This window comes from Stylophora pistillata, chromosome 3 (genome assembly GCF_964205215.1).
Source record: "Stylophora pistillata chromosome 3, jaStyPist1.2, whole genome shotgun sequence".
NCBI lineage: Eukaryota > Metazoa > Cnidaria > Anthozoa > Scleractinia > Pocilloporidae > Stylophora > Stylophora pistillata.
Window position 1 is genome coordinate 18,604,321 of NC_142521.1, and position 139,883 is coordinate 18,744,203.

The 139,883-nt window shown below is 38.7% G+C and overlaps 15 protein-coding genes and 2 pseudogenes across 30 annotated transcripts in view; 5 read left to right on the top strand and 12 right to left on the bottom strand.

The window, feature by feature from the left end:
* LOC111333498 (plasmolipin) overlaps window positions 1-4,728 on the bottom strand; it is an 8,785-nt gene extending 4,057 nt beyond the window's left edge. Inside the window, exons 1-3 of one of the 3 annotated variants that reach the window (XM_088753819.1) lie at window positions 4,433-4,728; window positions 929-1,090; window positions 1-124 (exon numbers count right to left, since the gene is read on the bottom strand). The exon at window positions 1-124 is cut by the window's left edge and continues 56 nt beyond it. In XM_088753819.1, coding sequence (XP_088609945.1) covers window positions 1-124; window positions 929-1,078 — 274 coding nt within the window. In that variant the 5' untranslated portion in view covers window positions 1,079-1,090; window positions 4,433-4,728. Of the gene's footprint in view, window positions 125-928; window positions 1,094-4,432 lie in introns of all 3 variants that reach the window. The other 2 variants (XM_088753818.1, XM_022939089.2) reach the window with 2 other exon arrangements.
* Window positions 4,729-7,307: 2,579 nt separating this feature from the next.
* On the bottom strand, window positions 7,308-11,040 carry LOC111333479 (uncharacterized). 2 transcript variants are annotated; one of them, XM_022939053.2, is made up of 5 exons: window positions 10,885-11,040; window positions 9,348-9,442; window positions 8,822-8,998; window positions 8,141-8,275; window positions 7,308-7,541 (listed from the first exon to the last, which is right to left on the bottom strand). In XM_022939053.2, the coding sequence occupies exons 2-5, from the start codon at window positions 9,432-9,434 to the stop codon at window positions 7,449-7,451; spliced, it is 492 nt and encodes a 163-aa protein (XP_022794788.1). In that variant the 5' UTR covers window positions 9,435-9,442; window positions 10,885-11,040; the 3' UTR covers window positions 7,308-7,448. The 2 variants fall into 2 exon arrangements, with proteins under 2 accessions (XP_022794788.1, XP_022794789.1); XM_022939054.2 differs by having other exon boundaries at window positions 9,348-9,439; window positions 10,885-11,025.
* Window positions 11,041-13,987: 2,947 nt separating this feature from the next.
* On the bottom strand, window positions 13,988-19,173 carry LOC111333492 (beta-1 adrenergic receptor-like). Its single transcript, XM_088751581.1, has one exon. It carries the CDS (start codon window positions 15,477-15,479, stop codon window positions 14,523-14,525), a length of 957 nt encoding a protein of 318 aa, XP_088607707.1. The 5' UTR covers window positions 15,480-19,173; the 3' UTR covers window positions 13,988-14,522.
* Window positions 19,174-19,311: 138 nt separating this feature from the next.
* On the bottom strand, window positions 19,312-30,802 carry LOC111333507 (uncharacterized). 6 transcript variants are annotated; one of them, XM_022939100.2, is made up of 5 exons: window positions 30,602-30,802; window positions 28,222-28,307; window positions 22,051-22,245; window positions 21,518-21,661; window positions 19,312-20,637 (listed from the first exon to the last, which is right to left on the bottom strand). In XM_022939100.2, the coding sequence occupies exons 2-5, from the start codon at window positions 28,285-28,287 to the stop codon at window positions 20,566-20,568; spliced, it is 477 nt and encodes a 158-aa protein (XP_022794835.1). In that variant the 5' UTR covers window positions 28,288-28,307; window positions 30,602-30,802; the 3' UTR covers window positions 19,312-20,565. The 6 variants fall into 6 exon arrangements, with proteins under 6 accessions (XP_022794835.1, XP_088607709.1, XP_088607712.1 ...); XM_088751583.1 differs by having other exon boundaries at window positions 28,222-28,375; window positions 30,602-30,801; XM_088751586.1 differs by lacking the exon at window positions 30,602-30,802 and adding an exon at window positions 30,262-30,520.
* On the top strand, window positions 24,076-26,010 carry LOC148734875 (uncharacterized; annotated as a pseudogene).
* A 1,674-nt stretch (window positions 30,803-32,476) lies between the features above and the next one.
* Window positions 32,477-57,193, bottom strand: LOC111333473 (trafficking protein particle complex subunit 8). Its single transcript, XM_022939045.2, has 28 exons — window positions 56,884-57,193; window positions 54,989-55,171; window positions 54,597-54,686; window positions 53,422-53,593; window positions 51,501-51,657; window positions 50,441-50,890; window positions 49,540-49,646; window positions 48,442-48,592; window positions 47,575-47,672; window positions 46,877-46,982; window positions 46,472-46,603; window positions 46,217-46,288; window positions 45,090-45,242; window positions 43,131-43,530; window positions 42,671-42,789; window positions 42,404-42,478; window positions 41,824-42,102; window positions 40,931-41,265; window positions 40,411-40,509; window positions 39,583-39,637; window positions 38,986-39,082; window positions 38,520-38,585; window positions 37,564-37,622; window positions 36,839-36,982; window positions 36,203-36,307; window positions 35,536-35,669; window positions 34,817-34,897; window positions 32,477-34,594 (listed from the first exon to the last, which is right to left on the bottom strand). The coding sequence occupies exons 1-28, from the start codon at window positions 57,038-57,040 to the stop codon at window positions 34,255-34,257; spliced, it is 4,416 nt and encodes a 1,471-aa protein (XP_022794780.2). The 5' UTR covers window positions 57,041-57,193; the 3' UTR covers window positions 32,477-34,254.
* A 2,115-nt stretch (window positions 57,194-59,308) lies between these two features.
* On the top strand, window positions 59,309-63,555 carry LOC111333504 (calmodulin-alpha). Its single transcript, XM_022939095.2, has 5 exons — window positions 59,309-59,563; window positions 61,292-61,322; window positions 61,673-61,816; window positions 62,060-62,305; window positions 63,203-63,555. The coding sequence occupies exons 1-5, from the start codon at window positions 59,561-59,563 to the stop codon at window positions 63,235-63,237; spliced, it is 459 nt and encodes a 152-aa protein (XP_022794830.1). The 5' UTR covers window positions 59,309-59,560; the 3' UTR covers window positions 63,238-63,555.
* Window positions 63,556-63,727: 172 nt separating this feature from the next.
* On the bottom strand, window positions 63,728-67,526 carry LOC111333503 (retinitis pigmentosa 9 protein homolog). Its single transcript, XM_022939094.2, has 6 exons — window positions 67,380-67,526; window positions 67,175-67,205; window positions 66,374-66,503; window positions 65,240-65,331; window positions 64,849-64,910; window positions 63,728-64,169 (listed from the first exon to the last, which is right to left on the bottom strand). Exons 1-6 carry the CDS (start codon window positions 67,505-67,507, stop codon window positions 63,938-63,940), a joined length of 675 nt encoding a protein of 224 aa, XP_022794829.1. The 5' UTR covers window positions 67,508-67,526; the 3' UTR covers window positions 63,728-63,937.
* Window positions 67,527-67,556: 30 nt separating this feature from the next.
* Window positions 67,557-70,221, top strand: LOC111333506 (NADH dehydrogenase [ubiquinone] iron-sulfur protein 6, mitochondrial). 2 transcript variants are annotated; one of them, XM_022939098.2, is made up of 5 exons: window positions 67,557-67,718; window positions 67,840-67,893; window positions 68,076-68,157; window positions 69,131-69,171; window positions 69,917-70,221. In XM_022939098.2, the coding sequence occupies exons 1-5, from the start codon at window positions 67,593-67,595 to the stop codon at window positions 69,983-69,985; spliced, it is 372 nt and encodes a 123-aa protein (XP_022794833.1). In that variant the 5' UTR covers window positions 67,557-67,592; the 3' UTR covers window positions 69,986-70,221. The 2 variants fall into 2 exon arrangements, with proteins under 2 accessions (XP_022794833.1, XP_088607713.1); XM_088751587.1 differs by lacking the exon at window positions 69,131-69,171 and having other exon boundaries at window positions 67,558-67,718.
* Window positions 70,222-71,608: 1,387 nt separating this feature from the next.
* LOC111333474 (protein VAC14 homolog) lies at window positions 71,609-87,195 on the bottom strand. 2 transcript variants are annotated; one of them, XM_088751579.1, is made up of 16 exons: window positions 87,005-87,195; window positions 86,560-86,710; window positions 84,769-84,936; window positions 83,965-84,027; window positions 82,083-82,190; window positions 81,851-81,960; window positions 80,803-80,909; window positions 80,557-80,696; window positions 79,724-79,972; window positions 78,417-78,482; window positions 78,088-78,317; window positions 77,063-77,237; window positions 76,804-76,922; window positions 73,457-73,536; window positions 72,834-72,990; window positions 71,609-71,874 (listed from the first exon to the last, which is right to left on the bottom strand). In XM_088751579.1, the coding sequence occupies exons 1-16, from the start codon at window positions 87,103-87,105 to the stop codon at window positions 71,718-71,720; spliced, it is 2,181 nt and encodes a 726-aa protein (XP_088607705.1). In that variant the 5' UTR covers window positions 87,106-87,195; the 3' UTR covers window positions 71,609-71,717. The 2 variants fall into 2 exon arrangements, with proteins under 2 accessions (XP_088607705.1, XP_088607706.1); XM_088751580.1 differs by lacking the exon at window positions 87,005-87,195 and adding an exon at window positions 86,820-86,954.
* Window positions 87,196-89,062: 1,867 nt separating this feature from the next.
* On the top strand, window positions 89,063-90,146 carry LOC111333511 (uncharacterized). The gene has a single exon (XM_022939104.2). It carries the CDS (start codon window positions 89,220-89,222, stop codon window positions 89,715-89,717), a length of 498 nt encoding a protein of 165 aa, XP_022794839.2. The 5' UTR covers window positions 89,063-89,219; the 3' UTR covers window positions 89,718-90,146.
* A 1,566-nt stretch (window positions 90,147-91,712) lies between these two features.
* On the bottom strand, window positions 91,713-98,268 carry LOC111333500 (proline-rich transmembrane protein 4-like). Its single transcript, XM_022939091.2, has 4 exons — window positions 95,414-98,268; window positions 95,234-95,293; window positions 94,762-94,807; window positions 91,713-94,221 (listed from the first exon to the last, which is right to left on the bottom strand). Exon 4 carries the CDS (start codon window positions 94,216-94,218, stop codon window positions 93,193-93,195), a length of 1,026 nt encoding a protein of 341 aa, XP_022794826.1. The 5' UTR covers window positions 94,219-94,221; window positions 94,762-94,807; window positions 95,234-95,293; window positions 95,414-98,268; the 3' UTR covers window positions 91,713-93,192.
* A 140-nt stretch (window positions 98,269-98,408) lies between these two features.
* On the bottom strand, window positions 98,409-107,706 carry LOC111333464 (proline-rich transmembrane protein 4). Of its 5 annotated transcripts, none has more exons than XM_022939031.2 (2): window positions 107,610-107,706; window positions 98,409-100,317 (listed from the first exon to the last, which is right to left on the bottom strand). In XM_022939031.2, exon 2 carries the CDS (start codon window positions 100,302-100,304, stop codon window positions 99,330-99,332), a length of 975 nt encoding a protein of 324 aa, XP_022794766.1. In that variant the 5' UTR covers window positions 100,305-100,317; window positions 107,610-107,706; the 3' UTR covers window positions 98,409-99,329. The 5 variants fall into 5 exon arrangements, with proteins under 5 accessions (XP_022794766.1, XP_088609940.1, XP_022794765.1 ...); XM_088753814.1 differs by lacking the exon at window positions 107,610-107,706 and adding an exon at window positions 105,206-105,226; XM_022939030.2 differs by lacking the exon at window positions 107,610-107,706 and adding an exon at window positions 103,538-103,795.
* Window positions 107,707-111,959: 4,253 nt separating this feature from the next.
* LOC111333499 (proline-rich transmembrane protein 4-like) lies at window positions 111,960-116,301 on the bottom strand. Its single transcript, XM_022939090.2, has one exon. It carries the CDS (start codon window positions 115,606-115,608, stop codon window positions 114,601-114,603), a length of 1,008 nt encoding a protein of 335 aa, XP_022794825.2. The 5' UTR covers window positions 115,609-116,301; the 3' UTR covers window positions 111,960-114,600.
* On the top strand, window positions 113,829-114,379 carry LOC148734876 (uncharacterized; annotated as a pseudogene).
* Window positions 116,302-123,131: 6,830 nt separating the features above from the next.
* On the bottom strand, window positions 123,132-124,380 carry LOC111333466 (proline-rich transmembrane protein 3). The gene has a single exon (XM_022939035.2). The coding sequence runs from the start codon at window positions 124,228-124,230 to the stop codon at window positions 123,271-123,273; it is 960 nt and encodes a 319-aa protein (XP_022794770.1). The 5' UTR covers window positions 124,231-124,380; the 3' UTR covers window positions 123,132-123,270.
* A 1,653-nt stretch (window positions 124,381-126,033) lies between these two features.
* LOC111333465 (FACT complex subunit SPT16) overlaps window positions 126,034-139,883 on the bottom strand; it is a 24,690-nt gene continuing 10,840 nt past the window's right edge. For both annotated transcript variants that reach the window (XM_022939034.2, XM_022939033.2), the window contains 21 exons: window positions 138,571-138,645; window positions 137,698-137,741; window positions 137,424-137,506; window positions 136,974-137,044; window positions 136,529-136,593; window positions 136,055-136,117; window positions 135,349-135,484; window positions 134,771-134,872; window positions 134,127-134,151; window positions 133,965-134,038; window positions 133,091-133,135; window positions 132,507-132,560; window positions 131,866-131,937; window positions 130,840-130,952; window positions 130,482-130,557; window positions 130,234-130,290; window positions 129,383-129,495; window positions 128,849-128,978; window positions 128,264-128,390; window positions 127,340-127,414; window positions 126,034-126,347 (listed from right to left, as the gene is read on the bottom strand). In XM_022939034.2, the coding sequence (XP_022794769.1) occupies window positions 126,250-126,347; window positions 127,340-127,414; window positions 128,264-128,390; window positions 128,849-128,978; window positions 129,383-129,495; window positions 130,234-130,290; window positions 130,482-130,557; window positions 130,840-130,952; window positions 131,866-131,937; window positions 132,507-132,560; window positions 133,091-133,135; window positions 133,965-134,038; window positions 134,127-134,151; window positions 134,771-134,872; window positions 135,349-135,484; window positions 136,055-136,117; window positions 136,529-136,593; window positions 136,974-137,044; window positions 137,424-137,506; window positions 137,698-137,741; window positions 138,571-138,645 (1,698 nt within the window). In that variant the 3' untranslated portion in view covers window positions 126,034-126,249. The remainder of the gene's footprint in view (window positions 126,348-127,339; window positions 127,415-128,263; window positions 128,391-128,848; window positions 128,979-129,382; window positions 129,496-130,233; window positions 130,291-130,481; window positions 130,558-130,839; window positions 130,953-131,865; window positions 131,938-132,506; window positions 132,561-133,090; window positions 133,136-133,964; window positions 134,039-134,126; window positions 134,152-134,770; window positions 134,873-135,348; window positions 135,485-136,054; window positions 136,118-136,528; window positions 136,594-136,973; window positions 137,045-137,423; window positions 137,507-137,697; window positions 137,742-138,570; window positions 138,646-139,883) is intronic.

Genomic DNA, 139,883 nt, shown 5'->3' on the forward strand with positions numbered 1-139,883 from the left:
AGACAAATACGGCAATCACAAGAAGCCATGATGTTATAGTAACAAAAAGGAAAAAATTCATCCGGCCCCAGGTTCCTAAATAATCCACATCAGCGGCTAGGGCGAATGCTAACATCAGCGTGAACTGTAAAGATTTAGTTAAAACCCAAAATTAGCAAAAATGCTTATTGACACATTCAGGCACAGATTTACCGGCTCAAACTTGAAAGTCTTTGTAGCTTACAAAGTAAGGTAGGAAAGAGGGAAGTCAATTTGAGTGCGAACTCCGTTCGTTTGAATATAGTATATACCTGGCTGCGGTTGTTTTAACGGTGGGTATCAGTATTCACTAAACAGATCTCTATCCAGCGGACAGTGCAGCACGTCTTGCTGACACCTATCCCTTAGAATGTGATTTATTCGCAGGCCAGCGTTATCTGCCCTTGAAATAACTGGGCCTTGAGCAATAGGAGCATGCGATCAAGCAAAGGTAATATAAGGCAATGGCAGAAATCGAGCCAAGTGGCCCATCGATCTGACTAAAATATTGCCCGGTGTTCAAAGCTCAAAGTAACTGGGGCATTGCTTCTCATATCTACTTCCCTTGGGGGATCCCCTGTTTACCAGTATTTTGCAACGATTGCACCTAGCCCTTTGACCCCTAGGAGTGATTAACATCTAATTTCTCCTTACAGTAGCACACCTGAATCAAACGATAAAGTCACGAGAATAAAGAAAATAATCACCAACTCTTGATTTTTAACAAATTCTCCTTGTCAACACCTTAGGAAATACACGGAGGACAGTATGGAGAATATATTTACTGATGTAAGGGTGTAAGAGGTTAAGCCTTGAATTCAGAGTCTTTTCATTGTCCTCATGAGAGCCCCCTCCCCCCTTCCGGCACACGCTACAAATATGACTTAGCACACTAAACAGCAATACTTACAAATTCAACGATCTTCAGTATTCCAGGAATCGAGATGATGTACCCCATAGTTAGCTCGATACTCCCAGATCCATTTCCTCCGCTGCCGGATTTCTCCGCGGGGGCCTCGTCAGACCTGGTTGTGGTATCTGGGTTCTCTGGATCTGCCATCGTTTATCTGTGCTTCTAAAAAAAATTGAAAGATAAGACGTGTTTGCTGTTCGACTTTCTTGACCATAAACTAATGATTTGCCACGTGCTTTATATTTGAGGCTCTACCTCAATTGAAGAGCAACTTCATCCTACGTCAGGACACTAATAACTTGATTGATTGATTTATATATTTATTTATTGCTCCCGTTTGGAAGCGCCGGACGTTAACGAACACCTGGATGGCTTTTCGTTCACGTTAAATGACACTCAAAGCATTCATGTTTGCCCCACCACTGTTGGTAGGTTTAAGTTTACAACGAGACTGGCAGTTAACATCGTCAGACCTTTGGACACTTAGTGAATTCATTCACAGCAGCATAATGGTCAATGGCAACTAGCCAGTCAACACAAGATACGAGCTCTAAATAAATATTTACAAATTAACGTTATTCCGCCAGAAAAAAAAAACGGTAAACTGGGTTGCATATCCTCAAGGAATTTATGAATTTGGAAAATAATCAAGGGTTTGTTGAAACCTTTTTGTGCAAAACCCTGTGTTTCATGTTAACACTTTTAAAGTACACGTCGAGTGGATGCTTGCAGAACAACCTTAACAGTTTCGGTAACCAACCCACTCATAAATTAAATCATTACTCATCACTGAAAGAAAGCAAATTCAAGCCAGAAAAAGATCGAGAAACCACAAACAAAGACCCTGTCAAGTTATAAATGGATGAAAAGAAAATTAAAGATATCTATTGCTTTTAATTTTTCTTATAAAAAACAACTGCTTCCTGTTTCAGCCAGAACAGGGGGATGTTGTTTCAATATTCTTAACCAAGTGTGGCCCCCGCCGAGCTAAATTAAGAAAATCCTGGTAATAAAGGGCTCATAAAGGATACTTTTAACTTAGAAGTCACATGATTGGGCTTGAAACGAGCCACGAGAGGCTGATCAACTGGCAGCATTTTCTGAAGATTTCTTCTGATGTTTCAGGTAAGCAAATTATTAATGAACATTCCCACGATGAACGAGGATGGCGTGCAGCTAAGATCCCCGATCGGCTTTATTCCCTATTGACCCGGTTTTTTTCTTAACCAATTATTTAGAGTCGATATCTTACGTGACGTGTGCGTTATAAATAGGGCGAAGTTGAAATCCATAAGTGTTCTGTTGTCCTGCTTGCATGATGGACATAACTAATGCATTTAATTTCTACATAAGTTGGGTCATCACCTGAGTTAATAACACCACATTATCTAGTAATCCCCCCAACGACGCAGCACAACAATTTCTTTAGAAACTTACGTAGGTAGGTGAAAGAGGCTTTTTCATATAATTTACACGCATAGTCCAACAGATATAGCAGTCACTAGAACGAATCCGAAAATGAAATTTCTCCGAAAGGCAGGATAGGTTCGCCTACCTCCCAAGAAAGTTTCATTTTTTTCTAACTGAGAAACTCTTTGACATGGCTTAGCCGTGGATTATTATCAAATGACTTTTACTGATTCAAATGAATCTGCGAGAAACTTAATTTTGTTTATGATCTCTCGTATTAATTTGTATTGGACTCTAAATTTGAGGTCTATTAGATCTATATTGCTTTTAAAGTCCTTCGCTCCACCTTAAAAGAAGCAGGAGCGTTATAAATTACCCACGGTACACCAATATAAGACTAGCATTAATTACCCACGGTACACCAATATAAGACTAGCATGAATTTTAATTTTAATAATAAGTTCTTATATAGCGCATTAAAATTGAACTCTATGCGCTTTAATTACCCACGGTACACCAATATACGACTAGCATTAATATCAAATCAAGTACAATAAATTTTACTGGTTCAGTTAATAAATGACTCAATCAAATTTTTTAACGCTTAATTTCACCTAAACCACCTACGCTATCTTAATTTCATATAGGAGGTTTCTTTTGTTTAGTTTCTGCCGTTTGCCTCAAGTTGAATTTCAGTAGAACTTGAAACTTGTTTAAGAGGAGAAATTTGATGTTTGACATTTGAAGGATTAAAAAAACTCAGCGAATAAAGATATCACTGACGGTTCAAGTCATTTTTTAGGAAACGTGATGGAAATTTTCCGAAATATTTAGTCTTAGTACTGCTTTCTAAAACGTGTTGCAATGATATCACGATGTTTAATGTAATACGAAACCTTTTGTTTCGCACACTGACGGTCAAATTTAGGGAGCTGTCCTTTTTAAGATCTGTTCCTTGCGAACAATTGATTTCCGCCTTAAGACTTCTATCAATCGCAGCAGTCCCAAAATCGACAAAGCTGTAGATGTACATTGGAAAGATAGCAAATCACGTCTATTTTTGGCAGTTTACGAATAAAATGAGAAAATGCTGTTGGGCCCTCAGAACAGCAATGATTAGTATGCGTGAAAAATTTGTTGTTATTTTGCATATGCAAAATTACGAAAACGGTTTTAAATGTTAACCATCTGTTTCAGTTGCTGTGCATTATAGAATCGATAAACAATCCCGCTTCCAGATTGAGGGAAGTCTCAAAATGTTGATGTTTTGCGGAACTTTAAAATTTTGCCAGAACTTCTTGGAGTGCTTTCGATAGTCAGTTCTCGTAGCTATGAGTGACAATAGCCGCGGCGCCTTTTATATTTGTGAGATACAATGAATATATGAAGTTCATATATTTTCAACTGCGGTATTAGATACGTATGATGCACGATCCTCGCAGTAGATAGCGCTATTTATGCAATAGCGAAAATCAGACCTGAAAAAAATCAGGCCTGTACGGGACTCGAACCACTGACCTCTGCGATACTAGTGCAGCGCTCTACCAATTGAGCTAACAAGCCAACTGAGAGCAGGCCGTTAAGTTGATTCGTAATAAACCCGTGAAAGTTGAGATACAATGAATATATGAAGTTCATATATTTTCAACTGCGGTATTAGATACGTATGATGCACGATCCTCGCAGTAGATAGCGCTATTTATGCAATAGCGAAAATCAGACCTGAAAAAAATCAGGCCTGTACGGGACTCGAACCATTGACCTCTGCGATACTAGTGCAGCGCTCTACCAATTGAGCTAACAAGCCAACTGAGAGCAGGATTGCGTAAATAGCGCTATCTACTACTTTCACTTTAACCGTCAACTGCTGGAATACTGCTCTGTTTCACTGTAAGCTAATCAGTTTACGACCTGATTCATTAAAACTGGCGGTGGAAAAGAAGCCTGAATGTAAAACGTTAACAACCAAAGTAAGGTTGGTTCATTCAGTTAGCGACGCTTAATAATGAGGCGATGGCTCTCAAAAGATTTTTTTCAAATTACAACTTAACATTAAATCATTCAATGTGCAACGTTGCATGTAACTCTTACCCAAAGATATCCTCAATTTGAGCTTGAACGATTTTCCGAGCAAAGAGGAGCTGAAGGTTTTATGCTTACCAGAGCTGTCTGATGATATGGGCAATAATACCTCAAGCGTCACTTAAACAGCGTAAACAAAAGTGAACGCCTACTTTGCGGTTGATTCAACATCATTCAAAAACGTGACAAACTTAATGGTGTTGACAATGAGGAGTAGAAATAAGTGAGTTGGCAAACTTTTTACGGAAAGATTCTTGCTAGCAATGCACTATCACCTGAACAGCCCCTCCTATCTAAAATTTCCATCGTTTCTCATTTTGCATTCATGTCAGAGCTGTTAAGGGCTATCATTTTCGATGTTAGCCCTTAGCAGCAATTGAATATTTAAAATGTATTATTTGGTTCTGACGTTGAAAGAAAATGAAGACAACGTAAAAGAAAGAGGAACGAAATATACAGAAAACTAATTTCTTCCAAAGAGAATTAGAAATTTGATGCAACAGAAAAACATCCTGAAGAGCAAATACAAAAAAATCTTTTAATCAATTATTCATATCCATTGACAGCAATTGAGACAAACATAAGTTAACTGTAATTGTTTTTCGCATTTGACAAAAGCTATATTTCTTCATGATTTTAAAGTCAAATGTGGATTAAAAAATAAAACATAACTTGATTGAACTCGTTTAACAAGATTGATTCGAATAAAAAAAATTAGATCATTTCACAGGCAGCCCGCTCAAGGCCTGAAAACACAATTACAGAAATTGGTTGGCCAATAAGATCGCGTTACACTTCGCGTTACAGGTGTTCTAATTGTAATGCATATGCGAAGAAAAAAATAGGAGGGGGATTGGGAAGAGTTGCGACCAATCCTCCCTCAACATTTGCTTCAACATGCCCAACACTTTGTTGAACCAAATGTTCAGTGCGTTTGAAAAGGTCGTCCAACATTGTTGAAAACGCAAAAAAAAAAAAAATGTTAAAGGCTTGTTAAAAGCGTGTAGAATCAAGTTTAAATCGGTTTAAACTTGCATTCAATATCGATTCAACATTTCCTTTGTAAGGCCTTTGTAAGGCCTTTTAAAAGGCCTCTGCAAAACTTAGTTGAGTCCAACATTTGCCCAACATCGGTTCAACATTTGTGCAACATTTGCCCAACATTTGCCCAACATCTGTTCAACATTTGTTGAACGAGTGTTAGTCAAATGTTGAAACCGTTTAAAAGGGCCTTTAATGCTAAATTTCTTATCGCTCTGCTATCGTCGCCTTGGCTATTTAACACACGACTGTTTATTTTTGAACGGTCTAGACTAATATTCAGTTAACTGAAAATCTAATGACTGAGATTAAACTGCGAAAAAATCCTTTGAAAATGAATTGTTAGTCCCAAGTAGACCTCATCTTGGGCATATTTTGTTTAAGTTTTCACGAAAATTCTTAGGGTATTTTGACTGGAAATTATAATTATCTTTGGAGGGAAATTACCTAATCTTTTAAAACTTCTCTTTATTCAGAGTCAGCGTTACCCGGTAATCGAGGGCGCACAATTATAGCGATCACAAGAAGCCATGACGTCACAGTAACAAGGAGGAAAAAATTATTCAGTCGAGATGGGCCCGGGTAATTGACATCTGCAGCGATAGGAAAATAATATCATCTGTGTGCAATGTCGGAAAGAGAAGAAAAAATATTTGATGGTAGAGTATGTTCTTAAAACGTCGCAACGTCTACCTTAATATTCATGTATTTGACAAAAGAATGTCATGCAAATATTTACTCAGTTCAATCAGTGCGCCCACGACTGGAACAAATATGACATCAATCACCACTGCCACTAGAAGAAAATTAGTTTTCATAAAGTCAGCTAAGACTAAACTTTGAATGACAAAAATTAAATGAGCGCATGGCTATTCGATTATCGATTTACAGTATAAGCATACCCGGATTCTGTAGGTTTCCTGATCATGATGACGTTAGTGTAGGGAAGGGGCAAAATTCATGAGTTTCACAAGCGAATCCAGGTGAAAATACCCTCCCCCCCCCGACCCCTGAAGACGAATTTGCCTCACCCCTTGAAAAATACCTCAAAATAAGTTCCCGGAGGTCAGAAAAAGGGAGAAAACTGCTGAAGAACGAGCAAAGAAAGGAAAATATCACAATACGCTGAAAAACACGTTCTGTGGTGGAGGTGGGTAAGGGAGGGAGAGCATGCCATGGTATCCATTACCAAAATCTCTTGGAACAAGGCAATGGGACAATATACAGGTTGGGTCGGCGGATCTAATCGTAGGAGTTGAAAACTTTGTTGTCGGTCTGACTGCCATGTCTCTCGGCCAAGAAAGTCGTTGCAATTTAAGGGGCGGAGACTTCGAGGGGAGAAGTGTGCTCCATTATGCTAACGTGAGCTGATATGTCGAGTATTTCTCAGGAAAAAGAGCTAAAAAAAATAACCTATTTAAAAAGATTCCAATTTTATTACAAGAAGAAAGGTGTTTTTATTTTTCATGTGAGAAAATTACACTCAAGTTAGTTATAATCAATTACAAGTCTGGTGTTTCACATTTTAGGTTTTGAACATACAGTCGGCGACTTAATTGTTGACGCATTGACCCCCTTAACTACCTACTCGCTCCGTTCTCCCAAACACAACGTTGTATCGTGATTCCGTGAGCTTTAAGCTACAAACGGGCAGCATTAAATGGGGAAGGAGTCATGTTCACGATTTATAGCAGGTATCGCCTGGTGCAAAAAGTAGTGTTATTCTATACAAAAAAAGAACTGTTCAAACATAATTAGTCAACTTTTTTTTTTCAGGTGAAAATATGATTTTAAAAGCACAACAAATCAGATGAAACACTTTTAAACACAAATAAAGGGCTAACGTACGTATTCTGCGGAGTTAGCTTTTGGGTTGTCACACAGCTCCTTCAAAGCAAACATAACAGCAACACCGTTGCGTGACAACGTCATTGGTTATTAATCAATGGAAGAGATCATCGCGAAGTTGTATTCATGGATCTCCTTAATGCTGCCCCAATCGTCTTAAACGGCGATACTGAAACAAACTGACGATGATATCGATGATGAGTAACAGCACGACAACAAAAGCCAGAACCTGAAAAAAGAAAAAGAAAAAAAAAAAAAAAAAAAAAGAAAGAAATTTGAATGTGTGATGGCTATTGAAAGAGTACTTATGGAGCTCTATGCACCCATCCCTCCCCTAACCTAACATTAGCCCTAGGGGATCGGAGAGGGGTAAGTGCGCAAATTACTCAGATACCGAGATTTATCTGATGCTTTATGTTCAAAGGACGTCTCAAAAATGGGTTTCTGTTTATAACGGTCCTTCGAGCGTGAAAGGAAAGCAAGTTTTGAAATTTGAGAAAAAGCGAGAAGAATTCCTTTTGATCTGGTCCCAACTTAATATCGTCCGCATGTCTTTTAATTTAAACCATAGTTTGTGCAGAAGTGCAAAAAGGTCCCGAAGTTGTGAATAAAGTTGCAAAGGTCTTATTAAAAATATAACCTTGAGATCTTTATTCGATTTTGTAGCTCGAGTTATGACGTGATGTCATTGACTGCGACACTTGCGTAGAGAAAGTCAGTTGTAATTGGTCAATCCAAGCAGAAATATCGAATTTTTGTCGGCATCTGAACAAAAACTGGTGGTAAAAAAAAAGCCACAGACACTTGCTGATCCCAAAATTAACTTACTACTGCAGCCACGAGACGATCGTAGAGCCAACCAGAAAACTTATTTCCGTGTCTCTCCCTGAAGTCTGCCTCTTTAGCCAGGAGTCCAGCACTTGCAGTAAGCATAACAGCTAGAAAACCACAAAAGATTACGTCCTGTAACATGATAAATGGGGAAAAAAGGCAGTGGAAAAACTCAGTCGATGTTTTATTATATTCAAGTAAGTAATAACAAGTTTGCTCAAAGGGAGTTAAAGCTTACACCGGAAAGCGTGGACATTTGTCCTTCCTTGTAGCACTCTCCCCGTTTTTTACACCCGCCCCACCCGTCCGTGTAAAGGTAGTAAACAGAATGCACATGCGTTTGTTTGATCGACGCTTATGTAAAGCCTGCTTTCAAAGTAATTATGATATTTGTCTGCAGACCTAATTTGAGGCAATTTTTTAAGAAGTTAGCGTTTTTTAACCAAATGTTGACTGTCATTTATGGTAGGCGATGTTCCCTCCTTGCAGTGGCGGATGTAAGAGTTTTTCTGATAGAAGGGTCCAAAATTACTTCTCGCCCGCCCTCTATTCCCTCTATGTGACATGCTTGAGAAACACAGCCCAGCTGGATATATATATATGACTTTTTGAGGAACTGACAATTTTAATGGAATATTTTGGGTTCAAGATCCTTTTCCTCCTTGATTTTATACTCACCATAAGATACCAGTTGAAGGTATCAAACCGCTTCTCCAACGAGAACAGAAAGAAGGTATACAGCAGAAGGAGAAGCATCATTCCCACAAATACAACCACAAAGAAGTAAGGTAGGTGAGGGGGACTGTAAAACGATTCATAAAGCTGGCCGAATATGAAGGAGGCCAGCAGCACAACCTAGAAAGAGATAGCAAGCGCTGTAAGTCTACGCAATAGGTGTGTGTTCATTAATCAAAACTTCAACCAGCTTTAAAACTGTTGAAACGCTCTAAAAATGTTAAGATTTCTGTATACAAGAGTGCGCTGTTATCGATAAATACGGATACCGAAAAGCACACTCACTTCTCCTACCCCTGAATCAAGGATCATGCTCGTGAGAATAAAGGAAATGATCAACAACTAAAGAAGCTCTTGATTGTTAAACGAATTCTCCTTGTCAGCATCTTAGGAAATGTATAGAGAACAGTATGGAGAATATGCATGCTGATGTTAGCTAGGGTGTAAATGGATAACTTATTCAACTTACGCTCTCTAAGATCTTAAGAAATCCTCGTATGGAACAAATATAGCCGCTATTGATAACAGGTCTGCTGCTATTTGGATAACTAACCATCTTCACTGCTGAAAAAAAATAACAAGAGGAGAAACATTTCCTTTTTGAATGAGTGTTCTGCGTCAATTCATTTGTCAGTAAGCGATGATTTTGAGCCTGGAAGAAAACTGTCCCACTGCCAAAATATTTTCCATTGTCATCGAGATGCACCCTTTCCACGAATTTTTGACAAAGGGATAGAAACGCCTTTAACTTTTAAGCCTCTTTACGGACACACTAAGCTCTAAGGAAGACTAATTAAGGAAAATTTCAAAAAGCGATTATTTTACAAGCTGATTATCATCCCGACTAAGATTCACTAAGGTTATGTATTTATTAGGCGTGTTTGATAGGTTCTTCCATTGCTACGTAAATCTTTAAGAGCCGGAAATTCAAGCTGTTGCTGTCGCTGTTGTCCTAAAAGATTATCCTACGGCTGATATTATCGGAAAGGTCCATTTGATAACAGAAATTATTTCAGGACCCCCTCTTCTACTCTTTGTCAATGGCAGGCCTGTTCAAGACCAGGGACCCGCTTCTCGAAAGTCCCAGCAACTTAACGGGCCCAAAGCTATGTTTTAAAATCAAAATTTAAAAGATAGGAAAGCTGGCTCTAACACCCAAGCCAGTCCCTTTTGTTTCTTTAGCTGATAGTTTTATTGTAACATTTTCAAAACTTTTGAAATTTCCATCTTGAGTGAAAACAGAGCAGCTTTTACGGGCCCGTTAAGTTACTGGGACTTTCGAGAAACGGGCCTCAGGTGGGAAAAAAAAAATTCTCTTTACCTTACTTTACTTTCTCTTAAAACTCTGGAAATTTCCAGACGGATCAGTAGTTTGAAACATGTAAATGTTAAAAGTTAAGTTTCACATTATAAAGACTTCAATTGTCACGATTGTCAAGATAAATTAACTGAGTTTAATACATGAAGTCTTCAGCCATAGGGTTAGGAGAATTTTATATTTTTATTCGTGATAAATATTCATCGCTCCGACAAACTGATGTTTTAATGTTTGTTAGAATACGTTATAAGAATAATAAAGAATGATTTGCATGCTAGCCGGCGCTCTGAAAACTAGCCCGGCCAAAGTGCTTTGCTTTTTTCTGTGCAAGCTGGGAGCTGATGGGAAATCTACTTGAAATTTCGATAGAAGTTGTGGCAAACCAAGGTTACATGTCCTGATGAAATAATTGACCGAGATGTGTATCACTTTGCCGTTTTGTTTACAACAGAAACTTCGTTGAGTGTTTAACTGGACCTTAACTGAAACCGTTTTATGTTTTGATTATTAATGACTAAAAAGCTTCTAAAAACTTTCAGTCAAGTATTAAGTACGACAACACGTTGAAACTAGTTCCAACATGCAATTTCAATTGAAAGTTTTTCAAAATTTACGGTTCATTTCGATGTATTGTACACAAACGCCTCGATCGCCAAATTATGATTACATCAAACGCTTCAGTTCTTACCTGTCCGTAAACACTTCGGCTGAACTTCGAAGGAAATTTAATCTTGAGTTTGTTTATGGCACAATTCAGTACAAAGATGTTCACTGAGCCCCACTTGCGTTCGCAAAAAAACACGACAAACCGCCGTGATAAAACCACAACACAGAAGAGCCGCAATATAGCTGCACTCTCAAATGAATATGCTAATTGTTAATGTGTTTTGCATGAGGTACTTTAATGTTGGCAAGTATGCTTGAGTGATTGGTCTAATCTTAAATGACATAAGGTCTGAAATATGCAGCATAACTTTATTGTAATTAGCAACCGTTATTAGCTTAGTTTAAGCTCGTACAGCGCACAATAATTTCAACTCAGTGGGGTATTTTAAGACAATAAATGAAAACTCGATAGCTCTGTTTGAGATGTTTAGTATGTTTAATTTTGCAGGAACCCTTGAAGGTTTTACTGATCCAGGGTACATTTTCAATTTAGATCCTTAGATAAGAGGTTATCATGTAATGCTAGCACCACAAATACATATGTCATATACGTGACCTCCGACGAAGCTTCTTGTGATAAAGTGCTTTGCGCCAGAAACTGAATAACTCAAATAATAAAAGGCCAATTGAGCACTTTTTAAAAGGTGCAATACGCCTAGTTTTGTGCCTAAACTGAGTTTTTTCAATACGATCAGGGAGATCCGTCTCAAGATATTCCACCTTTGAATATACCTATTTAAAACCTGATTTAAACCAAATAACTTTGAAAAGGGCTTTTTTTAGACACTTCACCATGAAATTTTTACTTTCAAGGAACTTCAAAATATCGCTACGCATCGACGATGAAGGGGCGCATTCACCCTCATCTACCAATAACAGTTTGATCTTTTTTAGCTTCCTTCGACTTGAAGTTCATAAATCTTCATTCTTCCAGAGGCAAGCTAGATTCCGGAAAGATCTCAACAAGATCGTGATGAGATCCGCCAAGAGGTTGTTCACCTAAGGACAAGAAAAGGTTGGGGGGAATGGGGGGGATGGGGTGGGTAACCGCCTTAATAAAAACAACCGTAGTAGTCTCAAAGGTATTAACGAAAACTTCTATAGCTTCACATTTTCGACGACTGCTAGGTGTTGTGCTACCAAGAAAATTTGAAAAAAGACATGTATTCGTATGGTGGGGAACGTGTATACTACTACTTCGTTTGAAAAGTATAGACGCAACCGAACAAACTTGCTATTGTGAGGAGCTATGTACGTAACAGACTCCTGCCATAACCCTCTCCAAATTTTGGATACGCCTTTTCTTTAGCCATGCGCTTTCTTGATGTGGGGCCTTACACGAGAATTTAAATTCCATACGATACAGTGCCTTGCGGCGTACGTCTTCATTCTGGATACAGTTGTTAATGAAACATCCGTTGTCGCTGGTAACAGCTAAGATCTGCTAAATGGAGTTTGTTTTACTCGGAAGTGACGAAAAGGCAGCGAAGGTAAAACGAGTTGTTTTCGAAATGAGCTATAAAGTCTTTTATCCGGCAGCTGGAAAATGTGCTAAAGGTAATATCCTCGAGTATTCATATGTTTGCTTCGTTAAAAACTTATTGTCTTGTTGTGCGGATACATTGTTTATGCTCATAACTGTGTGCTTCGATTCAGTTTGAGCGAAAGAAAGATACTTCCAGCGTTGAATTAAAATTATTGCAATCACTATTTTGAATTTCGTAGAAAACTGATGCTCTTTTGTAAGGAATTTTTTGCGATCGTCAGGCAGAGAATAAAAAGTTACTGTTCGAAGGGCAAATAGAATGGGTTGATGTCCCTGTTGAATTGAGAAGAATGAAATAAAGAACCTCTGTAAGATGGTGCGATATTAAAGAATAATTCTAAGGCGGGCCAGTAAGAACCAAATAATGAACCAAATAACGAACCAAATAATGAACCAAATAATGAACCAAATAATTTGAACAAAGTTGAAATGGTAAATTGGCCACCGATAAATAATGAACCAGTTTTGAGTAAATATGTTTTGTTTCTGTATTCTCATTCAACTCATTACAGTCACACTTTTTCAAAAAGATGAAACGAATGATGTACGATCCTCGCAGTAAAGAGCGCTATTTATGCAATAGCGAAGATCAGACCTGAAAAAATCAGGCCTGTACGGGATTCGAACCACTAACCTCTGCGATACTAGTGCAGCGCTCTACCAATTGAGCTAACAAGCCAACTGGGAGCAGGCCGTTAAGTTGATTCGTAATAAACCCGTGATGATAAATCAGATACGGTGAACATACGAAGTTTATATCTTTTGAACTGCGGTTATAGATACGAATGGTGCACGATCCTCACAGTAGAGAGCACTATTTAGGTCAGTGGTTCGAATCCCGTACAGGCCTGATTTTTTTCAGGTCTGATTTTCGCTATTGCATAAATAGCGCTCTCTACTGCGAGGATCGTGCATCATTCGTATCTATAACCGCAGTTCAAAGTATATGAACTTAATATATTCACCGTAACAAAAAAGATGAAAGATGGGTTTCAAAAGACGTATCAAGATGATTTTTAATAAGGATTTTTCTGAAACAATGGTGAGAACCGCCTTTTTAGAATTAGTACGGATCAAAACGCTCTCCTTTCACATTTTGGCCCCGGTCTTATACCGTATGAAGTTTTGGAAATAATAAAAAAACGAGACAAACTTTCTTTTTCCTTCCCAAAAAGCTATTCTGAAGATGTCAAAGCATATCTGTAGTGTTGGCATCAGAACCGAAAACACAATATTCAAAATAATTCAAGATATTTCTCAAATCATGATAGCAGAGTTCTATTCGCGATTAACGTTTCACCTATGAATAACTCTACTCAGATACAACCCTACCACATATGCAAATTCTTTTTTTAACGCCGAAGCCTAAACAGACATCTCAGTTTGACACAATAACCCAACTACTTTACATGGTGAAAACTTCCTGTATATGGTTCGTCTGCAATTTACTGTCGATGGAGATGCAGATGCCACATAAGTTAATGTCCGAACTACTTTACGTAGCTCAAAATTACTTCATGCTTTCGCTCGTCCGCCTTTAATGGCAAAGAAAGTCAGACAGCAATCCACCAAACGCAAATGGAGAAGAAAAGCTATTGTATTTATTTAACATTCCATGCAATGTTGAAATATGAAACATATGCTAACAAGACCTTTCAGGAATCGAATAAATAAACATAAACGTTGACAAAGGTTTCGTGGCTTGGTCGTGCGCTTGAAATCGAATCTAAGGAAAGCAGCAGCAATCTTATGCAAAATATCCGTCTGCGATTAAACGAAACACATTCAAGTCTAATGCCCAAAATTTAAGCCAAAAACCAACCTTTCTTCGCTTGAACACAGAACAAAATTAACAATACTTAGTGCTCCTGAGATTATACATGTAAACCAACTCCTCGTGGCCTTTTTATTGATGATAAAGTTTCAATTATTTTCTTTCGGTTTTTCACTCGTTACCCGTGCCGGTTTATCATAACTCTAAAAGTACTGCGCGCCACGACAGCGGCAGCTTTCTAAAACAGCAATAAGAATCGGATTCGAGCTTTTGCAGGCTAAAAGTATACGGACATGCATAGATCAACGTTACAGTTTTCCGCTAAAATTTACTGAAGTGTTCATAAAGACTTCCAAGTGATGATTTTCTTGTATTCGATACGAAATGACCTGTTGAGGAGTCCGTATAGTACGGGATTGATGGCAGAGGACATGTAAATTGACAAACCGTAAAAGTAATAAACTTTTCTCGGCAACATTGGCGCGCCATTGGTCATGTCGATCTGGTCGATGATCATTACTGGAAACCAACAAAGAGAAAAGCCAACAAGGACAGCCGCCAGAGTTTTGGTCACTTTGACCTCCTGTACGTGCGCATTTCTTTGGCTTTCTGCATCGGCGTTGCCGCTCTGCGGGAAAGCCGCACGACGTACCGACCAATAGATCCGACAATACAAGTACGACATGATGATGAAGGGGCTCATGATAAACCCCATTCCCATACAGAGGGCAAAAATGAAATTCTTCTCCATAGCGAAGGCGCAGTATGCTTTTCCCGGGTGAAAGGCGTAATCGTCGCGGGCGTAAAACATCGGAGACAGAGTCGGGAGACATGCCAAGCAGAAGACACCCACGGAAAATCCAAGAGATTTCCTCACTGTGAAGATCCGGCGATAAAGACTGGGTTTAATAACACACAGGTATCTGTTGATGGCAATAGTAACCATGAGTTGTAACGATATAACCGCTAATGTCAGTGGAAAGGATCCTTGGAATTGACACACTGCTTTGCTGTAGATCCATCGCCCCGATATCAGCACACCAACGGTTAGAGGTATCGTACACACCGACATCGTGATGTCCGTCACAGAGAGGGCGCAGATCAGGATATTCGTGGGTGTATGGAGACGCGGGTTTCGAGTCACTGCTACACAGACCAATATGTTTCCAAGAAAAGCGCTCAGAGCTACGAAAGCCATCACCACTGATTCTACCACAACTTGAAGCGTTGTTCGAGACACAAGTTCACGGGAGAGCCGGTCGTAGTAAAAGTTTCGCAGTTCTTCCAAAGCTGACATGGTAGAAAATTCTGGAATGATATTGGGTACAAAAAAGTCCAACTTGTGGTTGTCGTGTCAAGTGCCTGCTGAGTCAAACCAATTCGTTTAACACTCTTATATTCGAACGTCACCTGACAATCGGCAAGAGTTCCGCTAAAACCCACATTTTAATCAAAAGTAACTTGCAGCTGGCATTGCCTCCGCCGAGCTCAAAACCTACGTTCTCGTAAATGTGCACTACATGACAGGACGGAAAATGCGTGCACTGTAAGTACACTCCCGTTGTCCCATACAAAGCCTTAGAAAAGTTTTTTTAAGGCTTCTAAATGCACGTATTTTCCGTCCTGTCATGCGTTTCTCATAATCTATCAAAGAGAATTTGTTTTTGAATTGGAACCGTCATATCAATACCGTATAATTTTGTTTCATATCACCTTCTCGTTTAGCTGTAAATCGATGATCCCGGGGGAAATTACTTTACGATCTAACTAAGCAATCTTTAAAGTTGTTAACCAAAATATTACTGTTTCCATGACTACTTAGGCTTACAAGATCCTACTAAAAGTAAACACTGCTGATGGTTAAACAAATAGGCAACGAAATATTTGTTTTTTGTCTGCGATCAGTCGAGTACGCTCCCATTTTTCATTAGCAAAGAGGTCATTTTTCATCGATTTTTTAATCACAGATCTGTAAGAATTATTACATTTTGTACAACCTGTCAGTTGCAACTCACGTTTTCAAATCCCTGTAAAAGTTAATGCCACTTATTTTCCAACAAATTAGGAAAAAAAATAGCGACAAAATCTACCAATGGTACCTGATAAAATGAATTGAAAGGAGTTGGTGTCAAAATCTGGAATGAGATACCTGCTGAATATAAAAATTTGTCAAAGAAATCCCTCAAAAACGTGCTCTTCTCAATATTCTAGAGAGCCTTATGGGATAATGCTAAAAATAAAAACACAGCACAATTGAACCAGTTCTACAATATGTTTCGTACGCTTGGAAACTGTAAGTCTTTTTCTCCTTTACAATGAACGTCTTTCGTCTTTCTTCTTTTTTCTTTTCTTGAGTATCTTTTGTCTTTTTATGTTAAAATTCTTCAATTCCGTTTTATTTCCAGTGTAATTAAACTTAGTTATTCAAGAAAAAAAATTGACCCGCCATGAATAGCATTTGCAATCTGCTGGTCAAAGAAATATCTTGTAAGTTTATAAAAAAAGTGAAATAAAAGTGTGAAGTGTAAAGTTGGAGTTACTATAAGTACGGAATATAATTGCTTTGTTCACAAACCAATGCTCGAAAAATGATCTGAATTAATAAAGACACTGTACAGGATAAGCAGGAGGTGTTATAAAAGCAAACTTCTCGAGCTTTGTACAAAGTGATACGTACTACAGCTGCAAGATACACCCACGCATTACCTTGAGTGGCCCATATACAAAATAGTCTATCACAAAAAAGTTCTGAAGAAAATCTTATTTTTTCTCTTTGCCACTCTCATAACCGTGAACTTTCACTATTCCGTTTAATTGGAAAACAAAACAAATTTTGCAATCCTTTCTTAAAGTGCCACTGAAACGAAATTTTCATATCTTTGATTTTTGCATGATAATAAAGTCTGAACCTTACTAACAAGCGCTGTGAGTTTTTTTTTTTTTTGGTCCAACGGAGCGCGGAAAGCTTTCTTCTAGCCCTTTGAATTCGGTTAGTCGAGCCCAAAATTGGCGGCCATCTTGGCGCGGCCAAAACAGTGTTGTGACGTCACTGGTTGTATACTTCTCAGAACTCCGAGTAAACCCCAAATGAGCATGGAGTGCGGCAAAAATGTTGAGAAGCCCGAAAAAAAGTATTTGGGCAAGTACTGTGTTGCTGGTGGGCCCGGAAATGTAAGTTGTACTAACAACTTCAGAACAGAGGGCACATCGATGCATATGTTTCCTCGTGACGATGTAACTTGCGAGAAATGGGTTCGCTTCGTGCGAAGACATCGGACAAAGCGGCAGCCATCGAAAATATCAGTACTGTGTTCCGTGCATTTCGAATTGTCAAACTTTGAGCAGCGACTCGATCTAAATCTCGGGGAAGGCTCTAGCTTCCTTTCAAACAAAGCGATGGTTAAAGAAGGATGCTGTGCCAACCAAAGAGGGTGTACAGCAGCAAGAAAATGCCTTGTCCTCGCGTGAGCAAAGAATAGTAAGTGTGTGCTTACAAAAGGTGTGAAATTCCGCTTGGCGTTTGGACGAGGAATAAATACGCAGTTTGTTGCTTTAAGAACAGTACGGTTTGTTAATGGAGAAAAGGCGGGATGGTTCAAAATGCATTCCGCATCGAGACCGATAAATGTAAACTTCCCTCTCGTCTGGAGTATTTCGTAACAGCAACTAACTTCACGCGCCTCAGTTAAGTGTGTAACACTGCAATTTCCACACGTACACCTGTAAACAGAAATGTTTAGACTTGAGCCTGAAGGTTCAATCGAAAAATAAAAAATCACACAGGCTATGAGCTCTCACCAATTGTCTAAAGGAACTCGTCCTTCGAAACGTTGTTCTAAACCGGAGGGCAAAATACCATCTTCGTGTTCTTCTTCATCTTCGCCGCCGCCATTGTTATCGCCGTCTTCCCTAGAAGCCAAGGCTCGCCTTGTTACGGCGCAAAATCGTCATTAAATGCATAGTAATCTTCTCCATCACTGCCGGCACACGTATTCCCTCCCTTCGGAAGAAGATTCACCCGTTGAGGGCTCGTTTTCAGACATTATGGAGGACCGTATAAATACAAACAATGAAAAAGAAAAGACCCACGCTAGCAAGGTAAATACAACCAGTGATGTCAGCAATCGTTTTCATTCATTCCCAGGGCCCGGACATGTTTTGAAGCCAAAATGCTGTTTTCAACACTAAAAAAGACAACTTTCCCCTTTTTTCTGGCGAAAACAAATTAGCCAACGATAATCAGCGTGTTTCAAACCACTAAAATGTGAAAAAATCTCAGGCATGAAAATTTCGTTTCAGTGGCACTTTAACAAATGTGGTTTGCATTTTCGTAGTTGTAATTTACAGTTTATCAAGGGAAATATCAACAATCTTTCACACAAGTTAAAGATAATATTTTATTTTCATTTTACCGTCTGTGGTTGAATTAGAATTAAAGTCTCACCTACATTTTTACGATCTCTTGTTTACTGAAAATTATGTTTATTTATATGGCAACATTCACACTTCTCAATAAAACTGTCAATGTTTACAATCCTGGATCCAACAATGATTTCATTTTCCTTTTCATCTTCCAGTGAGTTGTTTAGGAAAGTTTTCGGTCATTTCATTTTATTGGGAATCAAATTCAATGCGAAACAAATCGTAGCACTCAGAGGTATCCACTTAAATTTTTCGCGGAACAAAGTAAGATCTACCGGGTACCGAATGCACTCGACGCGACTTTATTGATGGGGTGTCGACTTCACCATCCTCCTTTCGCTCGTTAAATAAAATTTTTTTGACCACTTTCAGCAAGAATCCTGCCATCCAAACATTTTCCTACCTGCTTTCAAGAGGTAAACTTTCCATTTTTGTTTCTCCAACAACCACTTACGCTGGAAACAATAGAGGTGCCGGCAATTATGAAACGCTCATGGCGGCCATGTTTGTTTACAACTCGCCCGCGGATCTGATCGCGCGCGCTATCGCTTATTTCTCTCGCGAGTAATTAGCTTGCGTGTATCTTGGAATCCATTCTCCGCGCGGTCAAAAAATACTCTTTTGAGCCTCCTTAAGCAAAATTGGCAAAAAAGACATTGCGACTTTAGGCGATTTAAGGCGACGTAAGGCGACGTAAGGCGACTTAATAAGGCGACTTGAAGCGATTTTATTTGACTAAAGTGATAAAATCAAAGTTAGCAACAGTCTCTCTCAAAAATATTTACAGAATCCCTTGCAATAAATACAATATGATTAGAGTGGGGTCAATCGGGTCAATTGGGAAGGGTGGAACCCTTATAACATTGCGTAACCAACAGCGACTTAAAGCAACTTAAAGCGACTTTAGGCGACTAAAGGCGACTTAAGCCAATTTAAGGTCCCAGAGTAGGCCTGAAGTTCTCTTCTAAGATCATATTGTCCCATTTGCTCATAATTCAGTACCACTGTTGTAACTTTTATGGGATATCTCAGTTTTATTCTTAACACAGTTTCCGTTTCTTTCAATTTGTTACAGCAGAATCTCTCAACCACGAAGGACAGTAATTTCTTAAAAAATTAGATTCCTCTGCCCTCTTCATCAAACAAATTTCCATTTATTGTTTGTTTAATTTTTGAGAAGGTTTTCCTTTTAGCCCAATGTTGACTTAAACACCTCAAGAGACTCTTCAGTAACACCTGCGTTTTCAGTAGTCAAGTTTTAGGAAATTGCTGTCTACATCCTGCTAAAAATTCTCAACGAAATACCAATGTATCCCCCGTACGTGGCCAGTTTGCTGAGCCGCTCTCAAAATGGTGGCTTCCTGATGACACTTGATTCACCCACTAACTAACCACCCGTATGCGGCCAGGTTTCCGAAGTGCTCTAAAGATGGCGGTCTCCTGTTAAAATTTGACTCCAAAGGTACCACTGTATCCCAAGTGTGCACTGAGCAGTTCTCAAAATGGCGGCGTTCATAAGCGAATCTTTGAAGACGGTTTTCGAATGGTAAGGTTACTCTTTAGAGTCGCAGCACGCAATTATTAGTGAATACTTGTATATACTTTCCACGCCATGGCTGAGATATATATTCCTTGTTTTTTAGGACATACTTCTATTTTTACAGTCTGCAGTCTCTCTGACGCATATAATGATTCTACTGATTGACGTAACCCATTTAAAACGCCATGGTCACTCTGAAATCACGCGCCAACAAACCGATTTAACCGTGAAAATTTGGCGCCACTGAGGAAGTACTTGGATCAAGAAAATTATAAAATTTCCAAGGAGATGCATGTGAGCACACTTCCATTCTAAATGGCATATCATGTATACTCTTACGTTCTTCTAGCTTCTGTTATTTAAAACACTGTTACGTTTAATTTAAAGAAAAATAGAGGGACTTTTCGACAAGGTATCTCCGTCAGGCATTGATTTTCTTATACAGAATCGCAGAATCCATGACAAACAGAGCTGCCGAAACAAAGCCACAACACTGAAAAGAAAGAAAAAGGAAAAAAAAAAGGGAAATAGAAAGAATGTGCGAAAAAATAAAGAACTGAATTATTACGGGATGAATTTCTATTAATGATTCAACGAGAAATTAATCTTCGAATTTGTTTTTACAGGGTTGCAATCGAATCAACCGGTCAACCAAGAGACTAGCTTAACAAGGCCTTGAGAACAGTACTAGGGTAATTGCAATTGCGTTGCAAAGTAAGATATTGGGTTTAAGAAATTGCAAGCAAAGTAACAGCCTCTACGTTGAAATATAAAAAATTACTGAGCACCTTACATTAAAAAACGGGAGAGAGACGCAGTGTTTTAACGGTCGGTGCACTGAATTCCTCATCGTCCAGGTTCGACTGTTGGTTGGAGCGTTTGAGTCGCCCAGCTCAATAGGGACTTTAAGCAGTCAGGACGGCAACGCCACGGAAGATGTCGATTAAAAAACGAGTTTCTACTTTTAGTTAGAATTTCGAAAATGGCTGCATGTGTTTACCGTCTCATAGGGCGCCAGACCTCAAACTCAACATAACGCGTAAAAGTAGCGTTGAGTTCCAAATGTAAATTAAAATAATTTGCCGCCGCGGTTTCGCTTCGGAGACGACGTAAATTTTGGTGATTTCACGTTGTTGTTTTGCAAAGGACGGCTAAGAAATGTACAAAGTTTTAAAACGCACGTGCTGGGCTATTGTTCTGCCAATTAGATCTATTGTTTTTCTACGTTCTCGTTGCCGTCGCCGTCGTGGTTTGCTTAAAGTCCCTAATATTTCATCCAGGGGGTAGGATCACCCCCATCATATTTATGCTGAGAATACCCCTCCCTTCCCCCCCCCATCGACCTACTGCAAACACTTTTTGCGCGTACTTACCACAGAAGTTGTCAGAACATTAGTGAGCCGCTGCTGACCAGGAATTTTGTGCCATTTGGCATCATAGATGTCCCTCAAAATGTCCGCAATGAGAGAGGAGGAGATTAAAAACAGGAAAACAAACACAATGTAGAACACTACGAGCTGCATAGAGGATGAAACAGAACAGCGTAGAATTATTCAAATTATTTGGAGTTTTGAGAATCATTGGGGAGTCGAGATTCTATCTTGCAAGTAGGTTTTCTCCAGCCCTGTGACACAAATGGCGAGGCCTGCAAAAAGCCAGCAGGACAAGCGAATCTGAGTGAGCTAGCGTAAGGTCCGTGAGGGGTCTGGAATCATTGCATCACTCGTCAGCTTGAAACTGGCGGTCTTCGTGGCTTCATTGCAGGTTAACATGATTCTACCGTAAACTGGTAATCAGGGGTCATTCCTAACTGGTTGATCTAATTAACGGTTCATCTGAATTTAGACACTTCTCAAAACAAATTCCACTCACTTTCGATTTACATCAACGGCACTGATATACCTACCGAGATATTCCAGTTCCTTCTGGTTATTATATTCCATTCCGATATAAAGATGAATGTAAGAAACACACACAAGACGAAAATCCAGCCAATGGCGAACACCGCCAAGAAGAAGTCAAACCGCGATCGATATTCCTCATGCCAAAAGTGCGTACGGTCAAATTCAGCCAGGCATGAAAACGCCACGCAAATGACACCCTGTTTGTATCATTTAAATAAAAATACATGTGAGCCACTACCCTTCATTTTTTGTAGCAAGGGACCTTATAGTCCTTCCTTTATACTCTCCTACTATTGATTCCCCTCTGTTCCCCCTGAAAACCGTGTTCCCCTCAAAGTCCTTAGATGCCCTCTGCCCCCGATTGATAATAATATGTAGAGAGATTTCAACCTCCTTCCCCTTGGGAAGGAGGTTGGAGAGATTTAGAATCGCGTTTATGTGAAACGGCAAACGCCAACTTGCCCTTTCAAGTTTCACCTAAAATAGCGTGAACCTTGCCCCTTTAGCTTCGTGTGAGCTCGCGTCACGATGAATTTGAAGGCGCCATTGAATGACTTACAAAGAATAGTTTTGATGCCCTTTTGCCGGAAATTAAGAGGCTGTCCGCGTAAGAACCGACCACTCCAATTTCGGCCGATCACAGAATTCCCTTAAATTTTTACTGTGAGATATTTGATCTATTCTATCGGCAAAAATTGTATTTATTTGGTTCGCAATGCTATTTTATCAAATTTTTGGCGACGAGATGCGAGGGTGGTCAAAAACAAAGAAAAGTGACTGTTGATTTCAGAGTTAATTTTCAGCTTTTCGCTGGAGGCTCCAAAAACTTACCCACTTGTTCAAATAGCATAAATTGGACATATGGTATCATCTTATATCTCTTCTGTTGATTAGTAGCAAAATATGTAAATTCTGAACAAACAATGAAGAGTTACGCTGTTTTGAAAATACCACACAAACAGCACTTTCCAATTTTGAGCTAGTGTGCTGTTGTTCCAAGACGCTTTTCTCAAAAGTATAACGGGATCTGGAGTCCTCACCACTGTCCGTGTTTCGTACTAGGGCTGGTGTGCCGAAAACAACAAAAACATTTTTGGCAACTAGTCTCTTCGAGCTACAGGAGCTCGATGAACTTTACTAATTTTCAATGTTCAAAGTGAATATGACTTAATTTATGTATATTTGTGGTTACTCCATTTCTCGCTCAAAATCAATGTTTGAGGCAGTGCTTATTCTCAAAACTAGCACGGTTCTTTTGTTAAGGTGAAGATGTCCATAAATTTATCCAAACTTGCCCTAAATTTAGCAATTACGAAGGTAGAAATGAACATCTGTGTGACATTATCATTTAACTGTCTCATGCTGGCTATAACATGTTGACAAAACTCTATTAAGTTAGTCTTGACCGCTGTCTTATGCTGTAAAAAACTAATATTGCTGTCATTTAAAGATTAAGAAACGTTAATTCAAAATATGTAGCACCTCGTGTCTTATCTGTGCTTGAGAACATCTCCACAAGAATGGGTTGATTCAGTCATGTGTCAGGCTCTTTACATTGAGAATCGATATCACGGATCCATTTTTGACCACAGCGCACGCAGGTATTTTCGAGTTGTCGAAAGAAATGGTTAGTTTCAGGAGTATTACTTCTTTTTATTTCAATTAACACTAAAAATTTACCTTATCGTGTAACAGAAAATGTAGTTTTATGGAAAACATATCAGCAGTGCCGATTTCAGGCAGAAGCTCGTCGGAATGTCCTTGTTTTTAGGTGATACAGTTAGGTATAGTACAAGTATTATTCACTTTTATTGCCGTCTTTTGATTTTGAATATCACCTCCAAATTTTATCTTTTAATTTTTATTTTTTCCTTCATGTCTTGTTTTTTCGTGTGTGTGTGTTTTTTTTCCCTTAGCGTTTCATTAATTGGGCTAATTTGAAATAATTTAATTTGCAAATGTTTTGCGTAAGACGTCCAAAATATTTACTTTGCGACGGGAATAAGCTTTTTATAGAGAAGATTCTAACTGTTTGCTTCAAGAATGGCAGAATTGTGTTCGTTTTCAAGTGTTACAAGGGGAAAATGTGGAAATAGCCATGGGTGTACAGATTTTGTAGCTTTGAATAGCTGTAACGCTGATATCAGCGCACATCTCTTTAAACACCACTTGTCGAGGGAAAGTGTTTCTAAGAGGGAACTAATATTAGCAAGAGCTGGTCTGTTAGATATCACTGAGGAACAGTCGGAGAAGATGACGGTTTGTCCTGCTCATCGTTATGCCTTGGGAAAGTACTGGCAAGCGCCGAAAACCTGCCAGTAACCTAGACATTGTGGAAAAAAATCAGCGAAATCTGGAGCACATATTGTTAATTTCAAAATAGCTAGAGATATATAATATATCGTGGGAAAGACCGTGCCTGTTGGTTCGCGTAAGTAACATTGTTCTTGGAGCCTTTTTTACTGATATGTATACATATATATTACTGTGTTTTCTATGACGTGGAAAGCCCAGGAAGACACCCCTTGTAGGGCTTGATTCGAGTCGCTACGGCTACTGCGCAGATTTCACTAGGTTTCATGTAATTCGGCACTGTTTCCGATCTCATTGCTTTTAATCGTTGCGAAATATTAGAAAAGTGCAGATCCAGAACTCATATTATTCTGGCTTATTTTGGGAGAAACAACGGTTTTTGTTATTGTTTTTGTCTTTCAAGAGGGGATATGACGCTGTTATTTCGAGGTACCCTGAAATGAGGATGGGGCGGGGGGGGGGGGGGGTTGAAATTGGTGGTGGCTGGGCACGAATCTCATTTCGCCTCAAATGAAATTCCTAGCGTCAAAAGGGCGGGGTCAAGCTCAGCTCGTTAATTTACGATTTTTCCTGTTAAAAAAACATGTTTTTGTGTGAATTACCAGCAATCTGCGCAACCTGCAGAGAGAAACACCGCCAAGACATTACCCGAAAAAAGAATTGGCTGTACCCTGAGCAAACTGGACAACACGTCCTATCTCAAAGGTGTGTTGTAGGAACGTTCTGTTTCTTTTTCAGTTGGTGTATTTTTAATTTCCTTTACTTCAAAGGCAACCAGGTAGATTGGTGCCTGTATGTTCGTCAAAAACTACAAGATGCTAAACGCTATCTCAAAACTGACTACCGCCTGCACTGTCAACCAGATGACTCCACTTGTGCTGACCACTGTCGAAGGTTTGCGCTAAGTGATCCTGTAGAGCCCGACTTTCAACATCAAAGTTCGCATGAGCACCAATCCACTTGCGGTGACTGTCAAGGGCTGAAGAAGGTTTTACAAGATGTGAGACAAGGAATCGAAGGTTCATCCTGGACACCTGACAACTTAGACCAACGAGAAGGCCTGTATGCGACAGCACCAGCAAGAAGCTGGTAGTCCCAGCAGTGATATGCTGTTTGGTTGGGCACTACATAAGCCACGAAGCCAGGAAGCCGTGCGTTTCACTTCTGAAGTTAAACAGTATCTTACAACGAAATTTGACCTCGGAGAGAGAACCGGTACGAAGGCAGATCCCGGAAAAGTAGCTGCAGACATGAGAACGGCAAGAAGCCCAGATGGTTCCCGCATGTTTGAAAGGAAGGACTGGCTAACGAAGACTCAAGTGCAGGGGTTTTTCTCGAGACTGGCGGCTGCAAGAAGAAGACAGGGAAGCCGAGAAATTGAATTGGAGGAGGTTTACGCTGAGGAAGAGGAGCAAGAAAGACGTGAAATGTTGGAAAACGTTGCCAGCCAGCTTGGTCTAAAGCACCCTATTTGCTGTGACTCATACTGCTTGTGTGACCTCTCACGCAATAAGAAGCTTGAAACTTTCAGCGTAGTCATGCTTAAGGAGATGCTTAAATTTCTTGAGATTCCGTATGGTTCCCGAGATAGGAAAAAAGAACTGGTAACTAAACTTTCCACATTCTTAGAAGGATGTGACTGTAACTGATAAGAAAAGGTCTAAACTAAGAATGTAGAACATTGTTTGATCCGTTTTGATTAGGACTGGTTCGGCGTACTCAGGGTTTCAGAACATATCGAGGAGTAGAGCTTTGCTTTTCTGGTAGCAGAGAGACTAGTTGATAAAACAAAGAAAATATAAAAATGGAGGAAAATGGCGAAAACGTAGAAGCATAGCTGCAAATGCTTCCGCCGACTCAATCAATCAATATATTGAAACCCGTATAAGTCACGCAATGTAATTAAATCTCTCCAATTAAACTCGTTTACTTACAATTAATCTATAACAACCAAGTAAGAAAAAGTCAGTTCAATTTAAAGACACAAATAGACGGTGAATCAACGGCGGTGATTATCGAAACTAAAGAAAAAACTTAGTTCATTAATCTTTTAGTGGCCACTGATTTTGTATTTTACTTTTTTTACTTTACCTTTTATTATTTTACGGTATCACGTACAAACACAGGCATTTCAACCTGCTTGCCACCTAAAATCGACATCGTCATACTTGTCTACAAACAAATTACTGGTCCATAATGAAGTCAATTATAGAATAAAAATAAAGTAAAGACAGGAAAAGTATCACTCTTGACACAAACCATTTCGGTGCGATGTAGTTACATTTGAATCCGTGACATTTTCAATGTAAAGAGCGTGACACATGACTGAATCAGCCGGATCCAGTGGAGATCTCTGGTAAGACATGAAGTTCTCTTCATAATAACATATTTTGAATGAGCGTTTCTAAATCTATAACTGACAGCAATTTTAGTTTTTTTACAGCATAAGACAGCGGTCAAGACCAACTTAATGGATTTTGATATGTTTCAGCCCGCATGAGACAGTTAAACATAACTTCACACAGAAGATGTTCATTTCTACCTTCGTAATTGCTAACTTCGGGGCAACTTTAGATGAATTTATGGACATCTTCACCTTAACAAAATAACCGTGCTAGTTTTGAGAATAAGCACTGCCTCAAACATTGATTTTGAGCGAGAAATGGAGTAACCACAGATATGCATAAATTAAGTCATATGCACTTTGAACATTGAAAATTAGTAAAGTTCATCGAGCTCCTGTAGCTCGAAAAGACTAGTCGCCAAAAATGTTTTTGTTGTTTTCGGCACACCAGCCCTAGTACTAAACACGCACAGTGGTGAGGACTCCAGATCCCGTTATACTTTTGAGAAAAGCGTCTCGGAACAACAGCACACTAGCTCAAATTTGGAAAGTGCTGTTTGTGTGGTATTTTCAAAACAGCGCAACTCTCCATTGTTAGTTCAGAATTTACATATTTTGCTACTAATCAACAGAAGAGATGTAAAATGATCCATATGTCCAATTTATGCTATTTGAACAAGTGGGTAAGGTTTTAGAGCCTCCAGCGAAAAGCTGAAAATAAACTCTGAAATCAACACTTCTTTGTTTTTGACCGTCTTCGCATCCCGTCGCCAAAAATTTGAAAAAATAGCATTACGAACCAAATAAATATAATATTTGGCGATAGATTAGATCAAATATCTCACAGTAAAAATTTGAGGGAATTCTGTGATCGGCCGAAATTCGAGTGGTCGGTTCTTACGCGGACAGCCTCTTAACTTTAACTTTGTGAGAGAAAAACTAAAGGAAATCTTAACAACGCGGCAAACGCGAGACTGGTTACTCTCACGCAGTAACGGCACAACGCAACCGGCAAACGTGAAAAATGGCGGGAAAAACAAGATCACGTGGTCACTCTTGCCGTTCACGGTTCACGTAGACGCGGTGCTAAACTCTTTAAGGACTTGTCCCTCGCCTTTAGTTTCTTTGCTTGTTTGTTATTCTTTCTCCCTCTATGATCTGTCCAATCCTTCTCACTTTTTCTCATTCTCTATCTTCGTCTCATTCCTCTTCAGTCTTTTTAAGCATAGTTCTTCTTTATTTCTTTCAAGACAGGTTTGAGACGGAAAGAATTGCATTTTCACAAAAAACCGCGCGCGGGGCCATCGAGGTCATATAATGATATCAATTATTATTAAAAACAGGATCATTGGATAATGCAATTCAAGACTTTTTATTGGCTTAGCCATTATGGTATATGAGCCAATATACCATAATCTACAAATATGGTAAGCGTACGCATCAGCTTAAAATTAAAAGGAGCTAAAAAATTTAATAAAATTTAATAATTTAATTTAATGTTTTCAGTAAAACTTACAATTTCTAGAACTTTCAGCATTCCCTCAATGGTCTTCAAGTAGCCAGAATTCACAGAGGCCGGCATATTTCGTGCCTTGTTATATTCTGGAATTTGAATACCAGCCAGTGAAAAGTGAATTAGTACAAATCGTGGAGAGCACGAACCCAAGAGGCTAGCAAAGGATAAGATAAAGGGGTTAGTAATGACGAAATCGAAATAATGTTTAACTAATTTTCCCTCACGTAGATTCCTAGTAGACTTGCAAGTCATAACACAGTTCTTTGAGGCCGTTTGCGGACCCTGTTGGTTGAATTTACAATTCAAAGCCTTTTGAACGATATTGAAAATTATAAAAGTTGAACAAATTACATAAGAAACCAAAGCTGGTGATACAATTTCAATACACCTTATAACGAATTAACAGGTAACAAGAGAGGTATTCCTCATCCTGTCTTGCAAGTAATGAAATGTCAGTGGAGATTGACTCTCACCTTCAGTTTTTTTCTTCTCCTTTTTTTTTTAAAAAAAAAAAAAGAAAAAAAAAAGTTGCGGAGCGCGTTTTCCCTCATTCACTTTTTTTCCCAAACAAAAAGGTACACCGATTACATCGTGGGAAATTCATGAGATTCAATTTGCCTCATATATATTGTTCTGGGAGTCAGTTTAAGTATCATTCATAAAGCTTGTAACAATATCATTACAATGACTTTCACAGTCCTTTATCTATTAATCTGGAGGAGGTGAAAACAAATTGTTTTAAAAGGTTACGTGTTGATGGCAAGAGAAATTTTTGGTGTACAACCCCCGTTAATTTGTCTTTATCTCACACCATTCTAAGAGCCGAATGTTCTGCATCTGTTGCTGTTTTCTGATAGCCAAGCTATGGAAAGCAGGAAGGTGAGGGGGAGGGATCAATAACTCAGAAGTGTTTCAAAAATAGGTTATTTTCGATCTGTTGAAATTCCGCTGAATAGACGTGGTTGTTCAGATTACCTCAAGATGAATTTTGCTTCATCGTAAGAGACCTATACTCGCTAATGTTGACTCCCGCGAACCTTTTTTCTCGAGATTCCCCTATCATTGTTGTTAACAAGTTCTAACAAGACACAGAATAACTCAAAACATCATAATTTGTCCCCTTTAGTCAAGATTAGTCGCAGGTTCTTCTAGAGGCTTCCGCACAGGCGGCGAGGTTGCAAGATACGAGGAGAAGAGCGATGTTCGCTTCACTAACCAGCTATAGTATTGCGTGTTCGCCATTCTTGCCTCACTTCAAAATTAAGGAGAGCGGCCTACTCGCAGGCTAATTCAAAATTCAGGCCGACAAACATTTCCTCCCATTTTCTCTTAAACTAAGGTCTCCTGCGGCCATGCTGGACGGCGAGTTACAGCTGTTTCAATAGTTTTCCAAAACTGATCCTTTAGCGAGGATCAAAAGGGTGAAAACTGAACATTAGACTTTGAACAGTACTTACATCAGATGTTACCGAGACAGCCGAGCTGAAGCATTTTGTCAGCAGGTGTAACAAAATAACCGCTTTATATTAGCTGATATCGGAGTTCTTGAAAAACACGCATTAAATTCACTTAGTAAGTTAAATTTTTGTTTCAGTTATTCTGACGAAACGTGGTTTATCTTTTCCATTCGTTTAACCCTGATATTTGGATGGACCTCGCAAACTACTTTCACGTAACAGCCTTTTCTTTAATAATCTATGATTTCATCGCGTGACATTCGCGCCTCATTACATGGTTTTTTTAATAAGTAGTGATTTTGAAAACAATATTTGAGGTGTGAACAATAATTTTGAAGGGCAAGAGTAGTTGCTCCTCATGATCAAGTCTGGACTTTTCCGTTTTGGATCCAGTTATTTATCCGGAAGGCGGCTAAACATCTCGATTACTGGCACAAACATCTACTAGCATCTACTGGAGCTATTTAAAGCACAGCATCATCAATATAATTCTTACTCCGCGGTTTTTCTTTTTTTTTTTTCGATATATTTCACTATAATAAAGATCTCTGTTGATCTGGTCACCGTTTTTTAAAATACGTACCTCAATGATGTTACGTGGAGATATAGCCTCGCTCAAAATGATTGGGATAGAGCGGGATATCGAGAGAGTTTTCAGTATTTCACACGCTTCCCGGTGTTGGCGATGGTTTATTTTCCCTAACCGTACCCGACTCGCATTACCTTGAGATCCAAAGTCACATAACGCGAAATCATCGATCAGGTCGCTTATAAAATGCAAACGGAGGACTGGATTATCCTGAATTATTTTAAAAATTAAATTGCGCTCTTTTGAGACTCTGAAATTGTGAAACATTGGACGATAAAGATCAAATTAAGCTACAGAATAAATATTTACCACTGAACAATGTCTCTCCACTGACCTTGGAGTTCTTGAACGTTGGAACTCTTTCGCTTTAATTTGAGGAAGGGTCAAATAAGATACCGGTACAAAATGTTCACAGCAGAGATAACAGAGGAGAAATCCGCTGTCATAAACAGTTAAGCTTCTTAGTTTTGGACCGTTTTTGAACCGGGAAATGAAACTAAAAGAGAAAGGGTAAACACTTCACTTTTTACTGAAATTCATGTGACTTTCATTCTCGTCGTAAAGTCATGTGAAAGCCACAATCAATGTCAATCAAACGCTCGCTTGTGAGGCACCGGTCATTAATTAACGCCTGTGGAGGGGGAGGAGGGAAAGGAGGATTTTGGTTGAGTCACGGTAAATTTTACCTAATCCCCACCGTGGCTCTGTAATATTCTTGTGTTATGTTCCCCCCCCCCCAATTACCAGTTAATCGGCAGTCAATTTTCTATGGTCCCTCCGTTATACTCTGTTGGCGATGACTGACCCCTCCCCACCGTTCCCCCTGAAAACCATGTGACCCCCCTGGCGAAAAATAGTGACAAACTACTTAGTAACAAAGAGCTCTCAATGTCTCCGCTGTCACTGACCATTTGCTCAGAATTGTCCTTAGTTAAATTGAAAATGAAACAAATGCAGTGAACTATGAAATGAAAACTTTTAGATCGAACTGTAAGGCAAAGGCTATCATGGTATACCTCATGTTGCCATTTTACCATGTGATAGTATGCTCCAACCTTGTTCCCAGAGCCTTCCCCCCCCCCCCACCCTAACTAAGGGACAAGGCCCTGGTATCGAGGCTGAGTATGCTCGTTATCTTGTTGCTGGTGTAAGATTTTCCCAGGACAATGTCCGCATCTGAACAACTGCGCTGTCTGCGCACCCACCTCTCCCTAAATTCAACATAAACCTTCATGTGTTCTCAGTAATGTGTTGCTACGTTAGGGGAGGGGTAGGTGCGTGGTGCTCAGATTCTCTTTTATATATGTGGAGTCAGTGATGACATTTGGAATTTCTCTTTCTTAATTCTTGATCTTATCAACAGCTCTCTCTCAGCCAAAAGAATGTAGCATAAGTAGCGGGTGTCGTAGCTAAATGATAGCATTGCATGCAAATTAGCGTTACCTTGTGGTGAAACAATCTCCATCCTAAGTTTTGACAATTCGTGATAGTATGTTGTAAGTTAACCCCTTCCACCGTTAAATCAGTAGGCAGACGTACTGTCGTGGAGATCGACGAAACCACTAACCAAGAGGTCGCAAATGTTTGTGGAAGATTCTAAATACCCGATGGGAACGGACGGAGCAACCAGAAAATGGACTAGCCATACGCTACGTATTGCCTTTGAATAAAACCCTTCGGGGTCTAGAAGAAGGAGCCGTCCCTTTGAGCTGTCCAAAACAGTCCTGAGGGTGTGAAGTCCAAGACGAGCTCTCTAAGAGGAACACTTGCGGCAGAGAAGACGCCCTGGTCTAATCTACTGTCGTAGATAATATTCTTTAAACAGCCAAGAGCTTATTTGGTTGGCCATCATTTCTTTTTTTCTCATGACCCCAATGTTTAATTTAGCAGTGATACGGTAAGAAGAAATAAGTTGCCATGCAGTCACTCGTAAGGGAGTGAGAGATGGGAAAAAGGGTGTGACTCTATCACGTCTCGGGTGGGCGGCCAGGTTAAGCAAGATTCAAAGTTGCGGTGTCCGTTGTTGAATTTTACTGAAACACATTTTAAGAGCACTATCCTCCGCCCTGACTTGTTCTCGCTCACGAGGCGATCTCCTGCTTAAGGTACCACCTATACTACTACGATACAACCAAGTGTAATAGAGAAACTGTTTGACGTTAAAACTGTCGGCCTTGCTAACTGATAAGCCACTAACCATTCAAAGAACTCAGGCTGTTCTTGTAAGTTTGTTATCAATTTTTCCACCTACCACGATTTCCGTTCAAATTCAAGTGATACTAATAAAGAAGAGAAACCAACCATAACACAAATTTGCAGGAGTTGGATATGATATTTACGCATGCGTGCAAAAGGCAGTGTGTTTGTCGATGAGATCGAAATCACGCTACGTCACCACCCAGAAAAGAACTATCTAACCTATGTTGTCTACATTCTCGTGATGTCATCAGCTCTACTTTTAAAGTTAAGGCGGTATGTATACTATGTTCGCAAAAAGAAAACTTCAATTATGGTTTGAAATTACAAATCAATACAATAAAACCAACGGGATTCATTTCAGAAAGGGCCTCAGTATCCCTCAATCTTACCTTTGAGTACAAATATTTCTAATCAAGTTCAGTCTGTCAAGGTTTTCAGATAACGCAAGTTTTAGCTCTGTTCTAAGCAGCTTCCAAAAGGGTTAGAAATATGGAAAAATGAATCATTATTTTCATTTGTGCAAACGTGTCAAGAATATCTCCATACGGTTGGATGTTCACGTGATTGGAAAAAAAGCCGTCGAGGTTTCGCGGGATAGCGAACAAAAATCGAAGTTTGGTGCCCATTTTAAGTACCAAATGAGAATAAAGAAAATTCGCTTCTTTTGCGTTAATACACACTACAAACATGTGGCAGAAACGGAGCGATCGCTCTTATCAGAATCACAAAAAGAATAACAAAAGGACACACATTGCTTAGGAGCTCGTATCTCTGGGGTGAAAATATGTCATCCACAAAGCAAAATTCTGTAGTCCATTTCAGGTTATTTTGGTTCATTAAAGATACCCGATTCTCTTTCCTTTACAATAATGATTTATTTACCCTATATTTTCCGAAATTTACGGTGAAGACGAAGAAGGCAAAATTGTGTTAACAAGCAATGCAGGTGGTGTTTGCCAAATAACACTCGCCTTCGGTAAGAATAGAAGCACCACAAGAATTAGAATAGAAAGCCAGACAAACGTAGACACAAACATAAGCGACGACTAGAAAATTAACGTTGAAAATTCCTTTCAACAATAAACTCACATCGCGTCTTTCGCAATTTGTTTTGCAACAAAGTAAATGCGTTCATTACACAATGTGCTCCTCTTCCTTCGACATTCTGTCACAACGTGACAGAAAAACAGTTCAGTGAACAAAGCATTATCACTTGCGGATCAGCTCCAGGTGTTACCACCCCTTATCAAAATCATAGCGCGAACATTCGGTTATATTCGACAGAGTGGAAACAGCCGTTATCATCTAAAAGTCAAACTGAAAAACCTAAAATTTCTCAGCAATTACTGTCATAGAAACCGCGACTTTTGTACCCAGGTTTCCAAATGAGTGACCCTTATATGGGCAGCATCCTTGTCAATTAGTTATGTAAGGTTCATTAAGGCCTAATGACCTTTGCATAAGGTAAATGTTCCCACTGAGTTGCCGTTAACCGTTATTGTTTTTTAAAAATATATCTCTCGCGGTACTGTATTATGTCATCAAAACTATAAAGAAACACGAACTAATATTTCAAACTGTATTTCGAACTTGGATTCATACGAAATGATACCTATCTATTGTCTCTTTGATCGATTAACATCTTCCTCTCTCTCCTTTCCTACGAGCTATTTACAGTTTCACTGTTACACTGTTCTTCCAGAACACATTGCCCGGAAATTCTGGCGATTAGAAGCATACTGAATGTATCCTAAAATAATACTGAATTTCAAAGACAAGTTTTAGAAGTTAACCTATGTCCTTAGGATTGCTAAAAATATTTTCCACGACTATAAAGCTCGGCGGACACGGCTTCTGGAGAATCAAGGTCCCCCCAGGTTCGTAGTCATCTGAAATTCTCGCAAGAACGCGCAAATTGTTCATGTTATAGACGCCGGGAAGCGACACCAGGGCGTTGAATTTTAACGTCGAAGTCCCGTTCGGATCTAGTTGAAATCTTCTCGATGTCTGTCCAACCCAAGTGAATGAGCTGGGAGATGATGTAGAGTCTGTATCCTTGTCGAAGGCAACAGTATTGTTTGTGGAATTGCTCGATTCACCTTCTGATACTGATGAAGTGTTTCCGACACTGTGAGGAGAAAAATCAAACAATTTTTGTGGAGGGTAGATGTAGACGTAGAGTCCGCCGACAACAAAAACATGCCCATCATAGAGGACTTTGTGTTGTAATATCATAAAGCGACTGGGAGTATTACTACTTTCCCTTGCATTGTTGTTAAAATGAAAAAAAGACTGGAAAAACATAACAGATTCAAAGTGGTCCATTGTGAGTAAACCGTACTGAACAAACCTTGGTACTAGCTCCACAAACACGTGGACGGTTGTTGAACAACAGTTGTGTAACGATAGCACCACCACAAGACGCGCCAGCCTGAGAAAAAATAAATAAATAAATAAAAAAGTTCCACGACATTGGCTGAAAGACCTAACGAATGAAAGATTCTGCCAATTTTGCTACGCTTTCGTGTTTTACCTCTGTCTTGATAATCGAGTCATTCTCCTCTATTCTCTGCTTTACCCTCCGCATATATCCTTATATGCTGGATCAAGTTACCCGATAACAAATGTTTGCGGATGAGAAGAGCACGATTTCCGCAGTAATGGTGATGGGACCGTGTCGATTCCAATTCGTTCACTAGTCATGCGAGTGATGCACAAGTACACAAGTTGGACGACCGCGACTGAAGCGCAAGTCCAATTTGTTTTAATCGAGATTTTTCTCAAAAGTACCATCAACTGATCCGTTAAAATAGTGATATTTTCTTATACTCCAGTGTCAAAGAATGGAAGGAAAGTGCACAGAATATGATGCAGGCAACGATTTCCTGATTCCTCGTCGCGGAATCCGAATATGGTCGGACAATTGAAGACAATTGAAGGTCATCACAGACTGGCGAGGATCGCACGAAGGTGTCTCCAATTAAAGAGGATGTGAAGACTGGCCAAGATCGCTCGAAGGCGTCGCCAATTCAAACGAATATGAAGCTCCTAACATGGAATACCCCTTACCTGCTGGAGGAAAAATCGACTTCGAGTGATGCAGGATGCCGCAAGGAGTACTTGACAAGTAGTTCTGAGTTACTAACGCTGTCCGTGTCACAAGGTGACGTCGTTTGAAGGGAGGAGGAATTGAACGGCGGTACCTGAATGAGCACAAGAACACGTTAGAAACCGCCATGGATATCAAAAAATAGACGATTATTATTACATCGCTGACGGCAGATTAGAGAAGAAAGAAGATAAAAAGGTGAGTGGTGTGAATAATACTAAAAAGAGAAAATTATGGCCGTGACCCTTACGAAAGGCGGCGATATACGAGATACAAAAATCCCTCAACTGGTCGTGCAACATTGTTTTGTTACAAGTTTTGGGTCGATGTTTCTCGTTTTTTACCTTGCGTGATCAACTTGTCGCGCAACAAAAACATTTGTTGCGGGTTGAAGAGCGTTTTAACGAAAAGTAGAGCACGGGTCTACTTTGAGCAACAAATTTGGCTTTGTTCCTCGTTTTCGTTTGCAACGAAACAATGTTGTGCGTTAAAATGAGGTTTTGTATCTCGTATTTCGCCGTCATGTAGATTTGAAACGTAAAGGAGACAAATAGATGGGTAAAGAGAAAGAACGGGAGATAAAAGAACAAAACAGAAGGGAAGAGGAAGGAACACCAGCACCCTTACCAGTGGTTTTGTGACAGCTGACACTGTTTCCGCCAATCTGTTGATATTCACGTGACTTTGGCCCTTGACAATTTGCTGTTGAAAGCCCTTGTCTAGATATGAAGTCTAGGAAATAGAAATTATCAAAAACAGCAAGAGTGAATTATGATACTCCAACGCGTCATTTTCATTCCAATCATCTCTAAAACAGAGCCTGTGCCAGCTAGGCTGAACAGTAAGTAAACTTCTTCTCCAGCAACACTGCAATGTGAGATCGGACACAGTGTAGAGAAGAAAATGAACTGAGCCCTTCTTAAGTGATGGTGTCGACACAAGGTTCAGTTTGGCTGTGTCTGATGTCGCACTCGTTATGTGTTAATTAGTTAAAAAACAGAAACATTTGTAAATCACCTGCGCTTGGCCTTCTATCAAAACGCCTGATCATTTATAGTGTCCTTGCGTGAAAAATCTCTCCGTTCCTCTCTTCGCCCGCAAGTATTTGATTAACTGTTCGTTACGAGTATACCAAGGCATCGGAAAATAGTGAGGAAAAGCTGGCAGGGGGGTTAGAAAGGCTGCCATACAACAGAATTCCTCATCAATAGAGTAGTATTACTAGCGGTCCATTCGCGCTACAAAAATTGCACCAGGCCTCACCTGCCAGAACACAATCAAACCAATATCCACTTGTGAAGTGTCGTCAACACTCGCAGAATCAAGTTTTTTGGCGAATTGTTTCTGTTCTTCCCAGGCATCTGATCTGAAGAAAAAGTCAACGGCTGGAGAAGACGAGGCAGCAATCTGCAAATTGACGAAAGCTAAACGTTAGTCATATAAAATATCGCGTGGAGGCAGGGTTTTAATGTGACTAAATACATGACAACGAAAGCACGCTTAGACGAATACACCATTAGCTGATATATATGGTTTTCTTGAGGGTTTCAAACTCACTACAGAGTAACCCTTGAGCCCCCATGATCTGATCAATAATTCCCAATTCGGCCGCGATTACTTTTTTTCTAATATTAGTCAGAGGCATTTGGTTTCAAATCATGACAACACCCCGACAAGTGTTCCTCTTCTTCGTTACCGATTTGCAGGACAAGATATCAGAAAAAAAAACTTGCATAGAAGTCACTGCTGAGCACTATAAGATAAAAAAAAATGTGCTAAGATAATGGTGGCAAATGTAGATTAAATAGCACATTTTGCCGTTCTATAAGGATCAAAAACCAAGCGTAAAGGTCGCTCGGGATAGACAAGTCTAGAAATGTTTTACACAAGTATCTTGTTTTGCCTTTCTTTCGTCCTTTTCTTTCTTTTGAAATGTCGTTCGTTTTTTCTTCTGTCTTTCAATACTTTGTTCAGTTCATCTCTCCTACCTCATTTTCAACGAAGCAAACGTGGCTGAAATGGAGTTTCTCTGAAGAATCCGAAGCACCTGAAGAGAACAAAACACAAGACAAACACTGAGACAATAAAAAATAGAACCATAACCGAAGAATATCATTTGATCAGTTAAAAAACCGTGCGCGGGGAGCTGTTGAATGACGAATGCCTGTTTTCGGAAGAAAAATGTCACCCGTCTAGTCATGAATGCAGCTCAAAGAAAGTTAGGCTACTGTTATTGACCATGTATTATCTATTTACTAACACAACGCTTTCGAAAATTCCGACCCTAACAGTAAGCAAGACGTTTGTCAGATGTGAACCTCTCTATAACTCAGTGGTCGAGCATCGGGGCACGGATTCTGAAGGTCTGGGATCCATTTCCTCTCGAAAACTCAGATTTTTGCTTTGTTCCGCGCCCATGGCAACAAGAAAAAAATATTTTTTTTGTATTTAATGACCGAGCTCAAAATTTGCCGTCCATCTTAACTAATTACCATGCAATTGCAGAATAAAAGGAGCAGAAAAACCCGAGGAACCAAGTAGCGATTGATTGCAACAAAGCTCTTCATCTGATTGGCCAACAAGGAAGCGCGAGTAAAATCAGAGAGCGTTGTAACAGAGCAAAGGCAATGCATCCCGGTTTACTTAAGCCCTTTGACTCCTGAGGGTGACCTGTATCTAATTTCTCCTTACAATATCACCCCTGAATCACACATTAAGGTTACAAGAATATAGGGAATGGTCACCAACGAAAGACGTTCTTTACTGTTTAACAAATTCTCCTTGTCAGCACCTTAGGAAATGTATAGAGAACAGTATGGAGAATATGCATGCTGATGTTCGGGTGTAAATAGTTCGACATTCATTGGAAATTGCACTGAAGCGAGCTATTTTCCAACAGAGCTATTCAGACGTGCAACGTTCGACAATAATTCTTGGTATTTACCGCTGTGCTTTGTTGCTTTGAACTGGACAATCACTGTTTCGCCATATCGTAGTTTAATAGCACCCTCTGATAAAAAGAAGAAAAACAAAAAAACAAAACAAAACAAATCATTGTTTTAATATTTACGTCGTGAAGATAACGTTCAATAACGTTCAATGAAACTTGGGCAATAGCGCGGGTCGACAGGGAAGAATAGAGATTATTAACAAAATTAAAACGACCAGCTTGACTGAAGCTGTATTTTCGCTGGAAAGTTTTCTTCATAAAAGCACTTGTCATCCAAGAAGATATTTAGTTCATGCAAGACAACTTGCGACAACAGAATTTACCTCGTTGGTATGAATAACTCGTCAGATCTTTTAACAAGCGCCGCTCTTGTCAGGAGAAAAATTACCAACGAAACTCTGCTTTTAAAGAATTAAGATGCAACTCAAACAACTAGACATGTCAAGAATAGTTTGGTTACCAGCATTGTGGTGGCTGAGGGGTTCCAGAGTCCATTTCCTGCTTGCACAAGATACTTGAACCACAGAGAATTCCGTGTGTTTTCTTGCTACTTCACCCTGTTAAGATTACAAGCAAGGAGATACTTGGTTATGTATGGCGATTATGAGGCTAGCTCCGCGGGCGAACCCTGCTTAGTAATTGGCTACCCCCGAGGGAAACTGTTCGCTTTGTCCCCGTACACGATGAAAAAAAGGAAAAACTCAACGCCAACCGGGTGATCAAAAAAAAAAAAAGAAAAAAAAAAGAAAGCAAATAGAGTAGCAATGGGTAATTAAAAAGTAGAGTCGCATTACGGTCGTATAACCGTCCTGAACACAGTCTAGACAAAGAATTTCCGACGAATTTGCAATGCAATTCTTTGGGCGTCTGATAGATCCTTGTTTGGCCAGCCTTTTCGGCGAAGATGGCAGCAATTGGCCACACTCTACATTTGCATTTTCATCGGCAACCACACGAAAAACTTCCGGAGAAAATCGACCGCACGCTTGGCCTAAGATGCAAAAAATAACTTACCCTGAAGGTCTACTAATAACTTGAAGAATCAAAGTTCACCGACCTGTACAAGACTTTCCACATCCAGAGCAATAACCAACTGATTTTCATCTTCAGAACTTCAAAAGACAAAAATGAAATACCAATTAAGTCAATTTAGAAAAAAAAAAAAAAAAAAAAAAAAAAAACGCGTCATTGTTCAGTCATCCCCACCAGTAAATCTTTTCCATAACAAGTCTCCTTGTCCTACACTGCCAAGTCAAAATTTTGGACGAGGAGACTTCTCAGAAAAAAACAACTCACTCACTTCTGTCAATCTACCCTGTCACGAAATATACTGTATAAGAAGAGCACTTGCTGGTATACATATGGCTTAACCATTTAACTCCCATGAGTGACCAAGACATAACTTCTCCTTAAATTATCGATACAATATCAAGAGAACAAGGGATGAGAATATAGAAAAAAAAAAAAAAAAAAAAAAAAAAAACAATTAGGGGATTATTATTATTTGATCCAAATTCTCTGAACCAACATCAAAACTGTATGGCAGACTGAACGGAGAACTACCAATGAGATCTTGGGAAAGAAAGGGTTAACCATACGATAAACTTCCGCCCTACGTTCGCACCAATGAGATCTTAGGAAAGAAAGGGTTAACCATACGATGAACTTCCGCCCTACTTTGGCACCAATGAGATCTTAGGAAAGAAAGGGTTAACCATACGATGAACTTCCGCCCTACGTTCGCGCCTCGCAAAAACTTCTGGACACATTAACCATTTCTATATTGATGACAAAGAGCCTCTAACCGCATCTCTGCTTTGCATAGTGAGAAGTGACGAAAAATTCGTCACTTTTGTCTTAAACAAGTATCCGGTTAGTAACGTACCTTGGTTGAAAAACGGAGTGTCTGTTCCGCCTTGCCGTGGCGCGTACAGCAACAGAGCTATTCGTGGTTACGTCAAAGGCATGCTGAAGCACTCGATAACTGCCAGATAAAGGTTCAAATAAACGATAATCACCAGACCCAACCGATGAAAGGCAAAAGCGTGAAATATTGATACCAGCACCACAATAAGTATATCTTTTCCTTTGCAATCTTACAAAAATTATTGAACTCATTTCGATTGAGTCAGTGTCGCAAACCAAACCTAAGTATTAACAGCAGCCAATCAGAACAAAGGAATATAGCATAAGGAACCAATAGAAACCTTAAACAAGCAAACTGTCTAAAGCGCGGGAAAAGGCAAGTGACCGAGTCTCGCGAATGGTTTTAGTTTTGCATCTGAAGGTCGCACGAATTTTGTAGACCAGTCAAAAGGCGAAGTCAAGAGGAGCCTTCACAAATCGCATTACGTGTACTTTCGACACTCGATTGAAAACTGGACCACTTAGCCACGTCGCATTACCTCATTGCAGATTTGATGCCTGCAGACTGGTAGTAAAACAACATTTCTCGTTTGAATCTGCCAGGTTTGCTGTGACCTTGAATCCAAACTGGTAACTTGGTCGTATAACCAGGAGCAAGACTACCTCCAGCAATGGGAACTTGAAAGACTCTTCTGACGTGGTTCACATTCACCCCGCCCACTGCATGTTCTCTGTCTCCAAAGGTGAAGAATTCAGGGTTGGGTGTGGCGATGTAGAGTTTTTCAAGGTGACACTCACTACAGTTGATGAACTCTGCCATGGTTTGGACCACTTCGTTACAAAGTAGTTTGTTAGAAAATCCCGAGAACCGAACCTGATGATAAAAGAAGTCATCCCATCAAAATACTCTTAAAAAGTTTTGAAACGATTCTATTACACAAGGGTAGCACGATTGTGCAAATGTCAAAACATAATTTTGAAACTCGAGCTTCGCATGCTCTCAGTGATCATTACACTACATATCCACGGCGGTTTCAGTTAAAGCCGATCAGCGGCGGTCTACTGCTGCATGTTACACCTCACATTGCCGTTTATTGAGCCTGCGGACAGGCTCTTGTGTTTGGGTTTAGTCTTACTGCTCTACCACTTGTCACACCATCGGCAGCCGCTTATGATAAAAGTTTTTGAACCCCTAGTATACTTATCGTACAATAGGACGGAAGAAGAAACCCAATCATAGGTAAGTTCAAGCGATGTATTTAAGGCTGTGACAAAAAGCTGAAGATTTGCATTTTCTCTGATCCATCCATTAAAACAATAAAAAAAAATGAGAAAAAACCCATCTGATTTACAGTTAACGAAGGAAAATTGTCATGCATGTGTAAGCGCGGGTTGTTGTTGTTGTTGTTGTTGTTGTTGTTGTTGTTTTTACCTCAAGTAACGGCATTGGCGGCACAACATCCAAGTGAAGACGATAGTCTGGTCCATAGATCACACTCGTCTTCTCTGCCTTGGTGTTATTCAGCCGAGGGCCTCTCTGATCAAAGTCCAACCTTCCTTGCATGCTGATGTCTGGCAGAGCAGAGTTTGCCCCAGGAGGGACGGAGATTTTCTCATCAACTGATCCATGGATGGCTGCAGTTGTCAAGCTGTACTTAATTGCTGTGATATGAAGCCGTCCCGTCTGACATGGAATGACAGTGAGACGGGCCTGTAGGGATACAGCGCATTTTTTCAGTCACCATGGGCGCGTTATTTAAACGCCGAGACTTGACTTCAGTCGCCGGGCTAAACAAATCCAAAACTCTTTAAATTTCTTCATAATCAAGTAAATAAAGGTTGGGTTTCCAGTGTCTGCTATGGGGTCTCTAGACATCGTTCACAAGAAGGACCCTTTGGCTTAGCTTTATCACAAAACAATTCACGGAGCAAGAGAGGCATAATGATCTTAGCATGATACCTCAAGTGATTATCTAAGCATAACTGGATTCATCTTGCTTTGTTTTACTTACAGCTTTCGTTTCATTTCCACTGATATCAAAATTCTTTATTACTTCCGTTTTGACCAAATCTTCCTTTGGTGAAAACTGCAACAGAACATTAACGTAAGTATAAATTTGCTAGTAGTAAGACTAAAGGCAGACGCGAAGAGGTTCCATTTTTACCGTGTGCCGATATCCGTAACTTTCAACCTCACGTGAAACCTGTAGAACCTGCCCTACTTTCTTTAGTTTTGAAGTGATTGCAAAGTTACCTCTTTCAGATTTGTTATCGCTAACCTCATTTGAGATGCTATCTTCGTGACCTTCCGGAGTGAATTCCCATAATAACAGAAGATTTGTCAGGTTTAATGGAATCTTGAGAGGATTTTTAAGAACAACTTCTACTCCAATAGTCTCTGGAATAATAAAATCATAAAAGCACATTCAAGACTAAAGTAACTACAAGGATATGGCTGGAATTTTGCGCCCGAAGAGGTGGAAATAGAGAAGTGAAACTGTAACGCTTAAGGTAAGCGACCAGGTTTGCCAAGTACGATTCAAAATGGCGGCCTGCGAGGTCGAATTTTTAGCACAATTGAAGACAATCTTTAAAATGTCAGTTCACACTGTGGAATCTTTAAACTCCGTTAATATCATCATTTCACTCAATTCAATGGTGGAAGTAAAAATGTTATTTTTTTCAGGAGAAACCTCCTTTATTTCAGCAGATCTGGGATGCAAAAACCCCTGCACGTACCTTTCACAACACCGAGCGGCCTCGTTCTGTTATCAGTCTTTGAGCTTAAACATGGTGTTTGACATCGAAACGAAGGAGGCAAAGAGGTCATGTTAATACTCTCGTACGCTTCTTCCTGGAGTCTAATCCACCTCTGAGCCAATGTATGATTAAATTTATCATCAAAAGAAGTTTGTCCAACAGAAGTCCAGTTGCTATTATTGATTAATGTTTGATTAAAAAAGTTGTCCTTTGTTTCTAGTGCACTGTTCACAAGTGTCCTTTCCGGTTGTGTGCCTTGAAAACTGTTGTGTCGGTAACATGGTATAACTTTCGTCGCATGTTGGTCAATTAACGGTAGAGGTAAAACAGGAAGCTTATTCACTTCTGCCTTCTCCTTTACTTTGATGTCCTTTAATTGCTGAAAGAGAGGCCAGAAAAAGAGAAAAAACGAAGGAATGTTAGACACTTTAAAAACGCATACATATACGACAACGAAAAGCAGTTGTAGCATTCGATCAACTGCCTTACATATAATAAAGGGGGTAAATTTCTAAAGAAACTAAGGTAATGCGCTGGTGGAGGGTTGTACAAGATCATTTGGTTTTATCAACTGAGTAGACAATGTAAACTGGCCACTGTAAACAGTTTCCAAGATAGAAAACTCTTTAGAAACTCCTGCGGTGGCCAATTTGCATTCCTAACTGACTTGATGAAACCAAATTATCTTTAACAATTATTCCACAAGCGCGCGTTGGATATGAGATGATAGATAGCCAACGAGGCGCGTAACGCCGAGTTGGCTATAATCATCTCATATCCAACAAGCGCGAGTGGAATAATTGTTTTATTAAAAACGTTAAATTAAATTATTAAATTTTATTAAATTTTTAGCTCCTTTTTAATTTTAAGCTGACACGTACGCTTGCCATATTTGTAGATTATGGTATATTGGCTGATATACCATAATGGCTAAGCCAATAAAAAGTCTTGAATTGCATTATCCAATGATCTAGTTTTTAATAATTACATTTATAGAACTTAATGGAAAGCTGCAATCTTCGCAGGCCGCAGCAGGCTGTCATTAGGGAGCTTAAGCAGGAGGACTTTTGAAGACGACGCCGCCGTCAATGAGCAGTTGAGACTGGGACTAGGTCCATTGCGCATGACATACCCCCGACAAACGACGTCCTCCTTCCGGCGACGACGCGAGTTTTAGGTATTTGACGGCGTCGTGAAATGTGAGTGATTTATGAGATTTCAACGCTTTTGTAGTTTTTTTCAACTTTTCTATGTGGTTCACACGATTTCAATCCATATTCAATTACATTTTTAGTTTAGTTTAAGGGCAGTTTGTGCCTTTTCTAGACAGTTTTTTGAAGACAGAAATGGCCACGGAGAAGGATGCAACGAGCACCAAACCTCCCCCCAAATCGTAAGTAAGCTTATTAGGAAATTATTTATCTGCGAAAGTTGAAATGACGGTGGAATCCTAAGAACTTGAGCCAATGTTGGAAGATCCCTTTTCCTCACTCTAAATTCGGCTATGTATTCGTCGTCGTTCATGTTATCCAAGTCAAAGCGATCGTACGAATCATAAGCAAAATCTGGATTTCGTGAGGAAAACGAGTCGTACAAGATTATAAAATCCTCATCACTAATAAGATCAGCATCGTAGTAGAGAAGAAGGGTCTGACAAAACTCTTTAAAACTAGCCATAATCGGAGCAGAAACAAAAGTATATCAGGAACAGAGGATGGCCGCGTCCTGGCAAAACAGCATCCGTGCTTGCTTAACAAATAACACTTGGCGGGAGAGCGACGACGTCAAACCCAGGCCGTCGGGAATCTGACGGCGGCGTCGTCCCCGAAGTCTCTCCTGCTCAAGCTTCCTATTGGGTTCTCGACGCCGGCAATCAAAATTTCAAGGTTTCAACCGTTCTCGCAAACGGTTGATTTGTACCTTAAGAAATGCATGTACCTTGAAAACGATGAGGAATTCTCTAAGGTAGGACGCCTGTTGTTCTGGTGCTTGAGAGCTTTCGTACTCCAAAAGTTGTCTAAAAAATGATTGAGCATCCTCTAACAAACGCAGATGGAATGACTGGCGACCGATAGTGAAGTTGATGTGATCCTGCAAAAGTAAATTCCAACATTTTTGTTCAATGATCAAATTCAGGTGCTATAAGGGCCCTTTTATTCCTCACTTGTCTTCTTACAAGTCATAAGCCAAAAGATCGCTTTCGTTAGAGTGTTGTAAAACCAAAACCAAAACCAAAAGGGACCTTAAGCAGTCAGGAAGGCAACGCCAAAGATGACGTCGATTAAGAGATAAATTTCTACTTTTAATTAGAATTCCGAAAATGGCTGCTTGTGTTTACCATCTCATACGGCGCCACAACTTACCTCAACATAATGTATAAAAGTAGCGTTGAGTTCCAAATGGAAAAATTAAAATAATTTGCCGTCGCGGTTTTGGTTCGCAGACAACGCAAATTTTGGTGAATTCACGTTGTCGTTTTGCAAAGGACGGCTAAGAAATGTACTGAGTTTTAAAATGCACGTGCTGAGCTACTGTTCTGTCAATTAGATCTTTTTTTTTCCACGTCATCGTTGCCGTTGCCGTTGCCGTCGTGGTTTGCTTAAGGTCCCTAATAATCAGAACGCGGGCCACCAGATAAAAGAAAATCTTCATTGGCAACCAATAGGAACTCAAAGTAAATTCTAGCAAACAGCTTCTAGTGCGGAAAAAAATGCAAGAAACTGTAAGTCGTGATTGGTGTTTTATTTTTAATCTAATTGATTGCGAAAGTGGCGCAAGATTACTGTAAGAATCACATAGCAAAGCAAGCAAAACCAAAGCCATCTTAGATGATTTTTGACACTGAATTGAAAGTGGCTCTGAGTAATTAATTTAATTACACTTAATTTGGAGCCTCGCTCTGTTGTGCGTCCCGCACCCTTGTCCTCCGTTCTCTTCTGTGTCTTGTTCATATGTATATTTTAGTCCTTTTAGTATTGTAAGTATGGTGAAAGCAATAAATAAAATAAAGAAAAATTGTAGATAGTTATCATAAAGCACATTGACTGGACGTAATTATTTCCAACCTCAGCAAGGTGCCATGACTTTTCGTTGTAGATGTAAAGAGCTTGCCGATAACATCTCAAGGAGTGTTTTCTCTGAAAAGGCAAGGAAAACAAAAAAATAACAAGAATCGATTAAATTATTTAATTAAGCAAGAAAGAAATAATTAAAAGGAAAAAAAAACCAGAGAAGGTAATGAGAAGAAAGACAAATATATGGTTAAGTTTCTACTCGAGCCAAGCGATCAGCACGAAGCAAGAAGGAGTATAAAGGAGTACCTGCGCAGATTTGCTGTAACGATGACCTGCCAAGATCATGTTGAAAGCATACTTGCGAATCATGGGTGGGTTGCTGTGAAGAAAACAATGTGCTGCTTGCTCCAAAAACAGAGCACACAAAAGATCAGAATCCTAAAAGGAAACAAAAATATAAGGGAAAAGTTCATGGAACAAAGACAGGTAGGGATCAAAGCATAAGCGTTTCAATTCCTCGAGTGACCGAAAAGTCATTTCACCTTTTTTGGGCGACAAAACCAAAGCTGGTTAAGAACGTTATATCTCGTAAGCCAAGGTCATTTAGCTGCATTTACTCTACAGCTGTAACTGTTATATTAATGCTAATAGTCTGACAATGCAATAATTTATGACTGCAGCAAAGCGTTTTAATACGTATTTTTCTTTTACCTCAGCAGTCATTCGCATGAACTGCATGGCGGCATCAAGGTAAATATTTCGTGCCTTGAGAGTTTCAGCACTAAGGAGGGTGGCTCTAATAGCAAACTGGTGCTGTCTACAGAATGACAAGTAAAATCAAATTAAATAATAGAATTGAATTAATTTTTTTCTGTGGTGCGTTCCTTGGCAGATAAAGGGAAACAGAGAGTGTACAAACAGGTTCTTTTAAATACACGGTGCAAGTAACAGAAACATAAAGAGTTCTGTACTTCTCTTCCTTCCGTCAGTTCTCACAGGAGAACAAATAATGAACTCACATGTAAGAATCGACATACTGTATAATGAGATACATTCACACTTTCTCTAGGAAGTAAAATTTGTTCAGTTTCAAGCCTTTCTATAGAACTTACAAACAAAGAGTTTTGCCCCAGTTGCTCAAAGAATAAATAAAATTATACATTGAATAAATTGTTAACCAGCACATGCCATCCACTGCAGGAGTCCCTCCTTTTTAACAAAGTCTGCCCACTAACATCCATTGTTTTATACTGTTTTTTTTTTCCGCTTGTGCGACGGACTTCGCAAAAAGGAGGGACTGCTTGTAGTCTATCCCTGGATAGTGATTTCTAGTAATCAAACTAAGAGGGTTTTTCATTTAATCTATCCAGTCAAGGAATTAAACCAGTTTTGAAGAGCAAAACACATACCTGCATGCATTGAGGTATGTGGTGATTGATGTTTCCATGTAGTGTGTTGGAAAAGGACGATTATTTGATGCCATAAAAGCTGAGATGGCTGCCATTTCCTAAATAGAATTATTACAAAATTCCATAAAATTACATTGTGCAGGCAAATACTACTGCAAAACTGTACATTTTATTATCAGTGATGAGTTTATTAGCTGCAGAAATAAGTCTGTAAGGAATTTCACTTGTTAGGAGAACATAAAGATAGCAGCACGCTTGCCTGTTCCTGATAATCAGTTAGTCAAATGACAAGATGGTAGCAGAGGAGTGAAAAGGCAGACAGTGCACAACAACAACAACGACAACAACAACAACATCTTTATCTCTAATCACAATTTAACTTATAAATTAAAACTGCCTACAATATAGCAAAGCTAATCGAGGCAGGTAGTATGAGAAACGTGTCAATTACATATTAATATAATATTATTCTAATGACAAAAAATAAATAATAATTACAAAGGTACAGATGTCAATTACAAAAGTGAATACAAAAATATAGGTATACTAATTACGAAGCCATAAGCACATAATTAAAAACAGGAAAAGCTCAAAATACTCTTTATTTTAATGAAATCTAGTTTCTTGCCATTTCGTTTATTAATGTATCAACATCAGGATAAGAATCCCAGTTTAGAAGGATTTGAAGTAAAGATTCGGTTATTTTTTTCTTGAAACTATATTTTGGGAGCTGTCTCAAAACATCAAGAATACAGTTCCAAATTGACACGACTTGGGTAATGTCACACAACCTGAAACAAACTTCCATCATTTTTTCTCTCCTCTGCTTCTATTGTACTGATTACTATAGCACTTGATTCTACGTACCAATGCTCCTGCAAAATAAAACCAAGCATGTTCATTGTTGAAGTCCCTCTTCGCTGTGTGGTAACTGTTGTATGCAAGTTCATAGTTTTGGACCAAAAATGCCAAATCACCCAGCTTGCGTTGGTACAATTCTGGAGAATCATCACTGTATCTGAAAGATTAAATGGAGATGCATAGTAGAACTTGAAATAACATCATGGCAATCATCACATGTTCTCAGAAAAATGGAAAGTCCTATTGCCCTAGGTTGAAAAGGGGTAGAAAAGACATCCTGGGAGGAATTTACAAATTGTGAGTTCACAAACAAAAACATTACAATACAATATGCTCAATAGATACCACCACAGAACTTAACCTGGTTACCCTGTGGCCCTCCAGCTACAGTGTAACACATGTCTTCTAAAAATAATTTGGATATATCAACAAAGTTGAAATGGTAAATTAGCCACCGTAACGATTACAAAAGCTGACGTTTCGAGCGTTAGCCCTTCATCGGAGCAAATAGAGGAATTGTGGGTTGTGTGTGCTTTTAAAGGCAGAAAATGGGGTAGAAAAGACATCCTGGGAGGAACTTACAAATTGTGAGTTCACAAACAAAAACATGACAATACAATATGCTTAATAGATAACACCACAGAAATTAACCCGGTCACCCTGTGGCCCTCCAGCTACAGTGTAACACAAGTCTTCTAAAATAATTTGGATATATCAACAAAGTTGAAATAGTAAATTGGCCACTGTAACGATTACAAAAGCTGACGTTTCGAGCATTAGCCCTTCGTCGGAGTGAATAGAGCAATTGTGGGTTGTGTGTGCTTTTAAAGGGAGAAAATGGAGCTACATTATTGGTGGGAACATGGCAACAAGAAAACCAAGAATAAATTAGTGGAATGAAAAGCATTTGTTGATCCCTGTGGGATCTAAAAATAGCACAGAGGAAGAAAACTTGATGATCTAAACAGTCACTCATTGTACACCCACAGCTGCAGGATGGTTTTGGTAGAGGATTTAATCAGTTCCTCTTCAAAACAGATCAGGGTTTCACTGAGCAAGATTTGACTGCATGTTGCTCATGCATACATGTACAGAATTGCTTACATGATTCCTGGAACCAACCCAGATGCCATTCCAGCTGGTTTTCCACCACCAAACCACTTTTTTGTAGCACTGAAGATTGAGCGATGAAGACCTTTACGCGAGACAATCTGATCAGATGGAACAGAAAGTTCTAATAATTAGAAAACTCTGATGAAGAGATATTATTGTTCACTTGAAAACAAGGGAATGACAAATAGTGAAAAAGATCTGTTTTTCATGCATTTCCTACCTGTTAAGGTACTATCGGTTTGTACCATAATTCTATTTGAATACAAAATAAGAAAATACTGATGACCAAAAATACCTAACCTTGATGAAATTAAGAATGTCGCACCAGACAAAAAAAAGACAAAATTTCTGCTTAGCCCACTGGAGAATCCAGAAGGAAACAAGTGGTGTTATTCAATGATTTTTTTTTTAACCATTAGTATTACTCAATGATGAAAGTGAAGGTGAACCCTAATATCAGCACACATATTCTCATACTGTTCTCAATGAATTAATTTTCCTATGATATCAACAAGAATTTGTTTTGCAATCAACAGGGCTTGACACTAATGGTAACCAGCTAACCACAGACTAGTAAAAATTCAGTTTTGGTTTTCGATTTCTACCAGCCAGTTTGGCTAGTAAACAAACTGAAATTGTTGCAACATCTAAGTTAGCACTAGCCACTTAGCTAGTAAGTTGAAAAGTTAGAGTTGAGCCCTGAATCAAGAGCTTCTTCAGTTGATGGTCATTTCCTGTTTTCCCATAATTATGCTTGATTCAGAAATTGTGTAAAAAGAAATAAGATGATGGTTACTCCAGGGGTTTGAGGGATTAGAGAGGTGCATGTAGATAACAGCTCAGCCATTACAGAAGTTATGCTAGAGAATTATTAATAATAATATTATGATACCTGTTCATTCAGATATCTCATCAGTTTCTCAATGTATTGGAGAAGTCCTCTGTAGCCCAACTCATGAATGAATATCTTGATCCTGTCATGATCACTCAGACTCAAGCACAATCCATGATTTCTTTGAGCCGTTGCCCCTCTTGTTCCACTGGAGAATTGCCGACTGGAAAAGTAGCGGTAATGACTGGCAAGATGATGATGATGTTTCTCATTCGGTTTGCCGGGAAGATGTTTTGATAGTTTTTCATTCTCCAAGTCATCCTCAAGCTCAGTGTCGTCATCAAATGTCAAAGGACCAATCAGAATTGGTCCTGAGCTGCTGCGGACCCGTCCCCCATCAGTCTGCTCATGGACTGCTGCCTCGGGATCAAAGTTTTCATCAACGGCACAATTCTCAGGGTCATCTTCAACAGATTGAGCACTGGCATCTACTTCATCATCATCCCAGTCCTGGGGGAAATCACATCTCTGTTAGCAACTTACAGTAGGGGATCTACATGTATGCCACACACTTAGCATTAATTACTTTAGGATAATTAATTGTTTACCATAACAAGTTATTAAAAAAAGGTGAAACGAGTTGCTACCATATGATGCCACAAGTATGTTACTGGAATTACATTCTGCATTAGCATTGAATCACAAGGGTTAAATGGAAAAATATCTCAAAAAGACTTCACTGTACAAAGAAATTGCCAGTGGAATCAGTCCCTTGACCTGAACTTCATCTAAGCAACAGCTTGCTTTGGCATATTTTCATTACAATTCTTTTTTGTTACATCACATAATAAGTCAACATTCTTGGACATGCATTTTAGTTTCCTTTAGTATGTCAACCAAGCAGTGCATTTTAAGCCCAGTAAGGATTGGATTCATCATTGTTTTTTTTTCTCTTCCTTTTAGTTTTTACTATATTGTATGTTTTACATTTTGAGAGTGAAATCAAAATACTTGTTCTTGGACTGTCCTCTTACACCCAGATTTCCCACTTGCAATGAAAAACTGTGTAAAAAAACATGTCACCCAGACAGTCCCTGAAACAGAACATGTAAAGGCTCACCAATGTGTCTTCACTAGTTGGAATTATAAATTGACTCCATGGATCAGGAAGATTTGGAAGAGGATTGGAACCAGTATTGCTGACAGAGTTTATCTGTAACATGTGGCAGGCATGTATTCCATACACAGACTTCATACTCTGGTAAATTGCTTCCGCCCTTTAAAACATCAAAAGACAACACTACATAACTTATTACCCAAGACGGCTCCTTAAGGCTCTTGTCTTACAAAATATGGAGTGCTCAGCTTTGAAATGCTGATTTAAAAGCCAATTTGCGTTAATGTATTTGTGCATGATCCTCGCAGTAAAGAGCACTATTTATGCAATAGTGAAAATCAGACCTGAAAAAATTCAGGCCTGTACGGGATCCAAACCACTGAGCCGGTTGCTGCGGGTTGGGAGCAGCTTGCTGCTCCCAGTTGGCTTGTTAGCTCAATTGGTAGAGCGCTGCACTAGTATCGCAGAGGTCAGTGGTTTGAATCCCACACAGGCCTGAATTTTATTAGGTCTGATTTTCACTATTGTTTAAATAGACTAAGTGCTCTTTACTGCGAGGATCGTGCACAAATACGTTTCTATAACTGCAGTTCAGATATATGAATTTCATACATTCGTTGTGTTTAATTTGCACTAAATTTGATATCTTCAACCCTTTCAAACCCAGAGGTCAATATATATCAAGTATGAAGTTTTCCTTAAAATTTTAACCCTTTAGCACACACAATATATTATTTAGCCAATAGTTTCTAAGAAATACAAGTTAATCAGCTACAATGCTCTATCGACATAACGCCAAATTCTCCTCTCTAATTTAAAAGGAAATTTATAGCAGTCAGTAGGGAGAATTACCAATTGGATATTGGGAGATAAATAGTTACTTATTTTTTAAGCCACTTTCTGACAGATAGGTAACAAGAATAAAGAAATCATCCACTATGCAGGGTCATAGCTGAGAAATTATGCCACCAGCTGAAATTTCAAGTGAGGCGGCTCAAAGGTGCTGATTAATTGTGTGCGTAACCTCAGAAGTGCCTGTTGTGCTTTACCAAGCAATCGCCAGCCAAAAATCCAGCCAGTGATTGCCACTTTTTTGGGCGGAAAATTTCGCTGGCAGCCAATGCTTAGCAACAACCCTGAATCATCAACAATGGAATTTAGTTTGAATTATATGGCACCAACTGAAATGATCAGAACTAGCCAGTAACTTCTCCCTACAAAATCAATACAATATAGTGCTTCTCAATTCAGTGTCATGTAACCAAGACCAAAGTAATCACAACAGCCAGTCAGATGGAAGGTTAAAAATCCCAAGCAGTGGATATGAGTCCTCATAGCAGAAGCAGACGAACTGACTAAGCACCAAAAAATGGAATTAAACAAGTTGCAATTGGTTTTAGTATTGAATCTGATTGTAGTTGAGGAAATAACAAGAGTTTTTTACATCAATCTTGTTCCAAAGTAAAGCAAAATAGAGGTAGTCCTGTATTAGAAAATGATGTTTTTCATCTTGTCACAAGCATAGGACAAAGAAAAAAGTCTACATGAGGAATCAAACCTCAGACCTAAGGATTCTGCATTTTAATGCTCTACCACTGAGTCACAAAACCTCTATGGTGAGCAAGGCCCGTTACAGAGTTAATTGATGACAAACACCCTGCATACTGCTTTGATCAGCAACATTGATAGTGTCAATCCTGGATTCCTTTCAACACTCAATTGAAATTTGCTCTATCCTGTGAAATGGTGTTAGTGTGGACAAACATTTCAGTAACGACGATACAACAACAAATTCTCTGAATGATTTACAAAGAAGTGTATTGCTACTAGAAGGGAGAATCACAAATAAGATATCTAAACAAAATAATAAGATGTCCATAATTTATAATAAAATAAACGAAAAGTCTGAGTAACAGGGTCTTACTTTGACTCTTCACCGACACTGACATCATGTAACAAAAGATGGTATTTAAACACGGTGTTGGTAAACCACTTGAAATGGCCATGTTGGTCAGATTGTTGTTCTATTTGCTGTGAGCTCATGGTTGCAAAAGCATTCATAGGATCAGGATGGTGAGAAGAAACAACTATCAGGCCTTTGACAACATAAACAATTAAGGAATTGACTTTGTAAATGGATCGATATCATGATTATAATTATACAAAAAACACTATACACTACAACAGGTTATAGTTCACCACTAAATTTTCTCCGGTTCTTATTGGTTTAAATCGATCACGTGACGCAATAGTGTTCACCTGTAGAGAGACACTATCAGCCCAAAGTGCCCGTCCGCAGAAAATACCTGGATTGATAGTACTCATCCGTGAAAAGTTTTGAATAGTTTGACGGCCGCGAAGTTAGGCAGATCGGAAAACAGTGACTTCTCAATTCTGACAGGTATAACGTATTATTTAGCCAATGTATGGTTGTGAATTATTGACATTTGTGACAAGCTGTAGGTGTGGAAGAAAATTTAGTGGTGAACAATAAAAACAATAGAGTGTTTATGTCTCGGAACTATCGGTCTGATAGTTGTCCCTTGGAAATTTGATGTTCTTAAAACTAGCATATTTGCCCTCGAAGCTTCGCTTCTTGGCCAAACATTCGTTTTAAGAACATCAAATTTACGCGGGGCACCTATCAGCCGATAGTTCCTTGACAGAAACACTCTATTGTTTAATTAATGGACTGAAAATAATTCCCCCTAGAAATTAGAATTATTTCAATCAGCGCATTTTTGTGGCAATTCAAAGAAAATCATTTTCATCTCTATCCTCCATTGAGGTATGAAAAAAAATTGGACTTTTACTATCACTTATATTAGTTGTAGACGGAAACAAGATAAATATGCTTTTAATAATTTTTAAAGCCCTCTATAGAAGACGCTGAGAGAACATGGCAACTAACTCTGCAGTCATATTTATTCTGTAATGGTCAAAGATTTCAAAAAGAAGACCACCAAACATAATCAGATTATCAAAACAAAAAACAAATTGTATATACTGTGCATTCATCAGCGACAAGAATCCAACTTGGTAATAAACACATGAGCCAATATCAGAGACTATAACAAAAATGTTTCCTTGAAAGGATACAGGCTAGAAAATGTCTAATAAACTCGTGGTCAGATGGTTTCACCAACTGAAAAAAGCAGTCACGGAAGGCTTCAAACCAAGGGGCGGAACCTATCAGATAAAGATAATACAAATATACCCACAACTCTATCAAAAACTATAATTCTAGAACATCTCTAACCCCCAAGAATGATCAGTAATCTATTCATGAGTGTAGTCTTAATGTACCATGAAATATGCAGGCATGAGGTCACAATAGAGATATTGTTCACATAAAAAATTGATCGTTCAGGTACATTGCCAAATTCTTGTAAATATACTGGAAAGGAATGAATGACCATCCCTTGTTGAAAATTTCAGGCCATGGGAGTAAAATTAGCAGAACAATTGTGAAATATTTGAGTAAAGCTCACCTCTTGCCTGAGCATCAGGAGACAGAGAGCTGGGATCAGGGTTAAGAGGCTGTGTCCGTGATACAACTTCACTCAACAATTTGTTCACAACGTGCTGAGGTGGGTGAGTGGCAGACATTTCAACCAGTCGGATATGCCAGTTTTTCACAGGATGGATCACACCAGACGGATCTCTGATATGCGCTAAATATACAAAAACATCAGTAAAAACACGATTATCGCTAATCTGCAAATGTATTCATTTGTTCATCTTTGGGAATCAAATTATCACAAATCAACCATTTAAATATTCAATAATTAATTAAGAAATATTACTTTCTTACCAATATGCCCTGCGCTAAAAGTAAAATATTACACATATACAGGTAATGCCCATAAGCAAGGGTGTTAAAGGACCTGTAAAAAGCTGGAAAACCCTTCATAAGGTGCGATGGGACACCGGCACAAAAAAAAAGGTAGTCATACGCTGACCCACTAAACCCCAGAGGTGATTGATTTGTAACTTCTCCTTAACATTCTGATGTGATATATTGCAAACAGGTTAGGAGAATAGAAAAGCTAATCAACAAGAGTGTTTTGCTGTTGTTAAGTGAAATGTCCCAGTCTTATTAGCAAGGAATTGTCTAGCTGTCAGGAAGGAGAAATCCTATTTGGATCTTACAACTTACAGGGTTAAAATACTTATAAACTGAATAGGGTCCAGCCAGATAGCAAGATATTTGGCTCTTGTTGATAAGGCATAGGCAAATCTCTATTTTGATCATACAAAGCATGCATGGGGGCTTGGGGGGACAAAAGCAAAAGAGCTAAAATTCTTAAAACTGAATAGGGTCTGGCCAGATAGGAAGATTTTTGGTTCTTACTGATAACGTTTAGGTGAATCTCTATTTTGATTATAAACAGCATGCACAGAAGCTTAGGGGGCAAAAACAAAAGACATGGAGGACAACATCAGTACACTTAGTTCAAATGTGGTGAAAACAAGCCATATATTTCTTGACAGCTGCCTCTCCTGCCATGTTACATTGATTGAGGGTCATAAATTTTTGCAGCTTTTTACCTTGCAGATTTATTTTCTGAAAGAAATTCTTTTTGCTGAACAAGGACAATCAGAAAAATCTACAAAGGCTAAGACTTGCAAAATTCTCATTCTAAGCATCCTTGAAAACATTGAGGATTCAGTGTTGCTACTGTAACAATAAAACTCTTTAAATCAAAATTGAAGAAACATATGAATATTTATTGAATCGTCATTTTATAATTGATATTTAGCTGTTTCTTATTTGACTTTTTTATATTTTTATTCACTAGTTCTGTAAGATTTTTTACATAAATAGGAGACCCTTGATATAGGGCCAACCACTGGGTTTCCTTTTTCTTAATAATTATGTATTTGCATGTTGTTCTGAAATAAAGTATTGTTACCTTTACCAAAACCTCTAGTGAGTACATACACTTTTTAAAAAAATTAAAAATTTAAATCATATAACTTTCTTCCCAATACAAAAAGCTTACATTCTTATCAGCTGAACTTGTTGTACAGCATTGTTGTAATTGACAGATCAATAGATTTATAATTAATATTTTTGTATTAATTTAGTTGTTTAACAAGCGATTTCATTGCTCAATCAGATCGCACTCTAACCGATCAAAGATTGTAGGACTTGTCATTAAAATAAGAATACGTTTCTTGTTTCTGATCGATAGAATTTTTTATAATGTAACTTTTCATCACTAAACCGCTTCCGTCTACGCTAGGTAAATGTACACCCGCCTGCCATAATCCTATCTAATCGAAACGGAAAAAAGTTGAGGTATCATCTCATACATTTGTAACAGCTACGACGAACAGTAACCTGATAAGGTATAGCATACAATTGTCCTCGTTCTATTACCTTCACTTGTTAGATGGCAGAATGGACGCACCATTTCCACAAAACTCAAGTTGTTTTTCTCGCAGACCTTCTGGGCATCTTCACTGCACATAACGGCAACCATAGGGCAAAAAGCGTTCTGTATAAACTCGAAAGCGCTCTGCGTGCACTGAGCCATGGCAGATAAGAGGTCTACGTAGGTTACCAAAAAGGTCTTTAAGTAAAATCAAGATTTTACTGCATTTTGAAGAAGTCTTCGAAAGGTTGAAACCATCTTGATAACCCGTCTTCCGTCCGCCATGTTGATATCCAATACCACCATTGCGCACGTGCAAATTATCAAGCCCATGCTGCATTGCGAGGCTAAGGGAAATAGGCCTGCGAAGAATGCACACCTCTGATGATAAAGAACGACAGGCGAAAATTGTATAAATTTACCCTTCTACCGGAACTAAAGTAGTGATCTGCAATCAGCCAACACAGTCAGACTTGATGGTTTCATTTCAATGCTTTCATCATATATCACACATATACTAACAAATGGGGCTTGACAGTTTGTATGAACTGTTTAGAACTTCCCTGTGCTTTCAGGAGTTTTTGCGTGCAAGACGAGAACTGATGCAAATGCTAGTCGCCATTTATTTTTCCAAAAAACTTAATTCTCCGAGTTATTGCGAATCTTCAGCAGGAGATCCTAAAATGATAGTGGAAAATCCATGTTGTGATTGTACGTTTGCACAACGAAACTTGAAGCAGATATGAAATTTAACTGACATCATTTTTGGACACTTGAAGGGTTGGCGAAAGGGGGGGAAGAGGGAGGGGGAAAGGCTTAAAAATTTTTTCGCCTGCCATGACTGCTCTTCCTCTCCCGCAGAACCGTTCTAAAGGTAAACAAATCCTCGCACTTTCTGAATTTCTTTTCCGCCAACAGCCTCTTTCAAGCCCCGCACCCCCCACGACTTCTGTCCCTCCCCTCCCCCCTCCTCTGGATATACGATACAGCTTTTTCCCTTTCTGTACATTGCCCTGTCTGTCACATAACTTGGAATGCTCGACTCATAGTAACACTTGTTTGTGCACAACGAAAACAGAATGTCACAAAAATTTCAATTTTCTCTCATTTCCAAGCTGAGCGTCGAATGCATAATTATCCTACTGTATGTCATATTGCCAACTCTGTGCCGGGCTGGTTATTTGGCACATTGCTCGTTTGTTTACACTGATACATCTAACTTCGAACTTTACAAATATTTGTCAATCACACTTTATCCCGATGATTCCTTATAAAATTATTCTGTCAACTAGACGGCGGGCAATACAACTAGCTCGCTTTATTTGAAGAAAGATGAATATCTTGATAACAGCCCTCTATTTGCTAAAACGTAAATGGTGTACTATATATTTTGATAGCGAAAACATTGACCACAGCTGGCGATTGTTAGGTCCTTAAATGTAAATGAAATGTCCCTATCATCAACTTTACATCGAGCAGAGAAAATGTTCAATTACTGTAAGTGGATCAGCGAACAGTGGTTTCATCAACAAAGAATCCCAACTCCTTTTTAACCATTTATACTGAAAATTTTACAACGAAAAAAAAGAGGCAGAGCTACTTAAGTTGGGCTCGATCCATTTTTCAGTGCCATTGACAGTGAGATGTGAAATATTTATAGTTTTAAAGAAATCTGCCAAGGAAATGTCACGGTTTTTTAGGCAGCAAACAAGCACGACAATCAGTGTTCAAGTTGAATTTAAATCGTTTCGTGGATCGATAGCATTTTAGCCTGACCGAGGAATTGAAAGCGTTATTTGGCATTTGTGGTATTATAATGTTTAGAAATGTAGCTTAAAATTCATCTTTTAAAAAACAACATCAGGTGATCTGCCAAAAAGATTAGCGATGATTTGCATACTGACAGATCTTTTTTAAGGGCGGAAATAAAAATATGAAAAGTGAAGTAGGCGATCCCGCCGCTGAGGAATATGGAGTGTATCATCCATAGCCCAGCAAGAATTTAAATCAATTTTGTCAACGATCTGAGGCCCATCGAAATTTCTGAGTACTTCCCTATTTTTGCACATTAGTCTCAACTATGCTACCTTCTATTCTCACTCGAGTGTTTTGTAGTCACTTAAGCAGTTAAATAATTCATGTGCTATCTGGGCCAAATTATGCAAGAAGCAGACCAGTTTCTTTCTACCTGAGTGAGTGTTCTTGAACACAAAGCACGCGCGAAAATGTCTGGTGCCTTTAATTTCTTAAAATATTTTCCGTCGCATCGATAGAAGCAACATTGTTACCATTATCTGCTGATTTACAATTTGTAACGCGTATACCTGTTTTTTTGGCAATGCTAACTGGCATCTACAACAGTCGTATTAATTAAACTTGACAAGATCTCTCGGGATTAATAAGGATTTTTCTCTATCATTTGTTTGCGTTTCCAAAGATTGGTTCGAAGTGACAGATGTGCGCGTTACACAGGTGAAATTCATGCATATTTCAAACGCTTTTCGCTGGCAGGAAACCTTTTGTTCGCACGCATAATTTGGTATAAACTACCCAGCTAAGCTGAGGTTATTTATTCGGGGCTGTATTTTACTGTCGATTGCATCAGGGTCGAAGGAAAAAATATTCGATTAATTTTCTACCCATTTCCTTTGACCAAGAACTGGTTTACACTTTCCTGTCAATATGGTAAGTCGCCTTAAAGGAAAATATATACATACATATATATATATATATGTCATTTTTTGAATGTATGTTATTTATGCTTCCTATAAATCCAGTAACTCCAGATCTAAGTACACTATGGCCTCGATGATGTCCAATTCACTCACGTTCAAGTTTTAGATATAGTGCCGCTGCGTCCTTGCTTGTTTGCGCCACCTACAGCAGTCGCTGATTTCATGAAACAAAAAGAAAAGGAGTGGAAAACGAAGATAATTCGCAGTATGTTATCGTGAAATTGAAAACACTCAATAATAGAACTTCATTTCTGGCTATAAGGCCGGTATCATTGATGCTCGCTCGAGTGGGAGTGTCTTTTTCAAATCTATAGTTGTGGAAAGTCATTAGCAAACATACGGATGATATTTTCAAAATCTTGATCGTGACTACAGCGCGCTGAACCAAACCGGATTATTAAAAGCCCTGGAAACTGACAAATTTTGCACCAGGGAGCGGCGCAAGATGTGAATCTTGTTAATGTTTGAATCAAGCCCAGTCCGTTTACCTTGTTGATGTGATTTTCTTGCATGGTGGATTGAATTTATACAACGAAAAAAATAAACCCGTCTTGACACATGAATGAAAGAGAATGTGCATAATGTCTGTATCCTTTTCCATAATTCAGAGTGAAAAAAAAAAATGCGAAACAAAGGCGGTCATGCATTTATGGCCAGAATTGTCCGAAAATTGAAGTAGGAAATTGGCTTTCTATTTTAATTTGGCATTAAAGCTTAAGGTATTAGTCTAAAACCCAAAAAACATCATTTTTAAAGTAAATTTGCCCCAGAATAATGTAGATTTTTCACTGAAAAGAGGTTTAAATTTTTGAATTTCAAATTTTAAATTACTGGCGGATGCGGAAGTCCATTTCCGGTGATTCGCGTTGTATTGGGCCACAATACATTTTCACCGACCAGAGATGAAAAGGATGGAAAATATTGACTAACAGTTTTCGTTATTGCCCTTGGTTAATAATTAATGTTCGTACCATACTGTATTCTAGGAAGGCACAGGGAAACAAATTAAATTGTCTTCATTATCACCCATTTTTCAGCTGTTTGCCTTTTTTAAGCAAATCAGTTCAAAATATTCAAAACCGAAACACGGAAAACGATTTTCAAACAATGGTTAGATTTTCGATTTCTAGAGCACTCTGGAGAGCATTCTAGAGAAAAATTACTAACATCATAGTTAAAACCTTTAAACACGAAAAACCTGGCACAACAATTTTTTTAAAGATATTTTCACCTCTTAATAACAAAGTAGTATAAATCAAATGCGAAAAAGGCCTAGGTGGTCCTGAGAGGTCTCGAGTACTTGCTGCGTCATTAAATTTAATACGTACATCTTTTGATACCTTATTTCAGCCTTATTCAGGCTCACAGCGGAGACGGAACAAAGTGCAAATGGCTTTCTTGAACGAAACGCGAACAATTCATTTAACGAGCAACATCAAGGCGCTAGTGGAATCATTTCCTTCCAATAGATCAATTATCAGCTGCCGTGTCTAAATATTGTTCCAGAGCGAAGCACCTAATGTTGTTGAAAACGTTTACAATATTGTAATACTTTCATTAGCAGGTGGTCGGATTATTATAATTACAAGCCGCTTTGGTGAAAGAAATTCTGTAACAAAACATGACAGTGAAAAAACTGAAATAAATGCTAAGCTTTCTTTCTTCTTTTAAATGATAGGCTCAACGATTGACTGCAGCCCAGCGTGAAGGTGAGGTTTGTAGAAATGTAAAAAGAAAAGTAGTAATTTAGAATCACAATTTAAAATTTTGAGCCCGCGGTAAGTCAGAGGAGAAGCCTGATGCTCTACGATCTACCCGACATTCTTTTTTAAGGACCTATTCGAAGTGACCTTTTAATGCCTATTCCCCCATCTCCCCCCCCCCCAAAAAAAAAATATTGGTAAACTGAGATAAAAAGATACGGCTAAAAGCTTCTAAGTGGTGACTCGACCCAGAATTAGTGTTACCATCCCATCTATTGGTCGACAATACACTCTTTAAGATAACCTATCTCTCCTGGCAAATTTCGTAATGTTACTTGACCTTTCTTTCTTTCTAGAAATAACGGCAGCTTTTAAGCTGTTCGACAAAAACGGTGATGGGCATATCTCGGTGGAGGAGTTAGGTGAAGCTATGAAGCAAGCTGGACAGGAGATGCAAATCGAGGATATTAAAGATATGATCAAAGCAGTGGATCGCAATGGTACAAAATCGCTCTCTCCCTAATTTTAAAAAGGAAGGAGGAAGAAACGTGTATAAATGTGTAAAAACTGGGATAACACTATTGTCCTATTGCAGAATATTACGATCTCAGTAGTAATGTGTTAACTTTCCTCAACTGTATTGAGGTGGATTTTACGTGTTCGATACCGCGCCATTACAAGTTATGTTAGCGGTCAGCGGTCCTTCTGTGACGGTTTAATCTTGTTTTCCATTTCTCTTCTAGGCAATGGTAAAGTAGAATATAGTGAGTTTGAAGACATGATGGCCAGCCAAATTGGAGAACCGATGACGGGTGATGACCTCAAGTACTACTTCAAGAAGTTTGATACAAATGAAGATGGTTTCATAACTAGTGACGAACTGGGACTGGTGATGAAAACGTTTGGTGGCAAAACCTACTCAAAGAAAGAAATCGATGACATGATCAAGGAGGCTGATACGGACAGCGATGGAAAAGTCAGTTACAAAGGTACTTGACTGAGTGCAGGACTGGAGCCGAGCTTTCAGTTAACCTCTTTCCCAGGCCCCTCTTTATTCATTAACTCTCCGCGCTTTTAACGCAATTTTCAACTTTATCTTGAATGTAAACCGGGTTTGCTTGCTCTTGCTGCACCCTACTCCGTGATTGGTCCATGAGATTTGTACCATTCTCTCAAACAATCAGATACAACACTAAAACATTGGGACTTCGTCCCTTGCTTTTTTCCGCGTTTCAGCCAGTTTGCTTATTTTTATCTGCGTTTCTCAGGGGATCTTTGTGATAACAATTTGGAGTCGATTGGTACCCTAGAGGATTCATATAATTATTCCCTTTCATTATTAAATATTGCTCTTGTATTAGCAGTTTACGGCACGGACGATTAAAATATTTTATATTTCGAAAACCTGTAAACTAACCCTATTGCGAATCATAAAGGCTGATAGTTTCGAAAGAAACTGTTTGGGGCTGCGTCGGTGGGAGTAACGAAATAATTTGGATATATCAACAAAGTTGAAATGGTAAATTGGCCGCCGTAACGATTACAAAAGATGACGTTTCGAGCGTTAGCCCTTCGTCGGAGCGAATAGAGGAATTGCGGGTTGTGTGTGCTTTTAAAGGCAGAAAATGGAGCTACGTTATTGGTGGGAACATGGCAACGAGAAAAACAAGAATAAATTTTTCTCGTTGCCATGTTCCCACCAATAACGTTGCTCCATTTTCTGCCTTTGAAAGCACACACAACCCACAATTCCTCTATTCGCTCCGACGAAGGGCTAACGCTCGAAACGTCAGCTTTTGTAATCATTACGGTGGCCTATTGCGAATCGTTTCGTCTACGAGAAATAAACAAATCTATCTTTACTAAAAACGATTTTTCACTTGCAGAATTTGTTGCCATGGTTACACAGAAAGGGAACTGATGGAAAATGATCTCAACAGAGGATGTTTGCTTTACTTGAAGTGGTGGGCTTCAAGTGGCCTGCCTTCATCCCACAACTGTTTAACAGGTTCACATTTCTCGAGCTGGCAACCTCGTTCCCATTTCCTTTTCTCTTAGCTGGGGACTGGGAACGAGGTTGCTCGAGCTGGCACCAGTAGTGTGGTATACTGAACGTATGACAGGAAATGAGTGTGTTCCGTCGGTAGAGACTGAATTCTGTAAGCATAAGATGTGTAATAATGGGTAGCTAAGTTGACTAGGTAATACTGCGGGATTAAACTTTTGTCTTTCTTCAAAACGTTTCCGTCGTTTCTTTGACACTGACCCTCAAGTTAATATCCACATGTACCAACTGGCTGAGTGGGAGAGCCGTTTCTGGAAATGTTTGTTTTATCTGGGACCGTAAACTCTTGGGAAATAGCAGATGTGATCTCAGATTCATTTGCATTGGCGTACAGGGCTTTACTCCATCAAGGTGAAGGGATCACATTTAATGTGTTTTCCAAAAGCCTCTTCTTGACATGATCACACACGGACCACCGTTCCTGTCTCGGGTATAACACACTGAACATGAACGGGAGTGGTACAGTAGGCTACAACAAATATACTCACGTGCCTTTTCACAAATGATAATAACTTGATAACGCATGTCATGCTATGTCCCCTACCCTAAAAAAATCTCATCTCTTCTCCTTCTTTTCCCTTGAATCATCTTCCCTTCTATCACCGTCGTTATGTTTCGATAACTTCCGATGTTTATGTCCATGTTTACTCTTCTCTTTCCGTTTACGTTTCACCTTGGATTTTCTATGTCTTTTTTTTCTGTCTTCATCACTTGAGTCTTCGCTGCTTTTTTCTAAATCACTTTCACTTGTTGTTGACTCCTCAAGTAAGGCCTTGAGCTGTTGTATTCTGAAAAAAAAAAAATTAAAATGACCAACTTAAGCTGCAATCTATTTTTGGGTTGATTTGGTATGATGAAGTGTCATCACCTGATACAGTGACATGTCATGTTGTGACATTGTAAAGTGACATTACAAGTCATGAAACGTTGTAAAATTGACACCAGCAAGAAGTGATGTGACATTGCTGAGTACATAACATTTTGTATAGTAATGGCATGAAAAACAATTTAAGGAAATTCTCCATTACATCCTTAACATCAGTATGCATTTTCTCCATTCTGTTCAAGTAAACAAGGAGAATCAGTTTAACAGTGAATCAAGAGCTTCTTTAATTGGTGATCATTTCCTTTATTCTCCTGACCTTAAAGTGTGATTCAGGGGTGATATTGTAAGGAGAAATCAGATGCTGGTCACCATTTGGGCTCCAAGGGTTGACTGTATACCAGTAGTTTCATTTTTAAAAATCTTCAGCAAGACTGAGATATATTCAATCTACAGAGCACCTCTTCACACCACGACAATTTTCAGGGCAGCCATACAAAATGATGGTGGGTTATTCACAAGACAGTACATCTAATGTCACATCAAGCCAAGTGACTACAGCTCTGAAATATTCCATTCGGTAATAAAAATTAATGGATAAACTTCATCACTGAGTGTACACAAGGCCCAAAACAGTATACTACCTGCTTTCTTTTTCTGCTCTCTTTTTATCTTGAATAAACTCATGCATTGGGTCTTCATGTGCCTGATTTGTATATCAAAAATTTATCTACATTAGGGTACACAAAATGTACATAATTAACAGATAATCAACAGTCATTCAAAACTTACTAGCAATTTAAAACCTGACAACAAAACAGGCTTGTGCCTTCATTTTTTAATCTTTACAACTGTTTACTGAAAAGTTATTCACTGAATTTCATCATCAAAAACTACAAAGTGAGTTGTGAAACCAATCAGATTAAAGCATTTGCAGTGGACCCTAATATATAGTTATTTAATAGTAGTTTGTCACTTTCACCTCCATGTACCTTTCGTAATATTTGGTACCTCGTTAAGTCAACAAGATCTCACCATTCGAAACTTTTCACTGTTTTTGTTGCCACTGATAAACATGGGACACTCCCTGTCACCTGTCCTGTGACCATAGGCTTTACATCGCCAACCTATATAAGGGATCATTCAAATTTTAAAGCCAAGTAAGTGGGTATGGAGCTTATTCGGGTTTCTATAGGATGCTAGTTCTCTGCAGGTTATCCACCCCCCCCCCCAACATTTGTCAGGTTTCCTTGACAGTTTGTTGTTACCCATTTACACCCCTGGGTGGAGAGTGGCACTATGAAAGTTAAGTCTCTTGCCCAAAAATCCCACGGCACCTCTCGATCCAGAGTCCAGCTCACCAACTGTTGAGCCACCGCCTCTCTCACTAGGCCAAAGATGTCAAATTATCATATGACCTGTCTGGCCCCGCTTGCACAATCCCAAAGAAAACCATAGTGAAAGCTGACATGTGCAGGGCTGCACAGGTTGGCATGAACCCATCCTGAAAAAGCCATGCCACTCTGCTGTCCTCATATCAAAATTTTCTTGTGCTTGTGTGCCTGCATGTACCTGTCTATCTTGTTCAATTAAGGTTGAAATTTTCAACACTTAGTGGTCATATGATAAAATACTCATCAACTGAGTTTGGTTGGGCCAAATGGGAAAATATTTGGTTTTTGATCATAGGGCAAGGACCAATGCAGTAAGGTCTGCATGTTATGACCGCCAGCCGAATATTTTTTGTCTGGCCCCCCCACTCAGTCAATAACTACATAGTAACACTTGAGAGATGAAAACAAAGACTGCCAAATAAATCCCCACGCTTTACCTGTTTTGGCCACACAGCCATTAGTGGGAAGAGGGGGGAGGGAGGTTAGGAAGGGAATGAAGGGCTAACACTTTCCCTACTTGGATGAAAGGGAGACAGAAATACCTGCTTTGCATGATACTGTATCACCCACTTCATGAGAAAATAAACCCTTGTAATGTAATATATGTTGTAGTTCAATTCTATAACTTGGTTCAATTTTATTTTCCTTTTTTCTCGGTCATGTTAATGTATGATAATGAGTTTGAAACAAAGGAAAATAAAATTTGAACCAAGGATAAAATTGAACTACAACACATACACTCATTCAAGAATATTAAGTTTCTAATATAACTCACATTTCATAACTTTGACCTCCTTTCCAAGTGGCATCCACAAGCCTTTAGTGGGGGCATGAGAAAGAAAATCTCGTGCACCCTGGTTTTCAGGTAAATCAGGTATACATTCCTCTGGAAGGTCCTCTTTCTCCTAGTTGAGAAGGCAGCAATCACAATAATCAGAATTTTGTATCCCTAAATTACCAAACAGAGTCGCAAAGGCTAACTTTGTACTTTCTCCTAGTTGAGAAGGAGCAATCACAATAATCAGAATTTTGTATCCCTAAATTACCAAACAGAGTTGCAAAGGCTAACTTTGGATAAGGTATTATACCAGACATTTTAGATACTCTGTACACTATTCATTATCATTGGGTTGTAAAGTTTGTTTGGTGCAGTAATGCTGCAACATGGCTGATGGCAGGTTTGCACTTTCCTGTCAAGTTAACCTTCTGCAATATAAAAACCCATGTAGAACATTCTCAAAAACTGTTTTGTGTTGTTCTGTGTTGTAAAAAACATTCAACAAGTCATGTTGGAGGCAAATCTTTTGAGCAATAAAATCACTGCTTATTTCATTAGGCAGATTACTGAATAAGGCAAGCTGTCAACAAATCACATATCATTACAAAACTGTGTAGACCATATCTAAAATGTCACAAGGGGGAAACTCTTTGATCCCAACTGTCTGAAATGAACATGGTGGCATGTAGAAATTTTACATTAGAGTTCACCTAAGGGAGCATTCACTAATGTGCTTATATTCCAGGGCAATGAGCTAAGCTAAGACAAATCAGAATTTGTTAGATACCAGGCTCTTACCTTTATGATCCCAGGGGGTGGCTGTTCATAGCTATAGATGCAAGCACAGTCATAATAACACGTAAATATAGATGCCGTTTGAACTGAATGGATTTTTAAAAACTTTTCAGATAATTTGCTAGCCTAACAACATATCTCATGTACATGATCACAATATTGCGTTCCCAATTTATCTAAAGACAAATTTAAGAGATTTTTCCCTTACAATGTTTCATAGTGTTTGGCAAGTTCTATTTCTTCATTTTCACTGCGTTTCCTCTTCTTTCTCTCCTCTTTCCTTTCGCCTTTTTCTCTTTTTCTATCTATTTTCCTATCTACCGACCTGTCCGCCATGTTGTTGTTGATTGCAGTATACCGCTGACCCTTACATGACTAGCTTCAGAGTAACGAACAGCATTGTGGGATTCCTGTGGTCAAAATGGCGGCCCCCTTGAGAGTTGTTTCTCGACGATTACTTGTTCGGAACAACTTCCGTTGCGTCGTGGCCCTCCACTTTTCCGCCCCAAATTCTGCTACTCCAGATAAAGTGACTCACACTGGACAGGTGATTAAGGATTTCGTTGTAATCATGGCACTGACAAAAATTTTTATAACAAATTAAAATTATGATTGCTGTGAGCATTAACTTATGTTAATTGTTAAAAATGTTCCCCCAAAATTTGTAGCAATGGGGACCAAGCGACTACAGAATGGCCCGCTTTACAGACAGGCCAAAGGAGGTAAGGCATTTTTTTACAGCAAGGCATTATAAGGCAAGCTTTAACTTAGAAAAAAGCTAACTTGGTGGTATTCATCAGAGTACATTTAGATCATACATGCAATGGCAGTGTAGTATTCATTTATATTGAAACACATGCAGTTTATCATGTAAATTTAAGTTCTAAATTTCGCTTACGTATAGGTAAATGAAAAGTTTGCTATTGACCTTGTCGCAGAAGAACCACCAAAGGAAATTCATGGGCGTCATGTATGGTGTGATGGAGGTCAGATTTTTTTCTCTTGTTTTACTGCTTTATATGGTTTTAACCGAGTAGTGATCGCAAATTGTGTGGTCTGATCGCGTGAGTGAGAGTATGGAAAAGATTTTTGGGCAAGATCATTGCACAAACCCATCCTTGGTATGCATACAGTTCTTGGCGAAAACAAAAGTTTGCCAGTGGGACTGTGGCTTTGTCTGAGAATATTATGAGGTTATTTGGAAATATTTCTGATTTTTGCGACCCCATGTCAAGATGAGGTCGTAGGACCAAGGGTAAATAATAACTGTTGCCATTTTTTATCCTTGAATTGCATGCATAAGAAAGTATTAGATTGTAAGGAAACCTTGCCAAGAGGGCTGCAAATAAGGACTGCTGTTGGTATCAAACTGGTGTTTCAGGGAGGTCTCTGTCATTCACTGTTACCCACAACAGTCTTTTCAGGACCATACTTTATAAAATGATCATACTTCACAATCAATTTAATAGCATGTCTTACATTACTTGTTGAACATGTGTTCTGCATTACTTGAAATTAACAGATGCCTAAGAAAACTTGGCAAACTTTTGTCTCCACCGAAACTATGGAACTCAATTCCCGAATATATTAAAAGAGCGGAAACAGTAGAAACATTCAAAACTGGGCTTAAGACATTTTTGTTTAAAAAACATTACTGTTAATAAATTACTTATTCTTAAGTCTAAATAATCTGTTGTTAGGCGCATTGAGATTAGAAATGCACCCTATAAGCATCTATTTATTATTATATTATTATTATTAAAAAAACTCAGCCTGTTCACTTAAAAACTTTGTTAATCATTTCCAGCCACACACACCTGATTTGTTTTGGTTGTTCCTCTGTCATATGTATCTGTTCACCTTCATTAAAGCTTTTAATGTTTTTACTTTTTGGGAGGCAGAACAAGATATTTACTGTCAAACTTAGACAACCTATAGATTAATTTTTTTCAAAATTAGGAGGAGGACCTCTTGGACATCCTAAGGTGTACATCAACTTGGTAGGAATTACATTATTATGTGCAAACTTTATGTTTGTGAGTTAAAACAAACCTCAGTGTGTTACATGTAAAAGTGTTGTGTTGTGATCACACCCCCTCTCCCATCAGGAGTGTGGAAGGAAATTTGGCTAGAAATTTACTAAGGGAATGAGGTAGGATGGGGTGAAGGTTTACCTGTGAATGAATTCAGGACCTCATATTTCAAATTGGGAGGGATGCCATCTCTTGAAAAGGAAATAAGCTTCCCTGCTTGAGGTGGGATCTGTTAATGGGATAAGCTCTTGCATTACCGGTACAACTATTTCACTCATGGAAAGATTGTAAGGCATAGAATCTGAATGAGATATTTTCCAAATTTTATTTGCTGTTTTTTTTTTTATGGTAATGTCAGATCACAGTTTTCCATGCCTGCTTTTAATTTCTTACATTTTCAATTAACTATTAAGGGGATTCATATCCTTTTACTAAACTGAGAGTTTTTTTAATGTTAATGTGGCAAGGTCTAAGGATAATGTTTGTTTGCTTATCACACCATACCATACTTATTGACTGGCTCACTTTTTCTCTTTCCTATCTTCTCAAGCACTAAGTTATCCTACATTTTGCAAGGCTGTGGGCTATCCAGCCCTGCTCACACTGTCACACATGGCCCTCTACTGGAGATTTTTAATGATGTTTACCATAATTAGAATTCTGTAAAGATTGCACAACACAACATTAATAAATGAATTTTGATGTGCTGCAGGACCAGGAAGGACCTCACCCTTGTGGCTATTGTGGACTAAGATATGTCATGGCTGCTGATCATCATTGAAGAAAGAAGATGGACCTGTTCTTTGTTGATACTATCAAATAACTAAGAGCACTTTGAATGACAATGTAAATACTAACAGCTGTGTGACTTTTACTTGACATCAGCTTATAATTGTCAAATGCTAACCTTCTACACTGTATCTTCTGAGGGGCAAATTTAGTAATTTTTGTAAGGAAACACTTTCACTGACTGAAGAAATTTTGGGAAGTTTCAAAAAATAAATTTACTTGACTTGATGAGAGGGGTGCCTGAATAATTGATAAATGGTTTGAAATCCACACTGATTTGTACTACTCTTATTGTTGCTTTGTGCTTTATGTGTCATGTACTTTGGTTTCATTAACTTATCAATCTATAAGTGGTCTTTTATCAAACAAATCCCATGTTCTGATTGGGTACCCACTTAGGATTGCCCTTTTAGATTCCACACAAGAAAAAAATCAGGTGGTGCAGACTTAAAGTCTTCAAAATTTTTGGACAATGGAGTTACAAAAAGTGGGGGAAGACAGTCAAAATAATTATAAAGAAATCATAAACCACTCTCGTGGGTTTATTGTGCTACAATCAGAGTAAGCTTTCTTTCCTGCCTCTCAAAATAAACAAGTCACTCTTGATTCTTAATAAAGTGCAATCTTTTTGCTATGTAATAAATCCTTTACGGTAAGTTCATTTTTTGTTTGTTCGCATTTTTATGGACCTTCACTTAGTCTTGGTCCATAAAAATGCAAAAAAGAACTCTGCTAATATCCAGTTACCTTGACTGAACAAGCGTAGTAAATAATGCATTTGTAAATGTTGGACTAGAGGCAGAACCTTTGTAAGATTTCTACCTCTTAAAACTAATTAGATGCTACTCTCAATACCTTTTGGCTTGACTGGTCAGGAACCCCTAAGAATTATGAGCATCTGACTTCTCCCAGCAATATCAAACTCAAAAAGTTCTTGATTGTTCAACAAATGCTCCTTGTCAAGGCTGTGTTCTAAGAAAAGTTGAAGGGAGCCCAGTGCTCTGAAACTGTAAAATGCAGGGTGCCCAGCATATGATTTTTATGAAAAAAATTAGATTCCTGAGTCGCCTAAGAGCAAAAGTAAAGTGCCAGGGGCCCCCAGGCACTGCTGGACCACAGCCCTGCTTGTATTTACCATCAGAAATGAATGGAGAACTTGCAAACTGATGTTAAGATCGTTTAAAGGGTTAATAATTAGTTGTTATCAACCAAGCAGGAGGTCTGTATGGGAGAATCTTGACCAAGGTCACCAGTGCGGACCGAACGCAGTGAGGTCTGTACCAGAAACCAAGGTCAATATTCTCCCCTACAGACCGACCTAGCTTGGTTAATAAGATGTTTATTGTATGGCCGTGCTAATTTTTTATATTCTTTGTACCTTTTTTTCTTTCTAGACCGATCTAGATGCCGGTCTAGATGAAAAAATCTAGACCGCTTTCAATATTGATTTCAGCCAATCAAACTTGTGAATTCAGTAGTTCCCAGTCCTTGTGAGACATAGCCATATAATAATGTCTCATGACAGTCTTAATGTGGTAAAACATCAAAATACACTTGTCTTTCAAAACAACTGGGTTCTAAAAAGGATAATCTTTTTAATAATATTTTATCCAGCTACATTGGCAATCAATGATCTTTATTAACAAATGACATTATTTTACACTTCAAAATAAAATTTGTAATTTTTTTTGCACGTTCTTATAAAAAAAAACCTGTCAAAATATCTACATATTCAACAAATTCTTAGCCAAGTGTGGAGAGCGAGAATGTTTGTTTATAAAATGTTTCTGTTGTACAGTCTTGAACTGGTGTAGGAGTTCCTTGAAATTTATTCTTTGAACATGTTCGCGCAATGGAAAGTCATGGGCACCATGAGTATCACTGAAATAAAAACAACAGAGTCAACCATGCACCATTGAGGCTGTCTTACAATCCTTGAAAAAAGGCAAAATTTGTACACTGGCCAAAATGGCAAATGCAGGGGTTATTCTGATTTCTGTAGCATGAAGCAACTAGAAGTGTTGCCATGCCCCCTGCATGGGATGCTGGTCCATTGCAGGTTACTCACCACCCCCCCCCCCCCTTCATCCATCAGCATTTTTTTTTCAGGTACCTATTTCTACAATGGGATGGAGAAAGGTAAACTGGGTGACAGAGTCAAGTGTCCTGACCTGAAGTACATCAGTCTCACCTTGAGGCCACGGTACCTCTCACAAACAGTTTACATCCAAAATAACATTGGTTGAAAATGCAGGTGGCAGTAGACATCATTAACAGGGGGTGACTGTCAAGTTACAGATACATAGTGGGAAGGGGCTCAGAAAAAAAAATCTAAAAAGTTGACATCTCTGAAGCAAGGCTCGACACTAACTTTTCAACTTACTAGCCAAGTGGCTAGTGACATCTTAGATATTTTTAGATGTTACAATAATTTCAGTTTGGTTATTAGCCAAACTGGCTAGTGGAAATTGAAAACCACTAGCCAAAACTGAATTTCTTCTAGTCTGTGGCTAGTGGGCTACCATTAGTGTCAAGCCCTGTCTGAAGGTTTATCATCTCTGCCAACTTAGGGCAAGAACTGATAACATACCCTAAACATGGTCCCAGAATTGTCAGGGATCAACACTAACCATAGCCTATTAGCCACTGACTAGTAGAAATTCAGTTTTGGCTGGTGGTTTTTTATTTCCACAAGCCAGTTTGGCTGGTAAACAAACTGAAACTGTCAAAACATCAAAGATTTCACTAGCCGCTTGGCTAGTAAGTTAAAAAGTTAGTGTTGGGCCCTGATCAAAATGAACTTCAGTGCTTAACAGAGGAGACCTGACTTTATAGTTCACCTTATGTCAGATGGTAGTGCCCTTCCATTTGGTACACAGTCCAATCTGTTTCTTAAGGTTGTGAAAGCATCACTTTGTGGAAGGAGCATCAGCAAGCCATACAAGGACTTCAAAAGAAAATGGTTGTGTTGTGTGTCCAAGAGCTGGAGACGTAAAACTGTAACAAACATAATCGTTTATTTTTTACTGTTATCTAAGGTTAGTGTCATGCAAGACCTGTCACAAACTGCTCCTCTATTTGTATTGCTTTTGTTTGTATTTTGACACGCCCTGCAGGCCCATCAAAATAGGGCACAACTTTTAAAAATACTCAGCGATACTACACACCAAAACATCTGAGATAATATATGACCTGGAGCAATGTTGTACTGAGTGTCAAAAGGAATGCAGGACTGCACTAGTTAAATCTATATTCCTTTGGGATTGGTAGAGAAAACTATCCTCTAAACCAATGAGATACATGCTACCTACATGTGCAGGACATTATAATGTGTAGTCTCACCAACCTAAAGAAAATCACTGATAGCATTAATTAAAATCATTTCGTTACAGTAAGGGTTCAACACTCAAGATCATTTTATTTTAATTTAATAATTGAAATTTATACAAAAGGTATTACTCACATGTGAATATTGGAGACTCGATAAGCTGAACCAGTTTATCAATCTGAATGAGAAACTCTACATTTACCTCAAGATGTCCACTGATAGAAATAAAGTCAAGGAGATCTCTTGAAAATGTTGGTAATGATGGGTTTTCCTATTTAAGAAATGACTGGCTGAATGATAGTGCAAGATAACAAGAGACTATTCTCTATGTATGACTACAAATAGCTAAGGCTATCAAAATTCTCCAATCTCTAAAGTGTTATGAACAATCTTGCCATACCCAAGGGAAAAAGTTAATTATCTGATGTTGTTCCTTACACCTATACCCCAGTCAAACCCATCACACTGCCAATCTTAAGTTTTGCTGCATAAAGTGACTAGTCCATTAACTTTATTTAATGGGTGACTTTAACCTATGTCTTTTAAAGACGGAATCATCTTCATATAGTCAGGATTTCCTACTGGCCCTACAAAGTTTTTATCTTGTTCCAACTATTGACAAGCCAACACGCGTACGTAATAACTCAGCCTCTCTTATTGATAATATTTTCGTTAATAATCCTGATCAAGTTCTAATTAGTGGAAACATTATTACCGATGTCTCTGATCATTTTTCTCAATTTTGTATTTTGAAATCTAAGCGAGACAAACCTATCAAGAAAACAATTAAAAAACGCGACTTCTCTCAATTCTCCTATGAGGAATTTAAAAATGATTTGTCCGCGATCGACTGGGATGCTATTATTGCCTCAAAAACAAATAATATTGATGAACTATTCTCATCTTTCTACAGAAAATTAAATTCAGTCGTGAATAACCATGCGCCTGTTAAAATTTTATCCAAACGTAAAATTAAACAACTTGCAAAACCGTGGATAACAAAAGGAATAAGGACATCAATAAAAATAAAGAACAAGCTATATGTTAATGGAATACATAGTAAATATAAATATTATAGAAATAAAATTACAAACCTTATTCGTTTGAGTAAAAAACGTTATTACTATGATTTCTTTGAGAAAAATACAAATAATATAAAAAAGACGTGGAAAGTAATAAATGAATTAATAAATAACCAAAGGACAAAAAGCAGAGTGTTAACGAAGCTGAAAGACCCAAGCAATAACAATCAAATAACACAAAATCCTTCCAGATCACCAAATATTCTAAATAAGCATTTTGCAAATGTAGGTAATTTACTAGCAAGTAAATTGCCAAAGAAAGATAACTATATGAGTTATCTTGGTAAATTGAAATCACCTGATTCTTCTTTCTTTTTCAAACCCATTACACCAGAAGAAGTTAAACAGGAAATATTATCCCTACCAAATAATAAATCCTGTGGCTTATACTCCTGCCCTACACAACTGCTTAAATCTTCTTGCAATATCATATCTCCAGTTCTTTCTTACATTTTCAATTTATCTGTTATCCTTGGTGTCTATCCTTCAAAACTTAAGATTTCTAAAATGACACCAATATATAAAAGTGACGACGAGACCGACCCTTCAAACTATCGACCAATATCTCTTTTGTCTAATTTTAATAGGATTTTTGAAAAACTTTTGTACTTCCGGATGAAGGAATTTATTGACAAAAACAACCTATTGTACTCCTCACAGTATGGCTTTCGCAAGTCACATTCCACAGAGCATGCAGTACTTGATATTGTCGAAGATATACTATGTAATATGGATAAACGGTACTTCTCATGCGGTGTCTTTATTGACCTGAAAAAGGCATTTGATACGGTCAATCATGAAATATTACTCGATAAATTGAACTTTTACGGTTTCCGTGGATTGATAAATGACTGGTTTCAATCATATTTAAAAAATAGAACACAAACAATTCAGATTGGAGAGCATTTATCAACAAAACTTATCTCCCCCTGTGGTGTCCCCCAGGGATCAGTCCTTGGACCTCTTCTATTTTTACTTTACATAAATGACATTCACCTTTGTTCTGATAAACTAAAATTTTATCTCTTTGCGGATGATACTAATATACTTTATGCTGATAAGAATCTTAAGGCGATCGAGCAAACGGTTAATGTAGAGTTGAATAACGTACATGACTGGTTAACTACAAATAGGTTGACATTGAATACAAAAAAATCAAATTTCTTAATTTTTCGTCCTCATCAGAAAAAAATGCATTTTTCTCCACAAATAGGTATTTTAGATTGTGAGACAAACCGAAGAGTTAGTTTAGAGCAAAAAAGTTATATCAAATATCTAGGCGTTTTAATTGATCAAAATTTGTCATGGAAAAACCATGTTAACTCTGTTATCGTAAAAATAAGTAAAACAATAGGGATGATTGCAAAGCTGAGGTACTTCGTTCCCTCTACTATCCTTGTAAATATTTACAATTCATTAATTCTACCTTATATAACTTATGGACTCCTTGCCTGGGGCAATGCGTCAAATGCTTATTTAAACAAGATTTTAGTTCTTCAAAAGCGAGTTTTGTGCTTAATCTATTTCACCGATCGAAGAGAGCATGCCATCCCTTTATTTGCCAAAGCAAAAATTCTGCCTGTTACGTTCCTATATTATGAAGCCGTAAGTAAACTTATGTTTGACATGCACAACCAGAGGGCTCCCATTAATATTTTGAAACTATTTACTAAAACATCTCATATTCATACCTACAATACTTGATCATCCAAATCGCAGCTCTTTAGTACAAAGTACTCTAGACTTAACCTACAAAAAAAGGCTTTCTCGCGTGTTGGTGTCAAAATTTGGAATAAGATACCGAAAGAATTCAAAACGTTATCAAAACATTCCTTTAATAAACAAATTAAAACGTCTTTATTTCAGATACTAGATAATGAAGATTCTTATCTTGATGTTGAAAAGATCTCCTCTAAACTTAAGGACTGCATAATTAAAACAAATTGATCCGATTGCTTTCAGTACTAATGTATTTGCTTCTATACTTTATTGAACAACTATTGATGTATTTGCCAGCTATGCTTCTTTTTATAATTTAACAATATCTAATTATTTAGTTTTTAATTTTCTTTATATATTGTAAATAATGTTTGTTGATGATTGACCCGCCTCGAATAGCAAATTTGCTATCTGCGGGTCAACATAATCTAAATTATTTTGTAAGAAAAAGAAAATAAAGTGTGTAAAGTGTGTAGTCCATCACAGGGTAACTCCAAACTCCCTTGCCTCCAATCCCCTCCCCTTCCCCCCCCCCCACACACACACATACACACACCTCCTCTCCACCCCACTTCATTTATTTTCTGTATCGGTTTTCTGACCTGTTCAAACTACTGAGTGGAGCAAGACTGAGGCCAGACAAATGATTCCACAGTTACTATCTGGGCATAATAAGGATACAAGATCATCAGCAGTTCACAGGCATGTTGGTAGTTCTGTGTAAGTAAACACAGGGATACTGTTGCCACAGGGTTATGACACCAAGACTGGTATAGACAGCAGAATAGAGAACAGCTCTCCTGGAAACATATGAATATCATAATCACAGTTAATCACCCACTAGCTAAATATATCCTAATTATGAGATAAGTTTAAAATATTATAATAAATAAATATAAATAATAATTATAGTAAAAAATTTTATAACTAAAATGCTTACTGCTGTTGCCAGCTCCCTCAGCTGATCTCTTAGGTCAAACAATTCACTGGATGTGAGTAGAATCATATTCAAATACCGCACCATTAGTGATGCAAATTGGAAGTCATTTTCTTGAAGGAGTATTTCCGACATTGCTCTGTATATGTCCTCTGCATTTAACAAAAGACAAAGCTGTCTGTACAAAGAAAAAGAACAAAAAAGACACCAGTTAAGCCTAAGAACTCTTAGTGTTCTAAAATACTAAGACATTGGACAGAAACAGTTTGGCTTCTCAAAGAGATAAATGAGTAACTAAGCTTCAATAATTAGTAATTATCACCACACTTTTGCAAAAAAATTAATCACAACAAACCATTAGGGCCCATTTCTAGAAAGTCAGTCACTGAATGGGCTGAAAACCATATTAAAATCAATATTTTTAGGAACAGAGAAGCAGTTTCTCACACCCTAGCCAGTCCATTTTGTTTCTTAAGATAAAGCTGTAACTTCTTCAGCTATCTAGTTTCTTTATTCAATATTTTTAAACCTTTTGAAACCCACATCATGAATGAAAACAGAACTGCTTTTTGGGCTTGTTAAGTTGCCAGGACCTTCAAGAAAAGGTCCCCAGCACAGTACATTGTTAATGGGGAGAAAGGATGGGCTATTCCACATACTTTATTAATTCTAAGCCAAATTATTAACAATATCTCACACACAACAAAGGGCAGGCTTATAGTATGAGTAGAATGTGACAAAAATGGACAATTGCTGGGCGGATAACAGCCACTTTGCAATGTTCACATAATTCGATCATTTTTTTGGGCTCATCCTCGGTGTAAAAACCAGTGAAGCTCACGAGTGACGTAAAACAAAGACAACAAAACACTATAAACAATTATAGCATACAGCAAAACAATACCTCATGAAACAAAGAAAACCTCGTCAGGTTTTTACACCGAGGATGAACCTTTTTTTTGCCAAACTGTTCACATTACATCAACAACCTACTCAGCTGATGATTTCCCTAAAAAAATAAGCATTACCTTAAAATAAAAGAACCTCTCTCCTCCAAAAGTTTCCTATCAGTTCTAAAAAGTGACATGACATTGTTCATGAACTTATGAAAGTATTTATTGAGCTGCCTGTGAGGGGCAGCATTCTGCTCCGAGCCTGGGGAGCTTCCTTCGGATATGCTCTGAGAGGGGCTGTTCCTCGGAGGACCAGCTGGAGAGGCTGAAATCTCTGCAAGTGCTTCTAGGACAAGAAGAACAACCTAAAGAAAAATGCAAGTATTATATACTTTCATTTACACATTGACAAGACTTTAACTATTGATCCAGAGTCAAGTGTGACCCCACTGGGCCCCTCTTACCTCATCTGATGGATCTGACAAGGTCTTCAAAAGTTCTGGGAAAAGCTGCTCAATTTGACCAAATATCTGCAACATATTTTACATTTCAGTGTAAACGCACCATCACACAAATTTAGAAATGCCCAGGCTCTAGAAACACCTTACACAACTGTAAGACTGAAGCAACCATTTCCAGTATAAAAGCCAAGATTCTTCCCCACTACAAGCATCATGTCACTCTCATTTCACCCATTAAATACCACAGAGGAAGTTATAACTGACTCTGGCATCAAATTCAATCCTTGGTTTGATTACTAAATAAATATACTTTTTGAAAATATTGAAGTGTGATCACAGGGCTACAAAGTCAAATGTACAAGACTAAGTCTCTACCAACACAGTTTCTTCAAAATAAAAATATTAGCAGCCCCTAAAAAAAATTGGGCAAGATATGACCTATGAAGAGCGCTTGAAACTTTTTAAATGGCCAACATTTGAGTAAAGAAGATTATTCTCATCACTCACTGAGTGTTATAAGACAATAAATAGACTTAATGGACTTGATCCCTCAGCATTTTTCATGATTGTACACAATTTTTGGCCTTTAAGAGCCAATCACCGTTTTAAACTTAAGTTTGCATCAGCGACCTTAAATAGTTTTAAATATTCATTTTTTATATGTATAATTAATAGCTGGAATAATCTGCCAAAGGAAGTTGCTGAGGCAGCAAACTTGAATATTTTTAAGAATTGACTGAGTTCTCATTTTTGATGTATTATATAAATTATATAGTTGTATCTAAATTAATGTTGTACTCTATTTTATCAGGAGATACACTTGAAAGGGATAACCTCTTTTATCTCCTTTTCACTTTTTATTGATTGTGAATAAACATTTATTATTATTATTATTATTATCATTACTATAATTCCCAGAGGTGACTAACATGCTACTTCTCCCTATAATAATTTTATCCAAACATTATCTAGCAAACAGGTCACGAGAATACTCAAACTTATCAGGTAGAGGTTGTTATTTTGAACTATCTAACACCAAACTCGTGACTAATTGATGAGAAAATGTGTAGCTGCTAGAAGGGAAAAATAAAAATCATATCTTGCGAATTGAAGGGTTAACAGACATACATAACGTTAGTGACCAGGACAGAATTTCTCCTTAGAATATCAATACCATACATTTGTTGATCCAATACCAAATTCTCAAAACAACATTATATAAGAATTGTAAAGCAGACAGTAAGAAGAATTATGAAGGAGATCTTGAAGGGCAAAGGGGCTGAATAATCCAGAATGATTATTAGACTCACCTTGTTGGGTGTCTTCATGTGAAGCAATAACACCCATCGTAATACAGCTATCCTGGTTTGTATAGACTTGTGTGACAACTGCACTGTTAGTACATTTACTACTGGACCAAGATCCAGCTGAGTTTGAGTTTGAGGCTGTACAAAGTCATTGTCGCAATCCATAGACACAGTGTCACTATCAACATCCTTGTCGTCATCTTCTGTGATTAGTCGCATTAGACTTTGATTGACTGTCTTGGCCACTTCTTTGATATGTGAAAAACTGTCAAGGACAGAGCTTTGATTCATGATTAACTAAGTTTAAAATGGTCAGAGGTACACTGCACCTGTCAACATTACCTGGCACGTGGGCCAAATACATATCCTTGAAAGGCAGCCTCACTAAGAAAGTTCAAGGCTGATTTTGCTGACTTCTACCATAGCAGCACCAGAGGAAAACTGAAGCAGACACAGAAGTAAGTAGAGGGAAAAAGGGGGAGGGGATGAGCAGGTGGGGTGGAAGAAATTGGAGAGTCAAGGTGGAGTGCACAAAGTTTTGCTATTTACAAGAGGACATGAGAGTTAAAGAGGCAAAAGGCAAAGGGAGGGTAGAGATAAGGGAAGCAAATGTTTCTCCCTATCCCATTCTGTGTCCTTCCCGCATATAGAGTAATTCACAAAAGGACATGACGGTCAAAAGTGCAAAAGGCAAGGGAGAAAAGTGAGGTTTCTCCCTCCCTTCCACACCCCCCCCTCCTTCCTGTCCTCCCCACAGGAAAAAGAATGTTAATCAGGTAGGCATGGAAGAAAGAGAGTCTTCACACAAAGCCACGATAACAGTGCTATCACTAAAGGATATTCTGTTTATCTTGATCATATGCCATACAAGGCAATATTGCTTTTAAAATTCCTGCATTAAAGGGCAGCAGAGTCCGTCCTGATAGTGTGATGAACTCCCTCAGCCAAGTAATAGCAGTAAATTGAATGACCTCATCTGGAAAGATAAGAAAAAACTTTTCTATAACTGTGTTCTTACTAACATCATCAAGACTGTCTAGTAACTGAGGTTCCACAGATAGAAACTTTCAAAATGATCCTACCCTCTGACTGTGAATGGATAACCAAAATATTGACCATGTCAGCAAAATTAACATTCTTGGTTTCCCTCTTGATTCCTCTCAGGAACTCACCAAGTGCAGCTTCACACCTACAAAACAGAACAGTCACCACCTTTTTCAAACCCGAAAGTTCTTTGTTTTACTAACACAGCAATGTATCACAAAGGAAACTTAAGAGCACTGAATAACAAAGACACATAAGTCATGCATGCCTTTTGTTTGTGTGTACATAAAAATCATAGTACCCTAGGTCTGAGCATAAAAAATGTGTCTGTGCAATTAACATTTATTATCCAACTACACTTCATAGAGTACAAATAACGCCATAGACGAGTACAAATATCACGTAGTATTTGTACTCTAGAGTACGGGTTAAACAGGTTTTCTCGCAACGTGCAAGCAAAGAATTGAATTGTAGTTACAAATAAAAAAAATGGCGGACAATTTAAATCATATTTCCGACGACGAAGAGTTAGAATGGCTGGCAAATATACATCCAAGTTTATTGGATAAATTAAACGAAGAAAGACAGCTAGACAACCTGGAAATTTCTTCATTTATTGAAGAAAATAGAAACAGCAACACAACAACGCACCAATTCTGTTCCGCTTCGCATACTTCTGTCATGCACTACCCATAAATAAATATCCGCGAAATTCGCCCGCACTGAAATAACAGTTTGGCGTGTTGGATAATAAATAACTTATTAGATGTTTTGTTGTGTAGTATCGCTGAGTATTTTTACTCATTATTTGTATTTTGATTCACCCTATGGGCTCGTCCTCGTTACGTTCCTCCACTCACCCTATAGGCTCGTCAAAATACAGCACAACTCGTAAAAATACTCAGCAATACTACACAACAAAACGTCTTATAAGATATATATACCTGAGTGGTACTGAAACCCTTTCACTCCCAAAATATTATTAGTTATTCTCCTTGATGTCTTCCATTCAATTCATAAGTTACTTTTAACACTCAGGTTTCATAATGGCTATAATTATTTTAAATGTACAATATAACAACTAACATTTTCCTTATCTCAGGATTGCGGTCCTTGAAAATGTTGAAGAGACCATCAAGGAATTCTGGAAGATGTGCAACAAGATCCAAATCTGGAACAGCATCAAGCACCATCAACTGAATAAAGAACACATGCCCAGAGTCAATTTTATATTCAAATCATATCATATCTCAGTTCAACTTTTCAATAAGATGTATGCATCTCCTAATTAGCAGTGGTATAAGACCTTTGTACTCACCCAAGAGACCAAGAATTGTTTTGCAAATGGGTTGGCTGTGTAAATTCTGTCCCTCAACAATGGAATGAAGGAAACTAGGTCAAATGAGGAGCTTTCTGTCACAATATCCTGCAGAGGAAATAGAATATTTCAGATTGTTAACATGGCACATATACCGGTAACTGTACAATGTAACTGTGATTTCCAAGAACACCTTCACAACCTAACATTCTTCATATTCTTCACACAATTATCTCTACATTTCCTAGAATTCATTTGAAGATCAAGAGCTTCTTAAATTGATGATTATCTTAACCATTTATTCTCTTGGCCTTTGCATTTTTATTCAAGGGTGAAAAAACTCAGAACATAAAAAAAAAACTTAGTAAAAAAAAAACTTAGTAGCCAGTTAATGGTAGTGGTCAATTAGTTCATTTTCACCATCTTCAGTAGAAGTACAAGTTTATCTGGTAGTATTCAGTCTATTTACCAGTAAACTTTTGTGTTATTCTTCTCCTAACCCCAATACTCACAAGATATTAGTTAGAGTTTCCACACCTTGCTGTTACACATTTCTTTCAAAACTAGTTAATCAGAGAATTTGGTCTTTAACTAGAGGTTAAGGGATAAGTTTCTCACTTCCGGGTTCAGATATTTCTCTGTTCAAATTTTTTCAGACCAGTTTCACTTTCATTTTCTTTGTTCTTCATTACATTTACTGTTGTTGTAATCTAAAAACAAGAAAAACTTACTATTGAACCGAGGTGAAAGAAGTTCTCAACATTAAAAGGACAAAATTCGAACCTCAAGTGGCTGAGCGTATCCTTCAACAAAGAGTTGCCGCATATTTTCTTTCAAGAGAAGTTACAAGCTAGTGAACTACTTCTCGGTTAACCCTCTGATGCATAATTAACAACTATTCACCGAAGTGGAGGTGGTTAGTGGTGGATATTTACAGAGCTGCGATATCCACTGCTAACCACCGACACTGAGGTGAATAGTCGTTTTAGTATAATTATACTAAAACAGTGAGATAATATACACCACCATTGTTAATTTGAGTGATTTCTTCGCTTGTCAAGGATGCAAACCGGGACACAATTTTTTCCAGAGTTGCTCGGAGGTAAATAGCAAAGGATATTCGGAGTTTGACTAGCCAATCAGGGCGCACCTTCAGTGCTATCCACTGTTTTAGTATATACTAAAAGTGACTAATATCTGAATTCCCCTTACAGTGCTACTGCTATATCAAACATTTGAGTAAGAGGGATAAAAGAAATGGTTGCCAACTAAACAACCTCTTGATTGTCAAACAAATTCTCCTTGTAAATACCACTAGAAATAAACAGAGAAGGCCATGGAGAATATATATTGTAAAAGCCCGCGTATAAGCCGCACTTTTTTCCCAAAAGTCGTCGCTAGAAATTAGGGGTGTGGCTTATCTGCAGGAACATTTGAAAAAGGTGTCATGAATGCGGATGCCAATTTCCATTTTCGCGGCCGATCTAATGCCTGGTTACTAAGCTTCTAATGTTCTGCTTGTGTTCTTGTTGTAATGCAAAAATCTAGGGAAAGACTGTGTTGAGTGAAGAAATTCCTGTCAACAAATCCCAGAATAAGACCAATCAGATGTCAAAGCTGATAGAAACATGTTCATTATATTAAGATGCTAAAAATTGTGGGTAAGACTTTGAAGTATTTTCTGTTGCAATGTTATTACTGAGTTTACGTTCAAATCGAACAGTGGATGAAGAAGACTTCTCAAGACTCGACTTCAGATTTCTTTTGAATTCTTTCAAAATACTTTTTTTCCAAAATTTGAGCTGTTAAATTCAGGGTGCAGCTTATCTGCAGGCTTTTACGGTATACTGAACGATGCTGGGGTGAAAAGGTTTACTGGTACCTTAACTGATCTGTCAAGTAGCTCAGCTCCATTTTTTACATTCATATCAGGATCAGCAGCAAGCTGAAAGAAAAAAACATGAGATCTAAGTTTAAAAGAAGTGCATCTAACCCTACCTGCATGATGGACACATGATATAACATGAAGGTATACAGTAGTCTAAACCTTTTAACCCATTTCCCCTTGAAGCATTTTTAGAGGTTCCTGTAAGTTACAACTTAGGGCTCAACATTCCCACAACCAACAGGTATTAAAAACATATTAATTGTTAATCTCAGTTTAACTTTAATTAGAGATAAACATGATGGAATAATTGCCAACTTAGGGTGCAATTGATTATGGTAATCAAACTGAGTGCAGTGCAATTTGGTCTGAAACCATACGTGTGATTTCAAAATCAGATGAGCATGCAGTTTCAGTTTGATTTGAAATCGCAAAAATTATTTCAGAACAAAATTGCATATTCAATTACCACTTATACATCCATTATGAACTGACAAAATTCAATCACCCAATGTAGGACTTTAATCTGTACAATATTTCATAATCCCTATATGTTTCCTCCTTGGTACCACGGAAAACATCCATTGTGACAAGTGAAAAGAAACCCCTAGCCCAAACTATTATTATAATTATAGAAGCTTTAACTGCATTACAGCTTAAAAGTTAATTGCTAGCACACATGCAAAAGCTTTACACATTTTTCATGTTTCACCCCCCCCCCCCCCCAAAAAAGTGTGTATCAAAGCACATGTCTTAAGGGCATTTTTGCTGTTGACTATCTGTAGTTTAACTTTGACTCACCTTGCTCAGCCCATCAAATATATCATTGAAAAATGGTAACACTGAGCCTCTTGCAACCTTGGCAATGTTGAAAAGTGCTTCACAGGCATAATAACGAACCCTACTGTCTTGATCATAGAAACAGGTCAACACTGGAGGTATAAGACTTTTCAAATATAGACCAGCATCCTGGAAAGAACATTACATTGAAAAGTTTTAACTCACAACGGCATTACAATCAAAATACAAAGTTACCAAATATCGTTATGATAGTAAATAAACAGTAGGTCTTCAATTCGCAGCTCTTTGAAAATTTTTTAGCTAAATTTTTTTTTCAAAATGCCCTCAGAAATCTTTGTCTAAGAGTTATTAAGAGTTTTCAGTAGAAAGTACTATAACAGGAGAATAGCAAGAAAAATGTTCCAAATTGAAGTTTCTTTATCACATCCAACAATTCCTCAGTAACACCTACGTAACACCTTGCATGAGGTGATTATAGTGGGTTATGACACAAATTCTCTATAACCAGTGGGACCCAGTTATTTGAAAGGCAGATTAGCCCTATACCAGGGTTAATTTTAACCTGGGTTTCTTTATTCCTTTGTGACAAAAAAACCTTTTTGGTATATGATTTCTACATTATTTTTAGAGCATCCAATCATCAAAGTCTAGACAAAAAGAACCATACTGAATTTTCTTTTAAGCTTTCAGATCTGAGATCAGATTTCACTTTAATCCTGGGTTATCTTAACGCAGCTTTGATCAACCCGGTCCAGAGCAATTGTGCAAAATGCAGACTATCTAGTAACTAGTCATTACCGCTACCTTAGGGGTAGCGAGACCAATGTATTAAACTTCCTTAAAGTGCTACTGAAACGAAATTTTCGTATCTGAAATATTTGGTCTAACCTGTAGTTTTGAATACGCTGATCGTCATGAGATAATTTGCTTTGGCCAAAAAGAAGCGAAAGATATCTTTTTTAACCGTTCAAATCAAAAATTTTACACAAAACCATGTCCGGGCCCTGGTACCGAGCGAAATGGATTGATGACGTCACTGGTTGTGTTCAGTCCGATAGCGTGGTTTATTTCACTCACTGTTTGTTTATATTCGGAGGCGAAGGAGATAGCAGACATTGAAGTTTTGTCAGTTGAATCTTCTTCTGAACGAAGCGAGGCCCGGGGCGTTTAGTAGCCCATCTGCCGTTATAATGTCTTTCGAAATTTTCTGTTGATGATCAGGCAAGACCGCGGTTTCGATCCTAATCTTGTGGATCTCGTCAGTTGCCGATTAACTATATAGACTGGTAGAGATTCGTTCTCGGTATCAGTCGGGAATTTTGCTTCCTATCCAGGCGAACCTCTCGCAGATAGCCAAGATGCCGATGTGGCCGCCGATGAATAAGAAGAGAATGGCATTTTGCCCGAAATCCTCTTTTTCGGCCTCCCAACATGCAAGCCACACTCCATGCTTTTACCCTTCTTTCACAGAAGTACACAACCAGTGACGTCACAGGGCTGTTTTGGCCGCGCCAACATGGCCGCCAATTTTGATCTCAGTCTGTCAACTTCGAATGCTTAAAAATGTACTTTCCGGTATGCGTTGGTCCAAAAAAAGTACACAGCGTTTGCAAATAACGTTCAAACTCTATTATATTGCAAAAATCTCGGATATGAAAATTACGTTTCAGTAGCACTTTAAACATAAACTGACCTTCAATAACATTAGAGTAGTGTTTAAGCCCTTGACAATTAAAAACAACACCCAAACATCGATCACAAATCAATTAGAAGAAAGCAAAATATCGTTACCTTTCCCAGAGCTATAGCAGTAGCGGCTAGTCCAATAAGACCTCCCTTTCTTGAGTGATTGTTGTGTGAAACTGCAAATTCTTCAGCGAGCACAGCAGTCAGTCGTTTAATTTGCCTCACATCATTACTAGCCACAAATTCTTTTACCATTCTAAAGCAATTGAACAGAAGAATTCACGACGAGGAAGCAAAGAAAAAACAAACATTTCAACAAGTGAGAAAGGTACCTCATTTGCAAACATTTTAGCGGAGCGCCTCACCTGATCGGCGAACTAAAGTTTAGTTTGTTACGATTTCCCTCTTTGCAGAGGTACACAGCACATAAATAAACGAAAATTGAGTAAGAGATATCCAAAAATAATCACGCGATTTGACGACTCACAACAAGATCACAACTACGAGTACGCCTGTTCCCTAAAAACAGGTCATGACTTCACATGCTCACCGCTCAATTTCTAACGCCGCTGTTTTACGTTTATCGTAAAGCTTATCGTTCAAACCACGAACAACATTCTGTGTCAACGGTTGAAAGTCCTTTTCCGCCATTACAGCGAGGAATTGGACCACATCTAGGCGATTTCTCCTGCTGAGTAATCGACATAGAAAAGAGAAAGATCTCTGCAGCGAATGCTCGCCCCAGTCTATTTTGATTTAATATCATTTAAACCTGCACATGGTGTCCCCGTATCTGTCCCACTACATTTTTTTTTTTTTTTTTTTTTTTTTTTGAGCTTTATATCTTTTCGATACAGTCGTATTTCGTAATTTCCAGCTTTGAAATTTCTCTGAATTCGGTTTTTTCAGATATGCTAAACTATCATGAATCATAAATCAGTGAAGTCTAGTATCTAAACAATTTTGTTCTTGCGTGACCTAGCTTCGGGTCGGTTCAGCTCACAAAGCATCCATGCAATGTCTGTATAGTGTTGCACCAGAAACGGGGAAGCCTTTTCATTCCATGCCACTGAAAAAAACACAAATACTACGAGAGCTCCAGTGCCTTTAGTAAGAATTTTCTCTCTCTCTCGAAAGAGTTAAATACGTGCTAATTATAGCGGGTAAAAGTTACAAAAAAAAGAGTCCCGCAAAGCTGGAAGCAGGGGGTAAACAGAGCTAGCTCTCCAGGTGTTTAGGATAAAAGTGACTCCGCCTATTTTTTATATTCATATGCGAAAAAGGTTAGTTTTGAAGTTTTTCTATTATGAATTGGTCCACATGAATGGATTATAAACCTTGCCGTCTAAAATCATCATCATCAAGACAACTTTGTGTAGTTCTCTTGTTTCTCTACTACGGACGCAATTTTTCCAACACTTGGTATACCACGGAAAAATTTCAAGTTTACAACCCTTGAAGAAAATCTGGATAAAGAACCACGAACAACATCTGGGCAAACTTCAGCAACAACAACAACCACACACAAAAGTTCAAACTGTGGAAAGACTAACCCTACCCCCCTCCCTCTCCCCTTTTTTTCTCTGATTTTAGGAGTGTTTTTTAGAGGGTATGTGGTAAGTGGAGGATGTGTGGGGGTGGGGGGACATATTTTCGTAGAGAAAAATTAAAGACGACATTCCGGGTGAGTCTGTGATTAACATTTGACTTTACCTCTTTTTCTCAACTTATTAGTCGGGTTACATTGAACAGTAAAATCGAGTTTGTAAGATCATCTCAACACACCGATCGAAATACGTCGGCTCAGGAAATTCATGGATATTCTGCGAATCCTACATTGCTTACAAACGCGAAACTTTTCTTGAAGAAAAAGAAAACAATTACTACAACAACAATAACAAAAAAGACAATATATTTCATCTTTAAGCGGAAGAGGTTCTTTGTTGAACTGTACACGCGCAAAACTTTTTGAAACCGGCTTCTACGGAGGTCGTAGATAGGCCAATATCTGAACTATTCATTGACCACACAATTAACGGGAAGACTGCGGTTTGCATGCCATTATTCAGTTCCACTTTGTTCTCTTCGCCCTGTTGTGGAAATTGCAATCTTTGTTGCGGCCATAAGCATAAAGTTTTAGCCTGCAGGCACAGAAAATACAGATACCCAATCTCGTTGTCGAGGGGCTTAATCGCTCTACCGTGTGAATTTTAGACTCTAAACAACAATTCAAAATTCATAGAAATGTTGCAAGTTCACAGACATTTATTATCCTCTCTAAACGAGTGATTCGTCGAAAATAGAGAGAAAGTTAAAAAAACGGCACTAGCCACTGAGCAATTTTCAGCGATTTGAAGGCACAAAATTGATTTGTTTCCAAGAATCAGATATGACGAGATATGAATGAAGCGAAATTGAGCATGTTATTTTGAACGACCTTGTTTTCTTTATTTCAAGCTCTTTTGGTTACCCCAGCCCCTAATTCGATTAGCACCTCTTGACTGGTGCTGAGCTATCGCTGACACGTGTTGTAATTCGCGAACGTAACAATACAAAATACCCATTATCTTCGTTTGTGTGAGCCAATGATTACTTAATAAACATAGCAAGTAAAGTGAAACGCGAACATCACGTAGTCACGCAAACTGCTCGAGGCCAATATACACGCGGCTGAATTTTAATAAGATACGTCGTACAGCGGAACTCTTAATTTCACGAGTGGCATTTTAATTTAAGCGAATTTTCCACGGAAACTTTGCACAGAAATGGCCAACTGTCCTGCTATGCAGGTTGACGAAGACTCTCCAGCTGTACCGATGTCAAGCTGGGAAGCCGAGGCAGTCCATGAGTATGGGAAAACGTACGCACGGAAATATTCTGACTTCAGGGATGATCAAGCCACTGTTTGGACAAGCATGTACGAGAAGAACCTTGGGAGGAAAGTCAGCCGCTTGCCGCCATGGGAAGTCTCTGAGACAGGTCGAAAAGAGAGTGGCGAGAGGCATTTCGGCGACCCGACCAAGAAAGACTTCGCTTCGGTTATGCTGGAGAGAGCGGCAGAGGCCGGTGCTCTGAGCCACAAGACACATTTTGAGACTGCGGAGCATCGGCGGGAAAGGAGAAAAGTAAAAAAAGCAAGAAGTGAGAGCGAATCGAGCAAGGAAGGAGGGGAAGGGAAAAAAGACAAAGAGAGGAACGCACGGACGTCCTCGCTTTGCGAGTATGATGATGTAAACGCTGAAAACACCACCGGAAAAGAGTAGCTGAACCTGAACCATGAACAAAATACACACAAATCTCTTACGTTCTCTCTGCTGTCCTTGAACTCGGAAATTAAGGTATTTGAGCTTGATTAAAGCTGCCACAAATGCTTGATTTTGCTCGCTGAATGCACACGACTGAATATGGAATTTTATTCAGACGAGAGCTAATTGAAAGTGTGTTAATTCATGAACGTTTCATCGCGAATGCCAGGTGGGAGAATCGATTTCATCGGCTGCTCGAGAAATCGCGTCAAGTTTATAATCGTGTTTAAATTGGCAACGCTGTGAGTCTTCATTCAATGTACATTTTTATAACTAAATAATAGCGTTTTCATAGATGTAGATTTTAGTTAGTTGATTTGAAGAAAGTGTTATTCATTTCTTGATAAGTTGCTGTATTTAATTAAACCTAATGGATAGTTACATCTACTTCACGTCGCGTGTAAAACAGTCGAAGTGACCTTTATGACGAGACAAAAGCTTTCAAAGTACAAAGCAAACACCTGCAGAATTTTTATATTTGAGCGAAGGAAAAAGTTTTCTTTCTTAAATACCTCATCGACCTCATTGTGAATTTATTTGTCAATATTTCCGTAGCGTGACTGCAGTGTGTTATTTCGCCTCCATGAGCAACAGCTTCAGTATTAAGCGGCGTTCATTGAATGAGTCAGAATATGATAAGACTATTCCGATTTTCGCGACAAACCTTGTGAATGGAAGTATTAGTTGTAAATTGATTGGACATATTAGAGCTGTATAATTAGAAGCTGTTCTGAGTTCGTTCATTGCTTTCAAAGCTCGGCTATTCCGTGATCCTGCGATTGCTCCAGTTTCCACTGAAACTTATCGCGGTTTTCTGTCAAAACTCTTGGCTCAAAAGCGCGCGAAGGTATCCCAATAAATTAAGCTGGTTGACTCAATTACAATTTTATAAGACTCTGCTTGTCGCTCACAAATACAACAGTTCCTGAACTTCGCCGTTGTTGCCTAGATTTAGGAAAGGTTTTATTTCAAATGTAACGAAAAGCTCTGTTTCACGGAAAGCATTTACTATTAGTCTTGAAAGCTTCCTAAACGGAGCTTCGACGCACGTGAGTACTGAGACTTTTCAAGGCTTGTTGCGACACGCTGTGAACCGATGGACTTGTAATGATCGCAGGGCCGTGCGAACCACTAAAAAAATACTCGTTATCCCTTATTTACTCGTACTTAGTTTTATCAAGGGCTCGTTTTTTATTTCAAACAATATTCGAAATAATATTGCCTAAGGGGTGCGTTTGGCAAACAACATGTAAGTGCCTTTAAGTTTAATTATGCACAAGCTAAGTGAAGGTCAAGAGAGGTCCAACCTTTATTACGAGATTCATTAAATCTGTTAATTACCTTAACTTCCTATCAAAACGTGAAGTCTTTGCTTCGTGTTGTTATATTCTGGAAGAAAAAACTGACAAATTGCATAAACAGGATGTGGTATCGAAGTCAAGAAAGTTCGCAATTCAATTGCCATCTTATTTTTAGCCGTTCATGCGAGATCGATTAAGCAGGAGGTCAAATTCACCGGAGACTAGACACTTCCTGTTCCTCTGCAACTCCACCAAAAGTCACCTTTGATCGAAAAAACCTAAACCAATCTACAACGAACATTGCACAGACCGTCATAAGACCTTAGATAGTGAAGACTGTCTCTCTTCAGTGTACGTTCGAAGTAACAGTAATGCTCTTACTAATCACTTTTCAGCCATTATCATCGTTTGGTGAACACGGAGCATGAACTTTAGATTCTGAAACACACTTGTGATCTGACCTTTAGAAGGATTACAGCCGGACTGCGGACTAGTTTGATTAAAGTATTGAAACACCGTGTGCTTGTTATTCAAAACTAGCCTCTCAGAAATTGATATAACTTGATTCTTTATGTTTTTTGTGCAAGATTCTGCCGTGATGATGATTTCGAGGTTGTTGAAGGAGCAGTGTAACAAGGTCAGGAGATATCACAGGATGTATCTATCAAACTAGCCAAATTACTAATGAACACGATTCATTAAGGCTGATAGTTTCTAAAGAAACTGTTTGGCGCTGCGTCGGTGAGGGCAACGAAATAATTTGAACATATCAACAAAGTTGAAATGGTAAATTGACCACCGTTACGGTTATAAAAGCTGACGTTTCGAGCGTTAGGCCTTCGTCGGAGCGAATGACAAAGGGCTAACGCTCGAAACGTCAGCTTTTATAACCGTAACGGTGGCCAATTTACCATTTCAACTTTGTTGATATATTCAAATTACTTGATTAATTAGTTCATTAGCTGATAATCATCATTAATTTTGGCAACTTCTTGTTTGGGCAGTCTTAGCCTATATAAACTCAAGTTCTAAACACAGCTTACAAATAATAGATGTCTTCAGCTCAAATTCTTAAAACATTGAATCGTTTATAAAATTAAGATGAAAAAACTCCAACGGATATTTATGACAATGTTTGAATTTGGAACGGAGAACAATGATTCGTATGATATGATTAATTGGTAAGTTTCTTTTGTGCAATGATAATTTCAGTATTCTGGGGGTAATTTTGACCGGTAATAATTTTTCCTTTCACAGTACGAGGGAAACTTTCTTTCACTAGCCTGAGAACATTCAAAGATCTCCTCACTGATTCAGAGTCCAATACGGAAAGAAGGAAGTAATTAGGCTCTAGTAATTAGTCTTGGTACAAAAAATTGAACAAAAAGTCTCACGCAGAAAATTCGCAAGGTCTGTTTGCCTTCTTAAAAGCTTCCCACAGTATACCTCTTCCTTTTATTCAATATTTCTCCATAGAGATTTAGGAAGGAAGTAAATAACACCGTGTGATATAAGCGCAACAAGTAACGAATTCGAGTTAGTGTTCTCTAATTTATAATGCAGATGAAATTTTTTTCAAAGCTAAACAAAGGTTACTGATTTAGTTTCATTTTCGTAACACTATTAAAAGCAAGTAATTTTTCAACCAGTCACGTTGTCCAATGAACACAGCCGATAAGTCCTCAGCAGTTGGTACGACGAGGACTGGAGTAACTATTCAGCGTATGAAAAACCAAGAGTTGACTCATGCATGTTGTTCCCTAATTCTACTATGCCTCCAATTTACCTTTATTCAAGTTTGAAATTCATCTTTAAGAGCGTTGGCTCGTGACATAAACCTTGGAGGCAGTTACAAGAAGGAAGCATTTGCCAGGTGCTTAAGAATCCGTCGCGAAGCGATTGCTGAACCCTCTTCTTCTACTCTGTCGATCCGAGTGCCTTCAATCTAAATCTTCTTCTCTCGAGTTAGCACCTAAGTACTTTTATCAAGTTAACCATTGTACCTCAGGATGACTGAGCTCTTTAAAGTATCGTGAACATATCCTCAGTCTTTAACAATTTGGCTAATAAACCTAACCAATTTCTCCATCGCAAATGGTCTTAGTCCACAAACATAAGCTCAAGCAGAAAATTCAAACAGCAGCCACTACGTTGGGAACCACGAGCTCCACTGGGACAAGCGATGGTTTGATCATTCCCGTCGACATAACTCGTCGCTCAGCCCAACTGCTAATCTTTGTCTTCCCTCTTTCCGTTTGCATTGCACTATAAGCAATCGTACCCGCCATAGCAAGTTCCACGGAGCGAAAGCTCGACTGAAAAGCAAGCCACGGCCATGGAGAAGGATGGACAGCTTTGCTGTACATACCGTAAACACCTAGCATGGAATAGAACTGCAACCCACACACGGCAAGGCCTAGGAAACTCGTACCAAGTGTAATCTTTGCCACTTTTGTCGTACTGGTCTTGCTTGTCGTACCCAGTGAAGGACGTGCATTACTCTCCATAGCAATAAGCTGCCGCTGAACGTTCTCTACACTGTTCATGACACGGCATCCGCTGTAGATGAAGCTACCGGATAGAAACAAACCCCAGATGATGAAGAATGACTGACACACGATCAGAAGAAAGTCCAACTCTGGTTTTATGGACGCTGATGTCTCTGCGATGAAAACGATGATGAAGTGTAGGAAAATGACACCAGATAAAAATTTCACATTCTGCAACTTGCTCGGGACGATCTGCATTTTAGTGACTTCAAGAAAAGCAAGATGAATCAGGGAAAACGCTGATGTCAGACAAGGGTAAGCGATTCCGAAGAGAAGTAGCGTCAACCATTTTGGATCTTCGATACCATTTTGTCTCGACTCGTAGGGATCTAACAACAGATACACGGATCTAGTTGATCCTAAGCCGAACAGCAACAAGTTAATGGCAATGAAAAAAGGCTTTGAACCGAATCCTTTTCTACGGTTAGCGAAAGCTACGGCAATGAATGCGTAAATGGCCAGTACACCAAATAAGATGCCAAACCCAATCCAGTGTAGTTCCCATGCCCAGTCCCAAATTCTCCTTGCAACTGGCCAATCAGGACCCGGTTCAGGCAAGGTTTCCGTGAGCACCTCATTGGTGTCGTTTGTCACTGTTGAGCCTGACATCACCTAATAAGAAATTTTACTTTTTATTGAACTTTGAAGGAGTCCAATCAAAAAAAAAAAAAAAAAAACAGAACTATATATATCGAAATTGAAGATTGGAATTGAGTCAAAGGTGGTTTGAATATCAGGTATTTTTGCTTGAACTTACAAAAATTGCAAATAACGGACGCAAAGATAAGTGTATCATTGTTTGATATTCTAGAAATTAGTTTTTGCCAACTTCCAGTAGGTTTTTAGAGTTGTTGCTGTGAAGTGCTGAGTAGCATTATCTTCAACGTGAAGTCAATCAGAAAATTTTAGTTTGGTTAGGTAAAAAAAAAAAAAACACCAAAATGGGAGTGAAACCGATACAGAGCAAGAATTCTTTAAGGATCGAAAAGATTGAATGTACTTTCAAATCGGACAAACTTTAATTTTTTGCACAAACTGCTTGACGCTGATCCCTCAATTGTTAACAGAGCGTGATGAAGCATTTTCAAAAAGGCGGATATCTCCAGCTACCAGCAGCTGAAAAAAACTCTTTATTCAATTTTCACAGCTCACCTGGGAAAAATGACTTCCGGATGCGCAAAGACTCCCTCAGCATGAACTTCGAGAAAGGCATAAAAAAAAATTAACTGATTTAGAACAGTATTTTCTTTAAATCATGGCGATCTTGCCGTTGCATTAAAAGAAATACCCATTTTTTTTTCCGGCGCTCTAGACTCCTGTTATAAAGTAGCTATATGTTCTGTCAGCATTTTGAAACGTCGAAGCAAAAAATTGCATATTTAAGATGACGATTCGTAATCCTTTCTCAGCGAGGAACTCGAACTTTTAAAGAGCTTTTTTCGCTGATATTTTTCACACTGGTTGACTGCACTTAGTTGTGGTCTTAGTTACCCATGGCCATCATCTTTCCTATATGTTTCAGAAGTGGTTATCTACTTTTACGTTTACAAGTTTTGAAGGGGCTCCAAAAATGACCCATAGCATAGGTTAACAGGATGTTCATGGTAAGAGCAAAATGGCAAACCTTTTTCCGGGAAAAATTTGACCTCAGTCTTGCTGTCTGCTTTGAGCTGTTTGTACAATGCTGAAAAAAATGATCTGCCTCAACAAGAAATTTTTCTCAATTTTTTCCACTGTTATATTTGAACCGCTTTCTATGAGCAAATGAATCCAAAGAATACTCTGAGCTCTCCTCAGTACTTACCACCCTAAAAATTCTGCGACTCTGATATTTCTACGGAAAAAACCAGCTGATAGAGTGGGTGTCATCAAGCATAGTGATATCATTTACCGGTTGAGTCAGTTCCTATTTTAATCATATTTCTATTCTCCTGGGATGTTGAGGGCTGATGCATCATGGGATGTAGGCTATAAATAAAGCTGAGCACCAAGACAGTAGAGTTTCAATTGAATATTTCACTGCCCTTGAAGGATATCTCTCCCCAAAGATATAATTATTATCACTAGAACAATTCAGGGCGGGGAAACAAGATAAGAGGTGACAATGTAAAAGTTAACTAGATTTTCAAGACTTCATTCTTTACTATGCACAAACAAAAAGACACGAAAAATATTTTGATATTGGCCCACTGCGCTCGCCCCATTACCTATCAACTTTGTTCCCTGATTAAATAATTCACCTCACGTCTCGACTTCCATGCAATATAACGACCTCCATGCTATAGAACAATTTTCAGTGGGAGAGCGGTTAAAATGATTAATTTTCGCATTGCATGTTACAATCCCATGGAATAACATAACTAACAAATGACTATATTCCTTAACCGCTCTAAAAAAAATTTATTGAAACGACTTCTAGGAATGATATACCTCAGGACGAGCCGAAAAAGCAATTTCCTTAATTTCAGGCGATACTGAAACATTTTAATTAAGTTTAATCTCTCAAGACGCAGTGTGCGTTAAAAACTTGGATAGAGTCACTCTCTGACGAAAACTCATTATCATATATGATATTCAAACAGTTAGATTTCATGGAACAGGTGCCAAGTCAAATAAAATTTAATAAAGTGAAACTTCGGATCCGTCAGATTATGATCACTAAGTTATAGGCTGTGTCGTTAAAATTAGGACGGGGAGACAAAGAGGACTCTACCAACAGAAATTAAAGGGAAGGTTCTTCTTCTTAAAGTATAACGGTCGTCATATTTCGCGTTTTATGGTACACGATTCAATTCTGTTAAATAAGATGATTGACGCTCGTGTTAAAAATGACATGGCTCATCACACACAGGTGGAACAATTTGGAATCCTTAATTACTACCCAGCAGAATCTCAAAATAACTTTAACCAAATATTTTATTCGTACCTAAGACCCTACAAGTTAAGTGTTTAAGACGGGGCTAAGATATTATAAAAAAATAGCAAACCATGGCAATAGTTAAAACAAAGGAAGTACTTTTTCCTTACAAATACAAAAGCACTATCGATCGTTGATAATTTCAGGAGAAATACCAGGTTCTATAAAATTATAAATTTCTTGTGTCAAAATTAGTGTTAAGATGGTATCTGCGCTCTAGCAAATAGAGGTGCTATCCCGGATAGGAAAGTAAGACTCAAATGAAGTTGCCAGCTCTCCTGTGGGAATTCCAACCCTCAGCATTCCCGGATGTTCTCGCATTCAGATAAAAGTACCAACGAGCCACAGAGCGGAACTCTTTCACGAGCCAGGCTTTTCTAGAACCAGCAACTTCAAAAGTGTCCGTGTGGGTATAGAGTTAAAATCTTAATCGTTTCGTATATAAAGTGTTACTTTTTCTCAAATGACGCCGGATAGGTCGAGAATATTTGAGGAAACATGCAGAAGCTATTTTGATTATTCTATACCTGTCCTTCTCTTCGATGATGAGAATCCAGCGTTAAGCTCACCAAATAATTATATTACGCCGATGAATTAGTTTATCGTGACTTCTATGCAAAATATACTTTGCTGTGGACTTATTTGCTTTGCTTAATGCACTTTTTGATGACTTTTACAGACTAGCATAAAATATCGGCGGCACCCTAGTTCAGGTAAAATATTATTCAATGTAACAGATTCAGTACTGTGACTTAATAACTGATTCCTTGAGACACTATGCTTTCATTACTTTCAGCTTCTCATTTTTTGATTTGAACTTATTTCATGACAGACTTCAGTTGATCTTTTGAGTTTCCTCGCTTTGAAATGCTATTCCTAGCTAGCGCTCGATCATTAGAAGTTCTTACCTCATCAAATGATTCAAGTCTTACATTTCCATCTGAAGACAGCGTGTTTTACTGCACACAAATGCAGATGCTGTTCGTATCTTCTTTGAAGACTGTTTTTCTTTCTTTCTGGTTCGTTTCTTATGACTTGAAAAACTTCAATATTGATTGTGATAATGATTCCATCTGCACGGTTTGAAATTCCTGTCATCCCATTTTTTTTATCTACTTGATAAATATTCGTTCCGAACTGCTACGCTTTAGACTGCATGAGCGGAAATGGACGGACGAAAAATTACAAAATGACACCAAAACATAAGTATTTTGTGTCTGGAGAGAGTGCCGTAAAGGAGCTTTGAGGGTGGCCCTTCGTTTGAAATATCTGTTGTAAATCCAACTTGACGCCCCGGCAGAAAGTGAACTTAAGCTCACCACAGTTAGTGTTCTCAAGTATATTTTTGCACTTCACCAAGCATTCCATATAATTTTAAATGAAGAGTCAACAATCAGTAACAATTCAGTAAAGTGTCGGTATATCCTAGTTTTCGCTTATGTCAGTACCAGTATGCACTTCAAATTGACAGCGCTATCTGTATCTTGGGTGCCCTTCAAGCAAATGGAATCCAATTCTCAGATTTTAACCCACGCATTTCTTCTTGTCAGTCATAGCAACGTTATTCTGGTAAATGAATAACGTTCCGTTTGGAACAAAGAGATGAAATGAAAGTATTCAAAAGAAAGATAGATACAGAAAGAGAGAAAGAGAGTTTTTGAGATGTTTTTTCGTTTTGTCCAAATTGTGGGTCAAAGATAACATTCTGCGGTTCCACGTTGGGATTCTGCACTCTGACCGGCGCTCTACCACTGAGCCCCTGAGACTCACGGTCAGCTAATCTTCATAGGACATGCGTTCTGTTTACCGTTAGGATCAGTTGTGTCGAAAGCGTTATATATATGCGAACATGATAGAGTAAGAAAGTTGGTAACTTTTGAGCTTGAGTGTTCTAAAATTCTTTTACTAACAGCCTTAAAACGATTACTTAACTATTACAAGATGCCCCTTTCTGAAAAGCCCAGAAATTTGTTCTTCAACTAGTGGTAGTTTTATAAACCTGTGTTAGACTACCTGCAAGCATAAAAGATCAAAAAAGTGTGTGGTGGGGCAAAAACGACTCGCTACCTTGCAAATTGCCTCCCCTAAGCTTTCAAGTCAACACCGTTGACCAGTTAGTCGGCAGTTGTTGGGTACGCACATAGTTAAACTAATGTTGTTGGTGTTATTGTTGACCAAAAAAAATTAACTTCCCAATATGAGTTCACCGTTCTTTCATTGTCTTCGGGGTATAACTTCTATTTACGTAAAAACAACAAAAGCCCAGGAAAGGAAGTACGTTAGCTTTCAACAGACACCTATTTTGCTCACTTTTCATCTTTTTAAGTCTTTGCCAGCCTTGTAATAACCAGTAGAAGTCTTGGTTTATACTCCCATTAGTTCCCTTGTTTAGGTAGTCCAAGTAGAAATTTTCTGTGATATCTTTCTATGCAATGCGCTGTAATGTCGAGTCATACTGCGTCGTAAAATTTCTCACCAAGCAATGTCAAAATGTTACGTCATGTCATGGCATACATATTACGGAAATTCAAGTGGCATCTTAGCGTGGTTCACTCGGTGCAGTGTTTGGCAAACCCATTTTGGGTAAACAATTGATGATTGGAAACTTTTTATATGAGTGTACGGTGTAATGATCGGCGCTATTTCTACAATGTGGTACACATGCAGCTAGAGGTAGTGTGTAGAGTCGCTCATGTTTGAATACTTTTGTGATTTCGCTCATTAAACTACGTTCACCCAGCTCCATTAGCTCCATCAGCTCCATCACAGTCTCGGGTGATGATTATTACAGACCGCATTCTATTTATGACTTAATTCTTGAAGACATGTTCACTCCCTTGGTCGCACTCACCATGTTGTCTTTCTTCGTGCTCCCTTCTCGTTGCATCACACTGTAGGCTATCGTACCTGCCATGGCAAGCTCAACGAGGCGAAATCCCGATTGAAATGCTAGCCAGGGCCAAGGAGAAGGATGGACCACTTTGCTGTACAAACCGTAGACGCCCACCATGGAATAGCTATTCAATGCGCAAACAGCAATTCCCAGGACACTCGTGCAAATGGTTATCCTAGCCACTTTGGTCGTGCCAGATTTAACTTTCTTGTTCCGCAGTTGCTCGTTTTTCTCGATAGAATTCAGCTGCTCGTGAACGTTTTCCACCCGCCTGATAACCTTGCATCCACTGTAGATGAAGCTACCAGAAAGCAGTAAGCCCCAGAGAATGAAGAAAGACTGACACACTATCAACAGGGGGTCCAGTTCTGGCTTCATGGAGGCGGAGGTCTCTGCAACCAAGACAATGATGAAGTGGATTACAATGATAACAGAAATGAATTTCACATTCTGCAGCTTGCTTGGACCGACCTTCAGCTTCGTGACCTCGAGAAAAGCCAGATGAATCAAACAAAACGAAGAAGTTAAACAAGGAAAAGCGATTCCAAAGAGAAGCAGTGTGATCCACTGTGGATCTTGCACGCCATTTTCTCTGGATTCGTAAGGATCTAACAACAGATACACGGATCTGGTTACTCCGAGCACAAGCAGCATCACATTTATAGCCACAAACAATGGCTTGCGAGCGAATCCTTTCCTATGCTTCACCATCACTATGGCAACAAAGGAATGAACGGCCAGCAAGCCAAACAGGATCCCTAACCCAACCCAGTGTAGCTCCCATGCTAATCCCCAAATTTCCTTTGCAACTGGCCAATCAGGACCCGGTTCTGCTACGGCCGCAGTTGTCGGCTGTTCCACAGATTTACTTGCAGAATTCGTCATTGGGGATGAAGCTCTGCAAATCAAACATAAGGATGCTTATTTCTTCGATGTCTATTTCTATCGCCGCGTGTGAAGCACGTTTCTAAATTGTTTTTTTTTCCTGTGGATGAATTTACCTTCGATGGTATTTTCATCATGTTAATTTACGTCATGAGATGACCGATAAAACTTGATCTAATTATCCGCTATTATCAACCACACTATAACTTCTTATTTAACCGTAGTTAAAATTTATCAGTTAGAAAGACAATGTTGCTATGAGTTTTCAAATTATTCGTAAACAAAACCAAAACACATAAAGAAGAACGAGAAACGAGTTTAATATAAACTAAAAGCGACTCTCATGGAAAATGGACGAATGTAAATAAATTTTCAAATGCTGGCCTGTATTATTTGGATAAAGAAAAAGTTACACTAAATGGGACGTAACGATAAAATGATAATTGCTAACTTAAGAAACCGCCCAAAACCTTATCTTTCTCACCTCCTTGTTCAATACTGTTTTTTGTTCGACTTGAACGCTTTCGAAAGGTCCTCCTCATCAACAACTGATTAAAACAGTGTCTAAGGGCAATATTTATTTGCCAAAAAGGATGACGTCGCGGGGGAATACGCTCACTGTAATTTAGAGCTTGGATGGACATTTTCATTGGTGCACACGAGAAAAATGACCGTCGCGTAACGGAAATCACTGATGATGGAAACTTAATTATAACACAACAGGCGTCTTATATGATTGACGTTTCATGCCCTTCGCCAAAACTAAATTTAGCGTGTGGGTTTGCATTTTGAAAACAAATTTAAAATTACTTTGTAGAATGCAGCCCGAGAGATATCAATGCCTTTCAAATTCATGTTCCTAAAAGTTAAGAAACTTGTACCGAGATGAGCAGCACTGATACTTTCTCTTTCCCACTTGTTCACTTTGTTTGCATAGAACTGAGATAAGCTTATACATCACACGCACCTGACCTATTACTTATGTCGTCATGTTTTTAATTGTCGCTCTCAGCTTCAAACTCTTAAAAAATATATGAAAATAAAAAGAGCGCCTGCATATAATTTTAAACTAACGACTCAGTAAATATATATTATCCTCACAAAAGTTTGAACTAATACGCACTCACCCGTGAACATCAGCAACATAATTTTAACTTCTTAAACGATAACCTTTTTTCTAGTTGCAAGAATAATATGACCCATTTTCAATTCAATACTACAGCTCTAGTTCCGCAAGAAGACTCTCGCGGCAAATTTCTGCATTTGAGATTATCTTCTTTATGTTCAGATCTTACTCTGGAAATGATTACTTAACGGGACATTAACGAACCTTACGTAGATTTCTAAAGTTGTACTGCAATTTTCGGAGTCATTTTTTAGTCGTTCTGTCCTTAAGGGTGGCTGTCAACAATGTCAACCGAACACCGTATGAGTTTCAACCATCTTAAACACCTTATTACTTCATAAAATAAATCAACCTACGCTTAGGCTGTCAATAAAATGTACCAAAAGCTCTGAACAACAAATCCCAAGTTCACTCTTATACCTCAAGCACAAGTTTTATTCACAACAAAATTTAAATAAAGGGTGTGATTTAAATTCGAAAAAAAAAATTCAAATGTGATACACTTTCATTTTGCTCTATTCTTTGGCTGCACTTGTACGTGAGCTGCACTTTATGAAAACCTTTGAATAATTGATGTTTGAAAACTGAGAACAGGTTGGTGTATTACTAATTAAAAAGAGATATAAATCTAGTAAGTAAACTCATCTGTTATTTTTATCCTTAGGGAAAACATTTTTGAACGGAGAAATATGACATCTAAAACGGGGAAAGTCCCGTGATAGCTATCCTGAAAAAACTGCGTGGAAACGAAGCAGGGCTCATAAAAAACTTTGAAATTAGTTAAACAACCACTTGCAAAGACCCCAGGACACTGTTCAGCAGAGTTTGAGAATTAAAAATTAAATCGATTAAGAATTGAATGAGTATGGGCTGTCCATCAGTCGAAGGAAAGTGTCTTGATGAGATTAAGGTGCACCGCATTAGATAATGAATTAAGACGAATAAACTATTAAAATTTTTATCAGATATCGATCTGTTAAATCCTTTTTCTGATAATTCTCATGAAGTATGCTTCATTCTTCGACTAGTACCAGTGAAAACCAGGAATCGTTTTCAGATTCAGATCCATAATGATTTAGAACAAAACCGTTTGTGAAAAAAATATTTCTAATTTTTACAGATTTTTCTTATGACCTAGTATTCCGCAAAACAACCTTTAGATTAACTAACCAATATAGAGATACTAAAAAAGCATTAAATATAGTAACCGACAAATTATTTTGTTTTCAGACGATTAGAATTAGCTGCCACCCATGTATATAATTAGCTGCCACCCGTAATATTGCATATTGCATGCAGGCTGTCGTCAGAGAGGAAAACGAAAAAAATGCGAAAAATACTGCTGCTGAGATTAAGTGAGACCTCTCGCACTCGTTTTTTGATCAAACATGTTTACAATGGTCTGGTTGCTTTTCTATGCAGGACGATGTTCCGCGAGTTTCACCCGTACAGACTTTGTCACCAAGCAGTCTGTTCTGTTCAAAGACCTGCTCCCGACGATGCGCTACTGGCGTGCCTTACCTTTCAGAATGTGTTTGGCCTAGATAAGGCGTTAAAAAAAAAGTTTGAAATTATTCAGTTCAGTAGGTTGAACGAAGTTCGGCTGGGCTCCTTAGTATTGAGGTGGTACGATTGGTTTCAATCGGCGTTGCGAGCCGAACGGAGAGCATGATTATCATATCCTTTACTAAGTAAGAAATGAGAGGAAAATTTGATTGCAACTAGATTATCGAGGTTTGTAGTCACTGCCCTGCTGAAGTCAGGACCAAATTCATTTCAGTTCGGTTTTTGGGTATCACGGCGTAATAGAGCGAGAAATAAACAGATGGATTTAGGTTAGAACAAGCTATAAAAAGATATGACCGATACACACACAGGTTTTCGTGCGATAGAATATTTCCTTATTGTTAATCTAAGTTTGGAATGTGCACTACTAAGCACACTAAAGAGGGCTCTAAAACCCTGAGGATTTCACGCCGCAAAAAAAGAATAGATCATAATTTAAATAAGTCCTCTTTGAAGACTTTAAATTGGTAGATCAATAAGACTGCTGAAGTTGTAATTTCGTTGAGTTTTGTGTGAGTGAGATTTTGGAATTTGTACTCACCAACACGGCATACAAAATCGTCTTCTTGAGACTCCTCTGCTCAACTGCTGCCGATACGACAGTTGCTGAAATCTTTACTGAATATCCGACTGTTTCGTTGTATAAATTTGGTCAATTTTGAAACGCTTTAAACAGTTTTATTGATCAATTACAGCTGCTGCTACTATATGACGACTATTTTTGGTGAGATGAAGCAATCATTCGTGTTAATCAGATCGGCGCGGCCGGAGTATAGTGACACATTTATGGACCCACGATTGTGATGAGTGAGCAACCTTCCTTAAATATCCAGAATTTATTTCAAGCAAAATCGCTGTTCAAATTAACTTGAATAACATGATAAGAAAAGTGGCCAAAGATAATCAATTCATTATATGACAAGAAAATGCCAACGTGTCGTCAAAACCCACGCGTACAAATGTAAACTTGTCTTCGTCACAATGATATCTGATAAATCATACTTATATAAACTTGGCTTATCGCTGCAAACTTGTCAAAAAAGGCTTATACACTTAGCATACTTTTTTCGGAGATACTGATCTAAATCTGAACTGGGATTTAACACGCAAAGCAAAGCCAAACTTTCAGGCTCTGCCCATTTCAACACATGCCTCTTGGCTTAAAGATCATCCAAATGGAAGATATCCAACGTTAATCTTTCAATTTCACTATAAGATGCTAGCTTCTTAAATGAGTTCATCCTAGGCTTCTCGCCTAGTCTAAATTGCGTTTCAAAGCTGATGTGATCTAATTCTGCATCGTAAACTTCTTTGCGCTTTTGCTCTCACTGAGTAGATCAGAATCGGTCATAGCAAAATTGCTTCTTTCATTTTTTCCCGCACTTAATAACATTTGGCCTATTTTTGATACAGAGCACTAAACACGATGTACGTTTTAACTTATAAAATCTTCCCAATGTAACTTAAAGAAATCATGTTAGGTTATACTGATCATATTGATTGATAAAACTTATCACAGTATTCAAGTTGGTTTCCTTAGGAAGAGATCGTTGATTCAAGGAACCAAATTCGGTGCGAAAAGAGAACCTTTTCTTATTCAAAAAGAAAAGAATCAACTTATAGAAAAGACCAAGAGAGCTCCAATATCTGATTTCCTCTGAACTTGGTATATGATACCTATCATGCAATCAATCTGTTTCTTCCGGCAGAAGCTTGTTCTTTGAGCGGCGTGGTCGTGAGCATCACTTGATTAGAACATGTCCGTCAACTTTCTGATATATCAGGAGATGAATTATCGAAACGAAGTAGAGAAGAGAGTTTGGATGAATGTTTTTAGATTCTTTTATGGCTCAGCTGCTCGACGATGAAAACTAAAAACGGGTGTAATTACTCGGTTTTACTCAAATGTCCTCTCTAAAGACCTCTATCCCATTGGTGATCCAATTTTTCAAAACAAAACAAAAAAACAATGGCGCGAGACATTTAATGAAATATTTCGCGCCACGCCAACCCAAATAGTGATAAAGCGAACGGATAATATCGTATTCCAATGTAACTATTTACTCTCGACGAAGGCAGCAACTACATGCTTCCATGAATTTGCAAATGATATTTCATTTCGACTTATAAATTGAAATTGTGTTGTTGTTTTTTTTTTGCATTAAATATTTCAATTAGGCGAGCCATTTCAAAGTGCGGCGTTACTTACCAGTGAAACCAACTCTTTCTTGAAAACCGCGTTTCTGAATGGACACTGTGTGATAACTTATATTACTGATCCATCCCGCTGGTTGCGGGGAAAGATAAATAGTCATAAGGATAACTATTGTATTATTTATTATCTGACAATCTCAAGATTGTTGGGACGCGTGCAATTGAAAATTTTTCTTGCAAGGTCAATTCAGTGCGTCAGGGTTAAAGCGATCCCGTTGGATAACACTCGAAACGATGGATTTATCCTAGTCGAAGGTTCACTTTGGTGTGTTCTTTTGCCAAGCGGGGTGAAAAAACATAGACGCCACGCAAGTTTGAAAAAGGATTTGAAAGACTGCACAAAGGAAACTAATGACACCATTAGGAGGAAAATGTCAAAACAGAAGGCTTTCTGATTAATATAAAATGGCCTGTCGTTGAAATTACAGAGACTTTAAGATATTAAATGGTAAGAATAACGTTGCCAGGAAATGACTGACACGAAGCTTTTAGAGAAGCTTAACACTACAATTAAGATATAGAAACGACTTTTTAACGGCTACAAATGAGAGAGAAGCAATCTATGGCAGCTTAATATCATCACCGTATGGCTGTCGATAAACTTGGTTGAGACGTGACAGCAAATAACGTACATTTATTAGTTTTAATTTGCATATCTTTTAATTTCTGCAGTCGTGTTTCCAATTGAAGAAATTGATGTCAAAAAATTACTGTCAATAAACTTATTATTATTAATAATTAGTTAAAACATAACTGAAAATACACGTCCAAATGCAAATTGTTCGCCATTTAATAACTTCTCTACTTTTAAAAGAAAATTTATTGAAGGGTTGTTAAATTGTAACGACTGACCATTAATTTGCAGACTACATTAGGAAAATAAAGGGCGGAGAGTCAGGAAAAGGATTTGAATTGATATTCACTGATCGTCGAGCGGACAGTGAAAAGACAGAGGGTTATTTTACACCCGCATTTTTTTCCCTCTTAAAAATGGATCTAAAATCGAACACGTTTTGAGCGGAACCGTATTAAGCGATCGGTTGTCAAAGTCCCGAAAAGTTTTTCCCTAGCTTTAAATTTCTGTAATTTTCAAAGCCGATCGAGTTTTTGAACGTGAAGACAAATCAATCATACGTCACCTCTATTGAGCCTTTATTACTGAAAAAAGCTTTCAAGTATTCAAGTCTCGTCAGCACCTTTTCCATGTCTCATTGGTTATAATTCAGATGAGGCTGGAATCCAGGGAATGTGTATAATTGCCACCGACTCAGAACGAAGAGGAACCGAAACCAAATAGGAAAAACCAGTGACCGCATGGGATACCAAATCCGAAAACCGTTAGCGTTTTTGACGAAAACCGAAAACCGAATGCTTATAAAACGGAAAATCCGCAAATCGTAATTGACACCAAAACCGAAAAAACGAAGTTTTTTGGCACAATAACCGAAAAACCGATCTAAAATGATTCGATGCCTGAATTCATCGACCACCGACAGTGATTACGAGAACAAGGATAAATGTTTATCAAAAGAAAGCATGATAAGTTCATCCTTCGGCTAACTTCACGGAATGCCACAGGGGAGATGAAACTTGCACCTGACAAATTCACAACACTTTTTTACATAACTGTGATAAGTCCACAGTGCAATTTTCTTCTTTGTATCTTTTATATCACTGAGGTGCAGTACTTATATTGAAACCGCTAAAAACTTGCAACGGACAAATTCACAACTCTTGCTTAATAATTCCACAACGCAATTTTCTTGTTTGTATCTTCTATATTAGGAGTAGCACCTATATTAAAGCTGCTAAAAACTTGCACCTGACAAATTTACAACACCTGCTTACATAACCGTAATAAGTCCACAACGCAATTATTTTTTGTATCTTTCATATTCGGCGTAGCACCTATATTAAAAGCTGTCAGAATTAATTACAGTTTACCTTGCAATGTTCCTAGAAAATTATTTGTTGAACCTTACGGTGCTTAATTTTGGGATCTCTGCAATACATCAGTAGATTCATATAGTCTGATTATTAAAACAAAGTTTAGCCCTTGTTGAGCAAAACTGCGTACTAAATATTCCTCACTTAAGCTGAACTTTTCATCCGAGCATTTATTTTTGTGAACAGTGTCAAGAAGGCCGAAAGTGGAAGGACATTTTTATAATTGATTCAACCTTTTTAAAGAGGAAGCCTAAGACCCAATGATTGCGTAAAACCGTGGTTTAGGTTAGACCTTGAGTAAATAAACGACCCATGTAGCTATTTTCTCCATTCGCCGGTTAGGCAAGATAAACCAGATAAATTTACCTTATCGCTATTAGTATCACCGAGATTAACGATTAACACTATTACATTTTTGGGTAGTTTACTTTTTTTTGCACAGATGAACTTACCACCAAAATTCTCTCCTCACAGGAACTTAACAACAATTTTCGTGGGGGACTCTCGACTTCTGAAACAAAGCTTCCCTTTACAAAAGATCTATTTACATTTGAGTAACAAAGAGACTTAATGACTGGTATTCCAGGATAATCCTGAGGTCTTTGTTAATATTAGTTTCCATTAAGGTGTCCGAAAATCGATTGGTTCAAGAAGAATTATTACAGCTTGAAGCGCAGCGTGCCAGCCATTCATTGTTAGCTTTTTGAATAGAAGTCCAAGATATATTTTATTTTGGCGAGCTTGACAGGAAATTAAGTTTAGAATTAAACAACTTCTCGATGTGAAAAAAAAGATATTATGATATATTTCCCACTTGAACAACTTAGTGTCAACGACTAACAAACTAGATGAAAAGGTTAAAAAGATTTCCGTGCCGACCGGTGTAAAAATGCTGACACTAACAAGCTAGACCATTGCGCAATGATTCATTTTAAGGTCCTTCACTCGATTTCGTGATGGATAATTAAAGCTTACCAATAAAAAAAAGAGAAAGATTCAGTTGATTTGCATGAGAATAACCATTAGTGAAAACGAATTTATCGTTTATACCATGCAACTTTTCAGATCGCAAATGCACGCCAGGTCACTTCCGTAATTTAAAACTTCGCTTTTCTCACCATTTTGCTATCCTGTTATCCTAACCCTTTCGATATAAATTTACCTCGTCGGTAGGGAGCTAACAAGCGCGACAATACTTTACTCTTATGACTGATCGGTTTTACTAAAAGGGTTTACTTGAATTCTATCAATTTGACCGTCAACAGAAATCTATTGGAAGTCAGTCTTTCTTTACGTAAGACTCACTAAGTGATTGTGTTCAAAAAGGCCGGCAACCGGTTCGAATCTTTCTTTCTTTTACACCAGCCACACTTCACAAGCAACCTCGTTCCCAGGACCTTTTCTGTTAGTTGGGGGTGGGCCACCCCCAATAAGGGAAAAGGCCCTGGGAACGAAGTCGACCTCACTACGAGTATCATGATCATACATGCGCTAGTATCTTTCTGACATCCTACTATATCTACGAGAGAGCCCGAAGCCATCTTCTTAGATATTCTATATTCCTGAGGCCTAATAAGACCAATATAGTTATCCATAGCAGCTCACGCGCTCCATGGTTTGCTTAATTTTCAATCTTCTCGTTGCCATGTTCCCACTAATGGCGTAGCTCCGCTTTCTGCATATAAAACCACATACAACCCACAATTCCTCCATTCGCTCTGACGAAGGGCTAACGCTCGAAACGTCAGCTTTTTTATTCGTTACGGTGGCCAATTTGTAATTTCAACTTAGTTGATATAACCAATTATCTTGTTACCCCCCACCGAGGCAGCACCACAGTTTCTTTAGAAACTTTCAGCCAATACAATATCAAGCTGACAAGAGATGAGGATAAAGAAAAATATCGATGAGGGAATTTTTTAGTTGATCCATCACAAAATTCTCTACAATAAGTTCATAAGAATTGTACGGCAGACAGTAAGAAGAATCTAATGAGACCGTCCGTGGAAGTGAAAGGATGAAAACACGAATAAATTAGTGGAATGAAAAGCGTTCGTTGATACCTGTGCGATTTGAAAGATTAAATTTTTTTCAAGAGTTTTGCGACTTTCCGTGTTGCCTAAATGTAAGGAAAGACCGCAGATTGCCACATGTTGTTTAGAATGATTAGGTAAATTAAAGTGTCTAGCGACTGGTTTAGATGCGTCCTTGTCATTCCTTTCCACGTCGCGAAGGTGTTACATACATACATACATACATACATACATACATACATACATCTTTATTTAACAATGCAGTTTGATTGGCAAGACCGAAGTCCTGATGTGGACCTGCCTAACTACAAATTAATTCAATCACAATAAAATATATATTATAAAAATAGGAAAAACAGAGTGAAATTACTTCTCAAATACAATTCTAATTAGATAAGTTAAATACAAAACAATATTAAATTTACAATTAAAAATACAAAAAGTCATCGTGTTTTACTGAAACACAGCAGGAACCTTTGGCAAAATTTATGCTATTGAGAAGATGCTTGTTAGCCTTAAGCTCAATCTTAAACAATCTTAAGTTAGCACATTCCTTGACATGATGGGGAAGAAGATTCCATACCAAGGCGGCCCTGTGTTTAAAAGAAGACCTGCCAAATTAAAATATTTAGATCCTCCGTATTTAAGCTATGATAGGATTGATAGGTCAGAACCAGCAGTCTTTTAACATAATACAAAGAAATGGGATTCCATTGCCTCAATTTCTTGATCTCATCAGCTGGAGTGGTCATAGGTAGTTTGCAAACAATCCTAATTGCTCTCATTTGAATACGTTCAATATCCTCCATAAGTGATGGGGAAGCAGAGCCCCAAACAACAATATTATATACAACACTAGGAATAATTGAATTGAAATAAATAGATTCCAAGATGGACTGAGGCAGGAATTTGATTCGCTTCAAAACAGCCAATTTCTTGTTAAATAAAATACGAACATTCCTAATATGATCCTGCCAAGATAACTTATTGTCTATAGTTAAGCCAAGACACTTAGATGAAGACTTGAGCTCGATGGTCTTGGTGCCATATCTTAAAGCTGGCAGAGGGCCTATAAAGGTGGATCTAGATAGTATCATTGCTTTATTCTTTGATTCGTGTGCATTTAGTCTGTTGGCTGTGCACCAGATATTAAAACTGATTTCGGTTAGACAAATAATTGGTAAGCCAAGAAAATAGATACCCCGATATTCCAGTGGCTTTCAGTTTCTCCAACAGGATTGAATAGTTAACTGAGTCAAAAGCCTTGCGAAAGTCAACAAATAGTACACCCACTACCAAATCTTGATCCAGAGCTGACATGCAAGTTTCTGTCATATGAAGCAAGAGGCCCTCAGTAGAGCGATTTTTTCTGAAGCCCCACTGGTTGCGGCTTAATAAATTGTGGGACTGCAAATGATTATTTATGGAATTGCACACCACAGCCTCGAGAATTTTCCCAGGAATGCTGAACAGAGATATCGGTTTGTAATTGTTCACATCGCTTGGTTTGCCTTTCTTGAACACAGTAGTAACACGAGATAGTTTCCAATCACAGGGGAAGGAGGCACAGATTAAGCTATTCTTATAAAGTGGAAGTAAGCTGTGGGTAACCAGATCAGTCGATACAAAAAAAAAAGGTCCCTAGGTGAGACCAAATCTGGACCCATAGCCTTCTTAGGATTTGTTGCCTTCTGGGTAATACTCTTGACTAGCTCCCAATTAAAATCTATGCAATCTTTAGTGGGAGTAATCCTAGTAACAAAGGTCGATAGGGTTGACTCGTCTAGAGGATTTAACTTTGTTGTTAGGCTTTCAGTGACATTGATGAATAAATCATTGAAATGTTCTGCTTTTGTTAGATCATCAGTTAGTAGCTTATCATTGTAATCCATAACTGGACCAAGCTTGGAAACTTTGTTTTTCCTTAGCACCTGATTAGTCAACTTCTTCTGTTCTCGGAATCGGTCACCTAGTCGTCTTCCTGTTTCGCCGATGTATAACTTTTTGCAATATGTGCAAGTTATGAAATAGATAACATTGGCGGAGGTGCACTTGAAGTGATCGGTTACCCTGTTTCTGTCGTTCAAGCGGGTCATCACCGCGTCCAACTTATTGATCGACAGTCTGCAATACATACGTCACAAGGAAAATTCCGACCGCATTCCATTCACTCTCACGTTTCACCCTCATAACCACTCAGTTAAATCAATTATTCTTAAAAACTTCAAATTACTTCAAAACGATCCAGAGACTGGCACTATCTTTTCGCAATCTCCACTTAATTCATTCAAACGCGACAAAAACATAGGCAATTTTTTGGTCAGACGTTCATTCCAAACTAATGATCAACCCGGCACTTTTCAATGCGCTCGCGCCCGATGCAAAACTTTTCCCTTCATTCACAACGCTCAGAAAATATCGGGACTCAAGCGATCCATTAAGATCACCGATCACTTCAAGTGCACCTCCGCCAACGTTATCTATTGCTCCGCTTTCTGCATATAAAACCGCACACAACCCACAATTCCTCCATTTGCTCTGACGAAGGGCTAACGCTCGAAACGTCAGCTTTTTTGTTCGTTACGGTGGCCAATTTACAATTTCAACTTAGTTGATATAACCAATGATATTGTATTGATATTGCAAGGAGAAATTTTGCCTTGGTCACTCATAAGAGTTAAAGGATTAACTCATTTATTAAAGGGAATTGGCTTCACTAATACTTTCATATTTGCGTACATTCTGCGCCAGCAACTTCCCACTTTTCTTCATTTCTTTACGATTGCAAAAGCGTAAGATTGTATCTAAATGATACGACGACATTTTCCTAGCCGGCCCGGTCGTGTCAAGGGCATACTCACTGTACGATCATCACACGACTCAGATATGACGTTCTTTTCCGTTAGGGAAGATAACCTCAAAAATATTTTCTGGGCCGGGAATATCTGAAATCCTTGATAGATAAGATGAGATGTAATACAAGCGATTACATGAAGTCCCCCAGGGCATCCTGATCATCGAAGTCCGTTTCATATATCAAATCAAACTGCTACATTTAACTGATGACATGTTTATCTCCGCGTTGGTACAAGAGCTGCATTCGCAGCTTACTACCATACCGGTCTTTACGTAACTGGTTTGATAGCAAATTTGAAAAACTTGTAAATTTTCTCTATTAGAAAGTCCTCATAGGTACACTTATCTGAAAACCATAGTAACTGTTACGTTTTCCACATGGATAAAATATCGTCCAAACTACTGTCACAAAAAGTTCAGTACAGACCGAGTGTTGCAGATTGCAACATTTCCTCTATTAAGTTCTGTTGTAAGTTCCCCCAACAGTGGAAAGTATCTTCAGTTCTACCTATATTTAAAAAAGGGAATAGACTGGACCCTAACAATTTTCGACCAATATCTTTGCTTAGTGCCCCAGGGAAACTACTCGAGAGGGTAGTATGCAAGTCTTTGGATGATCATATTATTTCTAATGGTATCTTAACTAATAGACAAAAGGTACTCTACTGAAAGCCTTCTCCTCCATCCTACTGAGTCCTGGAGGAGAGCTTTGGATACAGGTCACAAGGTTGGAGTCTTATTCATTGATTTTCGCAAAGCTTTTGATTGCGTGGACCACATAATTAATTTAATTTAATCTACTCCATTTTCATTGCATTATTTGCAGTGGGGAAGGACTAGAAAGGAACATACAAACCATTCGTGCTAGTCCACCCTCCCACCCATCCCACCCCAGGGGAGGACATCCATCACACAGTAATCTCGTGTGTGGGAACTTTACGTCTCCTACCCCAACCCTGCAGGAGACGGGACCTCCATTTATTCGTCCCTATCCGAGAAGACTAGAATATTCTTGCAGAAAAACTTAAAGCGGTCGGTGTATCGGGTGATATGTGGAGCTCGATCAATGCTTATCTCACAACCGTATGCAAGGGACTCAAGTCAATAATGTTAGACCAGATCTAAAACCTGTTAGAGTTGGAGTTCCTCAAGGATCTTTGCTAGGCCCAAGACTATTTGCTACTTATGTTAATGACCTACCGGATCACGTGACCAATGGGAAATTATCTATGCATGCAGACGATACAACAATTTATGTTATAGGGAATTCTGTTGACGATATTGTCATAATCTTACAAGAAGTCTTAGACCAGGTTAATTCCTGGAGTCTTAAGAATAGACTGGTTCATAAAGGTAAATTCGAAGCGATGATTTTGAGCACTGAGCCCTTCATAGGTCCTATGAAACCTCTGAAGTGAAGTGAGGACATAATTCGGTATATATCCTCCTCTGTGTTCCTCGGAGTTACAATCGATGACCAGTTATCTTGGTCTCAGCATATCAAATTAACTCGTTCTTCATTTCACACGAAAGTTAAAAATGCTGACACATATGAGATTTTTTAGTGTAATAGAAAAAAATCCGAGCCCCAGATGGGACTAGAACCCACGACCCTCCGTGATCTAGTCGGATACTCTAATCACTGAGCTACTGGAGACTCTATAGTGAGCAAGGGTCAATTTGTGGGCCTCGACTGGAACCGCATCGCCCGGCTACACAGCCAAGTATTGGGTTCAAGTCCCATCTGGGGCTCGGATTTTTTCTATTACACTAAAAAATTGTATGAGATTTGTACCTAAATCTATTTTAGAAACTATTTGCTTTAAGACAGTAATCCCAAGTGTCTTATATGGAATTGTGATTTGGGGGTCTCGCACTAAGCTTAAAGAGCTGGAAATGATAAATATTAGAGCTGCTAGCCTGATACATAAGTTACAAAAATGTATGAGGGATGATGATATATTAGCAAGAGTTGGGTGGATGCCTCTTGAGTATTTCTATAAGTTTCGTATCTAACTATTACTCACATGGCATTTTATGGCTTGGGCTTAAATGAAGTAAATTCCTGCGTTGTTAAGTGTTCTAATAGTTATAATCTTAGAAAATCGCTAAATATTTTAATTGATGGACCTAATACTGAACTTGCCGTAGTTCTTTTGTACACAGAGCAGCAATTGCTTGGAATTTCTTACCAGGTAATTTAAGACACTTTTTAATCCAAGTGCTTGTAAAAATAGGCTTAAAATGGCAAAAAATGATTTTGTAAATATAAATTTTGGAAAGGGGGTGGCTCTGTTGTTTATAATGAGAACTCAAATTTTTACTATTTCTGATATATTATGACACATTTATATTTATATTTATTCTGTTTCTTATTTAACACTTTACTCTGGGTTTATTTATCTTATTTTACGTAGATAATATGGTAGGTCCACATCAGCTGTAAAGTTGCCAATTTTTTAACTACCTATCAAATAAAGATCTGTATGTATGTATGTATGTATGTATGTATGCTTACTCGTCTAAAGGGCAATAAGTTGCAGCGCGAACAATCCTAGTGGTTCCCAGGCTTTATTATGTTTTGGCTGATGTCGTTGCTTTGTTTGTTGGCTTCGCTTATTTCTCTGGCTGAGGAACGTTGCATAACACTGTAGGCTATGGTGCAAGCCATGAAGAATTCCACCAGTCTAAAACACGTTTGAAATGTCCACCACGGCCAAGGAGCAGGGTTTACAACTTTACTATATAAGTTGTACACGCCAAATAGTGAATACAGCTGCAGTCCACAGCATGCAAATCCTAAAATACTAGTTGCCATGGTGATCTTCGCAACTTTAATAGTTCTCTTTGTTTGTTTTGGTCTCCCCATCTTACTAGCCTTGTCGATCTGGACGATTTGCAGTTCCCTCTGAACAGCGACATCACGTTGAATGACTTTTAATCCGCTGTAAATAAAGCTCGTCGAGAGGAGGAAGCCCCAAAGGATGAAAAGCGACTGGCACACAATAATCAAGGGTGTAAGATCCGCCCTCAGAGCGGTTACTGTTTCTGCCGTTACGACCACCCCAAAGTGAATCGTTATAACCACGCTTAAGAAGGACACACTTTGAAGTTTATTAGATCCAATTTGGACCTTGGAGACTTCAACAAATGCCAAGTGTATGAGGCAGAAAGAGGAAGTCAAACAAGGAAATGTGATACCGTAGAGTAAATTCGTCAGCCAAGATGGGACTTTTAATCCATTCGTCCTTGATTCGTAAGGATCTAGAAACAAAAATAAGGCTCGTGTCATTCCTTGTGTCATGAGCAACGCGTTGATAGCAACGACCAAGGGCTTTCTACCAAATCCTTCTCTCTTTCTGACTTGCGATAGGGCGATAACGGAGCGCAGAGCTAACATACTGAAAATGACACCGAATCCAGCCCAATGCACTTGCCAAGCTACTCCCCATTTCTGCGTCGCTATTTCCCAGTCAGGGCCTGGCTCAGCATGTGGTTCGGCGCGAGGTTCCGTAGTGGCCTGCGAAGATGTTGTGTTCGTTACCAACGTAGAATCAGACATAACTGAAAGAAACTGTACTGAAGAAAAAGATCTTGTGTTTGGAGACAAGGTAGGTTAATAGCGGAAGTGCGGTTTTAAAATCCGCTCTACTGTCTTGGAAATGCTTATTACCCAAAGCTGTACAGCTGTAAATGCTATACGTATTCTAAAAGACAGCCGCTTTGCCGATCTTGTTTGTTGCCTTGGATATCAGCAAATAGTAGTACCAAACGCTTAACAAATCATGGACATAACTTGCTGTTGCAGATACCTTCTTGAATCTTTACTAAGTTATCGACTTGTGTCTTTATGTGCAAGATTTCGTGACGTTGATCGAGGCGCCTTTGAGAGCTGTGGCCGTTAATATAAACCAGCCTTCTTAAGAGACAGAAACAAAAACGTCACAAGACACAATTAGAAACAATGGTCTTCACGGAGAAAATCTCGTCCAGCAGGCACTGTCGCCTAGGATCTTTCAAAAGTTCACTTTGTCTCGGCCGCCACTAATCCTTCAGTTCAGAATACCGCAAAAGCGTTTTCCGAGGCCAAGGCAGCCTTCAAGGCGATGAATAAATAAAAGTGATAATTTTAATATAGCTCAAAATCAAATGCAGGGTGTAATTTTAACCGAACCACCTACTTCTTACCGGATATTGGCAACTGATAGATACAGCTTAAGGAAGCTTCAAGTCTGTTCAAAGATAATTCCAATTAACCCGGTTAGTCATTAGCCATACAATTAATAACAATACTGCGTTCCTTTTAGTCGAAAAATATGCTATTTCCATAATGGATTTGCCCACGCACGACCAAATGCGAAAACGAAATGAAGAGCAAAATCTGTCAAGCTAGTTTGTACAGTTTTGTTTCTATGTAAATATGGCATATCATTTCTGACTGGTTTCAAAACCTTTTGTAAATAGGCAAAACTTCGGCAATGGACTGCAAGCTGCGCAAAGGCTTTTCGTAATTGAAATTTTCCGCCTGCTTCGTAAAATATGATTCCTAATGGAAATGTAGTTATCATACAGACTTGAGGACACGGTTTATGGGCTATTGAAAATTGTTGTTAACGCACGAGCAGCTTGTAATTATTGATGAGTATTGAACCACTTTGACATAAGTTAATTTCAAGATAGCTAAAGCTTTTGAGAGTTATAGCTACAATTGAAATTAAACCACCAAAATTTAGCCTGCCTCTGACACTTCAAACTTCTGTTTCAAATTAATTAATAAAACAACTGATGAATAGGCTTGCTGATGTAGAGATAGAAAAGTTTAAATAATTTTTTATCTACAATAAAAACTATATCCTCAAAATTAAGAAATTAGAGTCGGTCAAAAACATTAGTTTTGTTCGTAAAGCTCGTCTTTGAAATAGAATAAAAAATTGTTTCTAAAAAAGTTTTGGAAAACTCATCATAGCTTCTAGTCCTCAAAATCTCGAGGTCTAGGTCTAATAAATAACCCCTATCCAAGTAAAATCATTACCAGATCACAGAAAGCCGAACACAAGTAAGACTTAATAACTGGACTCCATTTTTCCCCATTATATTAAGGAAGCTTTTTAAGGACGCGAAATTGAATTATTCTTGACAGCCCTAAGTTATGACTTATAAGGGTATGATATGACACCAACAAAACAAAGAAAATGAGATTCTACGCGCTTCAAACCAAAGACAATAAACTGATAATCGTCGTTAAAGTGCTACTGAAACGAAATTTTCGTATCTGAAATATTTGCTCTAACCTGTAGTGTTGAATATGCTGATCATCATGAGATAATTTGCTTTGGCCAAAAAGAAGCGAAAGATATCTTTTTTAACCGTTCAAATCAAAAATTTTACACAAAACCATGTCCGGGCCCTGGTACCGAGCGAAATGGATTGATGACGTCACTGGTTGTGTTCACTCCGATAGCGTGGTTTATTTCATTCACTGTTTGTTTGTATTCGTGGGCGAAGGAGATGGCAGATATTGAAGTTTTGTCAAGTGAATCTTCTTCTGAACGAAGCGAAGTTGTCTCCAGTAGCGAAGAGGAAGATGGTGGCGTAAAATGGGGTTGACAGGCCTACACGACTCCCAAGCGTGTGTTTAGAGTAGCCTATTCAAAGTTTAGTCCTCACGAGTATGTCTTTGAGCGACCGCCCTCTTTTGTAAGATACGAGCGGCGGAATTTTGTATAGTTCGCTCAGTAGTGGTTGTGTTTCTATTAAATGCCAGTTTTTCATGAGAATTTGCTTTATGTGTGGCACTGAGTACGCACATCAGGGATTGCGTCTTTTTCGAATCGTTCGCCTTTGTAGATGTACAGCTATTTTTTTGACTGTCTCGATCGTTAAGTTGTCTTGATTGCTTTCAGCTTGCGCCACGCGCACTGATTCGATCGTTCTACAGTTCTTAGTGTTCAGTGTTCCAGCCGCTTTGGCTCGTTTTCTTTTCTTTATTTCGGTATGAAAACGACCGATTTCACGTTCATAGAAGCACATGATCGCCTTTACTGTTTCTTGCTCCGCGTTGTTAAGGATTTGCTTTATCTCATTTTTGAAATCCTCGTCCGCTCTTATTTTAGCCCTCGCCTTATATTGCAGGGGTTCTGGGCATGTTCTGCTAGGCATTTGGTACAGAGGGATTTGTTCGTTATCCTCAGACTTGCCGAGTAGATCATCTTGAGTGGCGGTGTCGTATGAGGCTTCCATGTTTTCTTCATTCTCTGAATGGCATTGCTTTGGCCCGGGGCGTTTAGTAGCCCATCTGCCGTTATAATGCCTTTCGACATTTTCTGTAGATGGTCAGGCAAGACCGCGGTTTCGATCCTAATCTTGTGGATCTCGTCAGTTACCGATTAACTAAATAGACTGGTAGAGATTCGTTCTCGGTATCAGTCGGGAATTTTGCTCGCTATCCAGGCGAACCTCTCACAAATAGCCAAGATGACGATGTGGCCGCCGATGAATAAGACTAGGATGGCATTTTGCCCGAAATCCTCTTTTTCGGCCTCCCAACATGCAAGCCACACTCCATGCTTTTACCCTTCTTTCACAGAAGTACACAACCAGTGACGTCACAGGGCTGTTTTGGCCGCGCCAAGATGGCCGCCAATTTTGATCTCAGCCGGTCAACTTCGAATGGTTAAAAATGTACTTTCGGCTATGCGTTGGCCCAAAAAAAGTACACAGCGTTTGCAAATAACGTTCAAACTCTATTATTTTGCAAAATCTCGGATATGAAAATTACGTTTCAGTAGCACTTTAAACGATACCAGATCGACTCACACACACACACACACACACACACACACACACACACACACACACACACACAAACTCTCTCTGTTTTGAAATATGAAGGTTCACACTAAGCGACATAATTATTTTAATATTGAAAGACGTCATAGCCCTGTAAAAGACCGCTGAAAACACTAACTCACACTGCCGACGTCACCGATGAGCTTAGGATTGAAAAGGGAGACAAGTTAATGATTTCCTTTCAAAGTGGCGCAGTTTCGGCAGACTTCAATTTATCTACCTGCAAGTTATCATTAAAAGTTAGGCATGAGAAAAATTGTTCAAAAGACTTTCCTCCTGGCGTTCTGTGCAATGAGAAAAATGCATGTATACATTCACCCGCATAAGTGTAGCCTGCGAAGCAAGCCCTTGGGGAAAGGAGGGGGGACTGGGGGGAGCGGAATGTGCGAAGGGGAAAGGGAGGGCTTGCCACAGACCCCCACAAGCTAACGAAACGCCCCTTATTTTCATATTCATATCGTCTTGCATGTGTCAATCAGCGCCTCTTAAAATTAACCAATCAGGAAGCGCCGTTAGCGAGAGCTCAGTGAACCATGCAAACTGTCAAAACAACAGCTAAAACTTGCTCCACGTGAGCGAGAAATGTCAGACGACAAGGAGAATTTGGTATCAAAATCTAAGAGAGGGAGAAAGCCAAGAGTTAATCCAGAAGACGTAGCTTGCCTGTCGGGGACTGGGGCACATATTACGTAATTATGTAACCCGTGACAACGGGAGCTCGTGCGTATTATTAAGAGCCTGTCCACCCTTTTAAGTTGTTAATTCGAATCTATTGAACAAGAGAATTAGATTGACCGTGATTGTGCGAAGACCTTGAGAATCTTGCGATTATTAAACACGTTAACATCAAATTTGTGACTTGTCTTGGATACTGTCTCCAGCGGCCGGAGGAGTCCAGCAAATGCCGGTTTTGTGGAGTAGATCTTTAAATCTACCCAACAGCAACAAGTAAAACAACAACTAAAACTAGATTTTTAAATCTTCCAAATTTAATTCTTAAAAGAATTAAATTTGGAAGTGGCTTCAAGAGTTTTGTAAACATTTTTAATCAGAGTCAAAGGGAATAATTTCAGTGTGTCTTCGCCGATCGCCTTCGAACGGTCGGTTTTCACTTTGAAAATAAGTCGCACATATCTTAAATTATATGCCTTCCTTGTGCAAGAAAAGCTAACAGTTTTTGCCAGTTTTATGAATTTTTGAATAAGGCCGCTTCTCAATGTCCGGATTCCCGTGATGTTCCGTCGAAATGAAAGTTCTCAACACCGACAGGAAAAAGTCTAGGTAGAAAGAGCTTGCGTGTCCGCTGCTCGGCACATGCAAAACCTACATCTAGCAGGGAAGCGTTGTTTGACTCTCCGACGAAAGGACAACCCTCAACTTCAGCGATGGATATAAATTTAAACATTGATAATTTGGATGCAACATCCATCGGCTTTGCAATGTTGTGGTTAAGGGCAAGTTTGAGAATGAAGACGCCATTCTTATCAAGGCCCTGAGCTTGAACAAGTGGATGGCTGCCACAAATATTCTACTTCGACATCGATTCTTGAGGGCAGAACTTCTCGAAATCACCGTCGTTCGCCATTTTCTAAAAGGTAGTCGCCACGAAGTTCGAGGGTTGATTGACAACGTGTTGCTCTCAGCCAATTGGAATTTTTCGTCCATACGAGATCGGAAATTTCGTTGGTTAGTGGGGGTCTGTGGCAAGCCCTCCCTCTCCCCTCCGCACATTCCGCTCGCCCCAATTCCCCCTCCTCTCCCCCAGGGCTTGCTTCGCAGGCTAGCATAAGTGGGGAAGGGGTATCAAAGGAGCGACATTAGGGGAGGGAGACAGGAAAGACCATCTTTAAAAATTGAGCTCAATATTTTTTCAAATTCACCGTCTCTAAGACGTTTTGGCCTTTTCAATTGCAAATTCTGAAAAGGTCTTTTAATTGATAATCATATACTGTTCGCTAGCTCTTCCTGAGAACTTAGTCTGTAATCGAGGCCATATTCTCTGGTTGCGTTCAACGTTAGGAGAACACATACAAATCGTATCACTTCTTTCTAGATGTTGTTCGATCTCAGAGTTTGAGCGCCATCTTGGAATAGCTGACCACCAGCCTCGGTTTCATGTGTAAGCTTCGAATCCCGCTGGCTAAGTGAAATCCCGCGGGTCGGCGTGCTTCGGTCTGGATGCCATGGGAAGTACGATACGTAGATAAATTGCAGTCATTTGATCTAACGAAATGAGTTATCACAAATCAGAACCTACATGTTCGTAGGTTTAATGACACTTTGATCTGTTACGCCGAGACAAAACTATTCATTCCTATGCTTGATCGTACGCACTTGTTAATCCGTAATTATTACTATTCTGTAGTTTTCTCAATCCTTGAAAGTTGCAAAATAAATTTACTTGCTGATAACCACTTGCAGTGAAAGGGTTAGTCTAACTGACATCATTGAAAATACTCGCATTTCCGGGGTTTTCTCTTCTTTTTAACCATAGCCAACGATTTTGTTTTTAAATGTCCTCTAAAGAAAAGGTAAATAAAGGAGAAAATTAAGCCGTGAGTACTTTAAGTTCCCCTTCGGAAATCCACATTAATATTTTATTATCTTGACCATCCTTACCCTTTTTTGGTTTTATTTTCTTCTCAAATATTTTCCTCATTGATCGAGCAAACTATTTTAAGTTTTAAGTTTCCTTCTTTGGACAGGACAAGTCATTTGGTTTCAACGACTGACCAAATTCACAATGTCATGACGTAGATTGAGACTGAAAAGGTGGAAGTACGAGAGCGAAACGAACGTGAGTCATCTAAAAGTACACCTTTTCATTGTTTAGCGAATAAGGAAATACAGAAAAAGACTGAGCATATTATTAAAGTCAACATAGCTTAGTCAGAAGTACTTCCCTTTCTCGAACGTCATAGCATGCGGGCTTCCCAGCCGTAAATAACTGTAACGGAACAACCACGATATTAATAGAACGTATCACAATTAGTTCGCCCACGGCGTTTCACGAATGAGCAATTTTTTGTCAAAGCAATGCGCTTGAAACAGCTTGGAGGCTTGCTAATTTCAGTGATTTTAATAAACGCCATAACAGTCTCTTCATCACATTACCTTGAGACTGATGTACCTGTTTAGAAGTCTTTATTTAATACTTTTTATCATTATAACGTCCTATGATTATGATTTTTATAACATCATTAAAGGACCGGCAACGTCACAGTTTTTATCTTCAACATCCCATTCCTTCCCTTCTGCCCCCTCCCCCCCCCCCCGCCCATACGTTTCCAACCGAACTAATAGTTTTTCGTTCCCGACCGAGTTGACAAAAGGTTTGCAAATCACAAAATCTTAGAAAAATCTCAATGCACCCCTCTTACTTGAGTTTAAATTCGCCGTAGTATTTCGACATTAAGTAAATCTCTATTTTCGTGGAAACGATTGCACGTGTCTACATATGTAATTTTGGTTATGTAAGCGAGACACGTCTGCCATTTTTCCTCTTATCGAAAAAAAACCTTAAGTATCAAACCAATGAAACGTCAAATTCGTAGCTACAGATGTGTTGCGTATTGAGTCAATGAAAACAATGGCTTCGTCTGTAACAAACATTTCATTGGCTGTTGACCCAATTCTGTCTTTATATACATGTCTAACGTAAGTGTGGGCAGGAATGAAAACTGGATCATTTCCGGAAAAATACAGTCATTAAAAATATTCGTTTGGCGGCATCCTGACACCTGCCACGTGACACTGCAATAGGAGTTACATAACGTAACAAAAACTGACCTAAACAGTTGAAAATAATAAAATGATAAAAGTAATAAAAAAGAATAAAACCAAATAGAACAAAACAGAATAGATCCTGGCATTTGTAGGAAACTAACGAACTCTTTTTCTTTAACGGGAACGTACCCAGTAAAGCATTTACTGCTTTTTTTCCTAATTTTTTTACTTCGCGACCCGTCGCTATTTGCCATTTAGGAATTAACTTGCTACCGGCAACTTACATTATCTATAGTTGTTCGTGCTATTAAAGAGTTTACAAATGTGTCTTAGTTTGAGAAAAACACAAACTGAGGTACGTGAGAAGTCGACAAGGTACCACTTTGGCCAATGTCAGCTTTGCCGGGCGAATGCGGTTAAATATATTTCCGCTCTCTCCTTTTAAGGTCCGGTATATCCGTGGGAATAATTTCTTCTCGAAAAAGCACTAGCGTACTTCGATTACTTTCGACACGACTTTTAACTCACTTTGAGCATCTCTTAGATAACGTAAAATCTTTCCAAATAAATATCACGTAATGTGGATTACACTGAAGTAAGCTTGCTTTCCATAGAGTTCTGGCTTGCTTCTCATTCCTGTTCTCTCTCGTCACACTGTTTCTGTCACGGTAAATTTTCTGCTAACGCTGACGGGGCGATTCTTTTCGGAAGGTCTCCTTACACTGTATGTGAGTGTGCACGCCATGGCAATTTCTACAAGGCGAGAACAGGTATGAAAAGTCCACCACATCCACACATCAGGCTCTTGAACATCGTTGTAGAATTTGTAAACACTTACCAGTGAATACAACTGCAAAATACTGCTTGTAATTCCTAAGACACTCGTGCCAATAGTGACTTTTGCAACTTTGGATGTGTTCGCTCTGTTCTGCAGTCCTAGGCGTTTCTCAACATTTCTCACTTGATATATAACTTTCAGCCCACCGTAGATAAAGCTGGCGGAAAGAAGAAATCCCCAAACAATAGCAAAAACTTGGCAGATGAGTAATAAAATAACGATATCGGCGTCAAATGCCGAGGCAAAATCACTAGCAAGGACTATGGCAAAGTGAAACGTTAAGATTGAACCAAGTATGTAAGCATTCTGTAACTTGGTTGGCACCAATTGCAATTTCGAAACTTCAAGAAAAGCTAAAAAGATCAAACTGAACGACGAGGTCAGGCACGGGAAAGCGATGTTGAAAAGGAATTGTAAAAACCACCAAGGCACCTCGATACCATTCTGTTGAGATCCATAGGGATCTATCAAGAGATAAGAAGCTCGTGTGACCCCAAAAGCGAACAACAAGGCGTTCACTGTGATCACGAAAGGCTTTCGTCCAAATCCTCTCTTCTTCCTGGCTTGGATCAAGGAAATGAGAGAAAGAAATGCCAAAATACTGAATGCAAGACCAAATCCAATCCAGTGCAACTCCCAAGCTATTCCCCAACTTTTCCTTCCTTGGCGCCAATCAGGCGTAGGCTCCGATTGTGGCATGTTGTCTACTGCTTGCGTTGGCTCAACCATTGTTGTAAAGTTTTCGATTTTCCGATGGCGATGGCGAGGCATGTTCTTATTTTGTGCAGCGCCAGAGGCATTCACCTTGTTCGTCAAATGCTACACAAATTTTCCTTTGCGAGTGATAACTGCCGACTGCTGCTATTATCGGCATATTAATAGTCTTAAAATGAAATGTCATTGTGGCCGGCTTGGCATTAGTCATTGGCCTTCTATATTGGTAGTCACTGACAGTTAATTATATCATACGAGTATTTGTCGCTATGGTTACAAAGAAACCTGTCAAAGCACCATCAACATTTAGAAGGATACCTGAAAATCCAAACCAACAAGAAACAAACAACTACAAAAATGGAAGCAAAAAGATATCGCGAACGACTAGCCGTAATTACAGCTCCGGTTCACCAGTTCCGTTCTTAATTTTCAACCCTTGCTCAGACGTAATTAATTTACCGCAGTGACGCGAGAAGATATATAGGACCGCCGGATGTTTTTGATAATAATTCTTATAATATATTTACATGCCAGTGCATGCAAAAAACCTCTCTAAACAATTGTAGTGGACCGCTACGAACATGTTTTCAACGCCTTCGGGATAATTGTAATGACTAGAATCAAATATCAATAGCATTGCTTTCCTGTGAAAACCCAGACGAGTATCATTAACAGATCACTGAGGAGGAAAGGTCCAGCTAAGGCGCTGTCACTGTGTATTCATATCTTCGAAGCAATGAATTCGTGCTCAGAAAAAATAAGAGTTAGAAACATAACACACGATTCCAAATGAGCGTGACATACGATTTAATTTTTACCACACTCGGACTAAAATGACACGACAATTTATCAAAGATAAAGTTTACTTTAAAATCAAATCTGTCGGTTGCAGTTCTGCAATGGTCAATAAAAAATACAATTTTAAATACATAATGAACTTTATTTCAGACAGCTTAAGTCTTAATGTTCTTTTACACCAGCTGACGTTTGTGGGAAATTTACGTGTGTGCATCTACAGTCCTTCAACTCGCTGTTTATACAAGCATACCAGAATTTCATTTCAATGTTTTCCGAGATATCAGATGGCATTTTGCTTTCAGAGACTACTTGAAGTATCTGGGATTTCAGGTTTATCAACAATAGAATAAATCTGCCAACTCTCCCTCAGAATTGCCTTTTCAGTCAATGTCAATTACAGAAATGCATCTCAATCGCAATTGGACGGATATAGAATACGGTGATAGTAACTAAGTACAGAGGCTTTCATATCCAAGCCAAAGATAAGATTTCTACCGAAGTTAAGTCAAACATAACAAAACTGCTCGACCTCGTATAAAAAGCAGCAGGAAAGTGCGCGGTCTCCGATGACATCCTTAACCCTTAAACTACCAAGATATGATCGTTAGTTCTCCCTTTTTTCTGCTACACATTTCCATGTAAATCATGCAGTAACGAAAAATTTGGTGTCAGATCAAGATAGCTTCTACCTAAAACTTTGAGTACATTCTTGTAACTTGTTGGCTCGAAAAAGTATGGATATTATAGGGAGAAGTTACATGGTAATCGCTTTGGGAGTTAAAAGATTAACCTTTTGTTAATACTACAAAAAACGGTCTGCAGATACAAGTGTGTGGGACGAAGAAATTTTCTAACAACCTTTAAACAATTTCATGCGGAACACATTTTTCGTTGACTTTACATGTATTCAAAGACACCTTTCAAACGTAAAATATAGGCGTCTAACAAAAAAGCAATGCAGGGCACGTTCCTAGCGCCGTTCAAGTTATCATTCTCGAGTGAAATACTACGTTACCGCCTGAAACTAGGTTTGACATATCTCGCCGTCAGTTCAGACTTAAGTAAAACGGCCTAGTTTCTATCCATTATAATACATGAAGGCATTATGTCGCACAATCACCGGCCAGCGTTTAAAAAAATGTTTGCACGAGTCCGCTCTCCTTTTCTCCTTTTCAATCTTCAGTTACAACGACATCTCCAGTTATGACGGTGGACGGACGCCAAACGACATTGCGTTTCTAACACATCTTCGTTTAAATGTACCCAACGATAGCATGTTTAACGCTTTCGTTTTTTCTTACGTGGAGATTCGTGTTTGCTACTCGGTTTTTTTCTCTTCTTTGATGGAGTTTCTTCTTGGCCCCTATCGCGGTCGGCTGAGGAACAAAAATGAAACCGAATCAAAACGGCGGACTTTGGTCTGGGTTCATTTTACAACTGATCCATGCGGCTAGAACAAAAGCATTCCGCACGGTGGTTAGAACACAAGCAGGAACACAGATTCCTGAACATGGCTGCTTCACATGCCAGTCGTCAAAATTTCAAGGCTTTTACCGGATTGACAACAAAACGTTTTCAAGAAAAAAACACATACAAGATGACATGCAGTAACAGCCTCCGGGCCTACCATGTCGGTCGCCCTTCTTTACCGACTCAATAAATTTAATCTACGGCCCTTAACAAGACAGTGAACACACACAAACATGTCGAATGATGGTGTTCACAATTTACTTTTCCGTGGCTTCTCCGCCAAATTTTTAATTTCCCTCGATCAAAATGAAATTCACTTACTTTTTACTAACATTGAGTAATTTATCTTTTTGCTGATCATTTCCTGATTTTAGGGCCACCACAGAGAAAGAAAACTCTAGTCTAAAACTAATTACAATATTCCAGAAACTCTATTTACAAGGCACAAATAGCGTGAATCAGCTGTTTTCAGTATTTCCGAAGTACTGAAGTAGCGGGTTCAGCATTGTTTTGCCCACACAAATCTTTATTTATTTCTTTCCAAAACAGTTTAGCACGCTTTAAAAAGCAGTTAATTCTCCTTTTACTCGCCGAGTTTTGTGCGCGAGGCTCCATTTTCATTCACGCATTTTGGTGATAAAAATGTTTTTAAAACAGTATTTCCGGTTACTCAGAAAAACAATCAACTAAGGAACTTTCTAGCACATTTTGCATAAAGAAAAATCCACCACTGCGTGGATTCAATTAAACATTTATGAACGACCGCAGAACGCACCGAAAATTACAAGCAACTTGAAAGCGTGCGTGGCATGGGGCCAATGTACCACAAGGGAAGTACAACATATCAAATATCAAGGAAAACGGCTCGAGTACTAGTCGAGAAAGATCTAGAGCTCACCTTTAGCAGCTTCCTCTTCAAGTTCGGACCAGTCTTTTCCGCTTTCCTCCTCACTGCCCATCTCTTCCTCGAATTCTTAAAAAGAAAACATTAGTCAGCTAATCCAGTTTCGCTATCGCGATCAGCGTACTCTCCCCCACAACTGTAATTCAGTGAGATAATCGAAAAAGACCATCAAAAGGAAGACGAAATTGTGCGGGGGGTTTTGAAGCGGAGTTTCCATGATGTTCATATCAGTTAAATAGGCCATTTTTGATGTATCAAAAAACTTGGAGGAAGGCTTGGAGGAATAAAACCAAAGGAATAAAACCAAAGAAATCACATCGAAAATTGAGGGATAAATAAATAATTCCTTTTGTTTTATTCTCCAGAGCCTTGGAGCCATGTTCGAATTTTATTATTACGAAAATGACTTATTGAACGGTAAAAACTATTCAGCAATTCTCGCCCTCGCCAGCAAATTCTTACGACAGTGGGCGCCCTAGGACAAAAACAAACAAACAAACAAACAAATAAAGACAACAAATCAGACAATAGAAACATAACCCTCAGGAAAGTTTTATCAAGTGATTTTAATCACGCTAAAGGAGCAACTGTCTTTTTGCGGTTCATCTGAACAACATTTATTGCCAGTTTTCTGAAAGCTGCCACATTGCTGTAGCCGAAAAAGATTCATTGTAACAACAGAGCACGAACAGCATAGTTTATAAAAAACTGGATCCGAACACCAGTAGTGAGCCACTTAGGGTGCCCTAGGTCGTCTGATGGATGCTATTTCGGCCAAACTAGACAGGCTACATTTTTTTTCCCCTTTTTTGGCGTTTTTCAGGCACGCGGAGGCAAGCACAGAAAGGACGCAAAGGGCGAGTCGCATGAGATTCATACGCGTTTGAGTCCAGGCCCTCTCGTGCGCAGTGTCCTCACCTGAGCCGTCTTCGCTTGTCTCTGTTTCAGAAGAATATTCCTCTTGTGAAGACGACTCCTCTTCCTCTGATTCTGTCGGAGCGTACTCACTTTCCGCTTCATCCTCGCTTTCTCCTCCCTCTTCACCCTGAGGTTCAAATGCACTTAATTCAGAACAAAACAAGCCGAGGTTCCTTGCTGAGTTTTCCCATAAGAGGTAAAAAACAACAACTAGCCGGCAACTGTGCCACTTGCCATCCACGCCAGGGGAGGCCATGTGGAATAATGGGGTTACGTTTGCACACCGTAAGTATAGAAAGGATATCTAGGGGAAGTCGTATTCGAGACGTGTGACTTCGAAGAGATAGATAGCTCTAAACAGGCAGGATTTCTTCTACACATGTGTTTTGAAAGCGATGACATCTGATAGGTATCTAAACCATTGATTGGCAGAGGAAAACGATGTAAATTTAATGCAATGAGTTTTTACATTAATCACAAAAACCAATTATTGGAAAAATCTTTCGGTAAATATTTCTGTGAAAAAAAAAACGCCGTTTAGGGCCCTTAACCAGAACCCCTGAGTCACTTTGCTAGAAAACTTACACTGCTGTCGGGATCCAAGAAACTCCAGCCACCATTCTCAATGAACGCTTCAGGATCATCGTTAATGGTTTTCATGATCTTTGCCCAGTTTAAACTCTGGATTCCTTCGGTGTACTTAATGTCACATGAACTGCAAAGAAAACGAAGCGTAAAGGAGCAAATATTATCTCCACAGCATTTGGCTGGCAAATTTCTTCCTGGATCGGCAATCAAGCGGACTTCAATCCCAAGCTCTATCTTCTTCCTGAGCCCCTGGGGCGAGAGAACGACCACTTCTATAACTGGGATTTTACGTCGCATTATTAACCCTTTGACCCCTTAGAGAGACCAGCATCTAATTTCTCCTTACAATATCACCCCTGAATCACACATTAAGGTCACGAGAATAAAGGAAATGATCACCAACAAAAGAAACTCCCGATCGTTAGACTAATTCTCCTTGTCGGCACGTTAGGAAATGTATAGAGAACAGTATGGAGAATATGCAGACTGATGTTAGTATGTAAAGGGTTAAGGAAGCCTACGGAAACGTACTTCAGCCAGTCTTTGACCGAATCCAGTGACGTCATTGGTATAGCATTTACGTGTTCCACTTTACGTTTGTAGTCTTTGAACACAAACACCATGTCAAAATTCTTCAGATGAAACTAAAACAAGGGAAAAAATGGTCAACCAGCGGAAAAGCAAAACTGAAAAAAAACTTAAATCCCCCGTCGGTATCAACTGTACTTTCGACTACCAGACAGGAGAGCAAAAGTCCAATTCTTCGATAAAATCACTCTTTGCGCATCTGTCTAAAAAAACCTCCCCTCATTTTACGAACATTTCGTGTGCGAGCGATGAAAATTGATCGGCGCTTTCAAATGGGTTTGCCAATTCGGTGAGAATCAAGACTATGAATGCTACGAAGAGAGCGTTTTGTTGTGTAGTATCGCCGAGTATTTTCACGAGTTGTGCCGTATTTTGACTAATCCGTAGGGAAAGTCAAAATACAAACAACGACTAAAAATACTCAGCGATACAATACAACAAAACGTTTAATAAGAGATTTATTATCCAACACATCCGTCATTTCAGTGCAGGCGATATTTATTTACGGTAACCGCGAAATTCGCCAGCCCTGCAATAACAATTTGGCGTGTTGCATTATAAACAACTTATTAGACGCTTTGGCGTGTCGTATTGCCGAGTATTTTTACTCATTGTTTGTATTTTGACTCGCCTTACGGGCTCGTCAAAATACGGTACAACTCGTAAAAATGCTCCGCGATACTACACAACAAAACGATATATGTGTATTTGTACTCGACACCTTGCAGTGCAGTTGGATAATAATGACAAACACTAACGACTCCTAATCAAATAATCTGGTTAAATGGATTTACCTGTACTCGCTCGAAGTGAACAAGTTCTACTTCATCCAAAGTGATGATGAACGTTGGCTAGGGAAGAAAACATACCACGATGAGTCGTAGCATCAGTAAAGAAAAAAACACATATCAGGATTTAGGATTACGTCAAGACTATTCTAAGGGCTCAAGAAAGCAAAAGAAACAGCGGTCCACCGAAAACAGTCGAGTGGAAAGAAGTGCTCTAATCAGCAGTTAAGGGAAGGCAGAGGATTTGTTAGTACCTGCTCGGTAATGTTAACTAAACAATGTGTTGTGGGCTGAAGTAATACTGTGCTCCGAGATGGTACACCCATAAATCTGAAAAACAAAACAAATAAACAATCATTACTGAAGTGGTTTTAAAAAAATAAAGTGTGGGTCACGCCGACGAAAAGAAAGTTAGAAAAGCGGAAATTACAACGAATGGCTTAACCGAGGAAAAAAAAAAAAAAAAAAAAAAGCAAAATACGAAAAAAGTAAAAACAGACATTGCGATAGTACGGGACAAATAGGCTGATACGAATGTCTCTTCATGTCTGGTGAAGGGTCAAGAATGACTCTTGGTGTTGAATGCAGTTGTGCTACGTGCATTCCACTTACCCGAGGTCTCTGAATGGAACATCAAATTCCACTTGCCCGTGAGTTATTCCTTCTACTTTATCAATGAAATTCTTAAACACCGATTTTAACCTTTGCCTTAACTCCCTTTCGGCCTGTAAATGCAGAACAAATATCAGACAAAACGCTTTCCCGTTCACTTGAAAACTTGTAGCGTTTTTAAGATATAAGCGAATAAGCCCCCATGCTCTAAGAAGCACCCACCCCCTTAGCCATAATGTTAAATAAGCGCCCCTCTCGAATAAGCGCTCCTCCCCTTTTTTCTTAAATAGTAAGGATACACGGAAAACTTGTTTCTATTACCACTTTATTCATAACTTTTTCAGCTTCAACTTCAGCGAGATCAGTACAGGAGAATAGTTTCCTGCTATCTCCATGTACTTGCAGAGTTCATATATGTGCGTATCTGTTCTATTAATTTTTTCCTACTGCCACGTCCTCACTTTTAGCAGAAATTTTAAATAAGCTCCCGGGCGCTCATTCGAGGTGATGGTTCGCAAAAGCCCCTTGGTTTTGAGTTTTGAGTTTTTATAGATTTGTACAGTGTACAGGTGAGAGAACAATAGGACACGTAGTCCTCTACTAGGTTCACCCACCTACACCAACCCCAACCCACCCATCCCACCCAAGGGGAGGGCATACATCGTACAGTAATCTTGTTCGTGGGAAATCAACGTCTCCTACCCCTAACTCTGCAGGAGATGGGACCTCCATTTATTCGTCCCTATCCGAGAAGACTAGAATATCTAAACCATTTCTTGATGTTATAGAAAGGCAGCATATTCTTCTCAAGGGTGTTGGTCTGGCCGGGGCTCGAACCCTCGACCTCCCACCAACAGTCCAGCGCTCTATCCATTGAGCTAACCGGGAGGCTCGATGGATGGCGCTTAATTTTAGTTATAGGAGAGACAAGTTCAGTTGGTAATCCTTTTGAAAGGAAGACCTCGCTCAGCTCGTTGCGGTAGAATTTGTTTCAGTCTTTGAAATACTTAGTAACCACAAAATCACCTGCTCTGCTTGAAGGTCATCCCTGTCGTGCATGTGTTGGTGTTTTCCCAAGTCTGTTGTGATTTCACCGACCTGCGAAAGTACGGCAACAGTTTAAATCATGTGCTATACAATTAGACAAATCAAAACGAGAAAATAGATCACTGAGGACCTTGACGCCAGCCTCAGCATGGTAGAGTGGTTTTCAACTTGTCGTTAGATCAATACCAAAGCACCATGGCCAATCGGAATATTACAAAGAGCCAAAGAGAAGACAGAATAAATACAAAAAGAAAAAACAGATTGAAGGGCGGAACAAGGGAGACCAAGTCATTATTGGTTTTAGCTATAAATCTGATTGGTTGAGAAGGGGACCGAGTTTACTACACCAATCAGAGAGCGAGGTAGAGCAAACCCAGCGCAACCCTTGATACTTTCGTCACTCAATTGAAATCTGTTACATCGGGACGTAATCTCGATTTCCGCAGCGTGACCTGTCATAGATAGGGTTACTACTCCTACTGGGTGGGGTGGTACCATCTCAAAATTTCCCTGCTAGTTTTTTGAAATTAATTTATGGTCCCACGTGGGAAGAGGTACAATTTTCCCCCACCCCCCACCCCCCTCCCTCGAATATTGTCAGAAACTTTACTTGCACTTACTTCAGTGTAAAACTGTATGTCTCTGTATTTCTTTTTGCCAATGATTATAGGATGCTGGAGAAGAGGAAAATCATATTTTATAAGCCACCGTCGTAATGTCTACATTCCAAGATAGGGTAAGTGAAAGTTTTAACTTGAGCTGCATTGACACCAAATTTAGTTTCAAAACTGGAACATCTCTAAATAGATCGATAACAGAATAGCAAGGGCCAAAACAGGTTTCCCCCGCCAAACCAAATCAGAGCATACAAACAAAATAATAAAACAGTCGACGTAAAAAAAGAAAAAGGTGACCTTTCAATGGGCAAGGAAGAGGTTAAGGTCAACAAATAGTCATACCCATAAGTCTTGTTAACCTTTTCACTCCCAAGATCTCCTTAGCAATTCTCCTTACTGTCTGCAATACAATTCTTATGATGTTGGTTTGGAGAATTTGGTATTGGATCAACTGATAATCCCCTGATTTTCTTGTTTCCTTATTCTCATCACTCGTCTGCTTGATGACGTATTGATATTGTAAGGAGAAATTCTGTCTTGGTCACTCATGGGAGTTAAAGAGTTAAACAACGAAGCGAACAACAAACCTTTAAGTGAAAGTGAAGGAGAATGATCATTTCTCCATCGCAGGGCTGCAAAGCAAGTTGCAAAATTCAGATGTAGTAGTAATGATTAACTAGCTAAAAAGAATTGTGCCAATTGTGACTGTTCTAGCCGGCAGAGCAGGCGCAATTTGCCCATCGAGTGCTCATTGTTTTCTTGATGAAAGTTCTAGATTCCTTATTTGATTTCTGCAGCAGCGGAAGGCTGGGGAGAGAAAGGAATTTGTACCAACAAGGCTCGACACTAACTTTTCAACTTAGTAGCCAAGTGGCTTGTGACAACTTAGATGTTAAAACAATTTCAGTTTGTTTACTGGCGGGTGGAAATCGAAAACCACTAGCCAAAACTGAATTTCTACTAGTCAGCGGCTAGTTGGCTACCGTTATTGTCGAGCCCTGACCAAGGGGGGTGAGCGACGGTCACTTTAACTCTAAATCAAACATGGCGGTCGAATAAACCATCGTGAGCTTGTTACAGGAGCTCGCCCTAATGAGAAGCCCCCTCTGCAGGCTGTAACTCTTCCCAATGTTATAGTTTCATGACCTCGTAACTTTTTCAAAGACTGTACCTTAACAGTGCAACGTTAGCGCGGACTTTAAATTTGCCGCATTCTCGAAAGAAAACCCTCAAGTTCCGATTCCCGATTGTTCTCTTGGCGAACTTGGATCAAGTGATCTTCTACGTGCTACAGTCCTTCGTCCTTCGTTTAGATTCCAATTGGCCATTATCGCTATATGATTGGCTCCACTACTATATTATTTTAACTTTGGCCACAAACAGTTTTAGGAAAAGAACTTAGACCCCAATATGACGATCAAAACTTTTCTTAGGCAAGCCGGAAAAAAAAAAAAAATTTACCTGGAAAAAAGCATGTTTTACGTTCCCATACAAAATGTCCACGTGATTTCCGCCATACATTCCAAACCTAAAACCTTTAAATGAAGATTCGAAAGAACATCGGGTTAAGATCACCAGAGACAAAAACGAGTACAGATATGAATGAAAAGTCTACGCACTCACCATTCGTATGAGCCTCTAAAGTGCCCTGAGAACATTAAAAACAACGGAAGTGTGAAAAAGAGCTGATAGACAACGAAAGCAACAACAGTTATCTCCATGTGCATGACTATAAATTGTTACGTTGCTACCAATGGATACATTGTATTACTTTAAAACAAAAAATAACACGGAAATGAGGGAAAAAAAAAAACACAAAAATCAGTTGCAGTTTAACCTGAAATTATGATAAATCACTTCATAAATACAAGTTTGATAAAATGAATTTGGTTTAATAAATGTTACCAAAATAACGGAATTTATAAATTATGCAGTAGCGTTTTCTGTAAATAGTTGTTTGATATTTGATAGTAAAAACCATGTTCAAATGGCGGCGCATGGATTCAGCGAAAGCTCAAGAACATCACAAAACAAAAAGACATGACGGAATTTCACTACTCGAATCACACTCCTTTCACGCGATTTTTTGGCGCTTGATTGTTTCCTCGTGACGTCTTTCGCAATTTGCACGCTTGACAACTTGGCGACATAAGTTACCAACTTTACAAATGGCGAAAGAGGCTCCTCTCTATTTTAAAAGAAAACGAAAACGATAGAAATATCAAAGTTAGCCAAGAGACAAGAGGTAGCAACTATCATGGTCGTACCGGTGATCGTCTTTGTGTAATACTTGGTCTGATGTACAAATCTTTCAATTTTGGATTGCCTTTGTTGGGGTTTAGAATGAGGTTCCCCTGTTGGACCACGCCCTATTGAGACAAATATAAAAAAAAAAAAAACGGTCACGTAAGACATTGACAAATATATCATCAACAGTAATACTGCCTCAAAACGATGTAAGACAGTGTTACAATGGGAGATAGACTCGCACAGCCGCCGAAGCTTCTCCTAGTTTCTATTGGATGGAGCTTCACAGAGTTTTGCCACTTTTCCTGGACGAGATGTTCGTTTACTATAGGTTACGCGTCCCCGGTGCCAGTGTTCATTCCCTCATACTCATTGGTAAAGAGAGGCTTTGGTAAAAGGTTAGTCTCACTTAATAACAGACACAGACAACAGAGACCTGGGTCAGAGCTCGCACCAGACCTCTCGATTCGGAAAACAGCTCGGTCCACCTTGGTTAACAACTAACGATGGGAACGACGGCAAACTACAAAAAATAATCTCGCAGGGAACTTTCCCTGAAATACAATTAAAATCTAACATCCAACAAAAACGCACAGACCTGCCTCTCTTTCTCTTCAGCTTCTCGTGTCTTGAATTTTTTCTGCACTTCTTTGATGAGACGAAACGCTGTGTTTAGATTGAACGCCGGTGGTTGAGATGCACCGTGCGGTCTGCTGTTCGAGCTTCGGTAATTACTGTGAAAACGAGAAGGAAAAAAAAACATTGAAAACTACATCATTCATATAAAAGTTTTGTGCACAGAATTTCCTCAATCTTAGACGTATATCAACTGGGTGTAGTGAGACCATGCACTTCGCACAGTTACATGTTGGCTACGAATACACTTTGGGACGTAGCGAAAGATGTAACAAACATCTGTCCTGTGTGCTGGAAATATCTGATTGATAAATCAAAGATAACTATGTTTCGATTTCGCGGTCGAATGCTCTTCTAACCGAGGTACAGGAAATTCGTTGATGAGCTACATGTAAGTCATAAATTGATTTGTATCTGAAAAGCGTCCAACGAACTACCAGGATAAGCAATGTCGAAAGTCCAAAGTGGAGATAAAGAAAAGGTCTAAAAGGCGTCACTGTACTCTGTGGAAGTAATCTTATCATCTGTCGCCACTATCACAAAGACTTAATAATTAGTCACCAACACGAAAAAAACTTCAACAAAAAATTTCACGAAGGTAAAGACCCTCAGATGTACACCATAATAAACCATGAGATTTTCACTCAATTTTAAGGCATAAAACCTACACTTCTTTGACAAATGTAGCCTCGGGTTGAGCGAACAGACTTCCTTCAGAACGACCGACAGCACTGAGGATAAAAGCATACCATAAGTATAGTTGGATTCATGGAAGGAACTTTATCTAGCCCGAAAAAAGGGATACAATTAGTCCAATTTCAATGAGTGTCGAGAAAAATCCAGATTGCTTTGATTTTGTTTCACTTTGTTTTGCGCTAAGTCTGTTGATGAGACCAAACAACGCCTGTGAGGCAAGCTACATTGCGATTGTTTCCGTAAACAAGCGCCACCCTAACAACAAATCAGGTGCAAAAAGTGAAACCAACTGCTTTGGCTTTTATCAGTTTAACAGGTATTAACTTCGCGCTGTGATTGGCTCTTATGATATGATCCTCTTCTCATTGGTCATTGTAATCGCTTCGGTTTTCGTTAAACTGCACTCAATGAAAATTCGTTCAAACTTAGAAACCCTTGCTCATTACCTTCCAGGACAAAACAGATTAATTCGAAGGTAGGTGTAACCACCCTCATCACTGGAACTGATGTTCTGAAAAATACAAAAATAATATTTTCAAAAATTAGCCAGACAAAAGTTTACCTACAACACGATTCTGTAACTAGTACAGTTCTCTACAAATCTCTTCTTGCAACATGAGTTCCATAAGACGGAAAATTCCGTGATTTGTCTGGAAAAGGATTTGGTAAAAAGCTCTCACGGTCACCAAATCACTATCAGGTGAAACACTTCATGTTTTTAAAGCTACGAATCCCAAAATGTTTATCAACCGGGTTGTTATTTCTAGGATACCTAGAGAAAGGGGAGAAGGCAGTTGAAATAGTAAAGAGGAAGGAACACTATCATATCCCTTGCTTTTCAACTGGAAAGCCACCAGCGAACACGCTGTGGTAAAGTAAATTTACACCTACCTTGATGGTAGATATGTGAAATGGTGTAGCTACCCCAAACAGAGGTAAAACTACTGCCTCGTATTTCTTGTCTGAAGAGAGAAAAACAGCACCCAATGTAAAAAGAGAAAAAACTAGGCTGCAGCCGCGCATGCAGTGCCTTTTTTGAAAGTGGAGAGTCCAATTTTATCAATATAAATTGTTACTTCTTCCTCATTAAGGGAAATGGGGTAAGCCAACCCTCTGCTCCACTCAGATACATATCACTGAAAAATGGAACGTATTTGAATTAAATATTTTTTTACGTAAGAAATTGTAATAAAAAAAACTACTTCAAGGCCTTGGAAATTTAAAAAGGAAGATGAAGCAAGAAACACGTGAATGCAGCTTGCAGCAACGATGGTTTCTTGATGCGGTTTTACCACAAGAAAGAGCCACATTATACATAAATATATACAAGAGTTTGCGTACCAACAAAAATCTTGTGTTCTCTGACATCATTCTCTCTCGGAACAAGTGTAGGATGTTTGTAAGCTACATTGGACGGTTTCAACCTGAAAGTAATTGAATACCACGACAAAATAAAACCAAAAATAACCACTCAGCATTGCTGCCCCCCAATAAAATGTAACAAGGTTAAAACACAACAAGAATTTACTGACCAAGATAACAAAAGAATGACACAAGCTTGCAACAAACGAATCGTTGGCTTTTACTTTAATGTTTTAAAATTCAAAACTCTTACTTAGTAATCGCATCTTTATCCCCCTTGGACTCAAGAAGACGTCTCTGCGAAAATTAAAAAAACCATCAACCTTGTAATGTTACCTTCAAGTCGTCATGTACTGCTGGTAGCACATATTCTACGTAATTTAAATAAAAGATGTGTTCCCTCTCCTAACCACCCAACCTCATTCAGGCAAAAGAAAACATTTTCATCAAAATAGGATTAACTTCCTAGTCCAAGATAGGCGAGGCTCAGCCAGGTTCCACCGGTCTCCTACGTCACATGCAACCTGCATATACTGCTAAGATAAGCTACATCAAAATGATCATGGGGTATTTAAGGAAAGAGCCGAGCTGGTTCCTGGAATCAGCAAGGCTGTTATTTGTCTTTTTCCGAGCGCGAGACGCAAAAACAAAGCCAGTCTTGGATTACAGTTATCAATACAATAAAGCAGTTTTAATTGAGTGTCAAAAGTAATCTAAGATTGCTTCAGTTTTGTTTAACTTGCACTGTGATTGGTCCAGAAAAGTCACGCCATCCTCCCAACCAATGAGATGCAACACTAAAAGTAATTGCTACTTGGTCGTCCGCGTTTTTACCGCACTTCTAGCACTTTTACTTGTTTTCATTTTGAGTTCTCATTGGCACTGACCGGTCCAGAAAACTCACGTCATCTTCCCAACCTATCAGATGCAACACTAAAACCAGTTGCTACTTGGTCACCCCGTTTTTCCCGCGCTTCAAGCAATTTCCTTGATTTTGCTTTGAGTTCTCATTGGCTAATGATTAGATTCTGATTGGTCATAGGGATTTCTTTGATTTTGGTTTTACAACACTCAATTGAAAACTGCTTTAACAGCTATTACCGATAAATATGATCCACGGCCATACCTTTGCTTCTTCGTGTAGTTGCTCCTTTAGTTCAAGTTGATGCTTTTTCCGTCTTTCTTCTGCTGTCATTTCAGTCTAAATAAAGCAGTACAAATAATCACTTACATGCAAAATTTAAAGAAAACTCGCATCACTTTCAAAATTAAAACAATTTGTGGTTATTAAAGATTCCAAGAAGTGATAAACAGAATCTCAAGTACAGCCTCTATTTCTTATTTCTATTTAGTTGTAGCGATTCATTTTAAACCAAGAAAGGACTGGAATTAAGTTTTCTTTTAAAACCAAAGCAAACAAGAGTTTGCTTCATTAATACACATGCCAGCATTTAAATAGATTTAACAGATCAAGTGAAGTACAGCGGTAAAAGTAGTGACTTTAGATGCTTTCATCATATTTTAACCAAAATATTTATCAATGTAATCAAAAGTTAAAGAAATGCTAATGAAGAAGATCTGAATGATTACTTTGATACATGTATTATTTCAATTATGCACTTAACTAAAAGCTATGATTAGTTTTTGTAAGGTTAATTACAAGCATGACACTTAAACAGAAACTTAAAATGTAAAATATATTCTGATTAAAATAGTCAACATTTCTTTTCTTAAGTTAGACAATGGAATCCTCAATGGCCTCTTTCATAATATCAACACCAAGGCTGTGTTCTAAGAAAAATTGAAGGGAGCACACTGCTCTGAAACTGTCAAATCCAGTTTTATGAAGAATCTAAGATTCCTGAGTTGCCCAAGAGCAAAATTAAGGTGCCAGCTAGGGGCCACCAGGCACTGCTAGACCACAGTGCTGAACAGTGCAAAGTGGGCACATATCCCTCTTGTGACATGTAAGCTTTCAAAAATCAAGACAGTTGTTGGCATGCCAGTAAGGTTTGCTTTCTTTACTAGGTAAATGTCACTCTGTAATACATTCTTCCTTACACTATTAATTTCCAATTCATAGATAACTTTGCCCCAAAAAAATTTGGTCACCTTAAAAATCAAATTATTTTAAGCCATAAGGCATGAACAGGGCAGTGATTGAACCATTTCAAGTTCTGGAGAATGAGCAATCAACATCACTTCAGAACTAAGCAGTCCCAAAAATTAGCCTGATTCTTTGAAAGTCACATGTGTAAAAGTGTGTCAGATCCTCTTTTACTCAAAAAACCTCATTTCAAGTTAAAGATGGAGACGAAGCGTCTAAGTGAGTTATGAAAATTAACAATTTTCAAATAGTTAATCCTACTTTTTCAACTACCATCTATGTTGATGGGGAAAACAAAGTACAGCAATTAAATCTGATCTCCATAGCACACT

What these genes read in the sequence shown, in the direction of transcription:
- LOC111333507 (XM_022939099.2), bottom strand. Translation starts at nt 29,463, where the DNA reads ATGGCGAACACGCAATACTATAGCTG. An exon ending in GAAGGAACTGGAATATCTCG is followed by an intron (nt 21,662 to 22,050) that starts GTAGGTATATCA and finishes TCCTCTATGCAG; the next exon opens with CTCGTAGTGTTCTACATTGT. An exon ending in ATGTTCTGACAACTTCTGTG is followed by an intron (nt 20,638 to 21,517) that starts GTAAGTACGCGC and finishes CTTTCTTTTCAG; the next exon opens with TGTTGTGGCTTTGTTTCGGC.
- LOC111333466 (XM_022939035.2), bottom strand. Translation starts at nt 124,230, where the DNA reads ATGCCTCGCCATCGCCATCGGAAAATCGAAAACTTTACAACAATGGTT.
- LOC111333499 (XM_022939090.2), bottom strand. Translation starts at nt 115,608, where the DNA reads ATGTCTGATTCTACGTTGGTAACGAACACAACATCTTCGCAGGCCACT.
- LOC111333473 (XM_022939045.2), bottom strand. Translation starts at nt 57,040, where the DNA reads ATGGCTCAGTGCACGCAGAGCGCTTTCGAGTTTATACAGAACGCTTTT. An exon ending in AAGATAGCATCTCAAATGAG is followed by an intron (nt 42,479 to 42,670) that starts GTTAGCGATAAC and finishes GTTCTGTTGCAG; the next exon opens with TTTTCACCAAAGGAAGATTT. An exon ending in TTTGTGGAGCTAGTACCAAG is followed by an intron (nt 34,595 to 34,816) that starts GTTTGTTCAGTA and finishes TTCTCCTCACAG; the next exon opens with TGTCGGAAACACTTCATCAG.
- LOC111333504 (XM_022939095.2), top strand. An exon ending in GACTGCAGCCCAGCGTGAAG is followed by an intron (nt 61,323 to 61,672) that starts GTGAGGTTTGTA and finishes CTTTCTTTCTAG; the next exon opens with AAATAACGGCAGCTTTTAAG. An exon ending in TGGAAAAGTCAGTTACAAAG is followed by an intron (nt 62,306 to 63,202) that starts GTACTTGACTGA and finishes TTTCACTTGCAG; the next exon opens with AATTTGTTGCCATGGTTACA.
- LOC111333464 (XM_022939031.2), bottom strand. Translation starts at nt 100,304, where the DNA reads ATGACGAATTCTGCAAGTAAATCTGTGGAACAGCCGACAACTGCGGCC.
- LOC111333503 (XM_022939094.2), bottom strand. Translation starts at nt 67,507, where the DNA reads ATGGCGGACAGGTCGGTAGATAGGAAAATAGATAGAAAAAGAGAAAAA. An exon ending in GCCAAACACTATGAAACATT is followed by an intron (nt 67,206 to 67,379) that starts GTAAGGGAAAAA and finishes TTGCATCTATAG; the next exon opens with CTATGAACAGCCACCCCCTG. An exon ending in ACAGTGAAAAGTTTCGAATG is followed by an intron (nt 64,911 to 65,239) that starts GTGAGATCTTGT and finishes TATACAAATCAG; the next exon opens with GCACATGAAGACCCAATGCA.
- LOC111333511 (XM_022939104.2), top strand. Translation starts at nt 89,220, where the DNA reads ATGGCCAACTGTCCTGCTATGCAGGTTGACGAAGACTCTCCAGCTGTA.
- LOC111333479 (XM_022939053.2), bottom strand. Translation starts at nt 9,434, where the DNA reads ATGGTTAGTTATCCAAATAGCAGCAGACCTGTTATCAATAGCGGCTAT. An exon ending in TTCTTAAGATCTTAGAGAGC is followed by an intron (nt 8,999 to 9,347) that starts GTAAGTTGAATA and finishes ATCTCTTTCTAG; the next exon opens with GTTGTGCTGCTGGCCTCCTT. An exon ending in ATCGTCTCGTGGCTGCAGTA is followed by an intron (nt 7,542 to 8,140) that starts GTAAGTTAATTT and finishes TTCTTTTTTCAG; the next exon opens with GTTCTGGCTTTTGTTGTCGT.
- LOC111333492 (XM_088751581.1), bottom strand. Translation starts at nt 15,479, where the DNA reads ATGTCAGCTTTGGAAGAACTGCGAAACTTTTACTACGACCGGCTCTCC.
- LOC111333474 (XM_088751579.1), bottom strand. Translation starts at nt 87,105, where the DNA reads ATGGCGGAAAAGGACTTTCAACCGTTGACACAGAATGTTGTTCGTGGT. An exon ending in CTGCTATAGCTCTGGGAAAG is followed by an intron (nt 84,937 to 86,559) that starts GTAACGATATTT and finishes TGTTCTTTCCAG; the next exon opens with GATGCTGGTCTATATTTGAA. An exon ending in TATTTGATGGGCTGAGCAAG is followed by an intron (nt 84,028 to 84,768) that starts GTGAGTCAAAGT and finishes TTTTTCTTTCAG; the next exon opens with CTTGCTGCTGATCCTGATAT.
- LOC111333506 (XM_022939098.2), top strand. Translation starts at nt 67,593, where the DNA reads ATGGCGGCCCCCTTGAGAGTTGTTTCTCGACGATTACTTGTTCGGAAC. An exon ending in AAGTGACTCACACTGGACAG is followed by an intron (nt 67,719 to 67,839) that starts GTGATTAAGGAT and finishes CAAAATTTGTAG; the next exon opens with CAATGGGGACCAAGCGACTA. An exon ending in CTAAGGTGTACATCAACTTG is followed by an intron (nt 69,172 to 69,916) that starts GTAGGAATTACA and finishes GATGTGCTGCAG; the next exon opens with GACCAGGAAGGACCTCACCC.
- LOC111333500 (XM_022939091.2), bottom strand. Translation starts at nt 94,218, where the DNA reads ATGTCAGGCTCAACAGTGACAAACGACACCAATGAGGTGCTCACGGAA.